Here is a 119,199-nt window from a genome sequence, read left to right on the forward strand (position 1 = left end):
AGGGGCCAAAGTACACCTCAAGCTGTGACGTCAGAGGATGCAAGCCCCAGGCCTTGGCAGATTCCATGTGGTGTTGAGCCTGCTAATGCACAGAAGTAAAGAATTGGGGTTTGGGAAACTCTGTCTAGATTTCAGAGAATGTGTGGAAATGTCTGGATGCCCAGGCAAAAGTTTGCTGCAGGGTCTGGGCCCTCATGGAGAACCTCTCCTAGAGCAGTGCAGAAGGGAAATTTTGGAGCCCCTACACAGAGTCCCTACTGGGGCACCACCTAGTGGAGCTGTGAGAAGAGGGCCACTGTCCTCCAGAACCCAGAATGGTAGATCCGCTGACAGTTTGCACTGTTCACCTGGAAAAGCTGCGGACACTCAGTGCTAGCCTGTGAAAGCAGCCTGGAGGGAAGCTGTACTGTGCAAAGCCACAGGGGCAGAGCTGCCCAAGACTATGGGATCCCACCTCTTTCATCAGCGTGACCTGGATGTGAGACATGGAGTCAAGGAGATCATTCTGGAGCTTTAAGATTTGACTGCCCTGCTGGAATTCAGACTTGCATGGGGCCTATAGCCCCTTTGTTTTAGCCAATTTCTCCCATTTGGAATGGTTGTATTTACCCAATACTTGTTCCTCCATTGTTTCTAGAAAATAACCACCTTACTTTTGATTTTATAGGATTATAGGCGGAAGGGACTTGCCTTGTCTCAGATGAGACTTTGGATTGTGGGCTTTTGTGTTAATGCTGAAATGAGTTAAGATTTTGGGGGACTGTTGGGAAGGCATGATTGGTTTTGAAATGTGAGGACATGAGATTTGGGAGGAGCCTGGGGCGGAATCATATGGTTTGGCTGTGTCCCTATCCAGCTCTCATCTTGAATTGTAGCTCCCACAATTCCTATGTGTTGTTGGAGGGACCTGGTGGGAGATAATTGAATCATGGGGGTGGGTCTTTCCCCTGTTGTTCTTGTGATAGTGAATAAGTCTCAGTCACAAGATCTGATGGTTTCATAAGGGGGAGTTTTCCTGCACAAGCTCTCTCTTTGCCTGCTGCCATCCATGTAAGAGTGATGTTCTCCTCCTTGTTTTCTCCCATGATTGTGAGGCCTCCCCAGCCATGTGAAACTGTAAGTTCATTAAACCTCTTTTTCTTCCCAGTCTCGGGTATGTCTTTATCAGCAGCATGAAAACAGACTAATAGAGCTGTCAAAAACATGTGTATTTACGTCTGGGTTCTCCATTCTGGGTTCACACATTTATTGATTTGTGTATGTTGAATCACCCTTGCATCCATGAGATGAATCCTACTTGATCACGGTGTATTATCTTTTTGATGTGCTGTTGGAGTTGGTTGGCTAGTATTTGGTCAAAGATGTTTGCATCTATTCTCATTAGGAATGTTAGCCTGTAGTTTTCTTTTTTTATTGTATCCTTGTATGGTTTTGGTATCAGAGTAATGCTGGCCCTTAGAATGAGTTAAGAAGAGCTGCCTCTTTAGTTTTTTGTAACACTTTGAGAAGAATTGGCATTAATTCTTCTTTAAAAGTTCTGCAAAATTCATCAGTGGAGTCTTCAGTATTGGGCTTTTATTTATTAGAAGACTTATCATTACTGCTTCAATCTCATTACTCATTATTGTTCTGTGCATATTTTCTATTTCTTCCTGATTCACCCTTGTTAAATTATATATATTCAGTAATACATCCATTTCCTCTGAGTTTTCGAGTTTGTTAGCCTATAGTTGTTCATAATAGTCTCTGATGATATTTTGTATTTCTCTGGTATCAGTTGTAATGTCTCTTCTTTCATTTCTGATTTTATTTATTGGTGTTCTCTCCTTTCTTGGTTAGTCTAGCTATCAGTTTATCAATTTTGTTTATCTTTTCAGAAAACCAACATCAAGTTTTCTTAATCTTTTTATCATTGTTTTTCAGTCTCTATTTCATTAAGTTCTGCTTTGCCATTTATTATTTATTTTCTTCTACTAATTTTAAGCTTGGATATTCTTGCTTTTCTGGTTCCTTGGTGTGGATTGTTAGGTTGTTTATTTGAATCTTTCTATATTTTTGATGTAGGTGCCATAAAATTATAGCAATAAGCTCTTAGCTGTGTTTTCAGTGGTTATTCAGGAACATGTTGTTTAATTTCTATATATATGCACAGTTTTCAAAGTTCCTCTTGTTCTTGATTTTTAGATCTATTTCATTGTAGTCTGAGGAGACACTTGACATAATTTTATTTTTAAAAATGTGTTCAGACTTGTTTCATGTTCTAACATATGGTCTATCCTGGAGAATGCTTTATGCACTGATGAGAAGATATGTATTCTGCAACTGTTGGATAAAGTGTTCCACAAATGTTTGTTAGGTCCATTTTTTTTAACTTCAGAGGTACATGTGCAGGATGTGCAGGTTTGTTACATGGGTAAATGTGGTTTGCTGCACAGATCATCCCATCACCTAGTTATTAAGCCCAGTGTCCATTAGCTATTATTCCTGATGCTCTCCCTTCCCCCACCCACCCATCCAACAGGGCCCAGTGTGTGTTGTTTCCCCACAGTATGTCCATGTGCTCTCATCATTCAGTTCTCACTTATAAGTGAGAACCTGTGGTGTCTGGTTTTCTGTTCCTGTGTTAGTTGGCTGAGGATAATGGCTTCCAGCACCATTCATGGGTCCATTTGGTTTAAAGTGCAGTTTAAATCCAAAGTTGCTTTGTTGATTTCCTGTCTAAATGATCTGTCAAATGCTAACAGTGGGATATTCAAGTCCCCAACTATTATTGTATTGGAGCCTATCTCCCTTTTGAACTAATAATATTTGCCTTATATATCTTGGTGCTCTAGTGTTGGGTGCATATATATTTAGAATTTTTGTATCCTTTTGCTAGTTGATCTATTTAACACCATATTATGAAACTCTTTGTCACTTTTTATTGTTTTTTACTTAAAACCTGTTTTATCTGATGTAAATATATCTACTGCTTGCTTTTGGTTTCCGTTTGTGTGAAGTATTTTTATCCATTCCCTTTACATTCAGTCTATGTATGTCCTTACACCTAAAGCAAGTTTCTTGTAAGCAGCATGTAGTCAAGTTTTTTTTTTAATCCATTCAAACAATTTATCTCTTTTAAGTGGGGAATTCAATTCATTTTCATTTGGTTACTAGTTATAAGTGAGGGCTTATTTCTGTCATTTTATTAATTGTTTTCTGGTTGTTTTGTATATCATTTTTCCCTTTATGTCTCTTGTGTTGTTTATCATTGAAGTTTGGTGATTTTCTGTAGTGGTAACATTTGAATTCTTTCTTTGTCTCATTTGTATCTCTGTGAGTTTTACACTGCTAGTGAGTTTTATATTTGTGTATGTTTTCATGAATGTAGATATTGTCCTTTTGCTTTCAGATGTAGGACTCCCTTAACCATTTCTTGCACGATCATTCTAGTGGTGAATAAATTCCCTCAGTTTTTGCTTATCTGGTATAGATTTTATTTCTCCTTCATTTTGGAAGGATAGCTTTGTTGTCATCACTGGCAGGCTTTTTTTTTTTTTTCCTTTGGGACTTTTATTTATTTATTTATTTATATTATATTTTAAGTTCTAGGGTACATGTGCACAATGTGCAGGTTTGTTACATAGGTATACATGTGCCATGTTGGTTTGCTGCACCCATTAACTCGTCATTTACATTAGGTATTTCTCCTAATGCTGTCCCTCCCACAGTCCCCCACCCTACATCAGGTCGCAGTGTGTGATGTTCCCCATCCTGTGTCCAAGTGCCCCCACCCTACATCAGGTCGCAGTGTGTGATGTTCCCCTCCTGTGTCCAAGTGTTCTCATTGTTCAATTCCCACTTATGAGTGAGAACATGCAGTGTTTGGTTTTCTGTCCTTGTCATAGTTTGCTGAGAATGATGGTTTCCAACTTCATCCATTTCCCTTCAAAGGACATGAACTCATCCTTTTTTATGACTGCATAGTATTCCACAGTGTATATGTGCCACATTTTCTTAATCCAGTCTATCACTGATGGACATTTGGGTTGGTTCCAAGTCTTTGCTATTGTGAATAGTGTTGCAATAAACATACCTGCGCATGTGTCTTTATAGTAGCATAATTTATAATCTTTTGGGTATATACCCAGTAATAGGATCACTGGGTCAAATGGTATTTCTAGTTCTAGATCCTTGAGGAATCGCCATACTGTTTTCCATAATGGTTGAACTAATTTACACTCCCACCAACCGTGTAAAAGTGATCCTATTTCTCCATATCCTCTCCAGCACCTGTTGTTTCCTGACTTTTTAATGATCGCCATTCTAACTGGTGTGAGATGGTATCTCATTGTGGTTTTGATTTGCATTTCTCTGATGGCCAGTGATGATGAGCATTTTTTCATGTGTCTATTGGCTGCATAATGTCTTCTTTTAAGAAGTGTTGGTTCATATGCTTTGCCCACTTTTTGATGGGGTTGTTTGCTTTTTTCTTGTAAATTTGTTTGAGTTATTTGTAGGTTCTGGATATTAGCCCTTTGTCAGATGAGTAGATTGCAAAAATTTTCTCCCATTCTGTAGGTTACCTGTTCACTCTGATGGTAGTTTATTTTGCTGTGCAGAAGCTCTTTAGTTTAATGAGATCCCATTTGTCTATTTTGGCTTTTGTTGCCATTGCTTTTGGTGTTTTAGACATGAAGTCCTTGCCCATGCCTATGTCCTGAATGGTATTACCTAGGTTTTCTTCTATGGATTTTATGGTTTTAGGTCTAACATTTAAATCTCTAATCCATCTTGAATTAATTTTCATATAAGGAGTAAGGAAAGGATCCAGTTTCAGCTTTCTACTTATGGCTAGCCAATTTTCCCAGCACCACTTATTAAACAGGGAATCCTTTCCCCATTTCTTGTTTCTCTCAGGTTTGTCAAAGATCAGATGGCTGTAGACGTGTGGTGTTATTTCTGAGGGCTCTGTTCTATTCCATTGGTCTATATCTCTGTTTTGGTACCAGTACCATGCTGTTTTGGTTACTGTAGCCTTGTAGTATAGTTTGAAGTCAGGTAGCGTGATGCCTCCAGCTTTGTTCTTTTGGCTTAGGATTATCTTGGCAATGCGGGGTCTTTTTTGGTTCCATATGAACTTTAAAGCAGTTTTTCCCAATTCTGTGAAGAAAGTCATTGGTAGCTTAATGAGGATGGCATTGAATCTATAAATTACCTTGGGCAGTATGGCCATTTTCACAATATTGATTCTTCCTATCCATGATCATGGAATGTTCTTCCATTTGTTTGTGTCCTCTTTCAGTTCATTGAGCAATGGTTTGTAGTTCTCCTTGAAGAGGTCCTTTACATCCCTTGTAAGTTGGATTCCTATGTATTTTATTCTCTTTGTAGCAATCGTGAGTGGGAGTTCACTCCTGATTTGGCTTTCTGTTTGTCTGTTTTTGGCATATATGAATGGTTGTGGTTTTTGCACATTGATTTTGTATCCTGAAACTTTGCTGAAGTTGCTTATCAGCTTAAGGAGATTTTGGGCTGAGATGATAGGGGTTTTCTAAATATACAATCATGTCATATGCAAACAGGGACAATTTGACTTCCTATTTTCCTAATTGAATACCCTTTATTCATTTCTCTTGCCTGATTGCCCTAGCCAGAATTTCCAACACTATGTTGAATAGGAGTGGTGATAGAGGGCATCCCTGTCTTGTACCAGTTTTCAAATGGAATGATTTCAGTTTTTGTCCATTCAATATGCTATTGGCTGTAGGTTTGTCATAAGTAGCTCTTACTGTTTTGAGATAAGTTCCATCAATACCTAGTTTATTCAGAGTTTTTAACATGAAGGGATGTTGAATTTGTTGAAGGTCTTTTCTGCATCTATTGAGATAACCATGTGATTTTTGTCATTGGTTCTGTTTATGTGATGGATTACATTTACTGATTTGCATATGTTGAACCAGGCTTGCATCCCAGAGACATAGTCAACTTGATTGTGGTGAATAAGCTTTGTGATGTGCTGCTGGATTCAGTTTGCCAGTATTTTATTGAGGATTTTTGCATCTATGTTCTTCAGGGATATTGGTCTAAAATTCTCTTTGTTTGTTGTGTCTCTACCATGCTTTGGTATCATGATGATGCTGGCCTCATAAAGTGAATTAGGGAGGATTCCCTCTTTTTCTATTGATTGGGATATTTTCTGAAGGAATGGTACCAGCTCCTCTTTGTACCTCTGGTAGAATTCAGCTGTGAATCCATCTGGTCTTGGACTTTTTTTGGTTGGTAGCCTATTGATTATTGCCTCAATTTCAGAGCCTGTTATTGGTCTATTCAGAGATTTCACTTCTTCCTGGTTTAGTCTTGGGAGGGTGTATGTGTCCAGGAATTTATTAATTTCTTCTAGATTTTCTAGTATATTTATGTAGAGGTGTTTATAGTATTCTCTGATGGTAGTTTGTATTTCTGTGGGATCGGTGGTGATATCCCCTTTATCATTTTTTATTGCATCCGTTTGATTCTTCTCTCTTTTCTTTGTTAGTCTTGCTAGTGGTCTATCAATTTTGATGATCTTTAAAAAAAAAAAAAAGCAGCTCCTGGATTCATTGATTTTTTGTAGGGTTTTTTGTTTCTATCTCCCTCAGTTCTGCTCTGATCTTAGTTATTTCTTGCCTTCTGCCAGCTTTTGAATGTGTTTGCTCTTGTTTCTCTAGTTCTTTTCATTGTGATGTTAGGGTGTCGATTTTAGATCTTTCCTGTTCCTCTTGTGGGCATTTAGTGCTATAAATTTCCCTCTACCCACTGCTTTAAATGTGTCTCAGAGATTCTGGTACGTTGTGTCTTTGTTCTCATTGGTTTCAAAGAACGTCTTTATTTCTGCCTTCATTTCATTACCTACCCGTAGTCATTCAGGAGCACGTTGTTCAGTTTCCATGTAGTTGTGCAGTTTTGAGTGAGTTTCTGAATCCTGAGTTCTAATTTGATTGCACTGTGGTCTGAGAGACAGTTTGTTGTGATTTCTGTTTTTTTACATTTGCTGAGGAGTGCTTTACTTCCAACTATGTGGTCAGTTTTAGAATAAGTACAATGTGGTGCTGAGAATAATATATATTCTGTTGATTTGCTGGGGAGAGTTCTGTAGATGTCTATTAGGTCTGCTTGGTGCAGAGCTGAGTTTAAGTACTGGATATCACTGTCAACCTTATGTCTCATTGATCTGTCTAATATTGACAGCGGGGTGTTAAAGTCTCCCATTATTATTGTATGGGAGTCTAAGCCTCTTTGTAGGTCTCTAAGGACTTGCTTTATGAATTTGGGTGCTCCTGTATATTTAGGATATATATATATATATATTTAGGGTGCATATAAATTTAGGATAATTAGTTCATCTTGATGAATTGATCCCTTTAACATTATGTAATGGTCTTCTTTGTCTCTTTTGATCTTCGTTGGTTTAAAGTCTGTTTTATCAGAGACTAGGATTGCAACCTCTGCATTTTTTTGCTTTCCATTTGATTGGTAGATCTTCCTCCATCCCTTTATTTTGACCTTATGTGTGTCTCTTCATGTGAGAAGGGTCTCCTGAATACAGCACACTGATGGGTCTTGACTCTTTATCCAATTTGCCAGTCTGTGTCTTTTAATTGGGGCATTTAGCCCATTTACATGTAAGGTTAATATTGTTATGTGTGAATTTGATCCTGTCATTATGATGTTAACTGGTTATTTTGACCATTAGTTGATGCAGTTTCTTCACAGTATTTATGGTCTTAAAATTTGGCATGTTTTTGCAGTGGCTGGTACTGGTTTTCCTTTCAACATTTAGTGCTTCTTTCAGGAGCTCTTGTAAGGCAGGCCTGGTGGTAAAAAAAATCTCTCAGCATGTGCTTGTCTGTTAAGGATTTTATTTTTCCTTCACTTACGAAACTTAGTTTGACTGGATATAAAATTCTGGGTTGAAATTCTTTTTTTAAGAATGTTGAATATTGGCCTCCATTCTCTTCTGGTTGTAGATTTTCTGCCAAGAGATCTACTGTTAGTCTGATGGGCTTCCTTTTGTGGGTAACCATGCCTTTCTCTCTGGTTGCCCTTAACATTTTTTCCTTCATTGCAACCTTAGTGAATCTGACAATTATGTGTCTTGGGGTTGCTCTTCTCGAGGACTATCTTTGTGGTGTTCTCTGTATTTCCTGAATTTGAATGTTGGCCTGCCTTGCTATGTTGGGGAAGTTCTCCTGAATAATATCCTGATGAGTGTTTTCCAATTTGGTTCCATTCTCCCCATCACTTTCAGGTACACCAATCAAATGTAGATTTGGTCTTTTCACATAGTCCCATATTTCTTGGAGGCTTTGTTCATTTCCTTTTACTCTTTTTTCTCTAAACATCTCTTCTCATTTTATTTCATTAATTTGATCTTCAATCACTGATACCCTTTCTTCCACTTGATCGAATTAGCTATTGAAAATTGTGCATGTGTCACGTAGTTCTCGTGCCATGGTTTTCAGCTCCATCAGGTCATTTAAGGTCTTCTCTATGCTGTTTATTCTAGTTAGCCATTCGTCTAATTTTTTCAAGGCTTTTAGCTTCCTTGTGATGGATTTGAACATCCTCCTTCAGCTCGGAGTAGTTTGTTATTACTGAACTTCTGAAGCCTACTTCTGCCATCTTGTCAAACTCATTCTCCATCCAGCTTTGTTCCCTTGCTGGCGAGGAGCTGTGATCATTTGGAGGAGAAAAGGCATGCTGGTTTTTTAGAATTTTTAGCTTTTCTACTCTGGTTTCTCCCCATCTTTGTGGTTTTGTTTACCTTTGGTCTTTGATGTTGGTGACCTACAGATGGGGTTTTTGTATGGATGTCCTTTTTGTTGATGTTGATGCCCTTCTTTCTGTTTGTTAGTTCTCTTTCTAACAGTCAGGTCCCTCAGCTTCAGGCCTGTTGGAGTTTGCTGGAGGTTCTCTCCAGACCCTGTTTGACTGGATATCAACAGCGGAGGCTGCAGAAGAGCAAATATTGCAGAACAGCAAATATTGCTGCCTGATCCTTCCTCTGGAAGCTTCGTCCCAGAGGGGCACCCACCTGTATGAGGTGTCAGTCAGCCCCTACTGGGAGGTGTCTCCCAATTAGGCTACACAGGCGTCAGGGACCCACTTGAGGAGGCAGTCTGTCTGTTCTCAAAGCTCAAACACCATGCTGGGAGAATCCGTGCTCTCTTCAGAGCTGTCAGACAGGGACATTTTAGTCTGCAGAAGTTTCTGCTGCCTTTTGTTCAGCTATGCCCTGTCCTCACAGGTGGAGTCAACAGAGGCAGCAGGCCTTGCTGAGTTGCAGTGGGCTCCACCCAGTTCGAGCTTCCTCGGCTGCTTTGTTTACCTACTCAAGCCTCAGCAGTGGTGGATGCCCTTCCCCCTGCCAGGCCGCTGCCTTGCAGGTTGATCTCAGACTGCTGTGTTAGCAGTGAGCAAGTCTCCATGTGTGTGGGACCCGCCGAGCCAGGCGCAGCACATAATCTCCTGGTGTGCAGTTTGCTAAGACCATTGGCAAAACTCAATATTTGATGGGAATATCCCATTTTTCCATGTACAGTCTGTCATGGTTTCCCTTGACTGGGAAAGGGAAATCCCCTGACCCCTTGTGCTTCCTAGGTGAGGTGATGTCCCACCCTGCTTTGGCTCCCTCTCTGTGGGCTGCACCTACTATACAACCAGTCCCAATGAGATGAATCAAGTACCTTGGTTGGAAGTGCAGAAATCACCTGTCTTCTGAATCGATCACACTGGGAGCTGCAGACTGGAGCTCTTTCTATTTGACCATCTTGGAATGGCCTTCCCTTGGCACTTTTAATATATCATCCCATACACTCTTGGCCTGTAAAGTTTCTGCTGAGAATTTGCTGTTAGTCTGATGGGTATTCCCTTTTCTGTGATTTGACACTTTTCTCTTGCTGTTTTTAAGAGTTCTGTCTTTGTCTTCGACTTTCAACAGTTTGACTATAGTGTGCATTGGAGAAGACCTTTTTGAGTTCAGTCTGTTTGAGGTTCTTTGACTTTGTTGTGTCTAGATGTTTATATCTCTGCAAGACTTTGGAATTTTTCACCTATGATTTTGTTAAATAGGTTTTCTGTGCCTTTGTCCATCTCTTTTTCTTATGGAACATTACAATTTGATTATTTGGTCACTTTATGGTATCCCACATGTCACAAAGGGTGTCTATGATTTTCCACTCTTTTTCTCTCTTCCTTTCTTCTTTCTTTTGTTTTGTCTGACTGAGTTATTTCAAAAGATTTGTCTTTAAGTTCAGAAAGTCTTTCTTCAGCTTAATCTAGTCTATTGTTGAGGTTATCAATTATATTTTTTATTTTATTTATTGAATTCTTTAGTTCCAGGATTTCTAAATTCTTTAGTTCCAGGTTTTTTGTTTTTCTTTTTTCCATGACATTTATCTCTTTGGTGAACTGCTTATTCACATAATGAATTGTTTTTCTACTTTCTTCATATTATTTATCTGTGTTCTCTGGTATCTCACTGAGCTTCTTTATTATTTTAAATTCTTTTTCAGGCATTGCATAAATTTTTTGTTGGAACCTGCTACTGGAGAATTATTGTGTTTCTCTGAATTTATCATGTTTTGTTGCTTTTCTTTTTCTTTTTTCTTTTTTTTTTTTTTTTTGTACTTACATTGATATCTACTCATCTGTTATAACAGTTACCTCTTCTAATTTTTTGGTCTGGCTTTCATAGGTAAGGATTTTTTCTGCAGATGTATCTGTGGTGTTGGTTGGGTAAGGCACTTTAGCTTTGATTCTGGGTGGATGCAGCAGTGTAATCTCTGTATGATTTCTTTGGCTGTAGACAGCATCATGTGATTTCCTCAGTGGCTTAGGCTACAGTTGTTAGCGGAGGCTGTCATGAGGCTTTGCTGGGGAGGGGGATACCAAATGGACCTGTCCTAAGGCCCCAGTAGTGGTGAAAGTAGGCCAACATGCCTTTCCTTGAGCTCTTGGGTACAGTTTTAGCTGGTTCTGGGGGGACACTTATTGGGCCTCCAGGTTGCTTTTCTGTGTACCAGCAATGACAGTGGTAAGTTGGGTGTGTGGGCAGGTTCTTGGGCCCTTGGACAGTATGCATGGCATCAGCAATTTCAGTAGTGGCGGCAAGCCAATCCTTAGGCTCCCAGTCAGCACACGTTAGCTTCAATGGTGGCAGCAATGGGTTGAATGGGCCAGTTCTCAGCCTTTGTGGGATGGTGCAGGTGGGTGTTGGTGTTGGTGGTGGCAACATGCTGTGCAGGGCCATCCTCAGACTCCTGGGATGTGTGCATGTGTTTGTGTGTGTGTGTATGTAGTGGTGGTAGGCAGGACGTGACAATCCCCATCCCTCTGGACAACATGCTTGGGCAGTGGGGGTTTGAGTAGTACCCATGGGGTCGGCTTGTCCTAAGGCCCCTGATAATGTGCTCAGGCACGGTCTGTGATGGGCAGAGTGGAGTGATTTCTAGGCCCCTCGGATAGCATGCTTGGGTGCTGGCAGCAGGCAGTCTGGGCCTGTTATGAGGCCCCTTGATGGTGTAGGCACATATCAGAAGTGGCGGGTAGGGTAGGTTGATCCCCAGGCCCCCAGATGCCACACTCAGGGAGTGCAGGGAGCTATGTCAGATAAAATCGGCCTGTCCTCAGGTCCCTCAATGGTGCACACAGGGGCAACTGTGGTGGCTGGGTTTGGGCATTCTTCAGGCTCCTGTATGGCATTGCATGCTTGGATGCTGGCAGCAGGCAGTCTGGGCCTGTGTTAGGCCCCCAGATGTTACACGCATGTGTCAGATATGGCAGGCAGGACAGGTTGATCCCTAGGGTCCTGAACACTCAGGCACTGTAGAGGGTAGCACAGGGCAGGGTAAGCCTGTTCTCAGGTACCCCGATGGTGCACATGGGCCAGGCTGTGGTGGGCAGAGCAAGGCAATCCCTAGGCACCTAGTGGTGGTGGCAGTGAGCAGGGTAAGCCTGTCTTCAGGCCCCAGGATGGCACTTGGGCAGGTCAGTCCTCAGGCCCACTGCAGGCATGTGCAGGTGCATGGCAGCCCCACTACTGAAGGTGTGGGAGAGCAGAGTTGCTGTCAGTGGCCATGGCCTCAAACTCTGGGGAGTGCACACTTTTGCTCTTTTTGTCCTGGTGGCATCTTCTCTGGTGTGCTATACTGCCCATTTTTTGGGTGTAGGACACTGTGGGCTAAAGTACTAGGGACCTGGCCACACTGCTGGGTCCAGCCAGCATTGTGCCACTGCAGCCCTCCAGGCAGACTTGGGAGGGGGTCAGTAGGGCTCCATGAATGTGGAAATACAGGGATTATTGGGTTCCAGGGCAGGATGCAGTCTGTTGGGGGCTGGGATCTCAAAATGGCATGGTGCTGCAGCTGCTTGGGGTGTTTTGGTTTTTGTTTTTGAGACAAAGTCTTGCTCTGTTTTAAGGCTGGAGTGCAGTGGTGCAATCATGGCTCACTGCAGCTTCGACCTCCCGGACTCAAGCAATCCTCCCACCTCAGCTTTCCAAATAGCTGGGATTACAGGTGCACACCACTACATATGGCTAATTTTTGTATTTTTTGCAGAGATGGGGTTTCTCCATGTTGCCCACGCTATTCTCAAACTCCCGGGGTCAACAATCCACCCACCTCAGCCTCTCAAAGTGCTGGAATTACAGGCATGAGCCACTGTGCCTGGCCAGCTGCTTGGGTTTTGAGGGATGTGTGGGACCCAGCACAAACTATCTGTCTGGAACAATGCTTTGGTATGGACCTCAGGCAGTTCCCTACACTAGTCTCAGGGCCTGTGAGGGCTGAGGGGCTTTCCTATGGCTAGCACTGTAGGAGTCCATGGTGGGAATGTGGACCACTAGGAGTCTCTCACTTACCCTTTTGCTGCACCAAGGAGCATCTCCTGGCTCCCAGTTGATGCCAGCTGGACCAGCTGCCTTGCTTCTCTTTCCTTCCATGCCTCAGATGTTCCCTGTCACTTTCCTGATGAATTCCAGTGTTCTTTCGCAGACACTCTGTTTGAGGTGTGATTACTTGCTGTTTAGGTCCTTCCTTTGGGAGGAAGTGAGTACCTGGTACTTCTATCAGCCATCTTGAAGCCACTCCTCCCGTATCAGGTATTTTTAAATGTTGCTCTTTTAACCCTGTAATTCTACTTCCAGAAATTTATCTTATGGACATAATCAGAGATTGGGACAAAGTATTATACGTACTTACACAAAATGAAAATCTGAAATTAATAACTATTATAAAACTATATGGTAGAATATTTTGTAGTTAATAAAATTTAGGTTTTTGAAAAATTTTAATGATATAATAAAATGATCATAATTTAATGTCATATACAAATATGAAATTGGACATGATTCTGAATGTAAAAAATACATGCATACAAACAAAACAAACTAAAAATCAATAATGGTAACCACAGTATATAAATTTATAGATGGTTTTGATTTTCTTCTTTACATTTTGCTGCATTTTCCAAGTTTTCTACAGTGAGAATAAATTAATTTTGTGAGTTGATGTGGGTATTTAAAGAGTGAGTGGGAAATAAAAGTTTTGAAATTTATTAACCATTCTTTCAAAAATCTTGGCTCTTAAATAGAAGAAATATGAGAGCCATAGAAAGAGAAAAATGTAAATTCAAAGGATATTTCTTCTCTTTCTTTTCCTGTCTCCCCTTTCCTCTCTTCTCCCCATCTCTTTCTTTCTTTTTTAATGAGAGAGGCTTGACTACTTTACAGTCAATACAAACGAGGATGAAAATATAAAAGCAAAAAATAAATTAAGGAGGAAGTTTCCAGAGGAGACAAGAATCAGATAAAGAGTGCTGCAAAAGGAATTAGCTTGGAATATATTCATTGAATAAATGAATAAATAAACAAGTGAAAACAATGCCAAGCTGTAAGATGGTTTTCTACCATTCTATTCCTTTTCATCACTGAAAAGGAAAGATCAGTGCAGTTCTTTTTTGAGCTAAGTAACAAGATTGAATAAAGAAAAATAATTGTTGACTCCATTATTAAGCTGATTTTGTGAAATGGTTCATATCTGAACCACAATGCTTTTCCAAAATACTAATTGTTATAAAAATAGCAACAAGAAACAACAGAACAAATTAACCTGTAACTCTTCTTTTAAAGTACAAAATTTAATTAGACTTCATTTACAAATGTTCATTTCTTTTTCTTTTTCTTTTTTTTTTTTTTTTGAGATGGAATCTCGTTCTGTCACCAGGCTGCAGTGCAGTGGCGCAATCTCGGCTCACTGCAACCTCTGCCTCCCGGACTCAAGCGATTCTCCTGCCTCAGCCTCCCAAGTAGCTGAGATTACAGGCACACGTCACCATGCCCGGCTAATTTTTGCATTTTTAGTAGAGAGAGGTTTCACCATGTTGGCCAGGATGGTCTCGATCTCTTGACCTCATGATCCACCCACCTCGACCTTCTGAAGTGCTGGAATTCAAGACATGAGCCACCGCGCCTGGCCACAAATGTTCATTTCAAACCAAGAAAGTGACTTGGAGAATGCTGGCACTTATCCAGATGATTCTGGAAGCCAAAACCACACTTACTCTTAAGGAAGATAATTTTTAGGTGATTGGGGTTCTGAATTCTCCAGATAATTTGCATAAAATAGAAAACTGTTAAATGAAGTATGTTACTTTTTAAATACAGACTGTTTCTTTTTTCCTTTAAAAATGACATTCAGAAGATGGCCGAATAGGAACAGCTCCAGTCTCCAACTCCCAGCGCGAGCGACACAGAAGACCGGTGATCTCTGCAGTTTCAACTGAGGTAATGGGTTCATCTCACTGGGGAGTGCCGGACGATCGGTGCTGGTCAGCTGCTGCAGCCCGACCAGCGAGAGCTGAAGCAGGGCGAGGCATCGCCTCACCTGGGAAGCGCAAGGGGGAAGGGAATCCCTTTTCCTAGCCGGGGGAACTGAGACACACAACACCTGGAAAATCGGGTAACTCCCACCCCAATACTGCGCTTTAAGCAAACAGGCACACCAGGAGATCATATCCCACACCTGGCCGGGAGGGTCCCACACCCAGGGAGCCTCCCTCATTGCTAGCACAGCAGTCTGTGATCTACCCGCAAGGCAGCAGCGAGGCTGGGGGAGGGGCGCCCGCCATTGCTGAGGCTTAAGTAGGTAAACAAAGCTGCTGGGAAGCTCCAACTGGGTGGAGCTCACAGCAGCTCAAGGAAACCTGCCTGTCTCTGTAGACTCCACCTCTGGGGACAGGGCAATAACAAACACAGCCGAAACCTCTGCAGACGCAAACGACTCTGTCTGACAGCTTTGAAGAGAGCAGTGGATCTCCCAACACGGAGGTTGAGATCTGAGAAGGGACAGACTCCCTGCTCAAGTGGGTCCCTGACCCCTGAGTAGCCTAACTGGGAGACATCCCCCACTAGGGGCAGTCTGACACCCCACACCTCACAGGGTGGAGTACACCCCTGAGAGGAAGCTTCCAAAGCAAGAATCAGACAGGTACACTTGCTGTTCAGAAATATTCTATCTTCTGCAGCCTCTGCTGCTGATACCCAGGCAAACAGGGTCTGGAGTGGACCTCAAGCAATCTCCAACAGACCTACAGCTGAGGGTCCTGACTGTTAGAAGGAAAACTATCAAACAGGAAGGACACCTACACCAAAACCCCATCAGTACATCACCATCATCAAAGACCAGAGGCAGATAAAACCACAAAGATGGGGAAAAAGCAGGGCAGAAAAGCTGGAAATTCAAAAAATAAGAGTGCATCTCCCCCGGCAAAGGAGCGCAGCTCATCGCCAGCAACGGATCAAAGCTGGACGGAGAATGACTTTGACGAGATGAGAGAAGAAGGCTTCAGTCCATCAAATTTCTCAGAGCTAAAGGAGGAATTACGTACCCAGCGCAAAGAAACTAAAAATCTTGAAAAAAAAGTGGAAGAATTGATGGCTAGAGTAATTAATGCAGAGAAGGTCATAAACGAAATGAAAGAGATGAAAACCATGACACGAGAAATACGTGACAAATGCACAAGCTTCAGTAACCGACTCGATCAACTGGAAGAAAGAGTATCTGCGATTGAGGATCAAATGAATGAAATGAAGCGAGAAGAGAAACCAAAAGAAAAAAGAAGAAAAAGAAATGAACAAAGCCTGCAAGAAGTATGGGATTATGTAAAAAGACCAAATCTACGTCTGATTGGGGTGCCTGAAAGTGAGGGAGAAAATGGAACCAAGTTGGAAAACACTCTTCAGGATATCATCCAGGAGAACTTCCCCAACCTAGTAGGGCAGGCCAACATTCAAATCCAGGAAATACAGAGATCGCCACAAAGATACTCCTCGAGAAGAGCAACTCCAAGACATAATTGCCAGATTCACCAAAGTTGAAATGAAGGAAAAAATCTTAAGGGCAGCCAGAGAGAAAGGTCGGGTTACCCACAAAGGGAAGCCCATCAGACTAACAGCAGATCTCTCGGCAGAAACTCTCCAAGCCAGAAGAGAGTGGGGGCCAATATTCAACATTCTTAAAGAAAAGAATTTTAAACCCAGAATTTCATATCCAGCCAAACTAAGTTTCATAAGTGAAGGAGAAATAAAATCCTTTACAGATAAGCAAATGCTTAGAGATTTTGTCACCACTAGGCCTGCCTTACAAGAGACCCTGAAGGAAGCACTCAACATGGAAAGGAACAACCGGTACCAGCCATTGCAAAAACATGCCAAAATGTAAAGACCATCGAGGCTAGGAAGAAACTGCATCAACTAACGAGCAAAATAACCACTTAATATCATAATGGCAGGATCAAGTTCACACATAACAATCTTAACCTTAAATGTAAATGGACTAAATGCTCCAATTAAAAGACACAGACTGGCAAACTGGATAAAGAGTCAAGACCCATCAGTCTGCTGTATTCAGGAGACCCATCTCACACGCAGAGACATACATAGGCTCAAAATAAAGGGATGGAGGAAGGTCTACCAAGCAAATGGAGAACAAAAAAAAGCGGGGGTTGCAATACTAGTCTCTGATAAAACAGACTTTAAACCATCAAAGATCAAAAGAGACAAAGAAGGCCATTACATAATGGTAAAGGGATCAATTCAACAGGAAGAGCTAACTATCCTAAATATATATGCACCCAATACAGGAGCACCCAGATTCATAAAGCAAGTCCTTAGAGACTTACAAAGAGACTTAGACTCCCATACAATAATAATGGGAGACTTCAACACTCCACTGTCAACATTAGACAGATCAACGAGACAGAAAGTTAACAAGGATATCCAGGAATTGAACTCATCTCTGCAGCAAGCAGACCTAATAGACATCTATAGAACTCTCCACCCCAAATCAACAGAATATACATTCTTCTCAGCACCACATCGTACTTACTCCAAAATCGACCACGTAATTGGAAGTAAAGCACTCCTCAGCAAATGTACAAGAACAGAAATTATAACAAACTGTCTCTCAGACCACAGTGCAATCAAACTAGAACTCAGGACTAAGAAACTCAATCAAAACCACTCAACTACATGGAAACTGAACAACCTGCTCCTGAATGACTACTGGGTACATAACGAAATGAAGGCAGAAACAAAGATGTTCTTTGACACCAATGAGAACAAAGATACAACATACCAGAATCTCTTGGACACATTTAAAGCAGTGTGGAGAGGGAAATTTATAGCACTAAATGCCCACAAGAGAAAGCAGGAAAGATCTAAAATTGACACTCTAACATCGCAATTAAAAGAACTAGAGAAGCAAGAGCAAACACATTCGAAAGCTAGCAGAAGGCAAGAAATAACTAAGATCAGAGCAGAGCTGAAGGAGATAGAGACACAAAAAACTCTCCAAAAAATCAATGAATCCAGGAGTTGGTTTTTTGAAAAGATCAACAAAATTGACAGACCACTAGCAAGACTAATACAGAAGAAAAGAGAGAAGAATCAAATCGATGCAATTAAAAATGATAAAGGGGATATCACCACCAACCCCACAGAAATACAAACTACCATCAGAGAATACTATAAACACCTCTACGCAAATAAACTGGAAAATCTAGAAGAAATGGATAATTTCCTGGACACTTACACTCTTCCAAGACTAAACCAGGAAGAAGTTGAATCCCTGAATAGACTAATAGCAGGCTCTGAAATTGAGGCAATAATTAATAGCCTACCAACCAAAAAAAGTCCAGGACCAGATGGATTCACAGCTGAATTCTACCAGAGGTACAAGGAGGAGTTGGTGTGATTCCTTCTGAAACTATTCCAATCAATAGAAAAAGAGGGAATCCTCCCTAACTCATTTTATGAGGCCAACATCATCCTGATACCAAAGCCTGGCAGAGACACAACGAAAAAAAGAGAATTTTAGACCAATATCCCTGATGAACATCGATGCAAAAATCCTCAATAAAATACTGGCAAACCGGATTCAGCAACACATCAAAAAGCTTATCCACCATGATCAAGTGGGCTTCATCCCTGGGATGCAAGGCTGGTTCAACATTCGCAAATCAATAAACATAATCCAGCATATAAACAGAACCAAAGACAAGAACCACATGATTATCTCAATAGATGCAGAAAAGACTTTTGACAAAATTCAACAGCCCTTCATGCTAAAAACGCTCAATAAATTCGGTATTGATGGAACGTACCTCAAAATAATAAGAGCTATTTATGACAAACCCACAGCCAATATCATACTGAATGGGCAAAAACTGGAAAAATTCCCTTTGAAAACTGGCACAAGACAGGGATGCCCTCTCTCACCACTCCTATTCAACATAGTGTTGGAAGTTCTGGCTAGGGCAATTAGGCACGAGAAAGAAATCAAGGGTATTCAGTTAGGAAAAGAAGAAGTCAAACTGTCCCTGTTTGCAGATGACATGATTGTATATTTAGAAAACCCCATTGTCTCAGCCCAAAATCTCCTTAAGCTGATAAGCAACTTCAGCAAAGTCTCAGGATACAAAATTAATGTGCAAAAATCACAAGCCTTCTTATACACCAGTAACAGACAAACAGAGAGCCAAATCAGGAATGAACTTCCATTCACAATTGCTTCAAAGAGAATAAAATACCTAGGAATCCAACTTACAAGGGATGTAAAGGACCTCTTCAAGGAGAACTACAAACCACTGCTCAGTGAAATAAAAGAGGACACAGACAAATGGAAGAACATACCATGCTCATGGATAGGAAGAATCAATATCGTGAAAATGGCCATACTGCCCAAGGTAATTTATAGATTCAATGCCATCCCCATCAAGCTACCAATGAGTTTCTTCACAGAATTGGAAAAAACTGCTTTAAAGTTCATATGGAACCAAAAAAGAGCCCGCATCTCCAAGACAATCCTAAGTCAAAAGAACAAAGCTGGAGGCATCACGCTACCTGACTTCAAACTATACTACAAGGCTACAGTAACCAAAACAGCATGGTACTGGTACCAAAACAGAGATATAGACCAATGGAACAGAACAGAGTCCTCAGAAATAATACCACACATCTACAGCCATCTGATCTTTGACAAGCCTGACAAAAACAAGAAATGGGGAAAGGATTCCCTATTTAATAAATGGTGCTGGGAAAATTGGCTAGCCATAAGTAGAAAGCTGAAACTGGATCCTTTCCTTACTCCTTATACGAAAATTAATTCAAGATGGATTAGAGACTTAAATGTTAGACCTAATACCATAAAAATCCTAGAGGAAAACCTAGGTAGTACCATTCAGGACATAGGCATGGGCAAAGACTTCATGTCTAAAACACCAAAAGCAATGGCAGCAAAAGCCAAAATTGACAAATGGGATCTCATTAAACTAAAGACCTTCTGCACAGCAAAAGAAACTACCATCAGAGTGAATAGGCAACCTACAGAATGGGAGAAAATTTTTGCAATCTACTCATCTGACAAAGGGCTAATATCCAGAACCTACAAAGAACCCAAACAAATTTTCAAGAAAAAAACAAACAACCCCATCAAAAAGTGGGCAAAGGATATGAACAGACATTTCTCAAAAGAAGACATTCATACAGCCAACAGACACATGAAAAAATGCTCATCATCACTGGCCATCAGAGAAATGCAAATCAAAACCACAATGAGATACCATCTCACACCAGTTAGAATGGCGATCATTAAAAAATCAGGAAACAACAGGTGCTGGAGAGGATGTGGAGAAATAGGAACACTTTTACACTGTTGGTGGGATTGTAAACTAGTTCAACCATTATGGAAAACAGTATGGCGATTCCTCAAGGATCTAGAACTAGATGTACCATATGACCCAGCCATCCCATTACTGGGTATATACCCAAAGGATTATAAATTATGCTGCTATAAAGACACATGCACACGTATGTTTATTGCAGCACTATTCACAATAGCAAAGACTTGGAATCAACCCAAATGTCCATCAGTGACAGATTGGATTAAGAAAATGTGGCACATATACACCATGGAATACTATGCAGCCATCAAAAAGGATGAGTTTGTGTCCTTTGTAGGGACATGGATGCAGCTGGAAACCATCATTCTTAGCAAACTATCCCAAGAACAGAAAACCAAACACCGCATGTTCTCACTCATAGGTGGGAACTGAACAATGAGATCACTTGGACTCAGGGAGGGGAACATCACACACAGGGGCCTATCATGGGGAGGGGGGAGGGGGGAGGGATTGCATTGGGAGTTATACCTGATGTAAATGACGAGTTGATGGGTGCAGCACACCAATATGGCACAAGTATACATATGTAACAAACCTGCACATTAGGCACATGTATGCTACAACTTAAAGTATAATAATAATAAATAAATTTTAAAAAAATGACATTCAATAGGCACTTAGTGTTGATGTTTTAAAATTATAATTTATTCACACAAGATTCCAAAAATAGTTACAGTTCCAAATATTGCTATTCATTCGATTTGTGCATATAGCCTACTAAACTTTAAAAATTTAGCTAAATGTATATTTGATATTTCATATTTTTTCAATTCTTCCTCCTTTAAGGACTTGAAATTTAAAGTAAATATAAAATAATTAAAGGTATTTAACTGTAAAAATATTCTGTTTACTCATTTATCCATTCAACAAATATTTATTGAGCCTCTGTTATGTGCTATGTGCTGGGAAACCATTAAGAACATGGCATCTACCTTTGTGAAACTTGCAGATTAGTGGGGAAGGCAGCCTCTGAATAATTTCAATGTGGGTAACACATAAACTGGGGGTTTCAGAAATGGCCTTCTGTGAAAGTAATTTCTAATCTGTAGTAGAGACATTAGGTGCCCAGGGGTGGATGGAGGGATTCCAGTTAGGAGACTCTTGTGGAAGGCTAAGAAAGGGTTACAAAGTGGACTGCAGGGTGAAAATATTGGAACTTCTGTTCAGGTTACTAGATTGATGGTGGCCCCGTTAGCCCATACATCAAATGGCTCCCTGTCACTTACAGTACTCAAGGTATCTCGAAGAAGACACAAAGGAATACAGTGATGCCCTCACTAACTTGTTCTCTTTGGCAGATTTCAATGTATTATAGTTCTGTGCACTTAGTTGAGGGAATTTATAAATTACATTATCTAGTTTAGCTTGTCTTCCCAAATAGACAAGTAGAGTTAGAAGATTCCTCTAAACTTCAGATTTTAAAAATAATAATAACATGAGAATAAAGAAGCAAGAAAAAGTAGAGCTGACACTTCTAGTCCTATTAAGACCTCTTTTGTCAGCCACAATGTCAGGTATAGCAATGGCCCTCTAACCGACTGTGGAAAAGAATCTGTCAAAACAAATTCAGAATTATGAAGTAGGTTTCATGGGTTCACATTCATAATTATTAAGAATGACTCTCATTTTAGTGTCCATTTGCAGGCTAACAATGAAAAATAAGCAAGTCTTTGTAAATTAGTGAACGGGATTGAGAAATGAATGGCTTGATTTGGGAAGTATAGCCAATAGGGCACTGCCCCCACTGGGTCTCTGTCAGGTCCCTTTTCAGCTATGACAGCCATTACATGAAAGAATCAAATTTGAAAGCCAGATTTGAAAGTACACTTGTGAACTGCTGTATCACAGAGTATTAAACTAAGATTTAAAAAATGATATTGTATAGTGAAGCAAATTTCTCTAACATGAAAGTATCTTAATGACAATTAGGAATATATGTTTAGTAATAGAATAAAGTATTGTTATCAAATAAATAAATGTAAAATCTTACCATTTGAATTTTTAATTTTTTGTGAATGCTTTTAATGTACATAATAAATAGGATAGTAATACATATATATTATTGTCAAATACATACATGAACATATTATGTTGGGGAGGTGTATGTGGTATAGTTTTAATGAGATGTGTTATCAGTGCCCTATGAGGGAAACTTCCCCCACAGTGAGCTGATGGAGGCCCATACCAGTGAAGGTTGTGAGGATGGAGGAAAGCGAACAGATGTCAGAAATATTTAGGAGGTAAAGTAATAGGACTCATGATATTCCTCTAAAAATGTACACTGGATCATGTCCATCACCTGCTCCTTATTAAAATCCTTAGCATAAACAGAATAGAGTCCAAACAAGGGTCACGTCCTCAGGGAAGTCTTCCTTGATTCCTAGGTCAGAACATGGTCCTCTGTTCCTCTCACAGAGCCATACTCCTTTCTGCAGAGCACTTATCTCCACCTGTAACTTGTACATTCACTGGCAAGATCATTTGAGTAATATTGATCTCTCACTCTAACTCCAAGCTTCAGGAAAGACTAGCAGAAGGCCTGGCATTTAGTAAATGTTACTCAGAAGAGTGAATTAATTAGATGTGAAGAGTGAAGGGGATGAGCCAAAATACCCCCATCCTTCTAGCTTGAGCAACTATGCCCATGGTGGTGCCATTTCCCAATATGGGGTTTATGGGAAGAGAAGAGGGTTCGAGTTGGAAACACACACACACATACACAATGATTTCAATTCTGGACATGTTACTTTTGAATCAAAAACTTTGAACATTTTATTTTAGGAACACATAAATATGTGTATAAATAACTATAAATATATGTCAACAGAAGACTATCAATTCTAAATCTCATTAAATTAGCCCCTTTGTGATTATGAAATAGCTTCATATGCCTAAAATATAACCAAATAAAGAGCCCTTCAAAATCAAGCACAGTGAATATTATGTGGTGTTTCTTATTTTAAGAACAATCATGGGCCGGGCGTGGTGGCTTATGCCTGTAATCCCAGCACTTTGGGAGGCCACAGCGGTTGGATCACCTGAGGTCAGGAGTTCGACACCAGCCTGACCAATATGGTGAAACCCCGCCTCTACTAAAATTACAAAAATTAGCTGGGTGTGGTGGTGTACTCCTGTATTCCCAGCTACTCAGGAGGCTGAGGCAGGAGAATCACTCAAACACAGGAGGCGGAGGTTGCAGTGAGCTGAGATCACGCCACTGCACTCCAGCCTGGACAACAGAGCAAGTCTCTGTCAAAAACAACAACAACAACAACAACAAAAAACAAAACAAAACAAAACAAAAACAAAAAAAGAACACAATCATTTAGAATGGAAGCTTATTTTAGTAAAGCATGTTACTCTACTCAAGTAATAAATAGAATTCTTCCTCCGAAATACTGCCAGCAGAAAAAAAATTTTTTTAAATGCTTCTTCCCAAAGGCACCTTTTCTTTTCTTTTTTTTTCTTTTCTTTTTTTTGAGATGGAGTTTTGTTCTTGTTGCCCAGGCTAGAGTGCAACGGCATGATCTCAGCTCATCACAACTTCTGCCTCCTGAGTTCAAGCGATTCTCCTGCCTCAGCCTCACGAGTAACTGGGATTACAGGCATGTGCCACCACACCCGGCTAATTTTGTATTTTTAGTGGAGAAGGTGTTTCTCCATGTTGGTCAGTCTGGTCTTGAACTCCCTACCTCAGGTGATCCGCCCACCTCGGCCTTCCAAAGTGCTGGGATTACGGGGGTGAGCTACTGCGCCCGGCTCACTTTTACTTCTTAATTAACACATTCTTATAGGTTCAAAACTTATCTTTCTCACCTTAAAGTTAAGATTGAGAGTTGAATTGGAGGCCTAACTCTTCTTTAATACCTTCTTTCTCCTCATTCCCACTGTACGAGAAATGGGAGTGGAGGTGTGGGCTTAACAGCTGTTTCAGCATGAAGTGAACACAATGGAATACTTTGTGCCTATAAACTTGGACTTTGAAACTTCATTGCCCCATTTTTATTTCTGCAAAGTGTGCAAAATAATAACAGGTACCATTTATTGGACACTTATTATATACCCAGCACTGTGCTTAGGTACTCTGTAGACTTTGAGTCATTTGATCACCAGATGGGTATCTGTATTAGTCCATTCTTGCATTGCTATAAAGAAACACCTGAAACTGGATGATTTATAAAGAAAAGAGGTTTAATTGGCTCACAGATCTGCAGACTGTACAGGAAACATGGGAGCATCTGCTTCTGGGGAGGCCTCAGGGAGCTTTTACTCTTAGCAGAAGCCAAAGCAGGAGCAGGCACTTCACATGGTGAAAGCAGGAGCCGGAGAGTGAGAACAACTAGATCTCTGGAGAACTCACTCACTATCATGAGAAAAGCACACAAGGGGATGGTGCTAAACCATGCGTCAGAAATCTGCCCCCACGATCCAATCACCTCCCAACAGGCCCTACCTCCAACATTAGAAATTACATTTCGATATGAGATTTGGGTAGGGACACACATCCAAACTATATCCATATCATTTTCCCCATTTTGCAACAAGCTAGGGAACTGCACTCACAGTTGATCTGCAGAATGTTGCATATCAGACAAGTTAGATATTAAATTTCCAGGACTGATTATTTGGTCCTGGGTCTTTAGTTAACTTGAATAAATGTCACAGTATTGCCACACAGTTGCAATTCCTAATAAACTCCACTTCCACTTCCCCTAACAGATAAAAAATAAATAAGTGACCTTACAAATATGACTCAGGCCAAAATCAGAGACAGTAGACATTTTTAAAGCGTCTCGAGTCGGGTATGGTGGTTCAGGCCTGTAATCCTAGCATTTTTGGGAGGCCGAGGCAGGAGGGTGGCTTGAGGCCATAAAGTTGAAACCAGACTGGACAACAAAGTGAAAATCTGTTTCTACAATAATAATAATAAAGAATAACCAGGCATAGTGGCACACACCTATAGTCCCAGCTACTCAGGAAGCTGAGGCAGGAGGATCCCCTGGTTCCATCTGAGGCTGCGGTGAGCTATTATGATTGAACTACTGCACTCCAACCTGGGCAACAGAATGATACCTTGTCTCTAAAATTAATGAACTAATAAGATAATAAAAGATAGTTTTGTTCTGGGATTTTAATTTAACTTCAGTTTAGAGTAAGTGGGGGTATTTGACCTCTTGCCAGAATCGGTTATCCATCTGGTGAGGTAGAATGTTCATTTCAATGATGGAAGAGGTAACAATAGCCCCTGACGCAGTGCTACCCACCAAGGAATGTTAGGGCACACAGTGCCATGTATCTGCAGAAGGCTGGCCAACACAATTTGGGAGCTCTTTTAATTGCAAATGTGCTTTTTCCTATCGCTGCTTTACTAACTTCTAGTGTCAAAATATTGTCATCTATGGATGAGATCCAAAGAACATCAAGTATGATAAAAAGAGTTAATCAGGCAAAAGAAAGTGAAAGTCAAGGAAAACCAATCATCTTAAAGACCATTTGTTGTTTAGGGTAGACCCTATAAATAGGAATAAAAGACTGCAGAATAAACAATTTATTTTCCAATGAGATTGGATTTGTTCATCTAATGGCTGCAGTGTTTCTGTTACAAGTAGAAGACATGCAGGACACTTGTTCTGAGATAATCTTACCAGCTGACTTTCCTACTTTTTCATCATCATTAAAAATCAGATTTTCCACTGGTAGTCCTTCACAGATTTTTAAAAACACTATATTCAGAAAATAGTTTTGATCTTATTACCCAAAACTTCTTATACAAGAAGACTGCTGGTATCAAACCAGATGTATTTGGAAAGCTTTGAAAACCAGTGCAGGAAAGCACATATTCTCTGTAAGTGCACAGCTGGTGGTGGCCCCTTCTGCAGCTGTCCTACTGGGCAACCCAGGTAGGGAGCAAGTGCAACCCGGGTGAGTACAGGGTGAAGCTGGGATGAGAGCAAATGTGGCTTAAGTTCAGGCTGAATCCTCTTTGGGGTATAATTGATTTTCCTTCACAAAGCTGACCCACCTTCCTGGAGCCATACCAAAAAGAGCTATGGGGGCTACAAGAAAACTCTCAGGCCACCTAAAGTTACCCAATTCTCCTTTCATAGTACAAATTCCTTCCCTAACCTCACTTCCAGAGCAGATACAGAATTTTCTCAGTTCCATAGGGCAGCCTACAATCAAACCTGGTAATGTGTCCTGAATACCTTAATAACATTGGAAATCTGCTCAAATGGGAAAGGTCCACAAATAACATTAGATACTATCCACAAGGCTCTTGAATCTCACAACCCTATTACTGAGATAACTCCCTGAAAACTCCTGTTACTGAAAAAAAATCCCTGGACTCTACTAAAATAGGGCAGTGGTTCCTATTCAGAGGGAGAGTGGCCTGAGACCCTTTCCACCCACTAGCCCTCCAAAGATGGTTATTCCAGAATCAGGGAACATTTTAGATCCAGCCACAGAAAACTGGCTTAGCAGTCAGCTCTGGATGTAAGATTTGGATGTGCCACTTAGGGCTATGTGGACTTGGGATAAATTCCCTAACCTTTGAGTCAGGGATTAGGATAGGCTGCCCTATTAGGAATGTCATGAGAATTAAATGAGAGACCATCTGTGAAGTGTTTAACCTGCTGTTTGTCTCTCAGTAAGCACACAGTGAATAGAGGAATCATCCAGACATCTCTGGCCTCAATTTGAGACCACAGCAGCCTCCATGTTGATGTTTACTCTGGTTCTAGGTTGTCAACTAAAATCCAGAGGAGGGGTGAAGATCCTTCAAACTGTAGGCCCAAGAATGTCTGATTGCAAATGGTTGTAGTACCACTGTGAAGACTGAGCACGGATTTTGAATTCGGACCTGAATGGGAATCACTTCCCCTTCACTAATTACTGTCTTAGGTGAACATGGCTAATTCAACTTTGTATTTGTTTTCCTGTTTATACAATGAGGATAATATCCAATTGAGGGATTGAAAGCTTTAAATGAGATATTTACATGTAAAGTCCTTAGAACAATAGCTGCCATATCATAGGAGCTCAATTCATAACTATTGAATCCAATTCAAAAAGTGCTAAATAACTGCAGTCATTTTGGTATATAGAAACTAGCCAGTAAGTTAAAATTGGAACCAAAAGATAAGCTTGGTTCAGATAATCTTCAAACACTGATGAATACACATTCTGCCTTTAATAAGGTAAATATTCCAGCAGGCCTATTAAGCTGTAACTCATAGTTCATCTACTTTACCTATTCAGATTTCTTACCTTATTGATAAGAATTATTTGTGCCAGGAAAGGTGCATACTACTTAAAATCATTAATTTCACACTAAATTAGCTTCCTTTAGTAAGGTAGAAAGAACCAACTTTTTGATGACCTATAGAATATTGCTATGTTGTGTGTACTCTTCTCCCCTTTTTTACAAATTTAGAAAACAGGATTAGTACAAAAGTTAAGCAGATGAGGAAAGCAGTAAGCGTCAGAGGAAGAAATTGAATGCAGGTCTGTCTGAGCTAGCCTGCCCATGTGTTTGCCCTTTCTGTTTGCTCTGAACTTTCCATTTCTCAGTATTTCTCAAGAGCATGCCTTCTAAATAGGATTCTCAGGAAGCCGCTATTGAATTAATAAAGGCCATTTACAGCCATTCGAAGGGAATAAGAAGTTTAGTCGGTGATGAGTTACAAATTTGGTTATCATCTCGCTTTTCCAGTGGTGATGAAAAAGCAAAAATCACTCAAATACAATGACTACTGTCTGCTTGAAACGCTCCAGGTAATTTTTGAATTATGATTCACCTTGCCCTTCCTGTTTTGATGAGCCATGAACAGGAGACTGAACCATCCCTGTCAATAAAAAGCTCGCATTTCCACCCTGCAAATTCGCGCTATAATGACAGTGTAATTGGCTGAGGCGCAGGTGGGATTTCCTGTCGCCATTTTAAGACACAACTCTTCTGCAAGGAAGTGCCCAGCCAGTAAAAGGGGGCTGTGTCTGAAACAAAGAGTAAGCGGAGAAAAAAGGGAACCAGGCCCAGTTGCCCCTGTTCCCCTCCATCGCGCTCCCTTGTCCCCAGGACTTGGAGCGCCCCAGCTCAGTTAACCTGGACGCACCAGGTCCTTCGGTCGGAACCACATGGGGTCTCCAGGCCCTCTAAGAGCTGGCCCCCGCCTCTTGCGCCTAGGCCGGTGCTTTCTCGGCGCTCAGCAAATCCTTCTGGTTGCCTCACACCCAGTCCCCAAAGCAGAGCTCCACAGGGCAGATCTCAGGAAGGGCTTGCCAGGTCTGCGGATGCTGGATCCGGAAGAAGGGAGGTGCCTCCCGCTTCAGGATAGGGACAAAGGGTTTCTAAAGGTGCCCGAGCTCCCCGCTCCCCCTGTCGCTTCGTTCCCCTTCCCGCCAACCCGGGCCATCTGCGGGCTGTACCCAGGGCCAACCCTCCGCTCCAACGCTGCTCGTAGTCCCAGGCGCTCCCCGCTGCTCTCCGGGCTGGGCTCGGACCGGCCACTCCCGCGGCCATCCTCATGCTGCGCCCTTCCCACAATGCAACTCCCTCGCTCCTTCGGCCCCGGCGGGGCTCTGGCGTACCCAAAATGCAGGCCCCAGCGGAACGCACAGCCCTCCTGTCCTCCTCCGGTGCCCCTTTAGCCACCCCACCCCCATCTCTAAGGGCTCTCATTCTCCAGCTGCCGCCGCAGCTGGGTCCCGAACACGCCGCCGGGCCCCGGGAGGGAGAGGGGCAGGTGCCAGGGCGGTGCGCAGCCTCCGCTCCCGGTGCCACCTTCAGGGTGGCGGGCACACGCGCGCCCCGAAACCCCTCCCTCACCCTTTCCCCGTTGCTCAATCTCCGCCAGCCGCGGTCGCTGCATCGTCAGAGAGCTGCAAGAGGGAGGCAGCAAGGCGCGGCCGCCAGCAGTGACACCATGTGACCGGCACGGCTCAGTGACACGCAGCTTTGGTTAAAGAGCGGGCGCACAGGAGGGGAGGAGACGGCGCGCGGGACAGGGAGGAATGGCCTGTCCCCCTTAAACTATCACAAGCCATGGTTGCGGAAGGGCCACGCGCCTCCCAGTAGGAGAATGACTCCGATTCGTGACCCTCAGCGCGGGTGCATGTCGATGTAAGTGCGAGGCCGGCGAGCAGAGTGTGAGTGGGGGTTGGTGGTGAGGGGAGATTCTGATGCAATCGGCCCGGAAAGGAGGAGGAGAGACAGGCGAGCGCGGACTGGGGCAGCCACGCCATTCCGCCTGAAGGTCGCCAGGAGCCTCCGCCCTTCACCTTCCTCGGAAATCCGCCAGGCCACGCCAAGCTCCCTGCCCAGCCCTGATTGACGGGAGCCACCTTTTCCCGGCCTCCGCAGCCAGACCTTGACACAAAGGACATCAAACTGCCGAGGGTAAAAACCCCGGAAGGGCGGACACATCCACGTCGCCTTTCGCCACCTTTCCCTTTATCTGCGGAGGTAAGGTGATTATCCGTTCCCTGGGAGGGCTGGGCAAGCGGCGAGGGGATGTTTAGATGTGGGAGGAGGCGGTAACGTAGAAATCATCTCTGCTGGCGTGAAAGCAGAGAGAGCTAGGCTGTGCCGGATGCTTTCGGATGTTGCTTTTAGGAGAGGAAAAGTCCAGGTCTCCTGTGCTTCCCGAACGCATGCGGCAGAGCGAGGAAGCGCCAGGGGCCCCGAGTTCACCTTTGCGTGGGCTGTGGCTTACTTTTTGGTTTGTTTTCCTGTGGCTTTGGTGTGTTTTCCTGTGGCTGTGGCGGAGTGTGGTACCAGATCTGGTTCCATTTTTACGAGGGCCGGGAACCACGCAGGTCTGGAGGGAGAGCGCATCTGACCCGAGGGCGCGACCCTGTTCTAGGAGTGTTTGAATCCCCGACCTTTGGGGAAAATTTCCTGTGTCCCCAAGGCCCAGGGGAGATCGTGTGATGTCCTGGGGTGCTGCGTGTGGCCGGCTGGGTAGCCGCGGCGGACCACCAGTAAACCGGGGCACGTTTGCCGTCCTTCCTGGTGCTCTGCCCCTCTGTAACGCGGGGAAGTAGGAGGGCGCGAGGAGAAATTACTAAAGGATGTTTGCAAGTGACTCACTGTCCTTTCCTGCCCTGAAGAGGTTTTTCTAAAATGCAGAGGGTGGCGGGGGACAGGGATAGCGTTTTTTCGAGAGTCGGTATGTGCTGGAGCCAGCGAACAAAAGGCCACCTCTTGCGCGGTCTTGGGCGCTGACTGCTCTCGCTTCCAGTCCTACCTCCTTCCCAACCCCCGACAGCAAGCTCGCGTCCCTAAACATTGCCACAGAGGCCTTTAAATGCGTGGGTCGGTGCCGGGAGGAGAGCGCACCTTCGCCCTTGTGCTAGCCCTTTGCCCCCTAAATTACCCACCTCCCGGAGCATGGGGCTCCTCAGTACCGTTGGGATCCGGTAGGTTACCCGGCTGCCTGGGCGCCGATTCCCTGCCAAATCGCCCGCCCGAGGTTTTTGCTGAACTGTAGTCAGTGAAGGCACAAGTGCATATGGCAGCAAAAGGAATTTCGCGGTAACCGCGTCACGCCGCTCCCAGTGCCTTTCACAGGCTGCCTTGGACTGGGGAAGGTGGTGCTACAATTCAGAGTCCTTTGTCTTGCTCTGCGGCGCGGACCCGAGGCTTATACAAACCCTCGTTCTCTGTTAGAAACTGACTGCCGCCAGGATTCGTTTACTTTCTCAGACGAATCCACGGTGATGTGTGTAGTAACAGTGAAAAAAGACGCCTCTGCTAGAAAACGGTATTCATTTGCGTTTGGAAGGGGTTTTGACCTCTCTGCAGTGGGTTTTTACATTTTTAAATACAAGGGGGAGGAGGAAAATACATTTATGGTTTGCAGAATGCAGGGCCCAGCGAGGGTGTAATTTGTCACCTTGATAAAAGAAACTGTGCAGCAACTCGTGCTTTTTCTGACGTCAGAAGGACAACGGAAATAAAACCTGAGCTCGGTGCATGGCTGGCCTCGTTGTCAGATACCTCATGCTAGTTTGGTCCTCCCGAAATCTTGCAAAACAGCCAATTCCGGGGTACTCACCTGGTGTGGACCCCCTGGATTTTGGTTCGACCCCAGCCTCAAAATGGCTTTTCTCTTGAGAGTCACTCGAGTTCTCAGTATGTTGCCGCAAGCAATTGGAAACTGGCCTAGTTTGGTTTGAGGTCTTAATCTTGAGATTTATTCGCTTTTTAAAAAAATGTGGCCAATAAACATTTTCTACAGAGGGTTTACTGTGCGACTGGTAGCAACTAACAAGATTTGTTTCACCTTCTATGAAGCTTCCGTTCTCAGGGGGAAACAGACTATATAAATGTAGGCATATACATTTCGGGTATTCTTAGTGCAATGAAGAAGTAAAACAGGATCATGTGATGGGGGAGGATGCTTGAAATAGAGTGACTCACCGGGAGGGCCAGTGTGAGGGTATAACATTTGTCCTCAGACCCGAATGATGAAAAGGGACCAGCTATTTCTATAATTGAGGGAAGAAGGCCAGCAGAAGGAACAGGAAGAAGGAACAGCAAGTACTTACTGCACTCTTCTTTGACTGTAATATAATTGAACAGAGAGATGAATAGATTTTAAAGGTGTTTTGGATCTTTAAACCTATGTGTATGTTGTTCATGTATTTTTTTTTTATGATGCTCCATGAATTAAGGCCATTTAATGAAAGGAGCACCATGTTTAGGAGTCCTGACATCTGACGGTTGCTACTCTTTTCTTTACTCTGGGTGATGCTTGTGGACAAAAACCGATTTTACTCATTGTTCCTCTAATGTCCAGCACATAGTACCTGCTTAATAAATACTTGTTGGATTGAGACCTTGGTCAAGCCATCTTGTTCATCTCTTTGTGATGTGATTGACCATCCCTTCCTTTCTATATCTCATCTGTTCCCCTTCTCCTAAGTTTGAAAATTACAGTCTTTTTCTTCTCTGCTTCTCCTTCTCTTACTGCCCTCCCCACTTTGAGCAGTGACCAGGCCCTTGAAAATACCCCTCACACTTGTCCTCTTGTCTCCATTTCCACTGCCCAAGTTCAGGTCCCTGTCACCTGACCTAGACTGGAAGACATATGAAACAGATATAGAGGTGCCTTGAACAATCTCGGGCAAGTGGGAGTGGGCGGTGGAGAAAAATGCAAGCACAACACATGGTTAAGAGTGAAACAGCCAGTTACTGAGGTGCAACAGCTTTCCTGTTGGTCTCCTCCATACCAAATTATGCTCCCCTAATTAAATCGCCATTCTTTCATGAGATTTATATTTCTAAAATTCAGTTCACATTTTGTTAAAGGACCTTGCTTTTAAAAACTTCCGTGGGTTTCCATTGCACACAAATACAGTCTAAATTCCTTAGTCATGCACTTAGGACCCTTTGCAATCTGCCTCCTCATCTCTTTCCAACTTTTTCTCTTGACATTTTCTTCCTCACAGTTCACCCTATTCCCTCCCTATTACTTTTCTGCTTCAATATCTGTGTGGATTGGATTCCAGTCCAGAATGCCTACTGAAATCCTATGTACTTGTGATGGCCTATCCCTGATGCCACTTTTCCACCTCTTGGGAGAAGTGTTCACTGATCGCCTCATTGGCATTTTCATAAAGATTTGTTTATCTTTCGCGTTTTGCACTATTGTTACTCCAGATGATAGAAGGTGGTGAATAGGGGTTTAAGCTCTGAGTCAAATGTAAATATCAGGCCTCAATTTACTCACCCAGGAACCTTGGGCAAGGTGTATGGTATCTCTAAGCCTCAGTTTTTTCATTTGCTTAATGGGAATGATGATGGTGGTGGTAGGGTTGGTGGTACTTTATTTGAGTTATGGTAAGAATTTAATTAAGATAATGAATGTGAAATATTTGGTATAGTATTAGCATTCCATATGTATTGAATTAAACCAGACTCTCATCTGTCAGAGGAGGGAGAGAAAGTTGATCAGTAAAGTTCACTTTACCTCTGAAATTCTATGACTATGTAATCTTTTTAAAATACTTTTCTGAAAATAATATCTTAGTGGAAACTACCTGGATCTTTTTAGTGTCTGGGAGAATATACATCTATGAAAGGTGGTGAGGAGATGGGAGAAGAACGTGTGCAGAAGTACTTCGAAAACCTGTGATAGACTTAGAAAAAGACATCTTGTATGCACACAGAGTAATATAATGGACTGTGGAGACTCAGAATCCAGAGGTTGGAAGGGAGGATGCAAGATAAAAAGCTACATATTGGGTACAATGTATACTACTCAGATGACAAGTGCACTAAAGTCTCAGATTTCATCACTTTCATTTGTATAACCACCAAAAATCACTGATACCCCAAAAGCTATTGAAATAAAAACATTTTAAGTACAATTAAAAGATTAGCTTCAATAACCTACAAAAAGACACTGACCCTAAATTTAAAGTAAAATTTTAAATTTAAAAATATTGTTGTACTTATTTCTGAATATTGATCACATTTGTTTTCTAGTGATAACCTTACTAACAGCAGAGGAGTTCCCCTAACCTTGTTACCTTCCCAATCACTGAATTCCTCTAGTATTAGTAAGTAACTCTGTTTCAAGTGAGGTTACAATGTGTCTTTGCCAATAACTAGCTGGGTACCCTTGAGCAACTCATTTCACGTTTTTATGCCTCATTTTCTCTTCTGTCCAATGCTAATAATAGTATCAGAGCTGCCTACCTCAGAGTTGTGAAGATACAATGAGAACAGAGCTGAGAAAGTCCTTGAACAATTCAAGATGATAGTCGTCTGGCATTAAGCACACTGCTGATCTTCAGGGTCAGGTGATGGTTTTAGATTAGTGAGTCTCAGAGCAGACTTCACATTAGACTCATCTAGGGTGTTTTAAAAGCTATCAATACCAAGACTTCATCTCCAGAGATTCAGATTTAATTGGCCTGGGATGGAGCCCAAATATGGGAGCTTAAAAAATATCAGGGGTGATTTTGATATGCATTGGTTTAGATTTAAAGCAAGGAAAACAAAACAAAATCAGAAATTAAATGAGGACCTCCATATGTTGCTTGACAAAGTCTTAGTCTTAGTAGTGTGAAATTATGAGCTTGACTGATTTTCCCCCTGATTTTACTAAACCAACCATTTGTTGACATCATGGAGCCACAGCCTCAGGTTACAGTTTATAACCTGAATTTTCCCAGGCATAGAAGCCTGTCCAATGATACAGCCAGAGCCACATGAAGATTTAATGTGTGGGTCTCAGTTTCCATCTCTTAGGAGTGATGAAGTTGGAAAAGAAAAAGACAATGGAAAGGAAAAAGAAAGGGATAGGCTATGGACCAAGGTATAGAAGAAAGAGGCTCTGGGCAGGAGACAGACAGGGCAGAGCACAGAGAAAACGTTGTGCTTGATTTATTGAACCAGTTTTGTTTAGGTTGCAAACTGGTGGCTAGAGAGCCAAATTAAGCTTGTGAGCATATTTTATGTGACTTACACTTTCTTTTAAAATTAGTTGAAATTAGTTGCCAACTCTTAAATATCAGAATTTCACTTAAAATTTTGATTTCTGGCATTTATTGAAAAAAAAAAAAAAAAAAAAAGACTAGGCTCATTCTTCCCACTGGTTGGAGGGAAATAGATGGGACACGTGTTCTCCAGTTCCTTATGTCCAGTCTGCTTTGCCCATTTATCTTGCCTACCTGAGCACTAGCTGCTTTTGTTTTAACTTTTATTCTAAATCTGGGGATCTTAACACTGGCTGCACATAAGAATGCTCTCCCCTGTACAGCATTTAAAATAACCATGCTTGGATCCTGTCCTATACCAACTAAGTCAGAGACTGTTGTGTGTGTAGTGTCCCCTTATCACTTTTTTTTTTAAAGCTCCCCAGTTTGTTCCAGTGTCCTGTTAGACCTGAGGCCTACTGGCCTACCAAGGCAACTATTCAAGAGATTTGTCTACAAGTCCACCTTCTTATCTTTGAAAGTGATCCATTAAGAAATAGTGTATAGACCTGATGTAAATGACGAGTTGAGGGGTGCTGACGAGTTGATGGGTGCAGCACACCAACATGGCACAGGTATACATATGTAACAAACCTGCACGTTATGCACATGTACCCTAGAACTTAAAGTATAATAATAATAATAATAAATAAATAAATAAATAAGAAATAGTGTATAGAATCATTAATTCAGAGAACTGGGAGAGGTCTTTGAGAGAGCAGCCATTAATCCAATCTTCTTATTTTAAGGTGAGGAGACAGAGACCCAGAGAGGAGAAAGGAATTTTTCTGAAACTATAACAGTCATCTGGTATTGAATTATATAGTGTCTTTTATTACATTTTCTCTTTTCAAATAAAAGTCTATTTTTAAAGTTTCTTTTTATAAATGATCCTCTTTGTATGCACCACTTTGAGAAACTTTAAAGTTCTCATTATTTCTGTTTTTCCTTGAGTATTTTGTTAGGAGTCATAACTTAGCTAGGGCTTAAAAACAAACACACAAAACTGTATCCATCTTTTTTAGTACAATAGTTATCCTTGATCAGAAATATCTTTAGAACAAAAAACATATATGTGCAAAGAAAGGGATTTTTCTCAAGGGCTGAAATATTCCAGGCTGTTTTCAGCTACATGAGTTTTTAGTAATTATTTAAATCCATTAATTTTCAATTGATGAGAAATATTTTTATTTTTGTTGGTATTCACACTACTCATATCTACTCACTGTTCTAATTAATTAAGATTCAATTCTTTTGGTGTTTTTTTAAAAAGGAATATACAGTCTGTCCTCCTATATCCAGTTACAGGTAGACCTCATTAACTTTAGAGTTTATTGATATTTTCTGTCTTAAATAAATTGGAATAGTTTCAAAATTTCTGAAATATAGATAAGTTAGTTACCAACATCATAAGCTGGTCACGTTGATAATGGGCATTTAAAAGGTCATATGGGAACTTGAAGACAAGAGGAATTATGGAGCGATTAAGAGCAGGTGTTGGGATCCTGTTAAGATAGGATGCAGTGGGCAATTTGTCCAAGGAAGTTAGCGGTTCATCTCCATGCCCCACAAAGAGAGGGTCCATACTCACCCCCTGTGAGCTTCCTTTAACACAGGGCTTCTTGTCCTTCACACTACTGACATTTGGTGCCAGACAACTCTTTGTTGTGTATGGCTGTCTTGTGCACTGTATGATGTTTAGCAGCATCCCTGGTCTTTCTCAACTAGATGTCTGCAGCACCCCCTCACTTATTGCAACCCAAAATATCTCCAGGCATTGCCAAATACCTCCTGGGGGCAGGGAGAGGGACATAATTGTCCCCAGTTGAGAACCATTTCTTTAATACAACTCATTCTCTGGACTTTTAGAAATCATGCCAAGAATTCTTAAACATTCCAGGCATAGTGGCCGGGACAGTAATGATAAATACCTTCCATTTATATGGTACCTTACAATATTAAATGTATTTTTACATAAGTCCCACATGCCCAGATCAAATGTAAAGGAAATTATATGGTAAACTTAATGAAAACTGTGAGTTAGGGTTATCCACATTGCTTCATGTTCCCATTTTTGTTCTGTTTTCCATGGGGAGATGGCATTTGTGATGTTCACTGAATATATTGTCTGCAGGCAGGGGATCATAGCTTTCTTTTTAAATTTAGTCCTCATTTTTATGTTAACACGTGTTTACTGTCACCATGTACTAGACCTTTGAGGTATATGGTCCTTGTCCCCAAGGAATTGAAATAAAAAGTTTACTAAAATATGAGAGCCCTTGCCTTAAGCCAGTGAGTACACAAAACTGCTGTAAGAATTCATCACAGGTAAACAGTCAAGCAGGTTCTCAACTGGGGCAATTATGTCCCTCTCCCTGCCCCCAGGAGGTATTTGGCAATGCCTGGGTTGGTCATTGGAGAAAGGCATCACAGAAGAGTCAGCTTGAATTTTTTAAAAAAGCAAGTAAGCTGGGCTTTGAAGGAAAGTCATACTTAAGTTAGCATAGGCTTCACGGGAAGGTAGAAAGAGTGTGTCCAGGACCAGGGGGATGGTGTGAACAAAGCAGAAAACTGCGTAAGAGTAGACCCATTGCATGAATGGAAAGTCAGAAGGAATGTAGTGGGAGCATAAGTTAAAGAGAAAGCTGTCTGAGATTCTAGAGATTAGACCTCATCCTGTAGAGGGAACAGTTGTGATTGGCAAGGCAGAAAGAGGAATGTGCAAGACCGTGTTTTCAGGAAGAATCTGCCTCTCTAGGTGGGAGAGGGCAAGAAGCAGGAGGTAGCATGGCGGAGAGTGACTGTGGCAAAGTTCAAGCTGTGAAACTGTAAGGAATAAGGGAAAGGAAAGGGACTTTGTGAAGGAATGTTGGCAGGACTTGGCAACTGATTAGATATGAGGCTGTATGAAAGCCATACCCAAGTTTCAAGTCTGAGTGACAAGGAGAATGCGCATTATATCTTTAACAGAAATAGAATGCTGGCATGTGAGGTCAGGTAATGCGTTCTGCTTTAGGCATGTGGAGTCTGAGGTAATGACAGACATCCTAATGGAGTAGTCCAGAAGGCAGCGGGAGTCTGAAAATAATTTGTGGAAATGTTTCTGAGAAGGAAAGAACCTGAGAGATCACCTCTCCCTCCTGCCCTCTCATTTTACAGATGAAGAAACATGTGACATGTTAAGTGGCATGATCATGATCAAGTTGTATTTATGAGGGAGATCCTATTTCATAATGCAAAGGAATTCTAGTTTTATAAAGTGAAAAAGACTGGCAAGAAAGATCTGAAAGATGCTTTTGTAGAATGAAACTTGACACTACAGCCCTGAAGCCCTAAAAAGGAAAGAATTTGGAATGCGTGGAGCAAGAAGAGTGGAGGCCCAAAGAGCTACTTCTACACAGAAAGTTGAGAGGAGGAGGGATCTGGCAGAGGAGACCAAGAAGCAGCTCTTGGGAGGATGCATTGTGGAGTTATTTGGGAGAAGTCAGAAAACAGGAACAGTGGTTACAGTAACTTACAGGACCCGGGCCAGACACTGTTCTAAGTGCCGCACATGTACCAAGTCATGGAATCTTTATGACTGTATCAGACGGGTATTTCTTTAAGTCCATTTTACAGATGAGGAAACTGAGGCAAAGAGAAGTTAACCTTCTTGCCTGGGGTTACACAGCTCCTAAGTGGTGGAGCCAGAATTTACTAATCAGGCATGATTTCAGAGGAGTGGTGGCAGTAGTAAGTAGTTTAGAGACTGCTAGCAGTAAAGAAAGGGGTGTAGTGATAGTTCAACGTTCTAGACAGAGTTATATTCCAGATAAAGAGCTCTGAGAATGATGGCTGTCAAGAAGTCAGGGAAGGCAGAGAGGAATTAGAGAAACAAGATCCTAGTGGAGGAGCCGGGATCTTAAGCACAGGTTAAACCGATAGTCTTAGGCAAAAAGAGACTAAAACTACTTATTTTTCTGAGACCATTTACTAGCTTCCCAGGTTTTTCACTACCAAAGGCCATTTTTTATTATTCCCCACCTTTCAAGAGGCCCAGATTTTCAAAGATTTTGATGATCAGCTTTAATTTTTTATTTTAATTAAAGTACAAATTATATGCAACGCAGGGTCCAGATATTAAGTATACTGTTTAATGAGTTTTGAGTGTTGACTTTAATATATTAATTCATTTCCTATTTTTATTACTCAAAGGTATATAAAATTCCCAATCAAAATTTAGGATTATCACATCAAGTTAATGCAGTCTTGCTAACAGTATGGATACCTGACCATTTAGTTAACTTGCTTAGCCTGTTTGAGGCCTTTTGAAATATAGGTACATATTAGTTCTTAGATCCTTATCACTATCATCTATGAACCCTGAGAATCCAAGAACCCCAAGTGGGTAAACAAACACAGTCAGTTATGGGACTAGCTGGCCCGGAATTATAGGACCATTGTTGACCTTAGGCTTAACCCTTTCTTTCTCCGCTTTAAAAATTATGTGTATTTAAGGTGTGCAACATGACGTTTTGGTATACATATGCATGGTAAAATGGTTACTAGAGTCAAGAAAATTAATATATCCATCATCTCACATGGTCACTTCTTTTTTGTGGCAAGTGCACCTAAAATCCACTCTTCTAGCAAAAATCCCAAATATACAATACAGTATTACAGATATATACAGATATAACATTCCTAATCCAAAAATCCAAAACCCTGGCTGGGCACAGTGGCTCACGCCTATAATCCCAGCACTTTGGGAGGCTGAGTTAGGTGGATCATCTGAGGTTAGAAGTTCAAGACCAGCATGGCCAATATGGTGAAACCCCATCTCCACTGAAAATACAAAAATTAGCTGGGCATGATAGCATGTGCCTGTAATTCCAGGTACTCGGGAGGCTGAAGCAGGAGATTCTCTTGAACCTGGGAGGCAGAGGTTGCAGTGAGCGGAGATCTCATCACTGCACTCCAGCCTAGGTGACACAGCAGGATTTCATCTCAATAAATACATACATAAATAAATAGGTAAACACATTCTAAAAAGTCCAAAACCCACAACGTTCCAAAACCTAAAACTCTCTGAGCACTGACATGATGCCCAAGTACAACATGTTACATCTAACCTCCTGTGATAGGTCACTGTCAAAATGCAGTGAAAACTTTGTCTTATGCACAAAATTATTAAAAATATTATGTAAAATGCCTTCAAGGTATATTTGTAAAGTGTATACGAAACAAATGAATTTCAAGTTTGGACTTGGGTCTCATCCCAGTGTATCTTATAATATGTATGCAAATATTCCAAAATCCAAAAAATCCAAAATCTGAACTATTTCTGTCAGAGGCATGTGAACCAGAGCAACTCCATCTTAAATAGGAGCTGGGTAAAATGAGGCTGAGACGTACTGGGCTGCATTCCCAGATGGTTAAGGCATTCTAAGTCACAGAATGAGATAGGAGGTCAGCACAAAATACAGGTCATAAAGACCCTGCTGATAAAACAGTCTGCAGTAAAGAAGATGGCTAAAACCCACCAAAATCAAGATGATGATGAGAATGACCTCTGGTCCTCCTCACTGCTACACTCCCACCAGCACCATGACAGCTTACAAATGCCATGGCAATGTCAGGAACCCTATATGGTCTATAAATGGGAATCATGAATAACTCATCCCTTGTTTAGCAAATCATCAAGAAATAACCATAATCAGCAACCAGCAGCCCTTGGAGCTGCTCTGTCTATGGAGTAGCCATTCTTTTATTCTTTTACTTTCTTAATAAACTTGCTTTCACTTTACTCTATGGACTCATCCTGAATTCTTTCTTATGCGAGATCTAAGAACCTCCTCTTTTGGGGTCTGGATTGGCACCCTTTTCCTGTAACATCTTTCTGGCAACGACGAAGGGGCTATAGTGCAGAAACCCCCAGTAAGTGTTGGGGTCTTGTAACATCTTTCTGGAGACCGTGGAAGCGAATATTGTGAGGAAACCCCTGATCCAAAGGCTAGCTTTGGGTAAGTGGTGCGGTCCTATAACATCTTTCTGGCCACCGCAGAAGCAACTAGTGAGGGAACCACCCAACCCAAAAGCTAACTTTTTTGAGTAGTAAGTGGTGGGGTCTGGTAACATTTTTCTGCCAAACCCTGAAGGTACAATACTGAAGAAGCCTCCCAACTCAAAGGCAATAGACTGATCAGCCGACTTTGGGTAAGTGATGGGGTACCTGGGTAAAGAATGGGATTGGGTTAGAGGTCCAACTTAGGAGAGTTAGAGTTTCTCTTAAGACAGAGATGGTTAAAGGGTCCTCTTGATAAAAAAGCAAGGACACTTGACCATAATGGGTTAGAGGCCCAAATTTGGAGGGTTAGAAATCCTTCCAAGATTTAGGGTGTTAGAAGTCCCTCTCAGTAAAGTCCTTCTCAGTAAAGTCCTTCTCCTCTCAGTAAAGTCCTTCTCGGCTAAGAATGGGCTTGGTACTATGGCCTGTTAACTGCTATTCTCTTTGGATTAATCTGCTTGGCAGTCTCTGCTGGTGGCTGTGGGTGACAGGACTGGGCATGTACAGAATCTTGGGACATGGAGTGCTTTTTCCTCCCTAAAAGGGGAAACTTGAGAGCTGATGGGACTGCTGGAAAAGATCACTTCTTGACTGACAAGTGACCATCTGAACTTTTCAGTAGTGCTGCAATGGGTGGGTCTTTCTCTGGCCTCCCTGAGCATTTCGCCTTCTCCACCCTGCCACGGGCAACGTTTTTCTCTCTCTCCTTTCCCTTTCTTATCTTTTCTATTACTCAGGGTGACCATCTTACCCCAGACCACATGTTGAAACTCTTGGTTGGAGGTTGGGTTAACAATGATGGGGGCAAGTTTGAGCCTTGCCAGTTTGATATTGGGTGTTAAGCAGAGTGGCTAGTGTCTATGTTTTGTCACACATATTTTGTTCTGGCCAGATGGAAAAAGATGATTTTCCTTTGTGTTGCAGCTTGGCCCCCAGGGCAGTGATGCAGCCAGCCAGGTCTCAGGGAGAGGGAACCCAGAAGCCTGGCATGCTGGCAAAAGGGTAAGAATTTCTTACCAGCCAGACTTCTGGTCTGTGTGTGTGTGTGTGTGTGTGTGTGTGTGTTTGTGTATTTTGTGTATGTGTGTGTGTGCAAACTGGATGAGGTTTCCTTCTGGTCAGTCCTTGGGAGCTTGACCTTGCAACCACGTGGCAGTACTTTCTCTTGTTCTCTGCCATTACAATGGCAGCCCGGGTTCGGGATTGAATTCCCAGCTTAAGGGATCATCCTTTGTCTTCTATTTGTCTATGTATTTATATGTATTATGTGTGTGTAATATAAAAGAACTTTAATTAATTGGTTTAATAATAATGAGTTTAAATCAAATATTTGTCACATAAGTAAAAAGTGTAATGCCTTTTAGTTCATGTGACTTAAGTAATCTTTGGGAAATAAAAACAGTTTTAAAGATTATTGGTAAAATGAAGACATTTGGTCTAAATTATGCAGGTCAGATATTAAGTTTGCTAAATGCCTTAAGGTTGTAAACTGCCACTTTGACTTTTTTTTTGAGACGGAGCCTCACTCTGTTGCCCAGACTGGAGTGCAGTGGCGCAATCTCGGCTCACTGCAAGCTCTGCCTCCCAGGTTCACGCCATTCTCCTGCCTCAGCCTCGCGAGTAGCTGGGACTACAGGCGCCCGCCACCACACATGGCTAAGTTTTTGTAATTTTAGTAGAGACGGAGTTTCACCATGTTAGCCAGGATGGTCTCGATCTCCTGACCTTGTGATCCACCCGCCTCGGCCTCCCAAAGTGCTGGGATTACAGACTTGAGCCACCACACCTGGCCCTTTGACTTTTGAAAATTGTTCAATTTACCTACTTTGGCTACTTTGGAGCATTAGATTCTAGATAAGGCAAGGGACATGTGGAGTTAGCCACACACCGTAGCTATGCTGGAAAAAGTCAGTCCTTATCTGCATTTCTGTGTGTTATCCTAGGCTGCACACCTAGTACATAATTAAAATCCCAAACTTACCAAAGTTTTCATCAAAAGTAAAAGAGTTAGCATTGTAACATATAATTAAGACTACTGAAAAAACAGTTCTACATGCAAAGTGTGTAAGAAAAGTGAAATGTGTTTTTGGTGAAAGATTATAAGAACGTATGGGAATGTGGATTTTTCTTGCCCAAATTAAAGGATTAAAGAATTGTTTTAAGTTAGATAGAATAAAGCCAAAGGTTTAAGCAAGTTATGGAAAGTGTGTAAAAAACGAATCTTGTAAAAAAAGATTCTGTATGTGGACATTGGCTAAAACTAAAGGGGTATTATTATTCAGTTTTTCCATAAGTTAAACATTGGAATAAAAGCACAACAGGTTTTTCTTAGAGGAAAAACCTTCTCATGCTCTGCTCTTTAACAAAAATTTGTAAAGGCTTATAAAAGGTTTATGAAAATCTTACCTTATGGTCAAACTGATCAAGATTAAATACTTTATCTATAAGGTTTCATTAAGAATTAGGTTTGACATCAATGATGCACTAATGCAACAGAGACATTTGGCTTTTTTGGTATAAGAGTTATGTAGGAAGCATTATCAAATATAAAATGGTGTTTGGTTTTCTTTGGGCTATATTCATATAAATATGTTACTGGTATGTGTTCCAAAATAATGGGAAACTCCTACAATTCTGATACAACTTAGTGTATGTTATTAATAATTATAATTGTTACATAAAATTATTGCATGCACAGAGGTAACCCAAATTTCCTAGTCAATCGTGGCTTTAATAGTGGCTGTTCTAAAAGATTTTTTCATCCACAGACAATCGTTTTCTTGTTTTAATCCTCTTTAAAAGGTGGTTTTATAATCAACAATAGGACTTTGACAGATGTCCTAAAATGCAAGCTTCTGATAACTTTGGAAATTGTGACATTAGAATAGAAGAAAACATTTTCAGAACTCTCATAGAGAGGTGAAATGTTCATGAATATCAAGCAGAACAGGAATTAACTAAATTAACCAAAACAATAGAAGACTAAAGTAATCTTTTGACTTTGCTTAAAATGTTGCTGACCCTTTGTTTTGTTTTTCAGAGTCAAGGAAACTTTTCTTTTGAGCTATTTACAGCTTGTAGCAATTATGTAAAGTATATTCCTCTGAACAAAATTTGGAGCATGTTTGTTTCTCTCTACCTGATTTCTCCAGAATCTGGAAACTATCTGTGAGTATTCTTAACTTTTAACAATATAGTTATTTGCATAAGTGCAGTAAGAATCTGTTTTCTATTGTAACAGAACACGATTGGAGAAACTGGTTATTTTACCAAGGCTTTGACTGGAATAGCATGCTTTCCTTTGAGGAATCAAACTTGACTTGTAAAGCCAATAAAATCCCTTTGGGGAACTGGCCTCATATTTGCCTACACAGTCCCTGTACAGGGTTTCTAACCTGTTGTAGGAATGTCACTTTCTAATAGGTCCAGGAGTCCCAAGTTATCTTGGGACCTCAAAAGGAGAGAAATTTACCCAACTCATAGATGTTTCAGGGTTCAAACTCATTGCAAGGCTTGGTTCTAAAAAAGTCTTATCTGAGATTCCTTCTATGGAGCAGAGTTCCATCAAAGTCAAATTACAAAAGGCTTATGTGAAAAATAATTATTCTTGCTGCACTTCATACAAAAAATCAGGCCAAGTATAATAAAGCAAGTCAGTGTTACTATGACTTGTCTTTAGTAAAAAATGGGAAACTGGAGAGAGAAACTGTGTTTCAAGAGCTATGCTACACTTGTTATTAAATTCTAGTCTCATCAGTTGCTTTTAAGTTAGTTCCTGCAATTTAGGCTAACCCTGCTTATTCCTGTGAACCAACCAGTGATCTCTAGCTGTTGCTCAGAAGAAACAAGACGGATGAGTAATGTAAAAATCTAGATCAATATTCTAATTCTGGACATAATGGAATCATCTAGCAATGTCATATCAGCTTGGTTCCATCAGTTGCCCTTATAATTTGGAAAGCCTTATAATTTAGTTTACTTGAGATAATTTTACTTATTTTGCTTTACTCTTGTGGAATACACTGCTATTGCACTCTGTATAGGAATAAGGATAAGCTTACTCAACGTTTTCTTAAATTGAACACTTATTAATCTTCCAAATATCACTTTTTGTCAGAACTTAAGAGTCATGAATGTCCCTCACCATACTGATGCTTTCTGACTGAGCTCCTCTCTACCCTGAACACAAGATATTTCATAGTTAGGCAGGAATACCATCACTCCTATTCAGCCGGAAGAAGTTTCTAGAGATGGATCTTCATCCCTTTGCAACCCTTAGGATTAAGGGTTCTGTTATAAAAGGAAGGGGGGAAATGTCAGAGGCGTGTGAACCAGAGCAACTCCATCTTAAATAGGAGCTGAGTAAAATGAGGCTGAGAGCCACTGAGCTGCATTTCCAGATGGTTAAAGCATTCTAAGTCACAGAATGTGATAGGACGTTAGCACAAAGTACAGGTCGTAAAGACCTTAATGATAAAACAGGTTGCAGTAAAAAAGCTGGCTAAAACCCACCAAAACCGAGATGGTGATGAGAGTGACCTCTGGTCGTCCTCACTGCTCCACTCCCACCAGTGCCATGACAGTTTATAAATGCCGTGGCAACATCTGGAAGTTGCCCTGTATGGTCTAAAAAGGGGAGGCATGAACAATCCACTCTTTGTTTAGCATATCATCAAGAAATAACCATAAAAATGGGCAACCAGCAGCCCTTGGAGCTGCTCTGTCTATGGAGTAGCCATTCTTTTATTTCTTTACTTTCTTAATAATCTTGCTTTTGCTGCCGGCTGGGCGCGGTGACTCACGCCTGTAATCCCAGCACTTTGGGAGGCGGAGGCCGGCGGATCACAAGGTCAGGAGATTGAGACCACGGTGAAACCCCGTCTCTACTAAAAATACAAAAAATTAGCCGGGCCTCTCTAGTCCCAGCTACTCAGGAGGCTGAGGCAGGAGAATGGCATGATCCCGGGAGACGGAGCTTGCAGTGAGCCGAGATCGCGCCACTGCACTCCAGCCAGGGGGACAAAGCGAGACTCTGTCTCAAAAAAAAAAAAAAAAAAAATCTTGCTTTTGCTTTGCACTGTGGGCTTGCCCTGAATTCTTTCTTGCATGAGATCCAAGAACCCTTTTATGGGGTCCAGATCAGGACACCTTTCTTGTAACACCTCTGGTCTCAAACATTTTTGATAAGGAATACTCAAACTGTATTAACTACAGTCCTCGTGTTGTTCATTTGCTCCCTAGACTTATTCATCTTACATATCTGCAAATTTATATCCTTTGACCTACATTTCCACATTTCCTCCCCAAACTCTTTGTAACACCTGTTTTATTCTCTATGTCTATGTATTACTTTTTTTTTTTTTTTTTTTTCAAAAAAAGATACCATGTATACATGAGATCCTGCAGTATTTTTCTTTCTGTTTCTGGCTTATTTTACATACCGTTATGTCCTACAGATTCATCCATGTTGTGGCAAATGAAAGGATCCCCTTCTTTTTTAAGGTTGAATAACATTCTATTTTATATATGCCTGTGTTTCTTATCCATTCACATCCATGGGCACTTAGATTGTTTCCGTATCTTGGCTATTGTGAATAATGCTGCAATGCACATGCAAATAACATTTCTATGTGCATAGAAAAACCATGGAAGACCATACAACAATATATATACAGTGATCGTCTCTGCTTGCTGAGATAACAGGTGAACTGTTTTCTTTCTGCTTGTATTATTCCATTTGAAAAATTGTATTTTCTAACTTTTCTACCAAATCTATATTAGTTAATTCATTCATGTATTCATTTTTAATAAATAAATTAGCAAGAATGAATATATATATTATACTTTAAGTTCTAGGGTACATGTGCACAACATGCAGGTTTGTTACATAAGTATACATGTGCCATGTTGGTTTGCTGCACCCATTAACTCATCATTTACATTGGGTATTTCTCCTAATGCTATCCCTCCCCCAGGCCCCCACCCCATGATAGGCCCTGGTGTGTGATGTTCCCCTCCCTGTGTCCAAGTGTTCTCATTGTTCAATTCCCACCTATGAGTGAGAACATGCAGTGTTTGGTTTTCTGTCCTTGTGATAGTTTGCTCAGAATGATGGTTTCCAGCTTCATCCATTTCCCTTCAAAGGACATGAACTTATCCTTTTTTATGGCTGCATACTATTCCATGGTGTATATGTGCCACAGTTTCTTAATCCAGTCTATCATTGATGGACATTTGGGTTGGTTCCAAGTCTTTCCTGTTGTGAATAGTGCCGCAATAAACATACGTGTGCATATGTCTTTATAGTAGCATGATTTATAATCCTTTGGGTATATACCAAGTAACAGGATTGCTGGGTCAAATAGTATTTCTAGTTCTAGATCCTTGAGGAACCGTCACACTGTCTTCCACAATGGTTGAACTAATTTACACTCCCACCAACAGTGTAAAAGCGTTCTTATTTCTCCACATCCTCTCCAGCATCTGTGATTTCCTGACTTTTTAATGATTGCCATTCTAACTGGCGTGAGATGGTATCTCATTGTGGTTTTGATTTGCATTTCTCTGATGACCAATGATAATGAGCATTTTTTTCATGTGTCAGTTGGCTCCATAAATGTCTTCTTTTGAGAAGTGTCTGTTCATATCCTTTGCCCACTTTTTGTTGGGGTTGTTTGTTTTTTTCTTGAAAATTTATTTACATTCTTTGTAGATTCTGGATATGAGCCCTTTGTCAGATGGGTAGATTGCAAAGATTTTCTCTCATTCTGTAGGTTGCCTGTTCATTCTGATGGTAGTTTCTTTGGCTGTACAGAAGCTCTTTAGTTTAATGAGATCCCATTTGTCTATTTTGGCTTTTGTTGCCATTGCTTTTGGTGTTTTAGTCATGAAGTCCTTGCCCATGCATATGTCCTGAATGGTATTACCTACGTTTTCTTCTAGGGTTTTTATGGTTTCAGGTCTAACATTTAGGTCTTTAATCCATCTTGAATTAATTTTTGTATAACGTGTAAGGAAGGGATCCAGATTCAGCTTTCTACATATGGCTAGCCAGTTTTCCTAGCACCATTTATTAAATAGGGAATCCTTTTCCCATTGATTGTTTTTGTCAGGTTTGTCAAAGATCAGATGGTTATAGATGTGTGGTGTTAATTCTGAGGCCTCTGTTCTGTTCCATTGATCCATATATCTGTTTTGGTACCAGTCTCATGCTGTTTTATTTACTGTAGCCTTGTAGTATAGTTTGAAGTCAGGTAGCATGATGCCTCCAGCTTTGTTCTTTTTTTCTTAGGATTATCTTGGCAATAAGGGCTCTTTTATGGTTCCATATGAACTTCAAAGTAGTTTTTTTTTTTTTTTCCAATTCTGTGAAGAAAGTCATTGGTAGTTTGATGGGGATGCATTGAATTTATACATTACCTTGGGCAGTATGGCCATTTTCACAATATTAATTCTTCCTGTCCATGAGCATGGAATGTTCTTCCATTTGTTTGTGTCCTCTTTTATTTCAGTAAGCAGTGGTTTGTAGTTCTCCTTGAAGAGGTCCTTCACATCCCTTGTAAGTTGGATTCCTAGGTATTTTATTCTCTTTATAGCAATTGTGAATGGGAGTTCACTCATGATTTGGCTCTGTTTGCTGTTACTAGTGTATGGGAATGGTTGTGACTTTTGCACATTGATTTTGTATCCTGAGACTTTGCTGAAGTTGCTTATCAGCTTAAGGAGATTTTGGGCTGAGATGATAGGGTTTTCTAAATACACAATCATCTCATCTGCAAACAGGGACAATTTGACTTCCTCTTTTCCAATTGAGTACCCTTTATTTCTTTCTCTTGCCTGATTGCCCTAGCCAGAACTTCAACACTATGTTGAATAGGAGTGGTGAGAGAGGGCATCCCTGTCTTGTGCCAGTTTTTAAAGGGAATGCTTCCAGTTTTTGCCCATTCAGTATGATATTGGCTGTGGGTTTGTCATAAATAGCTCTTATTATTTTGATAAACGTTCCATCAATGCCCAGTTTATTGAGAGTTTTTAGCCTGAAGCACTGTTGAATTTTGTCAGAATCCTTTTCTGCATCTGTTGAGGTAATCATGTGGTTTTTGTCGTTGGTTCTGTTTATGTGATGGATTAGGTTTATTGATTTGCATATGTTGAACCAGCCTTGCATCCCAGAGATGAAGTCAACTGGATCGTGGTGGATAAACTTTTTGATGTGCTGCTGGATTTGGTTTGCCAGTATTTTATATTTGCATCAATGTTCCTCAGGGATATTGGCCTAAAATTCTCTTTTTTTTGTTGTGTCTCTGCCAGGCTGTGGTATCGTGATGATGCTGGCCTCATCATCATGAGTTAGAGTGGCTTCCCTCTTTTTCCATTAATTGTAATAATTTCAGAAGGAATGGTACCAGCTCCTCCTTGTACTTCTGGTAGAATTCAGCTGTGAATCCATCTGGTCCTAGACTTCTTTTACTTGGTAGGCTGTTAATTATCGCCTCAATTTCAGAGCCTGTTATTGGTGCATTCAGAGATTCAACTTCTTCCTGGTTTAGTGTTGGGAGGGTGTGTGTGTCCAGGAATTCATCCATTTTTTCTAGATTTTCTAGTTTATTTGTGTAGAGGTATTTATAGTATTCTCTGATGGTAGTTTGTACTTCTGTGGGATTGGTGGGGATATCCCCTTTATCATTTTTTATTGCATCTATTTGATTCTTCTCTCTTTTCTTCTTTATTAGTCTTGCTAGTGGTCTATCAATTTTGATGATCTTTTCAAAAAAGCAGCTCCTGGATTCATTGATTTTTTTGAAGGGTTTTCTGTGTCTGTCTCCTTCAGTTCTGCTCTGATCTTAGTTATTTCTTGCCTTCTGCTAACTTTTGAATTTGTTTGCTCTTGCTTCTCTAGTTCTTTTAATTGTGATGTTAGGGTGTCAATTTTAGATCTTTCCTGCTTTCTCTTGTGGGCATTTAGTGCTATAAATTTAAAGACACTGCTTTAAATGTGTCTCAGAGATTCTGGTACGTTGTGTCTTTGTTCTAATTGGCTTCAAAGAACGTATTTATTTCTGCCTTCATTTTGTTATTTACCTAGTAGTCATTCAGGAGCAGGTTGTTCAGTTTCCATGTAGTTGTCTGGTTTTGAATGAGTTTCATAATTCTGAGTTCTAATTTGATTGCACTGTGGTCTGAGAGACAGTTTGTTGTGATTTCTGTTCTTTTACATTTGCTGAGGAGTGCTTTACTTCCAACTATGTGGTCAATTTTGGAATAAGTGCAATGTGGTGCTGAGAAGAATGTATATTCTGTTGATTTGGAGTAGAGAGTTCTGTAGATGCTGTTAGGTCCACTTGATGCAGAGCTGAGTTCAAGTCCTGGATATCCTTGATAACCTTCGTTCTCATTGATCATTGATCTGTCTATTGTTGACAGTGGGTGTTAAAGCTTCCCATTATGATTGTGTGGGAGTCTAAGTCTCTTTGTAGGTCTCTAAGGACTTGCTTCATGAATTTTCGTGCTCCTATATTGGGTGCATATGTATTTAGGATAGTTAGCTCTTCTTGGTGAATTGATCCCTTTACCATTATGTAATGCCCTTCTTTGTCTTTTTTGTTCTTTGTTGGTTTAAAGTCTGTTTTATCAGAGACGAGGATTATAACCCCTGGTTTTGTTTGTTTGTTTGTTTGTTTTTTGCTTTCCAATTGCTTGGTAGATCTTCCTCCATCCCTTTATTTTGAGCTTATGTGTGTCTTTGCATGTGAGATGGGTCTCCTGAATACAGCACACTGATGGGTCTTGACTCTATCCAATTTGCCAGTCTTTGTCTTTTAATTGGGGCATTTAGCACATTTACATGTAACGTTAATATTGTTATGTGTGAATTTGATCCTGTCATTATGATGTTAGTTGGTTATTTTGCTCATTAATTGATGCAGTTTCTTCACAGCATTGATGGTCTTTACAATTTGGCATATTTTTGTGGCAGCTGGTACTTGTTGTTTCTTTCCATGTTTAGTGCTTCCTTCGGGAGCTCTTGTAAGGCAGGCCTGGTGGTGACAAAATCTCTCAGCATTTGCTTGTCTGTAAAGGATTTTATTTCTCCTTCACTTATGAAGCTTAGTTTGGCTGGATATGAAATTTTGGGTTGAAAATTCTTTTCTTTCAGAATGTTGAATATTGGCCCCCACTCTTTTCTGGACTGTAGAGTTTCTGCTGAGAGATCTGCTGTTAGTCAGATGGGCTTCCCTTTGTGGGTAACCTGACCTTTCTCTCTGGTTGCCCTTAACATATTTTCCTTCATTTCAACTTTGGTGAATCTGATAATTATGTGTCTTGGGGTTGCTCTTCTCTAGGAGTATCTTTGTGGTGGTCTCTGTATTTCCTAAATCTGAATGTTGGCCTGCCATGCAAGGTTGGGTAAGTTCTCTTGGATAATATCCTAAAGAGTGTTTTCTGACTTTGTTTCATTTTCCCCATCACTTTCACATATACCAGTCAAATGTGGATTTGATCTCTTCACATAGTTCCATATTTATTGGAGGCTTTGTTCATTGCCTTTTACTCTTTTTTCTCTAAACTTCTCTTCTCACTTTGTTTCATTAATTTGATCTTCAGTCACTGATACCCTTTCTTCCACTTGATCGAATCGGCTATTGAAGCTTGTGCATATGTCACGTAGTTCTTGTGCCATGATTTTCAGCTCCATCAGGTCATTTAAGGTCTTTTCTACACTGTTTATTCTAGTTAGCCATTTGTCTAATGTTTTTTCAAAGTTTTTATCTTCCTTGTGATGGCTTCAAACATCCTCCTTTAGCTCAGAGAAGTTTGTTATTACCAACCTTCTGAAGCCTAGTTCTGCCATCTTGTCAACCTCATTCTCCATCCAGCTTTGTTCCATTGCTGGTGAGGAGCTGCAATCCTTTGGAGAAGAGGAGCTCTGGTTTTTAGAATTTTCAGCTTTTCTGCTCTGGTTTCTCCCCATCTTTGTGGTTTTATCTACCTTTGCTCTTTGATGTTGGTGACCTACAGATGGGATTTTGGTGTGGATGTCCTTTTTGTTGATGTTGATGCTATTCCCCTTTGTTTGTTAGTTTTCCTTCTAACAGTCAGGTCCCTCAGCTGCAGGTTTGTTGGAGTTTGCTGGAGGTCCAGTCCAGACCCTGTTTGCCCAGATATCAACAGCGGAGGCTGCAGAACAGCAAATAGTGCAGAACAGGAAATATTACTGCCTGATCCTTCCTCTGGAAGCTTCGTCCCAGAGAGTCACCTGCTTGTATGAGGTGTCAGTCAGCCCCTACTGGGAGGTGTCTCCCAGTTAGGCTACACAGGGGTCAGAGACTCACTTGAGGAGGCAGTCTGTCTGTTATCAGAGCTCTAACATTGTTGGAGATCCACTGCTGTCTTCAGAGCTGTCAGACAGGGATGTTTAAGTCTGCAGAAGTTTCTGCTGCCTTTTCCTCAGCTATGCCCTGTCCCCAGAGGTGGGGTCTATAAAGATAGCAAGCCTTGCTCCACTGTGGTGGGCTCCACCCAGTTTGAGCTTCCTCGGCTGCTTTGTTTACCTACTCAAGCCTCAGAAATGGTGGACGCCCCTCCTGCTGCCAGGCTGCTGCCTGGCTGCTGCCTGGCAGGTCAATCTCAGACTGCTGTGCTAGCAGTGAGCAAGGGTCTGTGGGCGTGGGACCTGTTGATCCAGGTGCAGGATACAATCTTCTGGTGTGCTGTTTGCTGAGACCTTTGGAAAAGCACTGTATTTGAGTGGGGGTGTCCTCCTGGTACAGTCAGTCATGGCTTCCCTTGGCCTGGAAAGGGAAATTGCCAGACCCCTTGCGCTTCCTGTGTGAGGCAACACCCCACCCTGCTTTGGCTCACCCTCCGTGGGCTGTATCCACTGTTCAACCAGTCCCAATGAGATGAACCAGTTACCTCAGTTGGAAATGCAGAAATCACCCGTCTTCTACTTTGTTCACGCTGGGAGCTACAGAATGGAGCTGTTCGTATTTGGCCGTCTTTGAACGGAACACAACAGAGATCAAGAAATAATATTTTTTAAAAGAACCATTTCGGTTCTTCAAAATGCTTACAATATAATACTCAATGAAAAAAGTAGGCTAAAAACAATCTAAAATCACCAGTGCTAAATTAAGGAAGAGAAGGAAGAGGAACTAGAGCTAGAGAAAGGAAATAAATAGAAAAAAGGAAGAAAAAAAGGAAGAAAAATCTTAACAGTGGCCCATTTGGGGGTGGCAAATTTCTTTTACAATATCTGTTCTGAAGATTCTACAGTGAGTATGTGTTACTTTATTTATTTTTTGAGACAGGGTTTCACTCTCAGGCTGAGCACAGTGACATGATCACAGCTCAGTGGAGTGTTGACCTCTCCAGGCTCAGTGCACATGTCTTTATGAGGTGGTAATTTCATTTTCTTTGGGTATATATCCAGAAGTGAGATTACTGTGTCATATAAACCAGTAAAGTTCTACTTTTAATTTTGTTAGGAACTTCCATACTGTTTTCTATAATGGCTCACCAAATTATCTTCCCTCCAACAGTGTACAAAGATTTCCTTTTCTCCATACCGTTGCCAACACTTGTTATCTTTTGGCTTTTGATAATGGCTGTCCTAAGAGCTGTGAGGTGATAGCTCATTGCAGTGTGGATTTGCATTTCCCTGATGATTGATAATGTTAAGCACCTTTTCACATACTTGTTGGCCATTTTTATGTCTTCTTTGGAGAAATGTCTATTAATACTTTCTAAAAATCACTGACCTAGCTTTTATAATTGATTCTTAGGAGTTGAGCTAGGAGAGGTCTGATTATATTAGTTCTTCACAATAAGAAACCAATGATGATTCATAACAAGTTTTAGAATTAATTGTATGTGGCAAGATATGTAGTGCTACCCAATTTTTGTCATTATTTAACTTTGATAGTGATGCAATGGTATTGTTTAAGAAGGGGCTTCTTGCCTTTTAGAAATTCATGCTGAGATATTTACAGATGATACGATATCAAGGACCTGCTGCAAAATAATTCCAGGTGATGGTGGGCATAAAAAATCCAACAAGACAGGCCTGAATTGATAATTGAAGTTGGTATATGGGAGTTCAGTATACCATTGTCTTCTTTTACACATGTTTAAAATTTCCAGTAATAAAAACAATTTTTTAAGGGAAAAATAAAATTAAGGATGGATATCAGTCAGGGTTTAGTTTCATTTAACAGAGATCTGTTTATGCTGAGGAAAACAGATTTAATACAGGGAATTCAGTGTCTAAAAATTTGTTAAAATTACTAGCAGTGCACTCTCTAGGCTGGGCCTCTAGGAGTAATTAGCATAACAACACATGCAACTGGCTTGCTAAGGTTAAATGCTATCTGTGCCTCCTTCAGGAAGTCTGGAAATCAGGAAGCCATTATCTCAAGTGCATGCTCCAGGAACACATCACTTAAGCCAGATCTGATGATCAGGAATCATAGCCACAACTGTTGGCGCCAGGGCTACCAGCTGCTGCTGCACCTGCTAGAATGGTACCAGCAAAGTGGATGCCTTGCTCTGGCCACCACCACTCTCCCATTGGTGGAATCTAAATTATATCTAGAACCCTAGCTGCAAGGGAGTGTGGGAAATGTAGTTTTCAACTTTGTATCCTTTATAGAACTGGGCTAAAAAGAGGTGGCAACAAATATTGAGTGGACCAATCCACCACAAAGTGTTAGCAATTAGGCTGTCAGTACTGTTCCCAGTGCAAGGAAAGTCTTCCCTCTCCTCCAATCAAATATTACCTATTGTTAGACACAGTTCAGGTCCTATTTCTATTAAATTAAGCCTTACCTGATCTCTCCTGGCCTCATTGATTTCTCCACCGTTCTACTTTCCTTTCTTCTTTCCTTCCTTGTTTCCTTCCCTCCTTCATGCATGTATGCACTGTGTAGGTGTGTGTGTCTCTGAACTGGGCTTATTCTTCATTCTGCCATGTAGTTTAGTCTATATCATGCAAATGTTTTGAGGTACAGTGTCATTTTAGATAGGTTAGTCTCGCTTGGTTAAATAGGCTCTAGGTGACTTAAGGCCAGATAAATTTCTTTGTGTATCCTTTCCTTTGATGTATAACACCATGTAGTATAAATAGCAAGATTATGTATTTTACATTGGTACTATTAATAAATTGTACCAATAAGCATACCAAGAAATTGATGCCTTCCTTAAGTACCTCACAAGATTGTGGTAAGGATCAGAAATGTTCTGTGCTAAATAAATTTTAATTTGTAACCTATTATAAATGTTGACAGATAGTAATTATGATTGTGTTAACACCAAGATCTTCATATGATGACCCTAGTCTGCCTTTTAATTAATCATATAGCTTGATGATTATTTCTATCTTTCAGTGAAACTATAGTTCTTTGTTTCTTGAACTCAATCTGCACTTCCCACTTCTGTGCTGTTGACCATGTTCTCCCTCCACTGAGAAGTCTCAGCTCAGGCCCCATCTCCATCTGTCAATCTCCTCTCCACCAACCAGTCTGAATGTCCAGCAATAACCGGTTAGATATCAATTTCTGGCAGAGTTAACCAAGTATCAACAGTAGTGATATAGATCTGTGCTTACTGACATAACTCAGGATAGGAAATGATATCTTAAGAGAAAAAAATGTTTTAAAAACTCAATGTTTGGTATAATTTCCATTTTTGTAAATGTGTATATATTTTTTATTTGTACTCATTCTTTCATTTGACAGATATTTATTGAGTGTCTACTGTGTGCCAGGCACTATATCTATGTGCATAGAAAAACCCTGGAAGGCCATACAACAATATATATAGAGAGTGATCGTCTCTGCTTGCTGAGATAACAGGTGAACTTTTTTCTTTTTGCTCATTTTATTCCATTTGAAAAATTGTATTTTCTAACTTTTCTACCAAACCTGTATTAATTCATTCATTTATTCATTTATTTTTAATAAATAAGTATTTATTAATAAATAATATTTTTAAAAGAATCACCTCTGTTCTTCAAAATGCTTATAATGTAATACTCAATGAAAAAAGTAGGCTAAAAACAATCTAAAATCAACAATGCTAAACTTAAAAAAGAGAAGGAAGAAGAGCTAGAGCTAGAGAAAGGAAAGGAAAAGAAAAAAGGAAGAAAAAAAGGAAGAAAAATCTTAACAGTGGCCCATTTAGGGGTGGTAGAATTTCTTTTACAGTATCTGTTCTGAAGATTTTACAGTGAGTATGTGTTACTTTTATTTATTTTTTGAGACAGGGTCTCACTCTGTTGCCCAGGTGGGAGCACAGTGGCATAATCACATCTCAGTGGAGCTTTGACCTCCCTAGGTTCAGGTGATCCTCCCACCATAGCCTCCCAAGTAGCTGGGACAACAGGCACGTGCTACACACCCAGTTAATATTTTGGTTTTTTTTTTGTTGTTGTTGTTTTGTTTTGTTTTTGTTGTTTGTTTTTTGTAGAGATGGGGTTTTGCCATGTTGTCTCAAAATCTTGGGCTTAAGTGATCCACCTGCCTTGGCATCCCAAAGTGTTGGGATTACAAATGTGAGCCACCATGCCCAGTCATTGTATTCCTTTTAGAAGTAGGAAAAAAAAAATTTCAAGGTCCAATCCAAATGTGACTTTTCTATGAAGCTGCCTGAGATCCCTGCATTTAACATTTTTCAAGCTTTTTCAATCCCTTCATCACTTAGTACTCAATAAATATATGATAAGTTGAATTTATACTATTTTTTCAAGTGTGGCCTTGGTGAGAGGTGTCATTAATTTTGTTAATTTTTCCCTTCAATTTCTATTTTGATTTTCAAGAACAAGTTAGGTTTCAGAGAGGTTATTTAATAATAATAATAAATTATTCTTTGTGATTAATTTGTACAAGCATTTGCATAATATTGACCTAATTTTAGTGGCCAGGACTTCATCTGTTGTTTTCATTCTTTTGCCTTCTTCTCTATTTCTTACTAGTTTTACACACACAGGCATGTGTGTGTGTGATATGCATACACACACTCACATATATATACATACATATGTATTTTTAATATGAAAATTTAAACAGTAGACTCAAGATCTATTATTAGTCAATCCTTTCTCACTGCAGACAATTTTTATCTAGTGCCCTATTTCCTTCCATTTTGTGGAGAGAAAAGTCTCCTTAACCCAGATTGGAAATGCCATCCACTGAATTAACTTTCTATCAGCCCTGTAATATCACTTCAGTAGCCTGGGATGTAGTCACACAGGAGGGAGTCAATGTGGCAAGACTTTTAGAAATTACCCAGTCTAGCCCATTTGGACAGCTTTCATCAAAGAGGGGCAAGGAGTAAGAATGGGGCTCAACCATTTTAAATTCATTTCAGCTTTTGCAAAATAAGGCAGGTGGTAAAACATCACCACTGCATGATGGTACCAGAAACAATCAGAGATGGGCCAGTCTCTAGCACCACCACTCTGGTTAGATGAATCAGCCTCAGACCAGGAGTCATGGGGCTCAAATCTCCCTGTCCTGGCTCTCTTCCTTCTTGAGGAGGTGCCCTGCCCTGAAGACAAGACGAGGCTCCTGGAACCTGAGATGTTATAAACATGTGTGTATTATGGCACATTACAGGATCCTGAAACCAGGGAAGTTTTATTCTAGATAGGAGACTGTGTGAATGAAGAGAATAATGTGTGGCCTGGTTACGGAAAGAGGAAAAGAGGGGGGTACCTGGAAAAGTGATCATTCTAGGGCACTTTCTGTGGATCTTCAAAATAATCGAAATAAGATGCTTCTTGAAATACTACTTAGTTGGGCACATTGGGGTTTGACCCTTAACTAGGCTACAGCCATCTTATGGAATTTAGGATCAGACAAAGTTCAAAGCATTGTCCAAGGGAATTTGCTAATGACATTAAAAAAAAAACAAAAAAACAAAAAAAACACCTCATTGACATTCTCCTTCATTCCATGGTCCCCAGCACTTTGCTGAGAGTATCACAGCGAGGCTTCCCATGCATTATAGGCCTTGCTTTTGAAGTTGCATTTGCCTCTGTGGCCATCTGCTTTTTAGACAAGATTGGGCACATTCAGGGTGGCATGGCCATAGACAAGCCATCTGCTTTTTAATTCGTGAGGCTGCTGTGCCCCCAAAATTCTTTTTCTCCCTCCCTACTTACTATGGGTGATCCCACAGAAACTTAAACCACAGTCATCCATATGGGAGAAAATGTGAACTCTGGAAGTTTTTCATTTCTGATGAGTAATATAGTAGCAGATGGATTAAACCAAATCCTTTGAGTATGAGTTTTTAATTCCCTAATTCCCTGACATAAAGTGATTTCATTGAAGAGATTGATTTAATCTCTTGCAGTTGATGGATACACTACTTGCAAAATTTCAAAACATAGATTTGTTGTTTACTGGTTGACTACCAGGTTGGGTACTTGATCCCAGGATTTGCATTTTTTTTTTAAGCTGGGATTGCTAAACTGAAGGTGCTTTTGTGTCTGTGCAGTCTGTACCCAGCTATATGTGTGCTCTGTGATCTGACACATTAAAATAACTGAATCACTTTCATTTTAAAAACACTGCTTCAGGCCAGGCGCGGTGGCTCATGTCTGTAATCTGAACACTTTGGGAGGCCGAGGAGGGTGGATCACCTGAGGTCAGGAGTTCGAGAACAGCCTGACCAACATGGAGAAACCCTGTCTCTACTAAAAATACAGAAATTAGCTGGGCATAGTGGCACACGCCTGTAATCACAGCTACTTGGGAGGCTGAGGCAGGAGGATTGCTTGAACCAGGGAGGCAGAGGTTGCAGTGAGCTGAGACTGTGCCATTGCACTCCAGCCTGGCAACAAGAGCGAAACTCCATCTCAAAAAACAACAATGACAACAACAACCCTGCTTCATATCATAAAAGGGAGTCTCTGTTACCTACAACTAACATGATGTTCTTATAAACCTGATCAGTAAGATTATGGGACATGATTCACTGTATAGTTTAAAGTGGAAGGAAATTTATAAAAGGCATAAAATCTAGATACACCTCCATAACTTGATAGACAAAGATTGCTTTAATGCATCTAGTAGCAACATGTAAAAGTTGTATAATCAGTAAATTAACTACTTGTTTATTTGTGGTAATTTATTTTTAATCAGTAGTGTTTTCATATGTTTAGTTATTTTTTTATTTTGCTATATTTTAGGGGTGTCAAGCTTCCATTTTTGGTATCTACTTCTAAATACACTCAGAACAGGAGAAATTTGGACTAATTTTCAAACTACAGATACTTTCTAACCATGATGCATTTCAAAAGTGGACTCGAATTAACTGAGTTGCAAAACATGACAGTGCCTGAAGATGATAACATTAGCAATGATTCCAATGATTTCACTGAAGTAGAAAATGGTCAGATAAATAGGTGAGTATTTTTCCACTAACACTTCCTACCTAGTGAAAGAAATGGTTCGTGGCTCACATCTGTAATCCCAGCCCTTTGGGAGGCTGAGGTGGGTGGATCATTTGAGGTCAGGGGTTCGAGACCAGCCTGACCAACATGGTGAAACCCTGTCTCTACTAAAAACACAAAAAATTAGTCAGGCTTGGTGGTTCATGCCTGTATTCCCAGCTACTTAGGAGGCTGAGGCAGGAGAATCGCTTGAACCTGGGAGGTGGAGGTTGCAGTGAGCCGAGATCATGCTGCTGCACTCCAGCCTGGGTGACAGAGTGAAACTCTGTCTCGGGAAAAAAAAAAAAAAAAAAAAAAAAGGTAAAGAAAAAGAAACGGCTATAAAAATTATTCTGGTTTTTAGTTATTCTGTTGAATTATTCATTACTAAAGTTATGTTCCATTTGAAGATGCAATTTGAATTTCTTATGTGACATCTGTTGGGCATAGTCTGCAATAGCAGATGAAGCAAATAGGAAAGTAATTTATTCATCTTTTAAAATCTTTCAATTGAGACTAATAAAAATGTATGAATACACTGAACCCCAACCAAGCTCTGTATTATGAATTAAACAGACTACTGGAATTTCACTGCATCCCATATTCAAACGTGTACTACAGTCATCTGTACATATTTTAATCAAGAAATGGTCAAAGTTGCATTTGCTAATGAATCTGTGTTAAACTACAAGTGTATCATCCTTATAAGCATCATTTGTAGTATGGATTTTAAATAATAATAATGGTTGAACCCAAATGACTCTATGAGGAACTATAATAGAGACATAGTACATAAAAGAGAAAGAGAAGGAAAGCGACCACGACTGAGGGGAGAAGCAATGGGGAAGAAGTAGAGGGTCAGGGTAGGAAGAGTGCTGGCCCGGAAGCTCCCAGCCACTAGCTGTGTCCTCAGGCAAGTCCTTCCAACCCTTGGGTCTTTATTGCTTACGTTACAAGAGTAGAACCAAATGTCTTTTTAAAAAAATGATTTGGGGCATTCTTAGACCCACCGATTGTCTAACTGGCTTAGCAGGAAGCCCTCCAGCTTGGGAGTTAGCGGCACAGCCTCCTAAAAGATTAGGAAAAGAGAGTGGCATATGCAGGACTGTTAGAACACCTATAATGTTATACTTTAGGAGGGTCAAAAGGAAATTGGGATGGGAAAGGATAAGAATATTATGCCAACTAACCAGGCATCTTTGTAGGAATCATTTCTGATAGTCTACATTCTGATAAAATGTGTGATTAAAAGTCCAGCATAGGATTTTCAGAAGTTCCAGCCTTGTCTCTCCTTTTTTCCTCCTTTAAATGTTCTTAGAGGTTAAGTTCTCAACTCAAACACTCTTCCTCATTATTATCCAAGTACTGTCAACTGTGCTAGGTGATGTTTCTTACTATGGGACTCAAGTGTACTTACTTCTTTCACCTTTTTTGAGTAATTATTAATAATAATACCCATTTCTTAAGTGCCAGATATTTTACATATGCTACCACAGATCCTTATAACTGCCATGCAAAGCAAGTATTCTTCTGCAAATAAGAAAAATGTAAAATTTCCGTTTACAAATAAGGAAACTAAGGTTCAGAGAAAGAAAATAACTTATCCAAGGGTACACAAAGGTCTGTCTAAAATTTGTGTATTTTTACTCTACCCTCCTCCCTCTGGTTATAATGCTTGGGCATTGGTAAAAAGCTAGTCTTTAATAATCCTATTAAATGCTACCAGGGCCATTTTATGTGCTGTACTCCTGGAAGGTTCAGTAGTCCCTACTGACCTCCACTGAACAGTGGAAGGAATTCTCACAAGTAGGACATTGTGGTTTTATAAAATTATCAAAGCAATCCATTATCAAAGCAATCCAAACCCCAAGGGCCTTAAAGGTGGGAGTCATTTATAATAGTCAGTTTAGAATCTCAACTTGATTTTTAAAAGTGTCACTTACTAAAAATGTCAAGTTTTTAGATGATTACCACTTGTGGTAGATGGGAGAAACATCCATTCTCACCTGCGACTTAGGCACCTTGCCCGGATGAGCTCACTTCCCTATAGTCTCCGACCAGGGCAAACGTTGGTACAGAGGGAGGTCTGTTGGCTTTTGGTTCCTGTATTGCAAATGCAGTGTGATGAGTTTTTTTTTTTTCCCCTCCTTCTCTGACTCAGTTCATGACTCTTGTTTCATTTCTGGCTCCAAGACAATTAAAAGCAACATGTTATAGCACGAAGCTAATAAAGAAAAAGACCCTTGCCCAGTTTTATTGAAGGTCCCTATTGGGTTATCTGGCTTACTGTATTGGCATATTTTAGTAGCCCATGATTCCTACAAAAACTGCACCTAAATACCCCTCATTCTTCCTACGGCTTTCTCAAATTTGTGAGAGGAGGGTAGGTCCAATTATATGAATCTAAGAAAACCACTTCTCCCCAAACAGTGAACTTTTAGGAAGCTGGAGAAAATGTTGAAAACAAACATTGATGTTGTGTTACTTGGCATCTAGCTGATAGCTCTGCCTGGAAACTTCGCAATTGGATACAATAAGAATTATTCTTTTAAGTGTGGTTGAAAATAAGAGTAGTGTCATTTGAACATTCAGACATCTGCCCTTATTCCAGTTCAGTTGTTTTATTTCATGCCTAAATTTTGGGGCTGTAGTCATAGAAACCTGTACCTGGAATGATAATACCTTTTAAAATATCCATTAGACCCGTGCTGCCAACTGGTGTTTTAATGTGTATATGAAACACTTGGAAACCTTGTTAAATGCATGTTCTGATTCAGTAAGCCTGGGGTGGGGCCTGCGATTCTGATTTCTAGCAAATTCCCAGGTGACGCCCATAACTGCTGGTCCATGAGCCAAACTTTGAGTAGAAAGCTCTAGACTCTTCCTCTAAGTGTGAACTTCTTGTGAGAAGGGACTGTCTTAATCATCTTTATATCCCTTCTGCCTATCCTAGTGTCTAGGCAGGGTGGACTGCCTATCCTAGTGTCTAGGTAATGTCTACAGGGTAGACATGTATTGGCTGAGAGAGAGGCAGAGAGAGAGAGTAAAGTACATGGCTTTGGATTTAGACTTGCGTTGAATTCTGGCTCTATCATAGATCTTATTGATCTTATGCTCTGAGCTTCAATCCCATCCCTTTAAGATGGGGATAATAATAATACCTTACCTCATGGGATTGTTGGGGAATGTTTAATGCACTATTATCTGTAGGTTAAGAACATAGGCTCTCCACTTAGCCTGCTTATGTTCAAACCCTGCCACAACAGGTTACTTAGCCTATTTATTCCTAGTGTTCCATTATTGGAACGCTAAGCTTGTGGGACTTATTTATATCCTACTGCTCAAGGTCATTGTCAAGGCCTAATTTTTCACACACAAAAAATGCAACCTCCAGTATAAATGGGTTAATAGTAATGTAACTTTGGTCAAGTTACTTAATTTTCCCAAACTGGGGCTAAAAATAGTACCAACCACATGTAATTATTGTGAAAATAAATGAGGAAATCCATGTAAAGTACTTGGCACAGTATCTGGCAATAGTAAGCCTCTTAGTATGAGAAAAGTCTGTCAGTAAAAATGCAGTCCCCCTTCTTTGGCAAGCACTTCTTTCTTCTCCACCTCAAGAAGCAATAACATTGCTCTAGGTTTTGGATGATTGCTAGTTTTGCTTCTTAAATTTGGTGAAACATTAGTAGATTATTCTAAGTATACCCAGACAAATATGCACGTATTTTAATATTTATCTGCTATTGCTCTTTCTGTATAGTTATTACTATTATGACCCAGGAACTATTTAACAGAATTTGATATTATTTCATTAAGATTTGTTTTTAAAAGAATTTGAGGCAACTCTTATAACTACACCCTGAATCCACTTGTCTTTATATATCTTTTGGAGTTTGTGGGCTAAATTTTTATCACTTGAGAGGACCCTTGAAAAGTTCTCCCTCTTCTTCTTCTGTGTTTTCTATACCTTAGGGAAGAAGATTCCATAACTTCTCCTTGTATTTAATTTTCATGTCAGGAAATTCTTCTCTTGTTTTCATTTCTCCTGTTACAATTAAAGTCTTTTTTTTTTTTTTTCTATTTTCAGTGGAATTTGTCCATCAAATAAGGCTTTGCTTACCTCTCAGTCTTCTCTTCTCTTTAGGTTCCTGTTTCTTCAATTCCCCCTTTTCATGTTTTCCAATCTCTTTGTTACTTGCTTCTTCCCTTTCATTTTTTTCTCTTTTTTAATACAATGTTAGCGTTTCAGGGAAAGGAGTGGGAAAGGGCATTTAAGTTCAACCACTCATCTCTTTTATGTTATGACTTCTCAGATAAAACAGTATAATCTAGTAAGAACCTGATGGGTAGGAGATTAAAATAGGAAGATTATCTTTCTGTTGTACAACTCATCCTTAATTAGATTGTTACTGTTGATTTGTTTCTGGTTTTAAATAACAGCTTTCTGCTGCTTGCCTCTCTTCACAATGTACCTGAGTATAATAGCTTACATCATTTTTAAGGCTTTGTCTGTTCAGGGTCATCCAATCACCCATTGTAGAGTTTGTTTTGTTTTGTTTGTTCACAGAGCAATTGGCTACCTAATGGTTAATTAGATTCTGTTTTATGGGTACAGACACAGTGAGAACTCTTTTTTAATAATACTTTATATCATCCTGAGATCACATGTCAAAGGCACCTTCATCCATAGCATATTTTAAGTCAATAAAGAGAAATATTACATCAATTATATTGCCAGAGGTCGTGCTTTGTAACAAGCAAGCGCATCTTTTAAATGGTGAGATAACAGAAACTTGTGAGAAGCTGCTTGACCTAGTTATTTTGAATGGAATTTTCCATTACAAAAAGTTGGTTTTATATATTTTTTAAATGTATAGAAATACAAAGCAAAGATGTAAAGACTTAAAGAGAAGAAAAAGTTGAAACACTATATAGAGAATAGGGAGGCTTTAAGTACTTCATTCTTATTGAGCTAAATTTCCCTCCAGCCTAAGCTACTCCCTAATTTCTAAACAGAAGATGCCTATTCAGCTTATGGAGAGCTCCTCTGAGTTGTTAATGTATGGGTAGGTACATATTAGAAGGAGCTGAAAGACAGCACTGGACAATCACAATTCAAGATGAGTGCAGTGTTGACAGTGCGGTACAGATAAAGCAGTAAGTAGGTCACAGTCCAAAAATTCCAAACCAGAGTGTGGAAGACTTGTGGATGATGAGGGTTTTGAATTGATAGGGAAAGATTGGCTGAGAGGAAGAAAGAGGACCTCCTCAAGGGAAAGTGAATTCCTACTGCCATCTTGCTTTTCATTCTCTGCTCTCAGAATGTGCTGGTCTTATCTCAGCCCTCAGCCCTCTTAGGAGGAGCAGGGGAAGCTAAGATTGGAACATTGAGCCAAAATCAAATTAAGCAGTACCTGGAATTGCAGGGCGAGGAATTTGTGCTTAAGGCTTATTCACTGGGGGAGCCAGTGGAGATTTTTGGGAAAAACTATTAAGTCTTGTTGCAGAAAGTGGACTGAAAGAGACAGAATCAAGGAGGCACTCTACAAATAATGTGTTTTAATGTACTATTTAATGGTTACTTATTAAAACAGCTCTGTCAGTCAGTATCATTATTCTCATTCTGCAGAAGTTCTGCAGGAAACAGCTGGCAGTCACACAGGGACTTACTCTTTATCCGCTTCAGCTGCACAATGTTTGACCTGGCTGAATGCGCCTTCATGTCACAGTGCCTGGATCTCTTTCTTCTCTGCTCACCTATGCTTTGCTATCAACCCAGGGGAGTGTTACCAGGCCTGGAATTTAGATCTTCCGTAACAGGCAGTTTATTGGTGTTTTGTTTGGTTTGTTTGAAAATGTTTAGGCTTTTCTATTAATTTAAATATAATGGAAATTATCTCTGGAAAACAAGTTCCTCCACAAGAAAGACAGAGGGAAATTGCTGGATAGACTTAGTAGGCTTGAGTTGGTTATGAAAATTACCCAGATTAGGTCAAGCACAGTGGTTCACACTTGTAATCCCAGTGCTTTGGGAAGGCAAGATTGGAAGAATCACTTGAGCCCAGGAGTCCGAGACCAGCCTGGTCAACATAGCAAGACTCCATCCATACACAAGTTTTTTAAAAAATTAGCCGGGCGTGGTGGTGTGTGCCCGTAGTCCCAGCTACTTGAGAGGCTGAGGCAGGAGGATTGCTTGGGCCTAGGAGCTCCAGGTTACAGTGAGCTATGATTGTGTCACTGCACTCCAGCTTGGGCAACAAAGCAAGAACTTGTCTCTAAAATAATAATAATAATAATAAAATTAGCCTGACGAAATACAGTTGGCTGCCCATATCCTTGGGTTCTGCAACTACAGATTCCACTGAGGACTGAAAATCTTTGAAAAAAACAAACACAAATTGACAATTTTAAAATGCAAATTTTAAAATATACTATAACAACTATTTACCTAGCATTCGTATTAGGTATTATAAGTAGTCTAGAGATGACTTAAAGTATACAGGAGGATATGCGTAGGTTATATGCAAATTCTATAGCTACTTTATGTTACGGACTTGATTTTAGTATCTTCAGAAGAGAGAGGGATATCCTAGAACCAATGCCCTAAAAATACCAAGGGACACTGTACGGTCTTTTGACAACAACACTTAAATATTTTGAGTCAATTTCATTTTGGAAAGTCCAGTGCCCACGTTTCTTAGGGCTGCCTGTGTGAAAGGAAAGGCTGCTTTCCCCTGACATTCTGCAGCCAGATCTGTAAATCTTAGTTCTGTGGAAGATTCAGAACTTTAAAGACAAAAGAAAAACCAAACCAGTCATTAGCAGCAATGCTATATACAACCACCAGAGTTTGCCTGCAAAGATACTGCTTTTATCATGTCAATCTCTTGCTAAGAACATTCTATATTATTTCTTAGGCTTTTGTCTTTTAGTTTCCTCTGGCTAATCCCAGTCTATGCTGTTTTTTTCCTTTTCTGGACTCCTTACCTCATCTTAATCTGCACAGCCTGACGTTCTTATACTGGTATTAGCTGGTATGGTCACTCCTTGGCCGGAATGTCAGCTCCTGTGTTTCAGGAGACCAAAGTTTTTCTTCCACATCCTTTTGATCCCCAGTAGGTCCTAGCCAAAAGCAGTGTCCGCAGATTGTATATCTTATACCAAGTAATGATCCCAGCATAAGTTTGTAATAAGTGTATTGCCTAACTTTGGTATATCCTGGTGAAATAACACAAACTTGGAGAAATAATGCCTAAAAGAACGAGATCCCTTGGATAAAGATGAAAAACATCGATGAATAAAATCAACATCAATAATACATATGTTTCATTTAAAAACATTTTATTGTGATATACAGCATCGTTGAAAAAAGTGTATTAGAACGGGTGCAGTGACTCATGCCTGTAATCCCAACACTTTGGGAGGCCAAAGTTCAAGACCAGCCTGGCTGTCATAGCAAAACTATGTATCTACTAAAAATACAAAAATTAGCTGGGCGTGGTGGTGCACATTTGTAATCCCAGCTACTTGGGAGGCTGAGGCACTAGAATCACTTGAGCCTGGGAAGTGGAGATTGAACATCTGCACTGCAGCCTTGGTGACTGATTGAGACTCTGTCTCAGAAAAAAGTATATGAAAATCTAATGTACAGTTTAAATAGTCATGCTTCATTAAACTAGTCCAGTTCAAGTGGTTTTATATTTATTAATGAAAAATTCACTGTCATTAGTTCTAACCATGATCAGGTAATTGAATTTCCAAACTAGAAGAGCCAAAAAGCATCCCTAACATATCTTACTAATATATGCAGCAGTTTGCCTATGCATGGACTTTTAATTTTATTTAATTTTTTATTTTTATGGATTTAGGAGGTACAAGTCCAGTTGTGTTACAAAAATATAGTACGTAGGCCGGGCGCGGTGGCTCAAGCCTGTAATCCCAGCACTTTGGGAGGCCGAGACGGGCGGATCACTAGGTCAGGAGATCGAGACCATCCTGGCGAACACGGTGAAACCCCGTCTCTACTAAAAAATACAAAAAACTAGCCGGGCGAGGCGGCGGGCGCCTGTAGTCCTAGCTACTCGGGAGGCTGAGGCAGGAGAATGGCGTAAACCCGGGGGGCGGAGCTTGCAGTGAGCTGAGATCCGGCCACTGCACTCTAGCCCGGGCGACAGAGCCAGACTCCGTCTCAAAAAAAAAAAAAAAAAAAAAATATAGTACGTAGTGGTGAAGTTTGGGCTTTTAAAATAGTAAACATTGTACCCAGTGGGTAGTGTTTCATCCCTTGCCGCCTCCCACCTTCCCCTTTTTTGGAGTCTCCAGTGTCTATTATTTCACTCTCTCTGTCCACGTGGACCCATTGTTTAGCTCCCACTTATAAGTAAGAACATTCAGGTTTTGACTTTCTGTTTCTGAGTCATTTCATATAGACTTTCAGCTCTATCCACGTTGCTGCAAAAGACATGTTTTATTAATTTTTTGGTGACATAGTATTCCGTGGTATACATCTACACTATATTTTCTTTATCCAGTCATCTGTTGATGGACACTTAGGTTGATTTCATGACTTTGCTATGGTGAATAGTACCGTGATAAATATATGAATGCAGGTATTTTTTGATTTAATAGTTTCCTTTCCTTTGGGTAGATACTCAGTAGTGGGATTGCCAGATTGAATGGTATTCTATTTTTAGTTCCTTGAGGAATATTCATACTGTTTCCCGTAGAGACTGTATTAATTTAAGTTCCCACCGATGGTGTATAAGCATTCCTTTTATTTCCACATCCTCACCAACATCTGTTGTTGGACTTTTCTTTGACAAAATCATTTGTTTTCTAATCGAGAATTTTTTTAAATTAGAAATTTAGGCTATAAAGTTTTGATATTCGCCCCGAATATATTTGATGATTCTCAAAGCATTTTAAATTCTTACTTCTGTATATTTGTACATCATTTACTCCATTTAGCCTGGCTGAATTGTTCCCATCTCAAGTCCCATTTCCCCCACGGAGAGAACTGTCTAACATCTATTGCTGTTACTATGTGCCAAGGGCTGGACTGATGTTTAACAATTGCTCTCTCATTTAATTCTCCCAATAACTTGATAAGATAATGTAATAGTGTTAACTTCTGTTTCCCAGATGAGGAAACAAAGGTAGAATGCTCAGGCCCTCAGAGATAGTGAGGATTTGAACTCAAGTTCTAAGTCCTTTGCTTTCTTAAAGCCCTGGCTCTGACCCTCACCATGGACCATATGCCCTGCCTCCCCACCATAATTTCCTAGTCTGAACTCCCATAGCCTCCTGTTTGCATCACTTATTACATACCCCCATGTCTCCCCAGTGCCTGTTCCAGTGACTTGCATATAGCAGGTGCTGAAGGAGTGTTTAATGGTGAAACAGTTGTTTTCTTTTCTGCAAGGGAGAGGGAATTTCTATTTAACGATTTTGTAGTCCAAGAACCTGAGCTCAAAAGAAAACCTGCCTTTAGTATCCCTTTAAATACCAGATTTATAGTAGTCTTGATATTATCTAATTTTCCACTTAGAGAAAAAAACTATACAAAAAGTAATTTGTTGTATATAGTGTTTAAATGTATTATTAAAATGATTCAAAATGTATAGCTGTTTTTGACTTACGGTTGTCTTTCATTTCATCTCAAGATGAACACCTGTTATTGGCATTGTTTTGTACTAGGTAGAGTGCAGGATATAAAAATGAATGAGGCAAAGTGCCTGCCCTTGGGGCACTTATAGTTTATGTGGTAAAACGAGAATATAGACAACCCATACTGGCAAAAAAAAAAAAAAAAAAAAAAAAAAAAAATTGGGAGGAGTTGGTGGTTGAATAGGGCTGTAAACTCTTAGAGAGCTGATTGGTAACTGCTCATGTATGTTTTGGTGAGTAATAAATCATTTAGTCAAGATGTCAAACTTAAAATCATTATCATAAGGTTAAATATATTACGCCTGTCTTTACAGCAAGTTTATTTCTGATCGTGAAAGTAGAAGAAGTCTCACAAACAGCCATTTGGAAAAAAAGAAATGTGATGACTATGTAAGTATCTTTAGAATGAAGTATTTTTTTTAATCATATAAATTGGGACAAATCTTTTTAATTCAAGTAGCATAATACCAAAAGCAAAACTACCTGTATTCACCAGGATACTCCTCATACCTTATGTATTTTCTCTTGAAGTCCATTCAAGGAAATAACTAGACAACTAAGAATGGATTTTCTTGAATTTTATTTCCATATTGGTTCCTGAGAGTGCCTTAAAGGCTTTGGCTTGATGAACTTTCTTGGGGATTATTTTGCTTAGTGTCAATGTTTGTTTCTTTGTTCAGATTCCAGGTACAACCTCCTTAGGCATGTCTGTTTTTAACCTAAGCAACGCCATTATGGGCAGTGGGATTTTGGGGCTCGCCTTTGCCCTCGCAAACACTGGAATCCTACTTTTTCTGTGAGTACTGACGTGCCGGTACTTTCCATTTTAAAACTGAACTTTTTGTATGTTTCTGTTATTACATAGAAGAAATGTGAAATATTTATAAATAGTTTTTTTAATTAACTTGGCTAAGTTACAAGTACATACTTTGATATTTATTGCTTGAGTGATTTTCCAAAATGTACCTAATGCTTACAACAAAGAGGAAGGAGAAAATAGTTTTATTAATCAAAAATACTGAAATAAGCATTTGTGAAAAGGATTAAAATATTTGAAAATAACTTTTTTTGGTATTTTTGGAGTCTACCTGTGACTTTAAATCTCAGTTAAAATATTAAGAGGTGTTTAACCCCAGCCAGTCACCACTTTGGCATTTGCATTGCTATGAAGCATGTACTACATCAAAGGGCAATTACAACTTTGTTTGTAATAAATATTCAAGAAGCATAGAAATTTTCAGTGTTTTGAAGATGAGAAATTAGCATGTACTTTACCGCTGAGATTCAATGAAAACAAAATGGGCAATTTTCTTTTAAATAACTTTATCTCAAACTGTTGAATGGGACTTTCTGCAAATGTATGGAGGGCTTATTTTTAGTGGGAACAAGATTAAGAGAGATGATAGAATTTGTACTAAGAAAATTATCACCCAGCCTGATTCCCTCTCAAATGTCACATGAGTGTCGGTGGTGAGGTGAGAGAGAAAGCACTTCTCCCAGGATCTTGCCTTTTGTTTCCTGACTTGAAACTCATGCTCTTCATTGGCCTGGCTAGATAGTCCTTGTTGCCATGTCTTTTGACAGGAGCATCATTTCCTTAGAAGCAGTGACCGAAATGGTTACTAATCCTACAAAGTGTGGATATCCTTTAAAAACACATCAAAAACTGAGATAAAAGAATATTACTGCCCATTCCGTTACTCCGGGAACAGAAATGCCCATCCATGTTACCCTGTATTAGGCATTAATATTTTTTTGTGTGTAAACTAATGCATCCTTTCTAAAATTAAAAGACTGTGTAAGATGGTGAATTTGATACATTGTCTTCCATATCGTCAACCTAATTCAGTGAACCTAACTCTAGCCTCCTCTCTTGATCATCCTGAATGCATCTTTCTAAGTTGTTTTTCTGCTTGAGCTGAGTGCCAGGTTTTAGGGTAATATGGCAGAATTGGACAACATATTTCTATGGTGATTTTGGGGGGTATATGTGAAATTCTGACTCTCTGAGTATAGTAGACAGCTTGAGGAGCTACACTTCTGGTTTTCAGTGCATTTACATGAGACACCTGAGTGCTACTCCCAACTCCTCTTCTAAATGGCTATGTAGTTTTAAGCAAGTTTCTTAGCCACTCTGAGCTTCAGTTCCTTCCTCTTCAAAACAAGGAAGTTGTGCAAGAAAAATTTCAGAACCAGGCCAGCCTCCAAAACGCTATGGTTCTGTGACTATTTTCAGTCATTCCAAAGCTGGGAATATGTTCAGTTCAGAATGTGTATTACATTGATTTCTTTTTTTAAAGTTATTGCAACATATCAAGTTATAAATTAACCTAGTGTAAAAAGTCAATTCTTTGATGATTGTAACAACAGTAACTCTTGTATCTCTACAAGAGATATAAGTAGTACCTAGTAGTGCCAGTCACTACTCCAAGTGTTTTATGCAGAATCCTTACAATAACTCTATGAAGTGGCTGCTATCATTAATTTCCTGCTTCACAGACAAGGCATAAAGGGTAACTTTACTTTTGGAATCTCTCTTGATCACCCTTCTGGGGATTTCCTCTACCTCTCTTCTTTGCTAGATCCATTGTTTCCTATATTCCATTTATTCTTCTTTCTGGATTTACTTACGTGCTGTTATTGTTCAGAAAAGGTGACTGAAAATAAAGTTTTTTAGACCTTTATTTCTGAAAAATATTTTTATTCGACTTTTACCTTTGATTGGTAGTTTAGTTGGATATTGAACTTTATACTAGCAATAATTTTCCTTCAGAATTTTGAAGGTATTGCTCTATTTCCTTCTAGCTTTTTTCTGTTGTGAAGTCCTATATGCTTCTGATTCCTGATCTTTTATATATATCCAAGTTTTGTTAGTTTTTTTTTTTTTTTTTTTTTGGGGGGGGGAAACTTGTCAAATCTCTTAGTTCCCAGTATCCTGCAGTTTCACATGACGTGCCTTGAGGTGGGCCTGTTTTCATCAATTGTGTTGGGCATTGGGCGCAGTCTTTTCTTTTAGATATCCATGGCCTTGGCTGGGCTCAGTGGCTCATGCCTGTAATCCCAGGACTTTGGGAGGCTGAGGCGGTTGGATCACCTGGGAGTTTGAGACCAGCCTGGCCAGCCTTGCCAACATGGTGAAACCCCGTCTCTACTGAAAATACAAAACATTAGCTGGGCGTGGGGATGGGCACCTGTAATCCCAGCTACTCAGGAGGCTGGGGCAGGAGAATCACTTGAACCCAGGAGGCAGAGGTTGCAGTGAGCCGAGATCACGCCACTGCACTCCAGCCTGAGTGACAGAGCAAGATTCCGTTAAGAAAGAAAGAGAGAAAGAGAGAAAGAGAGAAAGAGAGAAAGAGAGAAAGAAAGGAAGAAAGGAAGGAAGGAAGGAAGAAAGGAAAGAAAGGAAAGAAAGGAAAGAAAGGAAAGAAAGGAAAGAAAGGAAAGAAAGGAAAGAAAGGAAAGAAAGGAAGAAAGGAAGGAAGGAAGGAAGGAAGAAAGAAAGAAAGAAAGAAAGAAAGAAAGAAAGAAAGAAAGAAAGAAAGAAAGAAAGAAAGAAAGAAAGAAAGAAAGAAAGAGAAATCCATGGCCTTCAGTTTGAGGAATTTTTGTGTTGATGAATTCCTATTAACCCCCGGATTTTGCACCTTCTAGACTAGCCCTCAATTTTTTAAATCTTTCCTTTATTTTCATTTCTATAATGTTTCACTGTAATTTTTGGGATATGTCCTCAATTTTTCCCCTCTTTATTGAATGTTTTATTTCTGTTACTATTTTTTATTTATAGGAGCTTAAAAACTCTAAGAATGTTTCTTTTTAATATTATTTTGGTTCTGTTTCATGATTTCAATCTTCTCTGAGGATTCTAATGATAGTTTTTTTCTGCATTATGAAAAATTTAAAACGTAAAGTAAAGAGAATAGTAGAAAAAGATTTTTATGTTTGCTTCCTTCTATGGATGGTTGTTTTAGTCAATCCCCCACCAAGATTGTCTTGAAGCAAATCTCAGCTATTTTATTATTTCATCACTAAATATTTTAGTATATATCGCTAAAATATAAGAACTCTTTTAACTCAATATGTCATACCTAGAAACAAGTCGACAACAGTTCCCTAATATCATCAAATACACAATCAGTATTTAAATTGCTTTGATTATGTTATAAAACATTTGAGTTGTTCAAATCAATACTCAAATAAGGTTCATACAGTGCAATTGGTTGATATGTGTGTTTTAAGACTTTTAATTTATATTTTCCCATTTCTCTCCTTCTATTCTGTGCCATTTATTTAAGAAACTGGGCCATTTGTGTAAAGTTTTCCACAATCTGGATTTTGCTGTTTGTGTCCCTGAGGTACAAGCTGATTTTTGTTTGTTTTGGGGTCTTTCACCTTAGACTCTTCGCTGAGATGTCAGATAATTCCTCTTTATCTGCTATCTTCAAGAATGGGGGAAAAACAAGGCTGATTTGAGCCTGGGACACATGAGTGGGGCTTGTTCGCAATAGCTTCACTTAAGATGCTCTCGAGCCCTTTAGTTGGGAACCACCAGGGTCAGTTTGTCTAGGACCCTCTTCTTTGGCTGTTCAGATCACCCAGAGAACAGCTCCCAATCCCCTGTTCTGGGGGCCTGGACCTCACCACCATCTTTCTGGGAACCAAGTAGGGGGAAAGGGCTGGAATGATTATCCCAACAGGCATGTGTTCACTCAGTTCCCAATTTTCATTAGAGTATGCCTCTTCCCCACAAATTGTGCCTTGTCTCTCACCTAGAAACATATATTGTATACTTTCCAGACAACATATATTCAGATTGTTGTCAAGATGGGAGAGGACCAACCACTCGGCTTTATGGAGTAGAACCTGGTCTGGGGAATCTAGCTATTTCTTGAAAAAAGTTCAACAGATCCTCACTATTTTAGCTCACTCCTTTCATTATCCTCAACTTTCAATCATGCCAGCAGTGCCTTTTAGAGATTCTGAGAGGTAAACTGAGTTGGTCTTGGCTTTTTCCACTGCCAATTTATGGTTCAGGTCTTTCTGCTTTCCAGCTTTCAAAATTTCATTATTGTCTACTGTCATATTTTATCCTAGCAGCTTTATGCCTTAAAAAATCTTTTTACTGGATATCAAGGGAGAGGGAGTAAGTTCTTGTATTCAATCTACTATTCCTGGAATTCAATTGATTTTTAACTATACTGGCTGAGGGATAATTGATCCCCTATCTCATGACACTTTAGTGTCTGATTAAAGCGGGGAATTGTAAAAATTTGCTTTTGTAGTTGAAGGAAGATGTTTCCTGGATGAAACTATTATAGATCATTTAGTTATTTGTAAGATGCGTGGATAACAAGTGCAACACACCAAGTCTTCAGGCTAAATCTCATGAAGGTAGTTGTACAGAGACTCAAACGTTAAGTTTCTCACTAAACTTAGAACTCTCCTACCTCAGGACAAGGACTCACTCTGTGACTGTTGTAAAACCAGCTGCTCCTACAGCTGCTCAAAGCCAAGAAGCAGTTGGCAGGATCAAGATATTTCATCTGGTACAGGGCTCCATTCCAGACTCACATTGGCCAACACAGGAAAGGAGTCCAAGACTGTCCAGGCTTCTTTGGACCAGCAGCTGGGAAGGCTCCTTGGTGTCTCCCTGAGGCTGGGTGTGGAGCCTTCTCTGCAGTCATCTGGAAACTTGTTGGTGCGATTTCTTTTTCTTGGATGAGTCTGCGGCTCATTTTTTTAAAAAACCTATCCATAATGGCTGTCATCCCTGTTTAACACACTCTAATTCAGTTAGATTCAGTGAGTCCTGTCCTGTTGTAAGAGTGGTGCTGGATTTTGCATTTTTCTGAATTCTGAGGATGCTGGTGAGGACTCTCAATTTATCATAGCTCTGCAGGTATATACCCTCTATGGGGAACCAAGTGGGGCTGGACCCTGAGGCTGCCAGTCAGGGATGTACTGAGACACAAGTACCTCAGGGTAAACAGTACCTATTGAGCTGTTTTCCTAGCAGTGAGGACCCAAATAAAAGGCAATAGATGCTAAAGGAATTTCCTGCCACCGTAACTGCCTCTTTATCTGAGTCTTACCCATAACTCCATCATAGCAGAAGTAGGGATTAAAAATCAATATTGACATGGAAGAATGGTAGGTTTTGTTTTGTTACATTTTGTTACATTTTCTAGAGATTTCTATTAAAGGCATACATTTTATAGGAAATTAATCTCTAGAACACATCTCATAGTACTAGGTAAGTGTGACGTTTATTACATTACACAGAATCTGATAAAGCAATAAATGCTTTTTATTTTTCTATAACTTCTTAGCATTTATTATTTTTTTATTTTAATAATGTAGACCTTAAGTTGAAAACCATGAAAAACGAAAGTAGAATTCACGACACTTCTGAGATATCAGTTTATTATTAACACTGAGTTTGTGAACAATTTCTTTGAAATGTTAATTGTGAAACAAAAGTACGATGTGTGTAAAACAATAGTTTAAATTTTATTTGGTTGATTATAATACCAGACCTTTTGGATTCTTGTTTTCCATTTTCCAACTCATTTGTGCTGTGGTTGTGGGAATGAAAAAGATAATTTGTCTAAAAACAGACTTTGAAAAGTGGTATGCAAGAAGACTTTTATTAGTACCAAGGCATAAAACTGCTAGGAGGAATAAATGCGTGGTGTGTGTGTGTGTGTGTGTGTGTGTGTGTGTGAATGTGAGAGAGAAAGAGAGATAGAGAGAGTGATAGTAGAGTGTGGTGCATAGTACACACTGTAGGTATTTGTTAAAATATTATAGTTAGTATTAGGTAGTCATTAAATAATGGCTAACATTTATTGAACTGTATCTATATATGCTACACTATCTTAATCCCCACCAACAACATTATGAGGTAGGTATTAGCCCCATTTTACAGATAAAGTAACTGAGTCTTAATAACTTACCTGTGATCACACATTAGAAAGCAGGGGAGTCAGCATCCCATCCAGACTTGCTTGACTCCAGAGCCAGCATGATCGAAAACACCATATCGCCTTTGGTGATGCCTTCTTCAGACACCAAAGTTGCATTATTACTCTACAACTTGAGAAAAACGTTATTCTTATCAATGGATGCTTGTAAGTTAGTACTTACCTTTTATTTTCCAATATAATGTACTTTTAAAGTCACCTTATAAAATCAGCCAGTGTTCCTGAATTATCTTGCTAGTGTTCCACCAATAACCACCCCCTTTATTGTCATGAAAACAGCTTGGCAATATCAAGTGTACCAAACTGTAGACTGAGAATGTCAGGTTCCTGTTCACAAGTGAAATGTATGCCTAAGGTATATTGCGAAACCAATAAATCTCTCAGCTGCTTCATATTTGTCATGTGGGTTCCTGCATGTGCAATTTAAGATTTCCCATTGCTTTCAGGAGTCCTTGAACTCCTGAAAGAGGTAACTAAACATTTTCTAATTCAGAATTAAACACCAAGTAATAGCAAAATCAAATAATACCAAGTCTAACCCTAGGAAACTTGTTAAATAATCATGGTACTTTCATAAAATAGAGTATTAGACTACTACTTAAAAGAGTAAAATAGACTTACATGGGCAGGTGAGGAAAAATCTCCTAGGTTGTAACTGGGAACATAGTGTGTAACACTATGTTACTGTGTAGCATAGTATTATTAATACCGTGTAACATAGTACTATTACATGATTACAAACTGAATATTGGGTGGAAGTGAGCATAGAAGGAGGGTGTGTTTATATGTATACATTATATTGCCCAGAATGTTTGGGGAAGGTACACAAGATAACTGTTGACAGTGGTTACTTCTGGAGAGTGAGAAAGGGTCTAGAGGTGGAGTGGAGATGGAAAGTTTAGAGTCTTTCAATTTATTTTTAACATGTTTTTAGAGGAAAAAAAGCTAGTTGAAAAAATTGGTTTTTTGAAGAACTTAACACCAGTGCAATAAGATTTTTTCCTTTTCCTCTTACCTACTAAAAACTTGAGAGAGAAAATATATTTTTGATGTAGATAGTTAGCCCATGAAGCTAGAATGAGGACTCTGTCAATGCTGTGCCACTTGTTCCAGACTGTATTTTCAATCTCTTCTCCCTTCAGATGACCTTGGCTTCTGCCACACTAACCTTCCTTTTTCTGTACAGGCTGCCTGCCTTGAAACCCTTACTTCGGTCTTTCCACCAGCCCACCCCTACCCTATCTCGTTTCTGTCTTCTGAATCCTTATGGTCCTGGAAGACCTAGATCGGATGTTATCTCCTCCAAAACTGGTTGTCTGATCCTCCCAGGTGGAAGGGAGGTCTCTCTTCCTTTCCTTTTCAGTGTAATTTGTATTTTTCTAATAGTAAGTATCACTTCCATTATTTAGGCATACATTTTACCTTCCCTATTGAACGCTGAGCCCTACAAGAGCAGGATTAATGCCAAATTCTTCCTTGTTGAAATCATCCTCCTCCCCCTAACAAGTTCTAGAACAGCGTTTGCATGTAGCTGCTTCTCAGCAAAGTTTTACTGAAATGAGTGAATGGATATGTAAGAATTAGATTTTGCAAAACCAGAAACAAGGCTTTAGGACAAGACAGTGGCTCTCATTATTGTTACGAATTTATCAGAGAGGAAAAACATCAACTGAAAGATTTAGTTCACCCTCAAAATTTTAGTAGGCTGTGGAGATGTGCTGATAATAATCACAAAGTCAGCATGGCTGACTTTGAATCACAAAGTCAGCATGTAGCATGGCTGCTCATTGTCTACTTTCCTAGGAATGCCTCCTTCATTTGAAAATTCAAAATAGTTCTGAGACTGCTAAGAAATACTGAGGTTGGTATTGCAAAAGGGCATTTGTTGTTAAATTACTATTTGGGAAAAGGACAGTAATTGTCATTGTCAGTTACAGCAATTACCTTCACTTTGGTGGATTGTTTACTTAATTGTAGGTGAATTCTCTGGCCCTCTCTCCCTCCCTGTCTCTCTGTCTATCTCTCAATATTTGCCTTTGTGGGCCGTTTGTAATTATCCTACCAGCAAAACAATGCACCACTGTATTGTCAATGATCCATGTTTACAAACAAACCAGTAAGTACCCCTTCCAGTAAGGATAAGTCTAAAAATATAAGGGTCTGTGTAAACTGAGATCAGACTACCAGGTTCCTTCTCTCTTTAAATTTAGTGTTTTACAATTGAGCCTACATAAGGAGCAAATAGAAATAGAATTAGAACTATAGATCCATCAGCACAATGCCCTAAGTCCTTGCTCATATATTATAGGAATTTGATCTTTATTATCCCATCGCAAAAAACAGTCTTCTCATTCTATCAGAAGAATCATATTCTTAACCAACTGCACCAGCATCACTTTCTGATGTCTCTAAATATTTTTCAGCAAATTCTACTAAGTTGCAGTGAGATTGCAGCATACCTTTATACAAACTGGGCCTATTCTTAAGCTATCATTGCTTTATTACTTTATACATATGCCAAACAGTTTGAACGACACCTACCAAGATAATAATTTTGCTCTCAGTGGCAACGAAGATGGTCTGTGTGCTATTTATCAAGTTATTCCTTATAAATGGTAAGTCCTCTCCTCTGTGCATTCCTAAGTGAGCAGTTCTTTGCCTCCTTAGGAAATACCAAACCAGACCTTGTGATCTAAAGACAGAGCAGTTAAGAGGAAGTCAATAAGGAAACCCTGCTCTTCCGGATGATCCTAGGAGGTCCACGGGGCTAGTCACATTCATCTTTCCTCTTGCCAATCAGTTTCTTGTTTTTAGAATTCTTTGAGTTATAGTCACGGTTCCTTAGAAATGATTTGAAGAGAAAATTGTCCTTTGGCTGGCAACAAAAATCATTGGCCTCAGAGTCTGTTGTTTGGGAGTAATAACCCGGGAGAGGGAGAAATGGCACATTCAGGCTTGCCAACATTTGAAATAATGGAAAAGGGACAGTGGCAGTGCCATTGAACTCTATTGAAATCCACTGGATTAAGAAGCTTTTCAGAAATAGGGAAATGGGAAAGTGGTTAGTGTTGCGCTAACAATGAGTGCCTATTTTGTAAACAGAAATAGTTGGCATGCGTAGATGCGTAGGAGATGAGTCCCACCCATTGTTTTTAGAAGTTGAGCAGCTATTGCTAGTTTATGAGTCATCTGTGATGCATCGGATAAGGGGCTTCCAAGAATTCAATTCTCTTGGCCCCAGAAAAGTAGGGGTGTGTGCGTGTGTGTGCACGCACACATGTGCACGCACAAGAGCGTACACCCTGAGTTCACTCAATCCTATTTATGCTGAGTTGCATCAGGTGCCTTGGTCCTATCCAGGGACAACAGTGTGACCTCTGTTTTGGTACAGTGTTATTTTTCTTAGCCTGCAACAGACAACTTAACTATACTGGCTATGGTTTGACAGCATTATTCACCTCATGATTTGTAGAATGCCTTCACTCGTCTGGTTTACGGTAGGCCAGGTGTGTGTTAGCACAGTAGAGCAGGTTAAGTATGGTGCATAGAGTTGGATTTTCAAGGTTAGCTTGAACTTTTATTACTCACGTAGTGGTAGTTGGTTTAATTGGAAAACTGCTCCTTTGTGAGCCAGTTAGTTTTGCTTTGTTCTCTGGCCACAGACTTTACCTTATGTCAGGCACATGATATCAAAGATCTACATCTGTATCAGGGGTCAGCAAGGGACAGCCTGCAGACCAAAGCCACCCGCAGCCTCCTTTTGTGTGGCTGGCTAGGTAAGATTGATGACTTTAAATTTTATAAAGGACTTTAAAAAAGAAAAGATAGTTATAAAGTGTACATTGTTCCATCAGATCTTTATAACAACCCTGTTAATCACCCCCATTTTATAGATAAAGAAACTGAAACCGCCTTTGCAAAATCATAACTGAGGAAATTATGACAGTGAAAGAAATCAGACCTAACCGACTCTATCTTGCTTTAACCCTTAAGCTGTCCTTGTTCATTCCTGGGCATAGGCCGAACTAACTTTGGGAAGGAATTCAGTTCATGGTTTGACTCTGAAACAAAATTGGTAACAGCCCTTTTCCAAAAAGACCCGCTTCTTGCCTGGGGTCCAGTCTGCCTTTGCAGGACTAACAAATTAACTACACGGTTAGAAATTACAGTTTAGGAGTCATGCAGCCTCTGGCTCCAAGAGTCTGAACCGCCCCAAATTGCTTCTGGGGGTAACATCACTATTGTGAAACCTAAGCTCAGTGCTTGAGAGATTTTGCAGAGCTGTGCTCAGTGGATCAGCTGACACCACCCAGACTGGTAATCTGGCCCAACCAGTTCTGCCATCGCACCCAGGAACAGAAGACAGCAAGAAAATCTCACTTCAACCCCCTATGATTTCACATCCAACCTAACCAATCATCACTCCCCACTTCCCAAGCCCCTAGCCGCCAAATTATCTTTAAGAACTCTGATCTGCAAATGCTCAGGGAGACTGATTTGAGTAACAATAAAACTCCAGTCTTCCGCACAGCTGGCTCTGTGTGAATTACTCTTTCTCCATTGCAATTTCCCTCTCTTGATAAATTGGTTCTGTCCAGGCAGCAGCCAAGGTGAACCCATTGGGCGATTACAAAACTAAAATTAACAGAGAGGCTGAGTAACTTGCCCAAGATGACTGATATCTGTGGGGAGGAGAGCAACAAGTTTATTGGGTGCTCCTCTTAAGCCTCCTGCTTCTCCTTAAATGTGCTTTGTTACCACAAAAGCAGAAAGGGAAAATATGAATGAAGCCCCCAATCCACCTTTCTACTGAAACAAAAGTCCCATCGAGAACAGCATATTCCTTTATTTCAAGTCACATGGGGTTTTTCTGTCACTCAAGAGTTAACGTCTTTAGAGTATGATAAAGAGTAAGGATTTAGGTGTGAGGAGAAGGGAAACGACTTGTCCTTGTGGAATGGGAAAAGAGGAACGAGGACACATCAAAAGTGTCAAGAGTTATAAATGGAGCACCCACAAAACCCACAACCCTCTACCCACTATAGGTTAAAAACAGGAAGTGGTAGTGGTACATGGCTCTCTTTCTTACTGGTACAACATCCTCATTTAAGCTCAGAGCTCTCTTTAACTTTTTTACAAAGAACCAACTAAACTAAAATTCTATTTTTACCAGCATACTTCTTTTAGATTCCTCTTTCTTTTTAGGATTATATTAGATACTATTTGAATTGGCCATCAGCAATGCATATTTCTTTTTCTAGACAAAACAAAATACCTAACTGACAGTGAGGCTAGTTTAAGAGAAGCTTTGCGCCACAAAACTTAGATTTACCTACAAGGAGAGAAATGGAATGAACTGTACAAATAATTGGTCTCCACCTGTTTCCTGCCTGGCCTTTTAAAACCACCCATTTAATTCCCTAATCTAATTTGTAAGCATTATACACGATCACATGCTACAAGGTCACTGTGTGTTGGTCTTCTGACCCTCAGAATTTTGAAATTTGATCAGAATTTAGTGACTAGGAAGTCCACTTTGGGACTGAATAATTATAGTTTCTACTCTTTTCTGTAAGTGTTTTGTGATCTCCTTAATCAAACAGGGACTATATTAATGATCTTGGGACTTAACCAAATGCAACTCTCCCCTAAAAATGGGTTAAAATAATAATACGATCACTTGAAAAGTTCTTTATATTTTTATTGTAAAACTAAGATAATCATTAAACCATTTTGAAAATGCATAAAATAAATGAAATAAAGTATAAAGAAATCACTCAAAGTCTCTCTGTTCAGGGTGTTCAGGCTCACCTTAGACAAGCTCTATTAACATTTCAACGTATTTCATTCTAAGATTTTTGTTTTGTGCTTAGGTCTTATTTTTTACAGTGTTATTCCTCTCTGGATGTTTGACTTTAACAGACAATGCAACATGATGGGTAGGGACTTTGGAGTCATACTACCAGGGTTTGAGTGCTCTGACACTAGCTGTGTGACCTTAGACAAAATATGTAACCTCCCTGGTTACCTTATTTACCTTATCTGTAAAATAAGGATAGTAATAGTACTACTCATAAGTGAAGCGTTTTAAAAAGTGCGTAGAATGGGCCTGACATATAGTGAATACCCCAACATTTGATATTATTAATGATCAGTAAAGTGTTTTATTAATTATATTGAATACTTTAAGGTAAATTAAAGAGCTTGACAAAACCCATTTTCATATCAAAGATCCTTTTGAATTTTTCAAACTATTTAACATTTTCGTATGAATTTAGGGACTCAGAACACCTTGTCCCTCTCTCTTCGCTTTTGGGCCTGCCTCTTTCCTTCTGAGCTCTCATTAAACAAAAGATTTTTTTTTTTTTTTTTTTGAGATGGTGTCTCACTCTGTCACCCAAGCTGCAGTGCAGTGACATGATCTCAGCTCACTGCAACCTCCGCCTCCCAGGTTCATGCCATTCTCCTGCCTCAGCCTCCCAAGTAGCTGGGACTACAGGCGCAGGCCGCCAAACCCGGCTCATTTTTTGTATTTTAGTAGATACGTAGATATGGGGTTTCACCATGTTATCCAAGCTGGTCGCGAACTCCTGAGCTCAGGCAATCCACCCGCCTCGGCCTCCCAAAGTGCTGGAATTACAGGTGTGAGCCACCACGCCCGGCCAGGATTCTTCTTCTGTGTCTCTTTCCTCACCCCTTAAGTCTCCCATTGGCATTGCTTCCCTGGGCCAGAAACCACTATTCCTGTCCTTGAGCCTCACTGAGAGCCTCTGGTCCCTCACTTAAACCTTCTACTCATGCCCTACTTCCTGTTTCCACTGGCTGGCTGTCACACTGGCCTGGAAAACCCCTGAAGCTGAGCTTTCCAACCGCATAGACAGGGCGACACCAAATTCTTGGTCTCCATTCTCAGTTGGGTCCTCCCCACTGTCCAACCCCTCCATCATTTTCAGCTAGTGTTCTAGTCTCTTCAACAGTGTTTTCAAATCTTTATACAGGTATTTCCCCTAGAATAATTGGGGGTGGGATGGAGAAGCAGGGAGAGTTGGTGGAGTTGAAAGATGAACAGGAAAGTGCAGGGTGAAGATGCAGGAGGGTTGAGACCCTTGAGAAAGGTAGACAGGAAGTAAGAGGTAGAAGAGGGTGAGGGAGAGGCCAGCAACAGCAGAGAGGAGTGGAGAAAGATAGTTAAACTAGCCCAGAACTGATGCATTTCCTATGGTTTGTCTAAGTTCCTTGTCCCGGATTCTAAATTTTTCCTTGTAAATACTCCGCCTCAACCAGCAGCATGTCTGAAAGTTTTGGATTGAGGGCTGTGGGTTAATAGAAGACAGTGATAGATCAAAGGAGGACTAGTAATAAAGACCACTTTTACCCCAGCTCAAGGAGTTTTTATATGTACTAGCCTGCTTGTTTAATTGAGGATAGTAAAAGTTTTATGCTTCTAGCTGGATTTAGAAGAGGAAGAAATACATATTTTAGTAAGCCTCAGATCCCTTTTGGAAGGAGTGAAACATGGGGGAGGGGTGGTTGAAAATAATATTTAAATATATTTCCTGCTGAAGCAAATAATGCTTGAGGTGGGCGGATCACCTGAGGTCAGGAGTTCGAGATCATCCTGGCCAATATGGTGAAACCCGTCTCTACTAAAAAAAATACAAAAATTAGCCGGGTGTGGTGGCACGTACCTGTAATCCCAGCTACTCAGGAGACTGAGGAAGAATTGCTTGAACCTGGGAGGCAGAGGTTGCAGTGAGCCAATATTGCACCACTGCACTCCAGCCTGGGTGACAGAGCGAGACTCTGTCTCAAGGGGGAAAAAAAAAAGTAATGCTTGAGGAAGTCAGCCAAACGAAGTAGACGAGACCTTACTTTTCATACTGGAAGCTAGTCAGCATTGCACAGCAATGAGAATGATTCAGCTGTAAGTGATTTCTTCACTGCCACCTTACCTGGGTAGCCGTGGGGTCTGTGTTTACAGGTAACTGAGCTGCAGTGTTGGCACAGCACCTCACCACAGACAGTGTGGCAGATGATGCACACAGCACAGTGGACTGAGAAACAGAAAGAACTGGGATGTATAGGCCACATGGCCAGAACTCAGCGCTTTCAGCCTTGCTGCTTCCAGGGAGGTCCATGGACCAGTAGCAGCAGCAGCATCTGGCAGCTTGTTAGAAATGCTGAATCTCAGGTCCTGACCCATGACTTGATCCATTTTAACAAGATCCTAATTCGCACACACGTTAAAGTTTGAGAATAGCTGCTTTCAACTTTGCAAGGGAGAGTCATGCTAGGAAGGGCTGCTGGTAACGGTTCCCTCTTCTTTGGGGGAGGAATGGGTCCTGGAGGAGTTGAAAGCACTCAGCTGCACAGCAGCCCCAAACACCCCCATCCTGAGCTATTTCTGGATCTGAAGCAGTGACGGCTGCTTTACCTCCACCCCTACCAAAGGCTCTGATGCTGTGTTGGGAGGATGTCATATGATTTGTTGCTGTGTAGCTAGGCTTTTAAAATACAGTCTTGTCTCCCTTAAAGTGTCCTGAGGTTGGTTTTTGTTTGTTGGTTGGTTTTTTGTTTGTTTGTTTGGGGACATACTTTATATACAATAAAATTCCCCAATTTAAAGGGTGAGATTTGTTAAGTTTACCCAAATACAGTTGTGAAATCACCACCACAATCACGGTATAAAACATTTCAATCACATTAAATGTTTTGGTTTTATTTGTTGTCATAGCTTTCCACTTTATTAGCACATGGTACTTTTAAATATGAAAATACTAACAACATTATTCATACAATCTTTGGGTAAATTATGGAAGACCAAGTAATTACGATTCTGTTAATATGATTCAAAACATTGATAAATAACGTTTTTTCAATAGATGTTTAGATGTTCGTTGTTTAAAAGATGAGTCAAAATTTTCTTGCAGCAAAAAGAGTAAATACATCTAGGACCACTGTCAGAAATCTTTTTCTTTTTTTCCTCATGCCACTTTATCTAAGACACTATCAGAAATCTTTTTAAAAATCATAGAAAGCAAGAGTATCCCCAGAGGATTAGAAATAGGCTAATTTAATCCCAACTTTCAAAAATGGCAAAAAGTAGATGCCAAGAAATAGTGTAGAGAAAATTATTAAATGGCTTGTTTATGTGCAACGACTGAAGAAAAGATTGCTCTGTAGAGACCAACAGAGTTTTTCTAAATAGTCACTAAACTAATATCATCTTTTGAGATAAGGTGAGCTAAGTAGATCACAGACCTATCTTCATAGAGGGAGACTTGATTTTAGTTAAGATATTTGGCATAGTCTCATATAACTTGCCAATGAGGTTCTAATGTTTGTAAATTCACTGATTCTCAGTGAAGACTCTGTTATGTGTGTGTTTGATGTTGAATGTAAATAGGTAAATAGGTGAATTAAACTGTCATGGTCTGTCTTACAGTCTAGTGATGGAGACACATAATAACACAATAAAATAAAAAGATTACTCTGGCTGCTGGGTGGAAGATGGATGTGAGGAGACAAGTAAAGGGAGACAAGTAAAGATGATCACAGTTATCCGGAAATTAAAGATGATGGCTCACACTAGAGTGGAGATGGGAACAAAAATCCACACTAGAGTGGATTTGGGATAAATTTTGGAGGTAGAAATGATAGGGCACTTGCCAATGACTAGATATAAAGGATGAGGGAATGGGTGAGAGATAAGGTCGACTTCCAGGCTTCAAGCAGTTGACTGGACAATGGGCCATTTCCAGATGGTCTTGTTCTATTCAAAGTTGATGCCAGTGACTTGGATGAAGGTACACTGAAGATATGAAGTTAGATGCAGTGGTTAATATATAAGTAAAAAGGATCAACAATTTAAGAAGAGATCATGAGACTTGAAAGATAAAATGTAATGGAGACAAATATAGGTCTTGCACTTAGCTTCAAAAACAAACAAAAAAAGTACACAAGATAGAATTAGGAAGACAGTCTAGTAGCATTCACACCAGAAGCTCAAAAAGAATGAAAAGTGTGTGGTTGCCATAAAAATGAATTCCAAAATAGATCATCTTGAAAGAAGAAAGATGTCCGACTCAAAGAATTTAAAAATCCTATCATGCTTTGCACTGTTTGGACCAAATCTGATGTTATAGCATTGTGTTCATCTCAGCACATAGCCTTTAAAAAGGATGGTTGAGGAACTGGACCATCGCTGAGATGTAAACAGCCCAAACACTTCATCACAAGATGAACAGTTCAAAGAATTAAAGATGTTTGAGTTAAAGAGCACAATCTTAAAATGAGCACCCTCAGGACTGTTAGGTAGGAGAGGTGTTAGATTTCAAGTAGATTCAAATAGGTCCAGAAGGTAAAATGAGGACCCAAGGATAGAAGTAGCAACAGTGATTTCAGCTGAGCCTCAGTTCCAGGCACAGAACTTTTCAGAAACAGAATGGGTTGCATAATATGTCCCCTTTTAAAAGACACTTTGTAGACCTGGATGCCTGTGTGTTGGCATGGAGTATAAGGGTTTCCTGTCCTGGGGAAAATGCTGTGCCAGACTAGGTCCTCTCTGAAAGTCTCTCCCCGCTTTAGGAGTCTAAAATTCTAAGTTTCTTCTCAGGAGACTCAAAAATCTACTAGAATGTCCTGCACCACATCTTTCATAATGTTGCTGACACAAAGACTCTTGAAGGTTCCTGACCACATTCTTCACAATTCTAACTGTCTTGCCACCCCTTCCCCATGACCCATGTACAGTTACATGCTCTAGATCTTCCCCTCAAAGATGAACATAAGTCTGAAATATCAACACCTTGGCAGCCCTATTATCAATCACTGAGCTGTAGTCCCCATGTAAGTACACCTTTTTTAGCAACCGGTTTTTGTCCCAGCCGTATTAATACTTGTGGTCTGTGGTTAACAATGTTGAAGCTTAAATTACATCCAGATGAAATTTTTTTTTTTTTTTTTTTTTTTTTTTTTTTTTGAGACTGAGTCTGGCTCTGTCGCCCAGGCTGGAGTGCAGTGGCCGGATCTCAGCTCACTGCAAGCTCCGCCTCCCGGGTTTACGCCATTCTCCTGCCTCAGCCTCCCGAGTAGCTGGGACCACAGGCGCCCGCCACCTCGCCCGGCTAGTTTTTTGTATTTTTTAGTAGAGACGGGGTTTCAAATTTTTAAAAGGAATCACTTGTGTTCCTCTGTGTTAGCACAGGAATCCCAGCATGTGTTTCTCTTCCAGGAAACCGTAATTATATGTACAGATATCTACCTGGACAATTAGGGGCATAATCATGCTCTAAACAGAAGTGTTCAAACAAGTCAATACGTTCTGTCCAGTTATTCCTCTTTCGTCTTTCTCTTAGGTGTCATGGTTTCTGTGTCTCAAGACATCTATGATTTGATTTTTCTAACCCTTTCTAGAATCTATTAGAGTCAACTAGACAACATAGTCCTTCTTTCTAAGAATCTGAACAAGGAGGCAAACTTTCTAAATTTTAATCCTATTAATGCCAGATTCTGGTATAGGCTAAAGTATTCTTAGAATTTTACTTTTACACTTTGCCTCTTAGTGATCTGATAGAAAAGGGGGTTTTGCTTTATAGTAGTTTTCAGTCTTTGAAGAGAAGATCTACATTTGGGAAAGGACTAAGAAGAGAGTCTTTGCAGATCAGACAGTTAAAGGCAAAACTGTCAGACTCTGAGTACTCTGAGGTGCAATGTTATGTCTCTTAAACATGGGAGGGGGTTGTTTGCATCACTGTGGGAGTACCTCATTCTGTTGTGTTTAAGTGGGGTGAGGAAGATAAGTGAACACTTCTAAACTCTTCCCTAATCAATACTTTTCTCCCACTTGAAAAGGGGGTATAGCAGTTTAGGGTGCTTAAAGGGCCAGATGCCACAAGCATCATCTATAAAGAGATTCAACACATAGATTGTGTTAAGACACAGCCATGTGCAAGAACCATGTGGTTGCCGGGGCTACTGACTGAGGGAACACAGCAAATGTTTCCTTAGAATATTTCTTTTGCTAATAAATACGGAGTTCTCCAGGGTGAGGGCCTTTTGTAAATCATTAGGTAAATATTCATAATTATCCCCTCCTGCTAGGCACATAGATAGTTCCTACAAGGTCATACTCTTTATACATTAGCCTTGGGCCCATGGGAAAATCCCTTTGGTCACCTTTGGTCCCAGCAGAGTAGACCCAGTAGGGCACATGGTCACTCTCGAATAGCATCTGGCTCATCCTAAGATGTCACTCATTTTATCCCCGCTAGGAAGCCTGCGCTCTTCTGTGCCACACGGAAATCCTCTAGGGCCTGTCACATGTTCATGTAGAAGTGGCTACTTAGTGTTGTGTCCCTGAAAACACAAATGAACTCTGCAAGAAACCCAAAACTTGCTTCTTTGACATAAATATTGCTTATCTTACTTGATGGAAAAAAAAAATCATGCCACAATTAGGTCCTGTATCTTACTCTGTGACAGAGCATATCAAATCCTGTTCCATTATGTATCTCAGAACTACTGGGTTGGTTAATAAATGCTTGCTCTCCATTTCTCACATCCCTCAACCTGAAAAGATAATAAGTGACCTAGCCTCTTAATCAGTGTATTAGTCAATTTTCATGCTCCTGATAAAGACATTCCTGAGACTGGGTAATTTATAAAGAAAAAGAAGTTTGACAGACTCATACAGTTCCACGTGGCTGGGCAGGCCTCACAATTATGGCAGAAGGCTAACGGCACATCTTACTTGCCCACAGATGAGAGAGAATTGAGAGACAAGCAAAAGGGGTTTCCCCTTATTAAAAAAAAAACCATCAGATCTTGTGAGACTTATTCACTACCACAAGAACAGTATGGGGGAACTGCCCCCATGATTCAATCATCTTTCACCGGGAATTATGGGAGCTACAATTCAAGATGAGATTTGGGTGGGGACACAGCCAAACCATATCAATCAGCCTCCTCACTCAAGGATTTTAGGGAAATAAGTCCAGATCTGAATGCACTTCCTTACCAATCATATCTTAACTTAAATTCCCCTTTATTGGCAGATCAGCTGGGCCTTTACCCAAAGTGTTAGGTCTTTTGTTCTTTTTCCTAGTGCTTGTTTTGCCTCTGCTGAGCTCTGCCCCTCATTTGCTTGCTGGCCAGTTTCTGGCAGTTCATCTGTTCTGCTGCTGACCATTCTGTACACCTGGTTTATCTCCTCATGGCTGCCTCGTATGTGGGAGAAACAAAATACAGTAGGATCATAGACAGCTGAGGAGCAGTCATTCTGCCTGGGGCCAGGGAAGGCGACTGAGGGGTTGGCATATGAGCTGGGGCCTAGAGCAGCCTTCAACAGGTGTGCTGGGAGGGGGAAGGGCCAGGTGGAAGCAGCCCACGCAGAGCGAACAGCGTGATGTGCCAAGTGCCTCTCAACAGCACTTGGTGGAAAAATAATTGCTTTTAATGACTCAAACGTAGAGTCAATTGCAGTAATGTATTGTTCTAGGGATATATTTTCCCACATCAGGAAGTGAGTGGTTTCATTTGGGGACTGGATTTTTTTTCTTCTTTTTTAATAAATAGGCTTTATTTTCAATTATCATGTCTGTTTTAACCAAATGTTTCAGAAATCATCTATATAATCTCCCACATCATTTTAACTGCACTTTTTCTTGAGAAGCGTTTGATAATGAGCCAGATGTACTAAAACAAAAACATGAGTTCATCATTCAAAAAAGTCTTTTCATTATACTTGATTGTCAAATTTTCCCACTAGTTAGCAAGGGGTGCTTATTCATCTAAGAGGAACCAGGTGCAAAAAAAGTAAACTACATTATTAGCCCAATATATAGATGTTAAAATAGCCATGAAGTAATAGATGAACAGAACCCGGGACATCATTTGGCTTGTATCTTTATATTATGGGCAAGGAATCCAGAGATGGGAAATGTTAAGCAAGTTGCCCAAAGTCAGGTGGTCATTCTCCTAAGGTCACTGCCAGCCTTTCCCTTTGCTCCTCCCACCCCCCGTTCTCACACTTTCTCACCCGGATGTAACAGAGAGTGCAACATAGACTACAAAAGCTTTCTTTCATAATGTTGTTTTAAAGTCATCTCAACTGAAATGCTCCCAGAGAGCTGTTTGGGCTTTGAATTACATGAAGAATTTGAACTGCTACTCAGATTCTAATGACCACTTCTTTATTTGGTAGGACATTTTTATTGAGGAATTTAAAACAGGGATGACTAATAGGTTCCAAAATTTGGATACTATTAACAAATTGTGTTAACCATACAAATAAATCTTTGCCCTTCTAAACTGTAATGTCAGAATATATTCTTTTCTAGTTATTACAACAAGATTTATTTTCTTTGCCTTAGGGTTCTTTTGACTTCAGTGACATTGCTGTCTATATATTCAATAAACCTCCTACTGATCTGTTCAAAAGAAACAGGTAAGCTGAGGACATGTTTGATTTTGTTAAAACCAGGGTGAATTATTTTTATGGTGACATTATGGAGCAAATGATCTTCTCTCTCTGTACAGCAATTTGATTATTAAAAAGAACGACTACTTTGACCTAGAGTGATTAGAAGACCTATGGGAGTAAATACTAGATAAATTCTAGACAAATTCTAGATAAATTCTAGATAAATTCTAGACAAACAGTTGCAGCAAAATATAAATTAAATTGTCATGGACAATGAGGAAAGAATGTTGTCACTTAAAAAGTGAACCCTCAATTATATACCTGTTTTTCTAGTTTAAAATGACTTCATTTTAAAAGCTTCGGTTTTTCCTTAGGTCTTTATAAATCCAGAACAAAGATTCCATGTTTTTATATTACAGCTTCCAAGGTTTTAAAAGTAAGCAGACCTTTCATTCTCTTGTGCATATTCCAAGCAGAAAATTTTACTCCTGAGGCAATGTGGGAGTGAGCAAGCTATGAAGAGACTTCAAGTACTCTGGGCAGTGTAATACCTGAAGTGTTTATTTTCTATTTCTGGGACACTGAATTATGTTTGTAATTCTTTGACTTTTACATTAGCTAAAACCACACTGGCCAGCTATTATTATATATACATGACTCCATTTAACTGGAACATTTTATAACAAATTGAGGAGCTAACCATTGTCTAGTTTAAACACCAGTCTTATGAGAAATTAAACAAAGGTTTAATTATAGCCTGCCCCATATTGCTCTCCATGAACCTTTTGAAAATATGAACTGAACAGTTATAAAGAAATAAAACACTTTTTAAAAAGTGAATACTTTAGAATTTTAGTATTTATTGAGATGAGCTAGTTGAACATTTTCAAATTTTGCTACAGACAAATTATGCTTTTGACAGTCTTCCACTCTCTTTTATGAGTTGCACGTATTTGAACTGCATTTTATGAATGATTAGATTTTGTATGTAATGGTTATTAAAATGTGTCTAAGCTTGTTATTACATTTAGAACACGGAGGCATTGATGGGATGTTATTAAGATAATTCCTTATTAGCTTAATCAGTCATTAATTCAAAAGGAATCTTTTGTTTCAACTATTAGGATCTTTTTAAATCAAATATGTGTTTTAATGGTATGTACCAGACCTGAAGACAAAGATCACAGAAGGAATTTCCCCTTTGTAAGGTAGAGGTAGTTAAAAATAAGCCTTATGACCTAATAGGTTAATTGTAATGCTCTGGTAGCCAACTTGAAAAAGGAGAAATGATGGTTGCGTCTCACATTTTAAAATGTCAAGAGTTTGTTTTGTAATGAGGATACCTTAAACCCTGCAAAGCCAAAATGACTATTTGTGTGAGTTTGAGAAAGGCACACAGTAACTTGGGGAACTGTCAGTAGAATGACAAAATCTTGACTATTTTAGCTTTCTGAACCCTGTCATTTCTTGTGTTCTCAAATTTGATTTTTAAATAGGCTGCATGGTGTATGAAAAGCTCGGGGAACAAGTCTTTGGCACCACCGGGAAGTTCGTAATCTTTGGAGCCACCTCTCTACAGAACACTGGAGGTAAAAAGAACATGCTTTTCTATACATAACTTGAAACTAATTCTGGTGGCTAAGCGGCCGCATGAATTTTAACAGAATTCAAGCAGTTATCATCCTCATTGCTAAAATGGCACAGGGAAAGTAAAGCAGACAGCAGTCACTTATTTAAAGCCACAAATCCTGCTAGAGTAGCTGAAGTTGCCTTTGTGTCTTATTGACGGTTGGTCTAAGAACGGGTTGATAACTTTTTATATAGCTTGCAACGTAAGCCTTCGTATCTTCTTTCTAAAAATGTTCTCATTTGCCTTCAGCAATGCTGAGCTACCTCTTCATCGTAAAAAATGAACTACCCTCTGCCATAAAGTTTCTCATGGGAAAGGAAGAGACATTTTCGTAAGTTATAGACCATTTTTTAAATGATATAACTAAAACGTTTTTAATTTAAATATGGGCAAATCAAAATTCTTGCTTTATGAATATTGCAGAAAGTTTTTCCTAGGCTGGTTTTTGTTTGTTTGTTGTTTCAACAATAAATTTCTTTGGGGCTACATAAATGAAAAAAGTAGGAGATTCTTTTGAATATGAACATTTGAAAAGTAGATTTGTCTGTCATGCTGTGAGTGGTAGATACTGCATTTTCCCAAGAGCTTGAAATCTATATCTAGTTTTGGTGAAATAGAACAGATATGGAATATTTTTAACACAAAAGTGGAACATGAAAAAAAAAATTAAGACCCTAGCCTCTTGCTTAAAGAAGGGACATAGTATTTTGGAAGCAAAATTTACATGAGCCAACCTCACTAAAGATATAGATAACCCTGGAAAATGTTGCAGCTACATTTGGCACAATTGTGTTTTGACTCCCTCTTGTTTAACAGTTCTTGTCAGTCTTAGTTTCTCTGTTTTCTTTCAAGGGAGAATCATAGAAGCCAGAGTTTCTAGTGTTCTCAGGATTCAAGGTCAAATCCAAGGGATCAGGGAGAGAGAAATGCCTACCTGTGGTGACTTGTTTCTCGCTGATACTAGCCCAGCAAAACAAAAAGGAGCTTTCTCTTTAAATAATTGGTAGGACAAGTTGTAATCTGACAGAATACAATGTATGCATTCAGTTTTGAAACCATGTAAATAATTCAAAAGAATGCCACATTTAGCCATGGGAAAGAAAAAACAACAACAATATTCCTTCTTCCATTACATGGCAGTGAAGCTGTAGTAAATAAGTAGTGGTTGGGGTTAAAGTGTTTGGATAAGATCTGAATAATGATTTTAAAAATTAATGGATATAGTAAAACTTAATAAAAATATATATCATGAAATTTTACACTGGAGGGGGAAAAAAGTCACTTTCTAAAAAAATATAACCTAACCCCTGAAATGCCTTTCAGAGCCTGGTACGTGGATGGCCGAGTTCTGGTGGTGATAGTTACCTTTGGCATAATTCTCCCTCTGTGTCTCTTGAAGAACTTAGGTAAGGACAGGTTTTGTTTTTATCATATTCTGCAGTGCCCCAGTGAATCAGAAACTGAGTAAACATGGACAGCATTGCCCTCTGCTTCCCCTCTGCATGCGCTCAAAGATTAAGTGCATGATAAATTGCAAGTATTAATCGGTCCCAACTTTAATATGGGATAAAAACAATAGTCAGTATGTGACCTCCTAAACAATCCCTCTACTGAGCTGTGGAGGGGAGAAGGGAGGTTCTGGGGCCAGGACAGACAGGGCTATTTTCAAAAGTACAACTTATATGCTACTCTGAGAAAAGTCCAAAAAATGGAATTCTCTTCATACGAAGTCTTAACTACCATCATTATTTAGATAAATATATTTTCAAATCTAATATGAAGACAGAAAGCTGCCTAGATTTATACCCACAAGTATTATAAATTTAGAGAGTCTAGCCAGCCTCAATTATTTCTCTTCGAAGTGGGAGAGATAAATCAAAAGTCAGAAATGGTGGATAATCCCCAAGTCATATCCATTTGGCTTTGATCTACCACTTGTTTTTATGCTTGTATTTGAAGACAAGGATGCCTGATGTTAGGGGAATTTCATACATTGAATAATGTGGCCAGACTGCCATCCAGTCAAAAACCTGTAAAATGTATTTACTTTAATTCTGGGCTAATTCAAACAAAAGTTTGGATAAAAGTTCTTCGAACAACAATTATGAGCCTCAGTTTTTTGTTTTGTTTTGGATCAAAATATCAGACCTCTGTAGCTGTTCCGTGAGGTTTATAAATAGATTTTTTTTTAACTACTTAATTTTCCGGTTTCTGCATCTATGTTTTCCATACCTATAGAGGTAGCTCTTTTCAGTTAAGTAGAGAAAAGGTCTTCCCCAGGGTTGAAAATAATGCAGTCCTGAGAGGCTACTTAACTCTGCCTTTCTGGAGGTCATGGTGGCAATTGGAGATCGCCTAGGCATTCTACAGGGAGCTAGCTAAAGATCCCCAGATACTCAATTTACCACTGGAAATTCGCTTCATCTACTTTCTCTCATCTGGGGAGAAAAGTATTATAACTGACATTCAGTATGCACACAATAAGTGCATAATAAAGAGCTATTGAGGGGATCAAGGAGTAAATGGGTTTGCCCATAGGAGTCCATCAGAGTCCACCAATACAGACTTACAACAAAAATTGGAAGGCTCTTTTCGGCTGGATTCTGGGAGTCTGTGTTCTCTAGTGTGCAGGGAGAGTTGGAATCAAAACACATAATATAATGTTTTTATTCAGAGCCCCATTTTTTTGCCAAATAAAGTAGCACTGTCAAATAATAAATCTTGTATTCGCTTGGGCATGTATGTTTATTATTGGAGCTCTAAAATATGCTTGAAATAATGCATTGAAATAAATGAGGTGATGAATTTTGAAGTAATAACAGTTTATGATGGGTAGCTCCAAAATTTTTAAAAATGGAAAAAAAGAAATAATTTATTTTTTACTTTTTTTAAAGGGTATCTTGGCTATACTAGTGGATTTTCCTTGAGCTGTATGGTTTTTTTCCTAATAGTGGTAAGTGCTGATTGAAATGGCTGGTTTGGTTTTGTGACAGTACAATGGCATGTAATAATTATTCATTATTTGGCTTTACTAAAGTCCATACTGCTTCTACTATACTTCTTAATACCAGGTTATTTACAAGAAATTTCAAATTCCCTGCATTGTTCCAGAGCTAAATTCAACAATAAGTGCTAATTCAACAAATGCTGACATGTGTACGCCAAAATATGTTACCTTCAATTCAAAGGTAAGTTTCCTGATCCTTTGCAGATGAAACGAGCATTTTTATTAAGGGCATTCTATTTCTCATACTTGTAATTGCACTGTTTTGAATGTATTAGTTCTCAAAAGAACACATGGTACCATTGCTTCTAGATTACACATCTATGTAGAGATCCTTGAGAAATATACAAATACTGTATTTTACACTCTCTCTTACCATTAAGCACTCCCTGTCAAAATCTCATTCTGGATAATTGTCTCAGCTTTTCCTGTGTAGAGTGCTAGGTGATGCTTCAAAAACAGATTAGGAACATCCTTTGCCCCCTGGTTCTGGTGATGACAGAAAGGAATACTGCAGACTTCCTCAGCTTACACAGTTGAAATGTAGATGCCACCACAAACTGACACTTAAAAGACTCTCATACTATTAAAATATTGTTGATACCGATGAGAAACAGAGGATTATAGAGTCAGTCAGGCTTGGATTTGAATCCTCAGGCAAGTCACCCAACCTCTTGAGTAAAAATAAGGATTCTATTCTGTATCTTACAAGGTTTTGTTAGAATACGCCTGGCATAGTGCATCAGCAGAGTTAGGGCATAAGATGGGCTAGTTTTCACTTCTTTTTGCATAGGAAGTTAGATTGAGTTTGAGAGTTTCAAAGAGCCTTATCTAAGAAAACTAAATAGATTGGATTATCTCTCTTTCTCTCTAATTGTAAGGATATAGCCAAAGTAGTACAATATGAAACAGATTTTCTTTTCAGAGGATATCTTTTAAGTCTGATTCCATGCACCTGATGTAGAGCAAAGAGCAGTAAACTAGAGGTGGGAGTGCTGGGCCAGTCACCTGACCTGTTGGAGGGAGCCAGGAGAATAGCCATAGTCTGCCTACTGCTTGGGATTGCTGTGGGGACCCAGTGAGCTATCCTAGGAAGAGTGCCATGTAACTGGCTCATGCTGTATAAACAGGGGTGTTGTATACCTGGAGTATATAAAATACGCCGTAGGTGAGCCAAATCCAAAGTCCCTCTGTGACAAGTGGCTAATGGCTCTAGCTAGATAAGCTCTCTTAGAAAAGCTGCTTCTATTTTGGAGATCAAAACCCTCCTAATAACCGAATAATCCAGGGATTCTGAAGAGCTGTCAGATGAAAAGAGCTCAGAAATACTGGAGCTGTGTCATTTTTATGGTAAAAGTGTTTTTCCTAATGTCTGTTCTTTTCTCTCAAATAGACCGTGTATGCTTTACCAACCATTGCATTTGCATTTGTCTGCCACCCATCAGTCCTGCCAATTTACAGTGAGCTTAAAGAGTAAGAAATTTGTTTAATTTTTTAATCTTAATCGTTTTACATCTCCTCATTAATAGGCAAGTATGGAATTAAAATAAACAGACTTGTCTAATGAACGTAGGTGGATTCATCACCTAGCTTCAACATTTACTCACATCCTGCCATTCTTAAACAAGCATTGTATTTTAAGAATCAAGAAAGCAAGAAAAATCAGAAACTTGCAGCATTTGGGGGGGTCATAAACATAAAAAGTAGCCAACCATGTGGGCTTTTTCATTAATTGGTTTTTAGAATATTGTATCACCGAGGACAGTTTAAGTATTTGTGTTGCTTTCCATTATGTATGCGTATTTTACAAGTGGGTGATAATCTTCAGATTCATCTGTAAACTGCTAAATACATTGTCTCTGATTGCCTGTTGGTTTGGGTGAAAAGGCTAGTAAATCAGACAATAAGACATCAATGTTAAGGCCACAAACTAGGAAAAGAGAATATTGTTGTTCATTTTTAACTATTAAGAAAATTCTATGGATTTATTGATTTATTTTTGATTGCTGGTTTTGAGAAAATTAAGGCCTGCTTATAAACTTCTTCATGTGTTCTCTTTTTAGCCTACGGTTATCAAACATAAACAAAAATAGTCACCATAGCATAATCTTAAAAACTTAGAAAAGATAGACAATATTGGCATTTATTTCCATTTTGAAACAAAGTTGATGTCATTTAGAATTGAATCCACTCTTTTTTTCATATTTAATTGATACATGGCTAAATTTTAAACCATCTACATCTATGTATATATACATCACTCCTAGTTTGTGATCCTCTATTTGGAGAATTTAAATATATCTTTGGCATCTTTTTTTTTTCCTGCCACAATATTTTTAATTACGTACGAAGGTCTGATATGTCACCCAGGGACCCATTTCACCCACTGCTCTGTTTGGCTGCCAGTCTTTTGTCTCTCTCTTCAGCAATGGTGAGGCAGATACCCTTTCCTCGGGGAAGAGAAATCCATGATTTGTTGCCCTTGTCTTTGGCATCTTTTAATAGTTCAGCTTTTCGTTTTAGTTTTTAATTTTCTCAAGTGTATACTTCTCAATTTTTCTTTACTTTTTTTTTTTTTTTTTTTTTTTGAGACAGAGTCTCACTCTGTCACCCAGACTATAGTGCTATAGTATGATCTCAGCTCACTGCAGTCTTAACTTCCCAGGGTCAAGCAATCCTCCCACCTCAGCCTCTCAGGTAGCTGGAACTACAGGCACATGCCCGCACGCCCAACTAACTTTTGTATTTTCTGTAGACACAGAGTTTCACCATGTTGCCCAGGCTGGTCTTGAGCTCCTGAGCTCAGATGATCCGCCCGCCTCGTCCTCCCAAAGTGCTGGGATTACAGGCGTGAGCCACCGTGCCCAGCCTACTTCTCAATTTTTCTTGTTTCCCATACTCCCATGGCATCCCAGATTCCTTGTTATGACATAATCAAATGTTATGACTATCTGTGGTCTGTTATTTATGGAATACCAGTCTTGCAGATTAATTGTTTGGGCAGTTAAAGAAACTTAGAGGGTCATCCCAACCCCAGAGTGAACTTGACCTGAGAGATGGAGCCCTTCATCATTCCAGCTGTGATCTCTTGGGCGCTTGGTGCACTGGAGACCTGCAGACTTCCAGGTGCATCCCTGAGGCCCCCCAATGGGAAAATCAGAACCTAAAACAGCAGCTTTAGAGACAGAACACCTTAGGTCAAGTTCCAGCTCTGCCGCTAATCTCTGGAGCTAGGAGAACAGCACTGATTTTTTTCTGCATGTTTTCCTTTGTCCAGCTAGTGTGGAGATAATATCAAGGCCAAATATTTTAAAAATGCTGTCTGCCCTTCCGATGAGAACTTGATATTCTTTTAAAAGAATGGGGAAGAACACTTACGGGAGTGTAGTTCCATGAATCTCCGTGGATCAATACCAATTCGGTGTAAGACAGGTTATTTTCAACTGGCATAACTGCCAGGGGTAATTTCAGCTGTTCAGATCTTCCCGAACCTGATAGAGGCAAAGTTAAATTAGTATTCTTCAATGTTAACACTGGCGCTTAAATTCAGTGATATGATTTTTAATTTTTAACATTTATTTGTTTTTAGCCGATCACAGAAAAAAATGCAGATGGTTTCAAACATCTCCTTTTTCGCCATGTTTGTTATGTACTTCCTGACTGCCATTTTTGGCTACTTGACATTCTATGGTAAGTAATTTCTACTGGTACATAAATATAAGTATTTGTAAACAAATTAGTAAAAATCAATGTTGAAATAACTTTTAACATGAAAGGCAAAGAAAGCAACAAAGCTATCCATTGGTTTTTCTAGTTTTTTCTTCTACTTAAAGCAATGGTGATCTTTACATGTTCATGCAGACTGCAGAATAAAATATTTACTAAAACAATATTTATAATTTTTTTCTCCTAACAGTGTCCTTAAAAGAAATTGCATTTTAGAAGCATGCTAACTTTACTGAGGAAGGTTTAAAACTACATCAGACAAGGCTTTCCTAATTGACACTGCAAATTGGGTCAGATTCCATTAATAGAATGGAGAGACAGAGACAGATGCTGAAAGTGAGAAAGAGCAGAGTGCTACACTCATGACACTCTGAGTTAATTAAAAATGAAACTCCTAATTGTTCACTGGAAGTCGGAGCCTTGCAAAGATCTGAAGGAATGATATAGAAAATTTTAAAAAATGAAATCTGAAAAAGGGAACAAGGTTTCATATGTAACCTTTACTGACCCTGAATGAACAGTTTACCGGCTTTTACTGCTTCTTCATCCTCTCCTATTCAAATTATCCTGAAACTTTATTTAATACCTTTCATTATCTTTATAATTGGGGACCTAATTTAAATATATATATGTGTTTATATATGTGTGTGTGTGTACCTATATATATATGTATATCTGTATGTATTTCACAATCTTCTCTACTAAATAATAATGCTTTGGAACTTTTTATCATAAACACAAATGTCTCAAAATTAAGCACATTTAAAAATTATTAATTCAGCCTGGAGAAAAAGGCTGCTCTGATTATACAGATGTTATTATTATCATTTTCACTAGCAATAGAGAATAGCATTGTCTAATGAATTCATAAATACCATATTTAATTTTTACATAAAAATGGTGTTGCTAAGGTGCCTACAGAGTTTCAGGGCTGCAGTGGGTATAGGGAGAGAGAGGCGGAGAACTTAATGTTAGTTGAAGTCTCACCGTTGTCTTGTTCAAGCTGTAATTTTTCTTTCTAAATGCATTATTTTCACATAGAATAGAACACCAAACACTTTTATTACTCTTGGATTAAATAAAAAGGCTTAGCTGTTTTTAAGTGGTTAGTTATTTTGAATTAAGGAAATTAGAACTAGTGAGATTCGTATTATAACTTATGGTTCTGTTTTGGAAACTGAGACCAAGCTCTATGGTACAGATTAGCATTTGAATTCCATGCTGAGAACCTTGAGACTGGTGCAGTGAGAAGCCCTTGCAGGAGACAGGAGGGGAAATTATCTCTCGTCAAAAGACTGAGCAGTTTCATACTCTATGTGACTGCCATTCTAGCTTTGTTAGTCTTTAAAATAACACTTTCTGAAGTTCTAAGTTGAGAAAAAGTTCAAAGTAGTACATAAGGCCAGGTGTGGTGGCTTATACCTGTAATCCCAGCATCTTGGGAGGCCTAGGTAGGTGGATAGCTTGAGCCTAGGAGTTCGAGACCAGCCTGGGCAACGTAATGAGACCCCCATTTCTACCAAAAAAAAAAAAAAAATACAAAAATTAGCCACACATGGTGGCACACGCCTGTAGTCCTAGCTACTTGGGAGGCTGAGGCAGGAGAATTGCTTGTGCCCATGAAGCAGAGGTTGCAGTGAGCCAACATGGCACTACGGCAACCACACTGCAGCCTGGGTGAAAGAGCAAAACCCTGTCTCAACACACACACACACACACACACACACACACACACACACACACACACACAGTAGTACATAAACTAATTTTTTTTTTTACAAGAACAATATACATGAAAGAGTGGAATTATTTCCTGATGGTGAAATTTCAGCTAGTGCCTCTGCTGCTTGGCCACTTGAAGTTGACTTAACAAGAGAAGAGTTTGAAACAAGCTCCAAGGTGTTTTGTAGCACCCCCCACCCCACCCCCACCCTCCCTGAGCAAGCCTGTGGTCGTTTGGCATGGTTTGAAGAGTAGAGGGAAAGTCTAGATTAAGAGCAGCTTCGTGCTTCAACTGTATGTTTCATTTTCAAGCCCAGTGTACTCCTAGGTTTAATTTAGTCTAAATTAAGCATTCCCACCCCATGTAGCTTCTTCTAGTGATTATTTTAAATTCCTTTGCTAAGTTGCATATGCACAGTGGAGCATGTCTTACATAGAGATTTTTCTTTCCAACTTAATTGTTTTAATAGACATTTCAAAACATTACTTGCCCTTTAGTTTACAAATTCTTTGTTGTTCAGAAAAACTGATATACTTTATCTCCCTTTAAAACCCTCTTGCTTTTCCCTCATTTCAGACAACGTGCAGTCAGACCTCCTTCACAAGTATCAGAGTAAAGATGACATTCTTATCCTGACAGTGCGGCTGGCTGTCATTGTTGCTGTGATCCTCACAGTGCCGGTGTTATTTTTCACGGTGAGTAAGGGCCTCGGTGCAATATGAGAAAACCTGAGGTCTCAGCTTTCCTTCTGCCTGCAGGAGCCCGTTGCAGAGAAAGCCTGCCCCAGGTAACTTTCCTCGGTTATTGAATCTGCATCTGGGAAAGATCCCAAGACTCAGTTCAGGCTGTTTGAAAAGCAAGTGGCATTCAGTGCATCAGGGAGCCTCTGATGCAGTGAATCTTCATTCTAATTAATCTGACCCTGTTCCTTACAAAGAAATGACAATAGAATGTTCAAATCTCAGTCAGACATGAAGAGAGAATGTAAAAAATCAGAAATGAACACTCAAGTCTTAGATAAATCAAAGACAGAAATTACACCCCCCCACAAAGGAAAACTCTACTATTCTATAAATAAAAATACTTTCCCTCTTAAGTCAAGCCCCAGAACTTCCAAAACTGTTAAACTATCTATAAATTCACTAGGCATTACGAAACATTTCATGAATTCATGTGCACCAATAAATCAGTTACTCTGTGGAGAAATGTCAGTGTTGGCATGCTGTAGGCATTTACAGAACCTTTGTTTTCTCTTCTTGCAGGTTCGTTCATCTTTATTTGAACTGGCTAAGAAAACAAAGTTTAATTTATGTCGTCATATCGTGGTTACCTGCATACTCTTGGTTGTTATCAACTTGTTGGTGATCTTCATACCCTCCATGAAGGATATTTTTGGAGTCGTAGGTATGGCTTCATGACTTTGTGCTTCTCATTCTACAGTAGCTGTTTGGAGGGAAAATTTCACAATAGCAATGCTAAATTTTCTCTTTTTTCTTATTTTATAGGAGTTACATCTGCTAACATGCTTATTTTCATTCTTCCTTCATCTCTCTATTTAAAAATCACAGACCAGGATGGAGATAAAGGAACTCAAAGAATTTGGGTATGTCTCTTGCCAGCCACTCTAACTTTTCTGATTAGTTTTCCATTTAAATTTACAAAATAAATAGTCCACCTTTCTATCAAGACTACTTTCAGTTGCCTTGAAAGGAGGCAGAAGCCCTGTAGCTTTGCTACTTGGGAGAGATTTAAAATATCATATCAGAATCTTCTCCCGTCCCTCCAAATATCTTTTCTGATTTTACTCTTTTTTTGTTTGAGACGGAGTCTCGCTCTGTCACCGAGGCTGGAGTGCAGTGGCATGATCTCAGCTCACTGTAAGTTCCACCTCCCAGGTTCACGCCATTCTCCTGCCTCAGCATCCTGAGTAGCTGGCAACCACCACCATGCCTGGCTAATTTTTTTTTTTTTTTTGTATTTTTTTGTAGAGACAGGGTTTCACCATGTTAGCCAGGATGGTCTGCATCTCCTGACCTCGTGATCCGCCCGCCTTGGCCTCCCCCATGGTGGGATTATAGGCATGAGCCACCGTGCCCGGCCCTCTGGTTTTACTCTTATTGTGCCTCAGCTTTTGTTCTGATCCAGGGTATGGCCAGTCAGAAGAATGGACATTCATCCTCCTGTGTCTCTATAGGACAGTGTCTAGTCTTTAGCAAGAGAGGAATTGACGAGGGACTCACAGAGGTTATGCAGTCCACTGTTTCCATATGATTTCTACTCATGTAACTCCTCCCTACAGCCCAGGGAACATGCAATGCCTTAATTAAAATGTCTGAGTTAGCTTAAATAGTCTTTTTATTATTTGACAGATATGCTTTGGAACAACAGACCTGGATTCAAAAACTGCCTTTCTATGTTGGGATCCTTGTTTCCAGGTCTGATGAGGTTCAAGGGCATCTTGAAGGTGGTGCACTTGGAGACAGTGAGGGAAGCAGGGGTGAAGTGGCTGGTACCTGAGTCCCTTCTGGAGCTCCATTTTGCTTGGCCTCAGAGAAGGCTTCCTACTTGCCCTCCCAGCTGGTGAAAGCACTGCAATTGTACCTGTTACCTGAGTCAACAGATCCAGATGAGAAGTGTAGGCAGGAGGGTCATCCCTGTGCATTTAGGAAAAGCAGCACTGATGCTATTAGAGCATCCAGTTCTCCAACATGATCACCCCTGAAACCTTAATTCCCAAATCTTTCCAAGACTTACCTGTAGGGGCTTAATGAGGACAGAGAGGATGAAGCAGTCACTTTGGCACAATGGGACAGTATATTCAGACTAAATCTGAAAATGGTGGAGGCCTGCTGTCCATGAATTCTGAGCTTCTCCAACCCTGGTCCCATAATAAAATGAGTAGTAGGGTCTGCCAAATGGCATTAGACAAGGGCTCCATCTGTGTAGGGATCACTGGGAGTTAGACTGAACCCAGGATGATATGCCATGTGCAGCCATCTCAACCCCCAATTCGCTCCTCTCCTTCCCTAGCTCTTTCTCCTCCTCCAGTTTCCAGTCCAGCCCTGTTGGCTCTCAGAATGCATCATCCTTCTCCCTGCAGCGCTCTCACTGAACATGCTCAAGCACAAGGAACATATAATCTTGTGTTCTCTGGATTCTGGATTTAGTAATCTGTATTAGTCTGTTCTCACACTGCTAATAAAGAAATACCCGAGATTGCTTCCAAGATAGCCAAATAGGAACAGCTCCAGTCTGCAGCTCCCAGCAAGATTGTAGAAGATGGGTGATTTCTGCATTTCCAACTGAGGTACCTGGTTCATCTCATTGGGACTGGTTGGACAGTGGGTACAGCCCACGGAGGGCAAACTGAAGCAGGGTGGGGCATCGCCTCACCCAGGAAGCACAAGGGGTCAGCGGATTTCCCTTTCTTAGCCAAGGGAAGCCATGACAGACTATACCTGGAGAAACGGTACACTCCTGACCAAATATTGCACTTTTCCCACCGTCTTAGCAACCAGCAGACCAGGAAATACCCTCCCATGTCTGGCTCAGTGGGTCCCATGCCAGTGGAGCCTTACTCACTGCTAGCACAACAGTCTGAGATCGACCTGCGAGGCTGCAGCTTGATCCAGGGGTAATCCACCATTCCTGAGGCTTGAGTAGCTCACAGTGTAAACAAAGAGGCCAGGAAGCATGAGCTGGATGGAGCCCACTGCTGCTCATCAAGGCCTACTGCCTCTATAGAGTCCACCTCTGGGGACAGAGCAGAGCAGAAAAAAAGGCAGCAGACAGCTTCTGCAGACTTAAATGTCCCTGTCTGACAGCTCTGAAGAGAGCAGTGGTTCTCTCGGCACGGCATTTGAGCTCCAAGAACAGACAGACTGCTGCCGCAAGCAGGTACCTGACTGGGAAACACCTCCCAGCAGGGGCTGACTGACACCTCACACACATAGGTGCCCCACTGGGACGAAGCTTCCAGAGGAAGGATCAGGCAGCAATATTTGCTGTTTTGCAGCCTTTGCTGGTGATACCCAGGCAAACAGGTTCCGGAGTGCATCTCCAGCAAACCCCAACAAATCTGCAGCTGAGGGGTCTATTAGAAGGAAAACTAACAAAGAGAAAGGAATAGTATCAACATCAACAAAAAGGTCATCCACACCAAAGCCCCATCTACAGGTCACCAACATCAAAGACCAAAGGTAGATAAAACCACAAAGTTGAAGAGAAACCAGAGCAGAAAAGCTGAAAATTCCAAAAAGCAGAGCACCTCTTCTCCTCCAAAGGATCGCAGTTCCTCACCAATAAGGGAACAATACTGAATGAAGAATGAGTTTGACGAGTTGACAGAAGTAGGCTTCAGAAAGTCGGTAATAACAAACTTCTCCGAGCTAAAGGAGGATGTTCTAACCCATTGCAAGGAAGCTAAAAACCATGAAAAAAGATTAGATCAATGGCTAACCAGAATAAACAGTGTCGAGAAGACCTCAGATGACCTGATGAAGCTTAAAACTACAGCACGAGAACATCATGACCCATGCACAAGCTTCAATAGCCGATTTGATCAGGTGGAAGAAAGGGTATCAGTGATTGAAGATCAAATTAATGAAATAAAGCTAGAAGAGAAGTTTAGAGAAAAAAGAGTGAAAAGAAATGAACAAACCCTCCAAGAAATATGGGACTATATGAAAAGACCAAATATACGTTTGATTGGTGTTCCTGAAAGTGACAGCGAGAATAGATCCAAGTTAGAAAACACTCTTCAGGATACTATCCAGGAGAACTTCCCCAACCTAGCAAGGCAGGCCAATATTCAAATTCAGGAAATACAGAAAACACCATGATACTCCTCGAGAAGAGCAACCCCAAGACACATAATTGTCAGATTCACCAAGGTTGAAACGAAGGCAAAAATGTTAAGGGCAGCCAGAGACAAAGGTCAGGTTACCCACAAAGGGAAGCCCATCAGACTAACAGCAGATCTCTCGGCAGAAACCCTACAAGCCAGAAGAGAGTGGGGGCCAATATTCAACATTCTTAAAGAAAAGAATTTTCAACCCAGAATCTCATATCCAGCCAAACTAAGCTTCATAAGTGAAGGAGAAATAAAATCCTTTACAGACAAGCAAATGCTGAGAGATTGTGTGACCACCAGGCCTGCCTTACAAAAGCTCCTGAAGGAAGCACTAAACATAGAAAGGGCCAACCAGTACCAGCCACTGCAAAAACCATGCCAAATGGTAAAGACTAGTGATGCTATGAAAAAACCGCATCAACTAATGAGCAAAAAAATCAGCTAACATCATAATGACAGGATCAAATTCAAACATAACAATATTAACCTTAAGTGTAAATGAGCTAAATACCCCAATTAAAAGACACAGATTGGCAAATTTGATAAAGAGTCAAGAACCATCAGTGTGCTGTATTGAGGAGACCCATCTCACATGCAAAAACGCACATAGGCTCAAGATAAATGGATGGAGGAAGATCGACCAAGCAAATAGAAAGCAAAAAAAAAAAAAGAAAAGAAAAAAGAAAAAAAATGGGAGTTGCCATCCTAGTCTCTGATAAACCAGACTTTAAACCAATAAAGATCAAAAGAGATAAAGAGGGCCACTACATAGTGGTAAAGGGATCAATTCACCAAGAAGAGCTAACTATTCTAAATATATATGCACTCAACACAGGAGCACCCAGATTCATATAGCAAGTCCTTAGAGACCTACAAAGAGACTTAGATACCCACACAATAATAATGGGAGACTTTAACACCCCACTGTCAATATTAGACAGATCAATGAGACAGAAGGTTATGGAGGATATCCAGGACTTGAACTCAGCTCTGCACCAAGCAGACCTAATAGACATCCACAGAACACTCCACCCCAAATCAACAGAATATATATTATTCTCAGCACTACATTGCACTTATTCTAAAATTGGCCACATAATTGGTAGTAAAATACTCAGCAAATTTTAAAGGAACAGAAATCACAAAAAAACTGTCTCTCAGACACAGTGCAATCAAATTAGAACTCAGGATTAAGAAACTCACTGAAAACCACACAACTACATGGAAACTGAACAACCTGCTCCTGAATGACTACTGGGTAAATAATGAAATGAAGGCATTAATAAAGATGTTCTTTGAAACCAAAGAGAACAAAGATACAACATACCAGAATCTCTGGGACATATTTAAAGCAGTGTGTACAGGCAAATTTATAGCACTAAATGCCCACAAGAGAAAGCAAGGAAGATCTAAAATCGACACCCTAACATCACAATTAAAAGAACTAGAGAAGCAAGAGCAAACACATTCAAAAGCTAGCAGAAGGTAAGAAATAACTTAGATCGGAGCAGAATTGAAGGAGATAGAGACACCCACACAAAAAAAACCCTTCAAAACATCAGTTAATCCAGGGGCTGGTTTTTTGAAAAGATCAACAAAATAGATAGACTGCTAGCAAGACTAACAAAGAAGAAAAGAGAGAAGAATCAAATAGACACAATTAAAAAATGATAAAGGGATATCACCACCGATCCCACAGAAACACAAACTACCATCAGAGAATACTATAAACACCTCTACGCAAATAAACTAGAAAATCCAGAAGAAATGTATAAATTCCTGGGCACATACACCCTCCCAAGATTAAACCAGGAAGAAGTTGAATATCTGAATAGATCAATAATGGGTTCTGAAGTGGAGGCAGTAAATAATAGCCTACCAACCAAAAAAAAAGTCTAGGACCAGAAGGATTCACAGCCGAATTCTATCAGACATACAAAGAGGAGCTGGCACCATTCCTCCTGAAACTATTTCAATCAATAGAAAAGAAAGAATCCTCCCTAACTCGTTTTATGAGGCTAGCATCATCCTGTTATCAAAGCCTGGTAGAGACACAACAAAAAAAGAGAATTTTAGGCCAATATCCCTCAGGAACATTGATGCAAAAATCTTCAATAAAATACTGGCCAACCAAATCCAGCAGCACATCAAAATGCTTATCCACCACGATCAAGTCAGCTTCATCCCTGGGATGCAAGACTGGTTCAACATATGCAAATCAATAAATGTAATCCATCACATAAAGAGAACCAATGACAAAAACCACATGATTATCTCAATAGATGCAGAAAAGGCCTTTGACAAAATTCAGCAGTCCTTCATGCTAAAAACTCTCAATAAGCTAGGTATTGATGGAACATATCTCAAAATAATAAAGAGCTATTTATGACAAACCCACAGCCAATATCATACTGAATGGACACAAACTAGAAGCATTCCCTTTGAAAACCATCACAAGACAGGATGCCCTCTCTCACCACTCTTATTCAACATAGTGTTGGAACTTCTGGCTAGGGCAATCAGGCACAAGAAAGAAAAAAAGGGTATTCAATTAGGAAAAGAGGAAGTCAAATTGTCTCTGTTTGCAGATGACCTAATTGTATATTTACAAAACCCCATCATCTCAGCCCAAAATCTCCTTAAACTGATAAGGAACTTCAGCAAAGTCTCAGGATACAAAATGAAAGTGCAAAAATTACAAGCATTCCTATACACCAATAATAGACAAACAGCCAAATCATGAGTGAAATCCCATTCACATTTACTCTAAAGGGAATAAAATACCTAGAAATCCAACTTACAAGGGATGTGAAGGACCTCTTCAGGGAGAACTACAAACCACTGCTCAATGAAATAAAAGAGGACACAAACAAATGGAAGAACATTCCATGTTTATGAATAGGAAGAATTGATATCATATAAAGGGCCATACTTTCTAAGGTAATTTATAGATTCAATGCTATCCTCACCAAGCTACCACTGACTTTCTTCATAGAATTGGAATAAACTACTTTAAAGTTCATATGGAACCAAAAAAGAGCTCACATAGTCAAGACAATCCTATGCAAAAAGAACAAGCTGGAGGCATCATGCCACCTGACTTCAAACTATACTACAAGGCAACAGTAACCAAAACAGCATGGTACTGGTACCAAAACAGATATATGGACCATTGGAACAGAACAGAGGCCTCAGAATTAACACCACACATCTACAACCATCTGAGCTTTGACAAACCTAACAAAAACAAGCAATGGGGGAAGTGTTCCCTATTTAATAAATGGTGCTGGGAAAACTGGCTAGCCATTTGTAGAAAGCTGAAACTGGATCCCTTCCTTACACCTTATACAAAAAATTAATTCCAGATGGATTAAAGACTTAAATGTTAGACCTAAAACCATAAAAACCCTAGAAGAAAACCTAGGAAATACCATTCAGGACACAGACATGGGCAAAGACTTCATTGCTAAAACACAAAAAGCAATGGCAACAAAAGCCAAAATAGACAAATGGGATCTAATTAAACTAAAGAGCTTCTGCACAGCAAAAGAAACCACCATCAGAGTAAACGGGCAACCTACAGAATGGGAGAAAATCTTTGCAGTCTACCCACCTGACAAAGGGCTAATATCCAGAATCTACAAAGAACTTAAACAAATTTACAAGAAAAAAACAACCCCATCAAAAAGTGGGCAATGGATATGAACAGACACTTCTCAAAAGAAGATATTTATGCAGCCAACAGAGATATGAAAAAATGCTCATCATCACTGGTCGTCAGAGAAATGCAAATCAAAACCACAATGAGATACCATCTCACACCAGTTAGAATGGCGATCATTAAAAAGTCAGGAGACAACAGAGGCTGGAGAGGATGTGGAGAAATAGGAACGCTTTTATGCTGTTGGTGGGAGTGTAAATTATTAGTTCAACCATTATGGAAGACAGTATGGTGATTCCTCAAGGATCCAGAACTAGAAATACCATTTGACCCAGCCATCCCATTACTGGGTATATACCCAAAGGATTATAAATCATGCTACTATAAAGGCACATGCACACGTATGTTTATTGTGGCACTATTCACAATAGCAAAGACTTGGAACCAACCCAGATGTCCATCAATGATAGATTGGATTAAGAAAATGTGACATATGTACACCATGGAATAGTACGCAGCCATAAAAAAAGGATGAGCTCATGTCCTTTGAAGGTACATGGATGAAGCTGGAAACCATCATTCTAAGCAAACTATCACAAGGACAGAAAACCAAACACTGCATGTTTTCACTCATAGGTGGGAGTTGAGCAACAAGAACACATGGACACAGGACAGGGAACATCACACACCGGGGCCTGTCATAGAGTGGGGGGCCTGGGGAGGGATGGCATTAGGAGAAATACCTAATGTAAATTACAAGTTGATGGGTGCAGCAAACCAACATGGCACATGTATACCTATGTAACAAACCTGCACGTTGTGCACATGTACCCTAGAAGTTGAAGTATAATTTAAAAAAATACCTGAGACAGGGTAATTTATAAAGGAAAGAGGTTTAATTGACTCACAATTCCACACGACTGGGGAGGCCTCACAATCATAGTGGAGGGCAAACAAGGAGCAAAGGCACATTTTACATGGTGGCAGGCAGAGAGCATGTTCAGGGGAACTCTCCTTTATAAAACCAACAGATCTCATGAGATGTATTCACTATCACGAGCACAGCATGGGAAAGATCTGCCCCCAGGACTCAATTACCTCCCACCGGGTCACTCCTATGACGTGGGAATTATGGGAGCTAAAATTCAAGATGAGATTTGGGTAGGGACACACCAAACCATATCATCATCTCTCCACCTATGGCCTTCATCAGCCCTTCAGGTAACTTAGTTTTTGACACCTGTTTCCTATTTCACTTAAATCTATTTTGCTTTTGTATGTTTTTTTCCACTTTTTCATACAGAAATGTTTGCTTGCCAGTGATAAGCTAGGTTGGTAGGTAATGAATAACAAAATGACCTGGATATTTTCTAAGGCCTTTTTTTCCCCTTTGGTTGTAATATTAGTTTGAGAGAAGCCATAAGGATACCCAGTCATTTGTAGAATGGATACATACACTTGAAGTGACCATGAAGTCAAAGAATGGGACATAGAGGACTACTCTGCTTAGCTTGTTTTTTTTTTTTTTTCTATTTTCCCATCCTTGCAGAATCAGATTCATACAATTTTAGAAAGATTCTCACAGTTCAGCCATGGTTGTGACAAACTCTGAATACCAGGGGACACAAAGGGAGAGGGAAAACCATTCTATTTTTTTTTCCCCAGGTACATGTGGAAAATTTTTGCTGCACTGAAAATAACCGTTGCCTTTCTCTTGCTCCAGGCTGCCCTTTTCTTGGGCCTGGGGGTGTTGTTCTCCTTGGTCAGCATTCCCTTGGTCATCTATGACTGGGCCTGCTCATCGAGTGGCGACGAAGGCCACTGAGACCCGCCAAGAAAAAGAAACAGCCCTGTTGTCTACTCAGTCAAGTCCCCACACATCAGCAATCTCTCACCACTTATTCTGCAAGTTTACAGAAGCAAACAGAAATGTACAGAATACTTAAAATGGAATAATACTTTGGTTGCAAAACAGAGACGTGTTTCTATAATGCTTCATGTCCCTCCAAGATTTGGGATCAATTTAGGGATTGTGAATTTTTTTTTCAGTTTTCATACAATCATATTTCCCAGTACTTTTCGCAGTCATTTTTTACCCGTCTAACTCTATGTTTTGTGGCTTCCCAGTCTCTTAGAACTTTGGAAACATGATATGCAATCATGTTTATTTATTATACATCCAGATTCTGAAATAATTTTCCTACTGATGTTCAGCTCACACTATCTGTACCTTTTTAGAAGAGAAAAGAATCTTGAATTGTATATATTTATTTTGCTTTACAGAAAAAAAATGGTTTCGTAAATAATTTGCCTATTTTGGTTAACATAGCACACAGAGATAATGATCTGAAAGTTATAGGGCACTGCCACTGCTGAATCAGAGCATGCCCAATATTTGAGGTGGCTCTGATCACCTGGCAGCTGAGCTCGGGTAGTCCAGTGGACTAGCTGGTACCACATCCATTCCCATCCAGAGACATTCTCTGGCAAGTGTTCTCAGCTGAAAAGTCATTGGGGATGATTCTTACCTTGGTAATTAAATGAAGCTACACATTTGGGTAATCTAGCAAATGAAGTATTATTTCCCTCTTGGCAACTTGTGTCAGAGTTACTCTGGTCTGAGTCAACTTTCGCTGGGGAAAACCTATAGAACCTACTGCAAAATGATTGTCCAAAATGCCTAAGAAAATACTACTCTGATGCGTTTAGCCTTCAACCCTGTCTCGCTGAAGGGAGAAAAATGTTTTAGTACATTACAGGCCCAGCAGCTTTTATTCATGTCCACCAGCTAGTTGCACAGAGAATCATGTGTACCTAAGTAAGGATGATCTAGGATAAGTAACTCCTGTTTTATATTGAGTACTTTAGGGAAGTCTTTAAAAGACTTGTTTTATATCTATAAATCTAGGTTATTACAAATACAAGATTTTTGTACCTTAAATAAGCCTCATTTCCATTTCTTCTTCATTAATTCTCCATCTAGTCTTGTGGGAAAAAAAAACCCCTGAGAGAAAGTCTTTGTGAAGAGCTTCTGACAGAATCACTGAGTACCTTCCTTCCGCCAGATGAGGAAGACAAGGGGGTCTCAGTGTCTGTGCCGTCTCCTCTTCTCTTCCCCAACCAAGGACTGTGCCATTACTGCCCATCTCAACTGTCCATGCAGGAGGACAGAGTTGCCTGGTACTCTTACCCTAGTCCCTCTCCTAAAGGGAGCACGAGGAAACTGAAGAGGCTGAAAAAGAGGAGAGTTTGTAGCTGAAAAAGGAATAGGGATAGCAAGGAAACCCAGAACTGCATTGCCCTAAGTGGGGCCATGCCCTGTGACTGAATTGTCCGTAGCTTGCATATGGTGAGAAATGTGCATGCTCCGTGAGCTGGCCTCTTGAAACAGGACTTATGTTTCCTCTATATTCTGGTTGAATTTTCCAAACACATAATTTCACTGAGCACAGATTTCTTATCCAGAGATAAGTAGAATCTAACTGCAGACTGTTGGCAGAGTTTCCAGGCACTTAGCCATGTTCTCTTCCTGACTCAAATCCCCAAAGGCCTTCACTCTCACTGAGAATCACACTAATGTCCCATAGATACGGCAGGCATTGAAGCACCTGTCGTGATCCTCTTGGGGGGAGAATGAAAGGTTACTTTCTGCATTGCATCATCATAGCTTTTAATATAATGCTACAGAATCATATCCACATTAGGTCAGAGTTCAGATATCTAGATATGAATACCTACCCTAGCCATATCTATGGTCATCTCTGTCCTTTTCAGCGATGTTTTCCATATTATATAAGCAATGACAAACAGAACAAGCCAAGATTCAGTCGGTTCTTGGGAGCTTGTCTAGAGCACCAGTAATGAAATAGCCAGGTAGTGGGATGACCTTACCTTTAAAAATACATAATTTAGTTCACAAGCTATATTATGCTACTTTGTATTTTCCTTGTTACTTTATAGCAATTCATTTTACACTCACAAAGTCAATTTAGAACATTATCATTAACTGGGATGTGTAGGATATTTTTGGGCCTCTGGGTTTCACGTGTCAATACAAGGAATATTTATTTAAAATAGATTTGTTTAGAGGAGGCACACTGTTGTTGCTGTGTGTGATACCACACATATTTTTAAAAACCTTTGTATGTTTATCTAAATTTGTTGTTGACTGAATGTAATAGACCTACTGTGATTTGTCAAATATCACTGATTAGTTACATCCTTTGTGTGGGATTAGCTGTAAAGTGTACTGCTCTTATTCTTGTTCAGAATAGTGAATTGGTAGCCAAAAATACATATATCACAGATGTTAGGTCGAATTTAAACAGCACAGTCAAGTGCTCTGGAAGTTTTTCTGCTAAATTAGTAGATTAAAGAATACTATACCTTAGCCATGGGAAGCAGCACGTTTTCCTTTGGTAGGTAGGATCTCTATACTAGTGAACAGTGCCAGTTTCACACTTTGGATTTAGAACTGTTCTCTAGTTATTGTAACACAGAATACTGTCAATCCCTAATTTACTTAATGTTACTTATTGGAAGTGGGGCTGTTGAAATACGCACAGGAGGGAAACCTACTCTGTTTAGGCACAGGGAGCCCCAATATATAAGGAGATCATATTCCAAAGGTTGTCAGTTGATCAGTTGATTGTTTGCAACCTGGAATGTATTTTCCTTTAGAGACCACGTTATCCACGGTGGTTAGGCCCCTAGAGCAGCTGGAAAAGATGATCAAACCCATAGTTTAGCTGAAATCGAATAATGTAATAGGTTTGCTAAAGAATCTAACCATCAAATATAATATTGTTTCCAGGGAGGGTGTTTGTTCAGAGTTGCCTGTTAGTAGAATCTGGACTGTCCATCCCAGCCACATCCCACCTACTGGACAGTGGGGGTAGAGATGCCACCAGACTACAGGTGACCAGAGTGGCCTGAAACATGGTGTCCAGCAAAAATGGGGAGGAATAAGTCCATAACTGCAGAGAGCCTGATGGTAGGAGGAGGGTGAAGGAGGGTGAAGGGGCCTCTCATGGGTCAGAAACCTCCAGGGACATCCGTCAGCTGCTACCTCTGCTGTTGTCTGGAAGGTTCAGGCATAGTCTGCCTTCTTCTGCTTGTCTGACTTTTGGCTCCTATGGCCCATATCCTGCCCTGCCCACCACAGAAAAGGATGCTGCTGCACAGCTTCCCCCATGTACCAGTCATTGAGGCCAGCGCACAGCACTTTTAATGTTTTTAGTGCTAGTAACCATGTTTGAACTCTCCAGGAATCAGCTGGGAGGTTAGAAAACAAGAAAAAAGAAAAAAAAAAAAAAAAGCTTTCCACCCACTTTCCTTTTTCACAGGTACAGACCCTGTTGAGAAAAAGAAGCACCCAGATGGGTGATGGTGATAGGGCTTATGGTGGACACAGGTTGTGGTAAGATTCCTCAGTGTTTCAGAGAGCACCTAAGACTGTTACCCTGAAACTGACTGCTTTTTGGAGCTTTATTCATGCCTCTAAGCCAGTGGTTCTCAAAGTGTGGCCCCTAGACCAGTAGCCTCAGCATCATCAGGGACCTCATTAGAATGCAGATTCTCAGCCCCCTCCCAGACACGGTGAAGTCAGAAGCTCTCAGGGAGGGACTCAGCAGATGATTCTAAAGTGCATCAAGTTTGAGAATCACCCTACGTCAATGAGTCTCACTTTTACTTCCCATTCATCCTACCTCACAAGATGATTCCTAGGACTCATGGTGCAAGATACAGGAGAAAGGCTTTAGGGAGGGGAGGAAAGGAGCCTGGCGGCAGGGGTCTCTGCAATGGCAAAAAAGTGAGTGAATCCAGGGATGCCACCTGGTCATCCCCTTCTCGTTGAAAATACCAGTGCAGGTGCACATCCCTAAACACAAGCTGCTTGCACTCGGTGTTACCTCGGGCTGAGGCATGATAATATTTTATTTTTTAAAGCTGAGAGGAAATGAAAGTGAGGCTTTAGTGGGGGCGGGGCAGTTGTGAAAGAAATGAAAAGAAAAGACCCTTTGTAAATGCAGACTTAGAAGAAATACTAAATTTGCCAGAAGTAAGTTCTCCAGTGTTTGTGTTAACCGTGTGATGATAATCCTGTCCTCCTTTTAAAGCGAATTCTCTACTGAAAGGTCTGCTCTGCTTAAGGAGCTACAAACTGCTCTCAAAAGAATGAAATAGTGAGTTCCAATTCAGTGGGGCACGGTGTTGGACTATGGCACATTTAGTTGGAGTCGGGGGGAGGTCAGGAATATGATCAGATATTGGATTTTATACCTTAGAGTGAAACCTGTTTGTCTCTCTCAGTTTATCAATTTAAATGGCTTTAGGCTTAGAGGGGGTGTAAACTTTAAGAATATAATTTAGGCTGAGAGGGGGTGTAAACTTTAAGAATATGATTCTCCCATTCAAATTCACAGCAAACATCTAGCCACCTTCAAAACGAAGATACAGACCATCATTTAGCAATACTAATACATGATTTTCCTTGGGGATGGCGGGTTTGAAAATTCTTTAGCAACAGGACATACTTCCCCTAAATTACAGTGAATTATTTATAATGAGATAAAGCTTTCAGGTACAAACTGAAGGCAGGTGTCTAACAACTAACAACTATCACTAAATCTCAAAGAGAAAGTTCTTGCAAAATATGTAAAGTTCACAAGGTGCAGACATTTTCCTTCTTTAGGTTTTTATCTAAGGAAGGGCTATGAAACTGGGCCCATCTGTATACAGGCTCGAATTTACATTTTTAAAGGAAGAATCTATGCAGCTGAGGCTTATTGCAGGAAATACTTCATTTGTATGTAAATATTATTGTAAATAAACAGGAGGCTGTATATTTTTGCAGTTGTTGATCCACACTGAAATAGAAGTCTCTAGGATCTGCATATAAACAATAAATGTTTCCTAGATATTAGTGGTTTTGTTTGGGAATTAGAAATATTTACATTCTCTCCCAGGTAACATAATTCTCTCAATGTAAACTTGGAACCTAAAACCCTACTTAATTGTTTAGAGAAAGAAATGTCTGAGAAATAGTTCCATTGATTTCTTGTGCTGGCATTAAGATCAATTATTTAACAGATAGTCCTCTGAGATACAAATAAGGAATATTTAGACACAAATCCTTGTCATATAGAAACAGATATACCCAAAATGACAAATTGTTTCTTCATAATGATCTTCCATTGTTAACACTGATACCACTACATAGTACATGTGAAAACAGAAGTTGGAGAGAAGAATGTTTTTTTCACAATTGAATTGCTGCATTTCTCAAACTTTGGGATCTATGAAAGCGGGGAGAGGGAACCTGAATATGAATTATGAGCACAAATTTGAAGAAAAGAAAACAAAGAACCATTATCTAATCATGCTTTGAAAGTCCTGCATGTTTGCCTTTTATTTTAGTGTTGACGCCAACATAGACTGTCTTAGGTAATTTCTTCCCCAAACACTTGAATCTTGGTCATTGGTATGTAATCCACTCTCTAGAGTCCAGTGTACTTTAGACTTCATCTGAGTCCGGTACGTGTAGCACACTACTGTTTTATTAATGTAAAAACCTTGTAAATGAATTTCAGATGGGTGATTTAAGTGAGTCACAAGTCACAAAACTTTGCTATTCATAGTTAATCAAATAGAATTGGGTTTTTTTCAGGGTGTGGTGTAAATAAAGAAATGTAAGAAGTTCTCTTCTATAACTGCTCTGTTAACATAGTTTTTAAACATTAAAAAATGTGAACTAAAAATATTTACAAATTTTGTACTTGTTCTTTTGCAATGCAATACTAAACTGGGGCAGTTGAGTACTATATACACTATTCAGGATTTCTGGAGAAGGGTTGTACACATTTGTCATCTATGTTCTAGATCATAGAAGGTTATATATTTAAGAACCCTAACATAAATATTTTTAAAAATACTTCTGATAGAAATCTATCTGGCCTGAAATATATCCTACATTTCTCCATTCTTCATAATCAGAGTAGATTGACCATAATATTTTCTTTTTTAAGTCAAGTTTATGTTTATAAGTATAAATTTCTGCCCTATGTTGTAGGAAGGAATTGAGTCTTCCTCTACCCACGTTGCTGCCACCTATAAAATAGGAAATTCTATCAACGCTTTCTTTTCTCAGTAACTATTGGGTCAAAGCTAGTGCAGCCTCTTGTCTTTTCTTTATCCATCATCAGCTCCTCTCCAGCATCTTAGAAAGGCTTTACCAGATCAGCAAGATGGCCAAAGTCTGCTATCCAAGTTCTTCTTGTGGACAGGGCTAGCACAGGAATAGCCTGGGTCTTTTACGGTGTGGCTGGGGATGAAGACCCCCTTGATGAACTCCTCTGGCCTGCCCAGGTGACAGCAGCGCATTCTGCGGGGCCTTGGTGGCACACATGCAAAACTCAAAGTAGAAACCTGGGGCACGGGAGTCCAAGTCATGTTCTCCAACCTAACTTCATTCAGAATAAAGCTGATATTTTTATCCTTACATGCCTCCTATGCCTACTTCTTAATTGATCAAAACCCCAAGGGCAAAGGGTGTGAGTAATTATCACTTTTAAACTCAAGCAGTGGTAAAAGTTAAAAGACTATTGAGAATCTGAGCAGATTTTGTTCCAAATCGAAAGGACCAGTCCTGCAGTGCCTTTGATAGTTCTGGCTTCTTCCTTCTACTCTCCCTCCACGAGTCTTTGCTAATACTGTTCTATTCCGTCCTTTTTTACACAGAATTGCCAGGGAAGAACTATTCTCCCCCTTTCCCATGGAATAAACTGTGGGCTTGTATTAGTCAGGGCTCTCCAGAGGGACAGAACTAATAGGATATATGTATATATGAAAGAGAGTTTATTAGGGAGAGTTGGCTCACACCATCACAAGGCGAAGTCTCACAATAGGCCATCTGTAAACTGGGGAAGAAAGAAGCCGGTAGTAGCTAAGTCCAAGGCCAAAAGCCTCAAAAGCAGGTAAGCTGACAGTGCAGCCTTCAGTCTGTGGCCAAAGGCCAGAGAGCCCCCGGCAAACCACTGGTGTAAGTCCCAGAATCCAAAAGCTGAAGAACCTGGAGTCTGATGTCCAAGGGCAGGAGGAATGGAAGGAGGCACCCAGCATGGGAGAAAGATGAAAGCCAGAAGACTAAGCAAGCCAGCTTAGCCCATCTTCTTCCGCCTGCTTTGTTCTAGCTGTGCTGGCAGCTTATTGGATGGTGCCCACCCACACTGAGGATGGGTCTTCCTCTCCCAGTCCACTGACTCAAATGTCAGTCTCCTCTGGCAACACCCTTGCAGACACGCCCAGAAACAATACTTTACCAGCATCCTTCAGTCCAATCAAGTTGACACTTAATATTAACCATCACGGGGCTTAATGATAACTTTGCAAATCAGATGTCCTGCTTTCTTACTTTCTAGATTTGTAATTGTGTTTTGCCTAGTTTGGAAAGGGTGGATGAGGCCCAAATAACTATGCCAATTTTTGAATATCAATTTTTAAAAATCTTTTATTAGTTTACATGTTAGGCTAATCCAAGTTGGTAGAAAAATCTGCTCATTGGAAGAGTCAGTACAACATCAGAATAACCTGCCAAATTATCCAAATGTATTATAAAGCCATAGCACTTAAAACAGACTTGAACTGGGTGCAAATAAATAAATAGATCATAGTAGTGAATGCATAAATGACCCAAATAATACCAGAAAGGTGGTCTTTCAAATCAATGGGGAAAAATAAAGATTACTTAATAAATGATAGGAAAAAATACATAGTTTTTGAAGAAAATAAAACCAGATTTCTATATTACCCCTTATGTCTAAAGAGAACTTAGATATATTAAAGACTTTAAATAACACATGATAAATCTATCTATTTTTATAAGCATGAAATCATGAGTCAAATAAAGTATGTGTCAAAAGATTGAGTTAGCTTATTAATTAAGAAACAAGTAATTTGTTTAAAAATTGGTCCAAAGGAGAACTCAAAGAGCAAATACATATATCAGCAATCAGGAATGCTAAAATGAATTTGCTAGTAGATGCAAGACTGGCCTGTCCACAGAAGGAAATTAATTGCATCTTAATCAGACAGAATTATTCTGTATGTCTGGACAATAATCATTTCCATCTCTCAGTTTTCCACAATTTAGAGGGTTATAAAGTAGCTCAAAAACCAAAAAAAGGGGGTGCGAGGCAAAATTCTTATAGAATCAGATAACCCAGAAGCAGCATATAATATTTCGTTGAAAGTACACCTACCCAGTAATCTTTTTTGCTTCTTTTAAAGTCTTTCCA

The 119,199-nt window shown here is 39.9% G+C and overlaps 1 protein-coding gene across 2 annotated transcripts; it reads left to right on the top strand.

The window, feature by feature from the left end:
- The first annotated feature begins 29,251 nt into the window (after window positions 1-29,251).
- Window positions 29,252-117,404, top strand: LOC105470086 (solute carrier family 38 member 1). 2 transcript variants are annotated; one of them, XM_011721829.3, is made up of 17 exons: window positions 29,252-29,725; window positions 55,531-55,647; window positions 58,989-59,204; window positions 69,218-69,293; window positions 69,584-69,699; window positions 90,259-90,332; window positions 91,805-91,897; window positions 92,188-92,269; window positions 93,262-93,344; window positions 94,833-94,891; window positions 95,010-95,126; window positions 96,336-96,415; window positions 98,532-98,632; window positions 100,968-101,086; window positions 101,654-101,795; window positions 101,897-101,994; window positions 110,628-117,404. In XM_011721829.3, exons 3-17 carry the CDS (start codon window positions 59,083-59,085, stop codon window positions 110,727-110,729), a joined length of 1,464 nt encoding a protein of 487 aa, XP_011720131.1. In that variant the 5' UTR covers window positions 29,252-29,725; window positions 55,531-55,647; window positions 58,989-59,082; the 3' UTR covers window positions 110,730-117,404. The 2 variants fall into 2 exon arrangements, with proteins under 2 accessions (XP_011720131.1, XP_011720135.1); XM_011721833.2 differs by lacking the exons at window positions 55,531-55,647; window positions 58,989-59,204.
- The last annotated feature ends 1,795 nt before the right edge of the window (window positions 117,405-119,199 follow it).

The sequence above is a fragment of the Macaca nemestrina genome, chromosome 10, assembly GCF_043159975.1.
Source record: "Macaca nemestrina isolate mMacNem1 chromosome 10, mMacNem.hap1, whole genome shotgun sequence".
NCBI lineage: Eukaryota > Metazoa > Chordata > Mammalia > Primates > Cercopithecidae > Macaca > Macaca nemestrina.

Excerpts from the sequence above, each read along its gene's own strand:
- LOC105470086 (XM_011721829.3), top strand. The coding sequence starts at position 59,083 with ATGATGCATTTCAAAAGTGGACTCGAATTAACTGAGTTGCAAAACATG. Across the intron at positions 93,345-94,832 it reads GTGTCTCTTGAAGAACTTAG|GGTATCTTGGCTATACTAGT; the intron begins GTAAGGACAGGT and ends CTTTTTTTAAAG. Across the intron at positions 98,633-100,967 it reads TGGCTACTTGACATTCTATG|ACAACGTGCAGTCAGACCTC; the intron begins GTAAGTAATTTC and ends CCCTCATTTCAG.